We start from the raw sequence: 144,179 nt of genomic DNA on the forward strand, positions 1-144,179 counted from the left end.
GGATGTCTGGGGATCCCAGGATGGAATGAAGACTGACAAATGACCTACCAACTATAAATAACCTTAAAAAAAAAAAGATGTAACATCACTGAATGGGTAGAGGAAAAAGATGCTGACCCTTATAAGTAACTTTGGACAGTGAGCTTTTGACTGGAAACTGAAAAACTAAAGACAGAAGGAATTGTACATAAACACTGTACTCTAGTTGGTAAATTTGTTTCTCAAAGGGATATGCACTAACAATTCAGAAATGGCTTTACTTGTTTATTGAGTTTGAGTGGATGGACAGTGGATGGTGAGAACGAGATTTCTCACTGATGGAGAGAGATGTCACAGATGAGCAAGGGAGAAGATTATTAGAATGAACACTGCGGTACTGGATTAGAGTCAAGATGTGTGTGTTTGTGTGGTGTATATCCTATCTCTCTCTTCCGAGAGGGCCTATAAGCAATCACACTGCAGCAGCAGTGAGCACACCCGGCTTCCAGATCTTGATTTCTCATACCATTCTCCAATAAAAGGGACCAGGGCTCCTTGGATACATGGGTGACTCTAGTGCTGGGGCAGGAAATATATAAGAGCCTGGAGCATCTTGTAGCACCAAGCAGTAAGGGAGTGCTACAAACCAAATGATGGGGATGTGTCAAAGGGGCCAGATGCCAACTGAAAGAGCTCCCAATAGCCAAGCTGGAACAGTCTGAGCTGGTGGGAGGCAGGGTCTGGATGGGAGGTGTAGTGGGAGCTGAGGGAATCATGTGATTGACCAGGGGAATCTGTAGAATGGGAGTGAGGGGGAAGAAACAAGAAATTGGTGAAATGTGTAGGAGATGCACACATTTACTCTTTGAGAGGAAAAATGAACGGGTAAGGTACTGGTCCATGGCAACAGAAGTGGTGAGCAGATGACGAGAGGCTTTCTGAAAGCTGGGGGTAGGGACAGGTGTTGGGGAGAGGCAGCCACCTCAAACTAGAGCCAGGTGAGAAGCCAGGAAGGAGAGTTTGCAAGCACGTGCGGTTTGTGAGGGATCAAGAAGGCAGATTGCAGGGCAAAGTGTGGGGGTTCTTTCTCATGGTCTCTGCAAGACAGAGAGGGGCCAAGGGATCTTGTAAAGGGAACTCTGATTAGTGAATGGATGTGGGCCCTTTGACGATAGGTGGGGGGCTGGCCAGGCTGCTGGGGAAGGTCTGTCTCTGGGGAGGAAAGGACTAATTAGAAACCAGGTAAGGGCTTTCCACAGGGTGTGAGAATCACCTGGGGGCTAATTTGAGGTGTCAGGTAAAGTGCTGTCCTTTGAGGAGGGATTGAGTCAGGAGAGACAGGTCGTGGGCCTCATCCAAAGGTTGTGTCAAGAAATGTGTGAACCAGGCCAGGCGTGGTGGCTCACATCTGTAATCCTAGCCCTTCAGAAGGCCAAGGCAGGCAGATCGTTTGAGCTCAGGAGTTTGAGACCAGCCTGAGCAAGAGCAAGACCCCATCTCTCCTAAAAATAGAAAGAAATTATATGGACAGCTAAAAATATATACAGAAAAATTAGCTGGGCATGGTGGTACATGCCTGTAGTCCCAGCTACTTGGAAGGCTGAGGCAGGAGGATTGCTTGAGCCCAGGAGTTTGAGGTTTCTGTGAGCTAGGCTGACGCCACAGCACTCTAGCCCAGGCAACAGAGTGAGACTCTGTCTAAAAAAAAAAAGAACCAAACTTCACTCACCTGTGTCCTACTCCATTTGGGCTGCTGTAGCAAAATGCCACAGACCAGGTGGCTTGTAAACAACAGAAATTTATTCTCACATATTTGGAGGCTGCGAAGTCCAAGATCAAGGCACTGGCAGATTCTATGTCTGCTCAGAGCCTGCTTTCTGGCAGGTGGCACCTTCTAGCTGTGTCCAAAAAAATGCACTTTTTTACCCTCACACATCGATCCATCACAGCCCAGGTTACAGACTCTTTCCGGATCCTGCTTCTGAAATCTTCAGGAGGCACCTGTTGACAGAGGCTCCAGTCCCGAGTCCCAGAGGGCCTGTGGGCAGGAAGGGCAGCTTCCTCTGGATTCTCTATTTTCAAGGCAGGGGCCAGATATTCTCAGCTCAGGGGGCAGCTGCTGTGGAATGGGCTGTCAGGCAAGGCTGTTGAACCAGCATCAGTGGGATGAGTGCTGGGTTTATCATGTCGGGGCTGGGCAGGGGCAGGGGCACCCAGCACAGAGTGCACCAGTCTGTGTGGCCAAGAGCTCAACCCTGCTCAATGACATATAGTGTTAGAGCCGGTTTCCCTCGGCCCTGGGAACAGAAAGACAGAGTCACTGAGGCTGCAAAGGCAAAGGAGTTTTATTTACTAGCTCGAGCTAGGGTCCAAGTCCCAGAGCACCAACGCAGTGGTCTCTGTCCGAACCAGGACCCCGCCCTGGGGTAAAAGCAAAGCTTTTATATATTTTTTTTTTGCTGGAGTCTGTTGCTAGTTATTTCTGATAAGAGATTCTTTCCCAAGAGATTCCTTCCCAGGAGCTTTCTTCCTCAAGGACATTCGCCCTGCACAGCTGGCCTCTTTATCGTAACCAAGCAATAAGCAAGCAAGCTTTGTGTACAGAAGCGGAATTTGGCTGTTAGCTAAGAGCAAAAACAAGTCACCATCAAACAAACTAAAATATTGTTTTAGTCCTACTCTACATTCCCCCCTTTTTCTTGTTTCTACGAGCATTCTTGCTCATGCATGGGGTCTCTTATTTTATGAGCCTTCTATGTCCCTCATTTCTAAGCCCTGGTACTGCTGTCGTAAGACCAGTAATTGCACGGTGCTGACTCGGTCTCTGACAAAGTTAACCAGCTTATTTAAAACACACGGTCCAAATGTGAGAATGAGTAAGAGCACAAGCAAAGGCCCTAAAAAGGTGGAGAGCAAAGTAGTCAGCCAAGGGGAGCTATTGAACCATGACTCAAACCAGCCTTTTCTTTGTTTATGCTCTCGTTTTTGTTTTGCCAGTCCTTCCTTGACTTTAGCCATAGATTCCCTAACCACCCCAGTATGGTCTGCGTGGAAGCAGCATTTTTTTTTTCCTCAGGGCTGCACATAGCCCCCGCTGTTGGAGGAATACTAGGTCTAGTCTTTTCCGGTTCTGCAGCACCACCTCAGACAGGGAGGTTAGTGATCTCCCACGTGAGGTTATAAGGCACATGGGGGTTAGAATTAGGATTAGTCACTGTTTTTTTTTTTTTTATAAGGGTTATGAGTACAACAGTCACCACAAGCAATTTTAGTCCGTGTGTCTTTTTCATTGGTCCTGCTGCTGTCCGGTTGTCACGCGAGACAGTCTGGCCCTCAGTGGGTTTTCTGGATCCGCCGAGGCTCTCCACTGAACTTGCTGCTGCTCCTGTTCCTCCTTGTCCGCAGGTCTCGCGTGGGAGTGGTGTATCCAGGCCGCCAGTCTGTCAACCTTTAGGGCAGTGGGGGTAACAAGGATAATCTGAAAAGGTCCCTTCCACCTGGGCTCCAGGGTTTTGCTATTATGTCTCTTTACCCATACCCAATCTCCCGGCTGGTAGGGATGTCCGTTAGCCTTCTCTCCCTCCTGTCGGGTGGCCTGATAAATGGCTCGGAGGGCAGGCCAGATCTGGCTCTGAACCGTTGTAGGGCCTGTACAGCCTGCAGCACTTCCTTAGGGTTTTCAGGCAAAGCCTCAGATCTCATCTTTGGTATTACAGGTGGAGGAGCACCATATATAATCTCAAAGCGGGTTAGGCCTAGATGATAGGGGGTGTTCCGTGCTCAGAACAGGGCCAAGGGAAGGAGGGTCACCCAGTCTCCGCCAGTCTCTAGGACCAATTTAGTCAAAGTCTCCTTTAGAGTTCTGTTCATTCTTTTTACCTGCCCCGAGCTCTGGGGATTATAGACACAATGTGATTTCCAATCTGTCCCCAGTGCCCGGGCTAGTCCCTGACTAACTTGACTTGTGAAGGCTGGTCCATTGTCAGACCCTATGCTCTCTGGCAGCCCATACCTGGGAACTATTTCCTCTAATATTTTCTTTGCCACTATTAAATCAGTTTCTCCTTTAGTAGGAAAGGCCTCTACCCACCCTGAGAAGGTATCTATCATGACCAGTAAGTATTTGTACCCATATTTCCCTGGTCTTACCTCTGTAAAATCTATTTTCCAAAACAACCCTGGTTGCCTCCCCCATTCCCTGGTACCTGTATGGGTCCCTCTGACCTTCCCCGGCTGCATAACCTGGCAGACACGGCAGTTTTTGACAATGTCCTCTGCCCTCTTCTCTTGTGATTTGAATCTGAGTCGTGCCGTGGCCAGCAGCTGTAACATCTTCTCCTTGCCAAGATGCGTTGTCTGGTGCAAGTGCCCTAGTAGGTGATTCCCTAAGGCCTCAGGGACTATCAGGCGATGTTCTCCATCTTGGAACCAGCCGTCCTTGTTCGGCGTCGCCTGCAGCTTCTCTGTGGCCCACCTTATGTCCGTGCTGGAATAGTCCGGTTGGGGGGGCATCTTTCCCATCCCAGGGGGCGGCAAGCTCAGATGCAAAACATCGGTTAGTACCGGCCCTTCCGCAGCCCTTTTTGCCTCAATGTCCATGGCCCGGTTGCCCCTGGCCTCAAGGGAGTCCCCCCTCTGGTGTCCCAGGGTACGGACTACAGCCACTGCCTTGGGTAACAGGATGGCTTCCAGTAATTGGAGTATCTCCGATTTGTGCTTAATCTCCTTGCCTTCAGCTGTAACGAAGCCCCTTTCTCTGTAGAGGGCTCCGTGTATATGCACTGTCCCGAAGGCACAGCGGCTGTCAGTGTACACCGTCAGCCTCTTCCCCTGGGCCCGGCGAAGGGCTTCTGTCAATGCGACCAGTTCAGCCTTCTGGGTCGAGGTCCCCTGTGGAAGGCGTGTGGCCCAGATAAGCCTGCCTTGCTCATCTACTATGGCCGCCCCTGTGTACCTGTGTCCGTCCCGGACGAAGCTGCTCCCATCCGTGAACCAGATCAGGTCGCTGTTAGCGAGGGGGCGGTCTTGCAGGTCACTCCTTTTATTTTATATCCTAAGTATGTGACTTCTTCCTTGCAAATCTGGGCCTTTTTAGCACTGGCCCGGTATCCCCGCTCGCCTAGCATCTGAAGCAGGTCCTTAGTGCCCTCCAAGCAGGTCTGTGGGGTTGGGGCAGCCAGTAGCAGATCATCTACATACTGTAGCAAAGTCACTTCTGGGTGGTTGACACGGTATTCCCCCAAGTCATCATGAAGGGCCTCGTTGAACAGGGTGGGTGAGTTTTTAAACCCTTGAGGCAGCCTTGTCCATGTCAGCTGCCCCTGAATTCCCCTTTCCTCATCTTGCCATTCAAAGGCAAATATTTCCTGGCTGCGCGGGGCTACTGCCAAACTGAAGAAAGCATCCTTTAAATCCAGGACAGTGTACCAGGTTTGTGTCAGGTGAAGGGAGCTTAGCAGGGTATAAGGGTTGGGAACCGTAGGGTGGATGTCTAGGACCCGCGCGTTGGCCTTCCTGAGGTCCTGCACAGGCCGATAATCTTTCCCACCCGGTTTCCTCACTGGCAACAACGGAGTGTTCCAAGCTGACTGGCACTTTCGGAGGATTCCAGCATCTAGAAGCCTTCGAATGTGGGGCGTTATGCCCGTCTTGGCCTCCTGGGGTATAGGATATTGCCTGACTCAGGCTGGTTCAGCCCCTGGTTTCAGCTCAATATAGAGAGGCGGCCGATGCTTTGCCCGTCCTGCTCCCCCTGTCTCAGCCCAGGCTTCAGGAAACTCGTGAAGCCAGTAGTTTTCCCCTTCCTGATTGATCTTCATGGGCTGATACAGTCTGTACTCGTCTGCCTGAGCCAAGGTCAGGACTTGAGTAACCCGGGGGCTACTGATAAGGTTGCCTTTATTATCAGTTATTATTATTCCTTCTTCTTCAAAGTAGATACGGGCCTTCAATTTTGTGAGTATGTCCCTTCCTAATAATGGGGTGGGGCATTCTGGAATGACCATAAAAGCATGACTCACTTGCCCCGAGCTCAAATCTAACTTTCGTTGAGTAGTCCATTGGTAGGGCTTAGTTCCAGTCGCCCCCTGTACCCAGCTAGTCTTATTAGATAATTTTCCAGTAGTTTTGGTAATCACTGAGTGTTCTGCCCCTGTGTCCACCAGGAAGCTAACTGGTTCCCCTCCACTTGCAAAGTTACCCTGGGCTCGGGGAGGGGCACCGAACCCCGTCTTCCCTATTCACTATCTTCTCCTTGCCCTGCTAGTAAGACTCTCTTAGGCGATGCTTTCCTCCCTGGGCCACCCTTTTTCTTAGCCCAATGTCCATGCTCCTTACAGTGGGCGCGCTGATCCTTGCCTAGTCTTTCCCTCTGGGGTCGTCTTTTGCCATCTGCCCGACTGTCCCTTTTCCATGGCTGCAAGTACGATCTTAGCCATCTCTTTATTTGCCTTATGTCCCTCACCCACCTGGAACTTTCTATCTTCCTGTCTCATTCTTTCTAACTTCTCTTCCGGCGACTCTCTATTGTTATAGACCTTTTCCGCCATTTCCAGCAGATCCCTCAAAGTTTTCTCTCCTAACCTCTCTATTTTCTGCACCTTACACCTAATGTCAGGGGCTGCCTGGTTAATGAAAGCCATCATTACTGCCGCCTTGCTCTCTTCTGCGGTGGGATCTATGGGAGTGTACGGTCTGAAAGCCTCCGTAATGCTCTCTAGATATGCTGCTGGACTCTCCTCAGGCCCCTGCTGAACATCCCCTACCTTAGCCAAATTGGTCGGCTTCTGTGCCACCGCCTGGAGACCGGCCATCAGAGTCTGGCGGTAGACCCGGAGACGCTCCCTACCTTCAGCCTCATTGTAATCCCATGGCGGCCATTCAAGGGGAAAGGTCTGGTCGATGGCCCGAGGGTTGATGGTAGGCCTGCCGTCTTCTCCAGGGACTAACTTTCGTGCCTCTCCTTGGATTCGCTCCCTCTCCTCCATGGTAAAAAGAACCTTAAGCAACTGTTGGCAGTCGTCCCATGTGGGCTGATGAGTGAAAAGGACAGAATCTAAAAGGTTAATCAAATCTCTAGGATTATCAGAGTAATTTGCATTTTGCAATTTCCAATTGTAACAATCGCTGGTGGAAAAGGGCCAGTACTGGTATGCTTGTTCCCCGTCCACTCCTGGGGGTCCCACAGCCCTTAAGGGAAGTGCCCTCACGGGCTCAAGATCCGGAGTTTGCCCAGTTCGTTGCCTAGTTCCAAACGCCGGCCCCCTTGTCGGAGGCCTCACATTCTCTTGAACCGCGGGAGCCGCAGGAGCCGCAGGAGCCCCTTTAGAATTGTAAGGTGGGGGTGTATGCCATTCTAAGTCTATTAGATCTGCATATGAATTGGAGCCAGGCAACACAGGCGGTCCCTTGGACTGAGACTCCAGTCTCCCACCTTTGTTGTTTACCTCTTTAGTGACTAAGGCTTGTGTTTTTTCCTTTGATGCTGGCAGGAGAGTCTTTAACCATGGTGGTGGATCTTGGACTAAGTCCTGCCAGACTACAATATAGGGGACTTGGTCCGGATGGCTGTGGGGGCCGAAGATTATCCCTTTAGTTTTTTCAATAAGCTCAGCATCAAACGTTCCTTCCCATGGCCATTTTGCCCCGAAATTCGGCCACTCTGCCTCACACAGGGTGATAAATTTCTTTTTCTTTACATCTAAGGAAAGGCGGTGTGCCCTTTCCCTAACACTTTTAAAATGATCTATGAGAATAGATAGAGGCACTGTCTCAGTCTGTCCCATGCTCACAAAGGAAACGGGGAAGGGGGTTTCTCTCAGGTGTCCGCCTGGCTGTGTCCCTCGCGGGAACTTAGGCGCATCTTGGCTAAGGTGTACCCGTATAAAGCCCAGGCCCGGTCACTCCTTTTTAGGGGAGTGAATCACCGTTATGCCGTACGACGTCTCCACAGAATCGCAGGTTAGGACCCACTCAGATTCCGTAGCCGCAGCCGTGGAACCTCATACAGTCACACTTCATTCACTCAGTCAGACAGACAGACTTTACCTCTTAGAAGGGAGGGTCGATCCGGAGCCACGCTAGGACTCCCACTATGACCCAGTAGAAGAATGTAAATGCACACTTCTGTGGGGGACCCCAAGACGGGGCAGTTACAGCGTATAGACCAACACCAAACACCAGGGCTAGTGAACAGAGGAGGAAGAGCTGCACCCAGAATACTGCACCTTCAGAGACCTGGGGCGTCATGGAAGCACAGACGAAGAACACAGATGAGGCGACAAAGTAACGACAACGGGGAACAAACAAAGAAATGACAGACACTGGCCCCGGACTTATCTCTGCTCGGGGAGCCTCCTGCTGGTGACAGACAAAAGACAAACAAGGAAACAACAGACACTGAGCCGGCTGCCATTTGGATTCCTTGTCAAACAGATCCACTTGGTTTCGCCTTTCCAAACAGAGTTTCCACGGAGTGGCCCCGGACTTATCTCCCCTCTAGGGAGTGCCTCCCACTGACTACCGAGTGGCCCCGGACTTATCTCCCTCTCGGGAGTGCCTCCCACTGACTGGAAACAAAAAGAAGCGGAACCAACCGAGGGGGCGACGGACGTCTCCTGTCACTCCCGACCAGCGACCCTCCAGCACGTCCGCCTAAGTCTTCTGCTGGTCACTTCCCAGGGCCCAGTTACCTACACCGTATGGATTTTCAGAGTTCCAACTCCTCCTCGGATCCGGATTCTGTTCCAGGGGGTTTTGGGATCCCGGAGGAGCCTCCAGAATGTTAGAGCCAGTTTCCCTCTGCCCCGGGAACAGAAAGACAGAGTCACTGAGGCTGCAAAAGGCAAAGGAGTTTTATTTACTAGCTCGAGCTAGGGTCCAAGTCCCAGAGCACCAACGCAGTGGTCTCTGTCCGAACCAGGACCCCGCCCTGGGGTAAAAGCAAAGCTTTTATACTTTTTTTTTTTTTTGCTGGAGTCTTTTGCTAGTTATTTCTGATAAGAGATTCTTTCCCAAGAGATTCCTTCCCAGGAGCTTTCTTCCTCAAGGACATTCTCCCTGCACAGCTGGCCTCTTTATTGTAACCAAGCAATAAGCAAGCAAGCTTTGTGTACAGAAGCGGAATTTGGCTGTTAGCTAAGAGCAAAAACAAGTCACCATCAAACAAACTAAAATACTGTTTTAGTCCTACTCTACATTAGATGCTCTGCATAAAGGATAGGAGCGTCTCCACATCTGGAGACTTCTGTTTGCAGGAAAAGGACTCGGGTCCCTGGTAAGAAGCAGCACCAGCAGTGATAGAAGACAGTGCAGGACAAGCCTCTTTGGAGCAGTTCCAGAAACAGGCTCGAGTTAGCAGATATGAGGAGGGGGGACTAGAGGGTCTGATGGTCCCAGTGAGTCAGAGGAAAGTACCCCCCAAGGCTCAGGAAAGCTTCCCATGGTGTCTGGGTACCCTTGAGGGCCTCAAACTCTAGTACATATCAAATCCTCTGGAGATCTCATTAAAATATAGGTTGCTGGCAGCACACAGGGTTCTGATTCAGTAATGCTTGGGTCAGTGCTGGGTATCTGCATTTCGACAAGTTTCCAGGGAAGGCCCACGCTGCTGTTCCTGGGACCCCACACTAAGAACCATGATGGGGTCTACAGGGTTTCAGATTTCCAGGGTCCCAGTCCCTTTCGACATGGTACCCATCTGGTTCATTTTGGAGATGTGGGTCTTGCCCATAACTGTGGCTAATCAAATCCTTCTGTATGGCACAAATCATGACCTGGAGCTAGTAAGAGCCACTCTGTAGATGTAGCAGAAAGTAGCCACATGTTGCTTGCAGGACGGTTCTCTGGGTGGCCTTGAACTGACCGAGTTCTCCTCACTTTTTCACTTGTAGTTCTCAAGCATAACTACAGAATATGCCGGGAATGCAACATCCTGAGACAAGGAGGAACTGGCAGAAACAGTCTGGGCTCTGTTCCTGTTCTCCCTAGAAACAGGATGTTCTTCAATCCTTTAGCCCAGTGAATCCCATGCCCCGGGGTATGAAACCCAGGGCCCACTGCTTCCCAGGGTCTCTTGGTTGTGGAACAAGTGTTCACACACAGTTGAGATTCTATCCACCCTGGGCAGCTTTCCTGAACCTTGGGGAAATGGCATGCCCGAATCTTAGGTTTCTACTGTCCCTTGCTGCCTATCTGTAAGTAATAAGTCCACTCTACATAACTTATATGCATATCACACCAGACTCAGGCAAGCAGTAAAAGTGTAGCCCGAGATGCGGTGGGCCGCAATGGGGACCAGTGCACAGTGAACACATCTCACACTACTATCTACACAGCTTATCTTTCGGTGGCCTTGGCCTCCTCTTCTCCCAATGGCACCACTGGTGGAAGGAGTATGGTCCTGGCCTCCAGAACCAGCCCGGCCATTCACCATGGGTGGCAGATCACTCAGCCTATCTGGCCTTGGGTCCCAACACATCAGGTGGGTGAGGGCACCTGCTGCCCTCCTCAGCACAGGATCCATGGCGGCTGGTGCAGGCAGGGTCAGACACGCACACACGAGCCATAACTCAGAGGTCACAGAGGCAGGACCAGCAGCTCTGGGGCCTGGATTCTCCTGACACTCTGAGGCAGCAGTGCCTCCATTCACAGAGAGGGGAGTGAGGCTGAGAGGGGCTGAACGCTGCTCGGACATCTTAGTACTCTGTGATTTTGCACTCTCTCACTCGACCCAAACACCTTGCTTCCCCCATCACTCTCTGCACACCAGGGCAGATTGCAAGGAGTGAGGAGACAGGAGGGCACAGGGCAGTCACCTGCTGAAGTGTGTGCCAGGGGGCGGGGCAGGCCACTGCCTGGAGTCTGGATAAATCTAAAGGGGAGTGCTCTGGCCACGCCTGCTTGACAGGCCCTTCATCTTCTTTCCCCACCTCCTACAAACATTTGTGGACACCCACAAGGTGCTGGGCCCTGGCGATCCATGCTCATTCTCATGGTGATGACCCTGCCTTGCAGAACCTCACAGGCTATTGAAAAAGACTTTATCAATTGATACTAGAAAATGAAGTAGAAACGAAGCAGTACAGAAAAGCGCCATTTATTTGGGGAGCATCCAGGGGTACCTTTCAGCCCCCGTCTTATGGCTGCTGAGGGTCACAGGGGGAAGGAGGTGATCCCAGATGGAAATGGGGAAACATTTCTAGGCCAATGGTTCTTCAAATAGATTCTGGGGTCAGAGCAAAAACACCATGAACTGATGCAATAATAATGATAATGATGATAAAAATAATAGCACTCATATGAGTTTGGGGGTTGTTTTTCTATTTCCGAAAAAGAGTGATCCTGGGATTTTGACAAGAACAGCATTGACTCTGAAGCACTATGGACATTTTTAACAATATTAAGCCTTCCAGTCCATGAACACAAATGTCTTTCCATTTATTTGTGTGTTTTTAAATTTCCTTCATCAATGTTTTGTAGTTTGCAGTGTATAAGTCTTTCACCTTGGTTGATTCCTAAGTATTTTATTCTTTTTAGTTATATTGTAAATGGGATTATTTTCTTAATCTCCATTTCAGATAGTTTGTTGTTAGTGTATAAACATGGAAATGATTTTTTATATTGATTTTGTACCCTGAAACTTTACTGAATTTGTTATTTCTAACAGTTTTTATGTGGAGTCTTTAGGTTTTTCTATATTTAACATCATGTCATCTGCAAACAGAAATAATTTTACTTCTTCCTTTCCAATCTGAATGCCTTTTATTTCTTTTTCTTGTCTACTTCCTCTGGCTTGGTCTTCCAATACTATGTTGAATAGAAGTGGTGAGAGTGGACATCCTTGCCTTTTTATTGATCTTAAAGGAAAAGCTTTCAATTTTTCACTATTAAATATGATGTTATCTGTCTAAGAAAAAAAAGTATGTTAGCTGTGGGCTTGCCATATATGGCCTTTATTATGTTGAGGTATACTCCTTTTATATCTAGGTTTTTTTAGTGTTTTTATTATGAAAGGGTGTTGAGTTTTGTCAAATGCTTTTTCTTCATCTATTGAAATGATTATGTGATTTTTAGCCTTCACACTAATAGTGTGGTAATGTGGTGTATCACATTTACTGATTTGCATATATTAAACCAACTTTGCATCCCAGGGATAAATGCCACTTAATCATGACCCAGAATATCCAAAGTGATCTTGAGAAAGAAAAGCAAAGTGGGAGGCATCACACTTCCTGATTTCAGTATTATATTACAAAGCTACAGTAGTTAAAACAGAATGGTACTGGCATAAAGACAGACATATAGACTGGTGGAACAGAATGTAGAGCCCATCAATAAATCCATGCATATACAGTTAACCAATTTTTGACAGGAGCACAAGAATGCTAATTGGGCAAAGGATAGTCTCTTGAAAAAATGGTGTTGTGAAAACTGGATATCCATAGGATATGCAAAAGAATAAAATGGGGCCTCATATTACACCATATACAAAAGTCAACTAAAAATGGAGTAAAGACTTAAATGTAAGACCTAAAGCTGCTAGAAGAAAACATAGGAGAAAGCTCCTTGATATTGGTCTTGGCAATGATTTTTTGATATGAAACCAAAAGCACATGCAACAAAAACAAAAATAGACAAGTAGGGCTATATCAAACTAAAAAGATTTTGCACAGCAAAGGAAATCATCAACAGAATGAAAAGACAACCTACAGAATGGGAGAAAATATTTGCAAACCATATATCAGGTAAGTGGCTAATATTCAAAATAAGTAAGAGATGCCTACAACCCAATAGCAAAAAAAAAAGAAAAAAAGAAAGAAAGAAAGAAAGAAAGAAAGAAAGAAAGAAAGAAAGAAAGAAAGAAAGAAAGAAAGAGTTTAAAAAAATGGGCAAAGGACTTGAACAGATATTTCTCCACAGAAAACATACAAATGGCCAACAGGTATATTAAAAAATGCTCTACATCACTAATCATTAGGAAAATGCAAATGAAAACCACAATGAGATAGCACCTCACACCTCTTAGGATAACTATTATTAAAAAAACAATAGCCAGTGTTGGTGAGGATGTGGAGGAATTGGAACCCCAACACGTTGCTGGTGGGAATGTGAACTGCTACAACCACTGTGGAAAACAGTATGGTGGTGTTAAGGGTTAGGGTTGAGACGTGAGAACCCCAGGAGTGGGACAGGACTTTGCGAAAGAGCAACCTGTGGACGTGTCAGTTCACTGAGCAAACGCCGCTTGACCTTGAGGGGGACATTCCACTGATCAGGGATGTCTGCAAACGGATCCCGCCTTGAAGCCTGAGGGCCACATCCTGGATGTCTGCAAATGGACCCGGGTTTGTAATCCGAAGGCAGAGAGAATGATCAAAGGACGTCAGCCCAGCAGATAAGAGCAGTTTGCTATTCTAAGCCTGAGGCGATGTTCCTATCTCTCTCCTGAGTTCATGTCTCAGTAAATGAGGAACTAGATAAAGCAGAAAGAAGTACGTGGTCTCTTTTGTTCCCACTTAAATTATATGCTTTACTGCTAATCCACAAGCTTTTCACGTGAAATCATTGTAATCTATCACATGAAAAAGAGAATAAAAGCAGGTGCTACACTTCAGTCAGTACCACCTGGCTCACAGGAATGCTGGTGGTACCCTGACTTCCCCACACCCTTTCACCTTACTTTTTGTGTCCGTATCTTTGTCTCTCCCATCTCTTGCAACGCACACTGCCCGGAGACCGGTTATATTGGGGGTGTCACAAACTCCTGATATGGTGGGTCCTCAAAAAATTAAAAATAGATCCAGCACAATCACTTCTGAGTAGATACACAGCGGAATTGAAATCAGGATCTCAAAGAGATGTCTGCATTCTTATGTTCATTGAAGCATTATTCACAATAGCCAAGAGATGTAAACTACAAAAGTATCAATTGACAGATGAGTGGATAAAGAAAATGTGGTATACTTATGCAATGGAATATCATTCAGCCTTAAAAGTAAAAAGAAGGAAATCCTGCCATTTGCAACATGAATGAACCTGGAGGACATTACGCCAAGTGAAATAAGCCAGTCACAGAAGAACAAACACTGCATGATTCCACTCACATGTGTAATCTAAAAGAGCAAAATTCATAAAAGCAGAGAGTAGAATGGTGCTTGGCAGGGACTGAGAGGAGAGACAAATGGGAGATGTTTGTCCAGGAATACAAAGATTCAGCTGGGCAGGATTGGCCAGGCGTGGTGGCTAACACCTGTAATCCCAGCACTGTGGAAGGCTGAAGTGGGAGGATTGCTTGAGGTTGAGGACCAAGCTGACCAACATGGAAAGAGCTTGTTTCTAGAAAAAATACAAAAATTAGCCAGGAGTGGTGTCGGGCACCTGTAGTCCCAGCTACTCCAGAGGTTTGAGCCTGGGAGTTTGAGGTTGTGGTGAGCTGTGATCATGCCACTGCCCTCATACCCAGGCAACAAATTGAGATCCTGTCTCCATAAAAAAACAAAACAAAACAAAAACTATTGGGTTTATTGCCTAATAATTGTCCCCTTCAGGGCAAAAAACTCTGGGAATCTCTTGTCTTACAGATACCCAAAATGTAAATCAAAATCAAATCACACATATTTCCAAACATACTAAGGCTACAGTACAAGGCCTTGCCTGGACACTCCTTATTCCCTTCAGAGTGAAAGATATTATGGTAGTAACCAACACACATATTTTCACTTTTCAAAATATACGATGCTGGCTCTTGGAAGAGGCATTTGATAGACCTTTCTGGACCCTGATTGGTCCCAGATAACTGGTTAAATTGAGGGACATAATGATGTCCTCAAACAACTCCTTTTCAAATTCTAGTCCAGCAAAGAAACTCCTAAATTTCTGTATCCTGCCCCAGGCCTTAACCTATTTTTTATCCATCTTCTATCTTACCCCCATCCCATAAACACTGGAGGCCATATTGGGGACGCACACCCTCCTGGGACCCATTAGCCATAGACTGTATCACAGGCCAGGCAGGTGCTCACCCACTGGAACCTAAATGCCCACCAAAGACAAAATGGAAATGCTTGCTAGGTGCAGCTGCACAGCATTCTAGTCACTGCTGCTCTTGTTCCTGCTGCCCTGGTGCTCTCTCTGTGTACAGTCTAGAGACCACGTCGACTGAGTGCATTTCAAGTTAATAAACATAGCCCAGTCCACATCCCGACAACACTGCCCTGGCCCAAGACCTCACATTGGAGATGACTTCCTCTCCTGTGCCAGAGATGACTCCAACCTGGACACTAAAACCTTTTCCCCATTGGCACTCATGGACTGCCTTTCCTAATACACAAATCAGACACAGCACCTTTTTTTGGTTTGTTACATGTTTTTTTTTTTTTTTGGTTTTGGTTGGGTTTTTGTTTATTTGTTTGTTTGCTTGTTTTTGCTGAGCTCACTGTCTGCTTTTCCCACAGTCCTGGTATACTCTTTGCTGTCTGCTAACATGTACACCCTGACTCTTCCATACCTAAAGGGAACTCTGGTAGAAATTGCTCAAATTAGCAGAGATTACCGCTTTCCACAGGGGGCATCTGTCTCACATCAGTCAACTCCTTGGCCCACCCCCTTGGAAGGGACCCATCACTCTCTGACACTTTGTCCTACCAACCCCTGAAACTCTTGGCCACAATCTCTTACCTCGTTTCACCAGCCATGACCATCACAACCACTATTTCTCCTTCGTTAAACATACCACATTCCCATGACTACAGTATGCCCTGAATAAAGGTGAGTTTGGTTTCTATCATGGCCTAGACTCACAGGCACAGCACCTTGTATATTTTCCCTTGCTGACTCTGCCACATGTTTTCCTTAATGAAACCATACAACAGTGTGCAGTGGTTTCAGTGGGGATTCGGATAGTTACTTATCCACTGGGTACCTCCCTGTTTTCATCAACCCAAGGACACTTGGCAAAATGCACAATAATTTATTCCTATCTTATTAGGACTTGGCATAGCCACAGGAGTAACCAGCATTGGCACCAATACAACAGCTTTTGTCAAACAAAATCAAGTCACATAACTGCCAACCAGCACCTTTTGGTGGCCCTTTCAAATCATACTCAAAGGCTTCACAAAATATTGTCCCCTATACAACAAGCCCACAAGTCTCTAGTCCAAATGGTAATGGATAACAGACTGGCTCTTGACTACTTGGTAGCCAGGAAGGAAGGGGTCTGTGGCACTCAGGGAACCTCCTGCTGTGTGTTTTGTATGAACTCTCAACAGGTGCAGGCCAAAATACAAGGAATAGATCAAACGGTAAAATCCTTCAAAATATACCCAGTATCTTCCAGCAGATTCCCTTAACTTGAGAGGCGCCTGACCTATTCTCTTGGTTCTCGCCCACCAATGGGCCTGGCTGTGGACTGGGTTCCAATCCAGATCATATGCCTAAGAGGATTCTTCCTGGCTGTCACAAACTTACCAGAGTTTGCCTTTGGTGGCTAAGTCTAGTGTCCCACTCCCTTTCAACATCTCTACAACCCAGATGACAAGTGTTATCCATTCCAGTTAGTATTGTTAACAACGTTGAGGCATCACAGGATTGATTGCATCATACATTTTTAAAACTTTGTATTTTCCTGATGCCTCAACATCCCCACAAACAGACAGAGCACCCACCCAGGCAACCAGATGCACCATATCCCTGTTGTTGCCATCCCCTGCCTAGGACCCAGTGACATTTAAATTCTCCAGTGCAATCCCTCACAGCTTTTGCTTTTGTACATCTCCCTGAGCCCAACAAAGGCATCTCCCTACAGGTCCTCACACTCTCTCAGCTCTTCACTTGTGTGGTGGAGCCACTCCCTAGGAGCTCCTCCCAGATGGCCCCCACACAGCCAGCCATGCCTACCACTCCAGGACCTGTGACTGTAATAAGTCTCTCCCACTTCATGTACCTCTCCAGGTGTTAGTCTGTGTCTGCATCAGACTGATCATCAAAAAACACCCATTTTTAAGTGTATAATTATTCCTACAACACAACACATAATGCCTCCGGTTAACAACGCTGTAATGTGCACTTAAAATTTTGTTAAGAGGATAGGTCTTGCCGGGAGTTAGCTATGCTCCCAGGAAAGTTTGGGTCCCTCAGACAGGGGTCATTGCAAAGGAGAGAAAGATAGTAGGAAACAGAAGGAAAAATAATACACAGAGGCAAAAATATAGTTTATAAAGAATAGATTTATGAAGATAGACATAGGAGGGTGCCCGGGAGATTACAACTCTTCCCGCTGAGATGCAACCAAGACTGAAGTATTACACAGATATTTATAGTGCAGGTACAGCTTTTCGGTTGCCAAGGATAACAGGATTTACATAATAATAGGTAGTTTGGTTTAGGGTCAAAGTCTTCCAAAAGGCTACTACAGATCCTTTAACTAACGCTATCTAGGTGAACAATGGGTTATAAAATCTTCTTAGGGAAAACTTCTAAGTTTTATGATAAGGCTATTACTTTAGCAAAAACAGAGACATCGTGGCATGTTAGAACGGAGATTTCAGAAGTCAAGCATGAGCTGTCCCTTATGCTATTTACTTTAATCGCATGGTTCCATCTGGGCCCGGCTCGGGCGGCATATCTTATGATCAGCTTTCATCTCTGATCAGCTCTCATCTCCAGGCGGCCTGTCTTTGTTGGTCAGCTCTGGCATCCCGTGGCTCTAGGCAAGACCTGCTTTGTCTTTCAAAGCAGGTGAGAGCCACAGGCTTAGACTGCAGGTCACCTTGGAATGCAGCTGCTACTGACCATTGAAATGCCCTCCTGAGGCGAGGCAGCTTTTGATATGCAAACTAACACGTTTACATTTTCCTTTAGGGCAAAGCCTTGCAAGACTCCTGAAATCATTTCTGTCTCTAAAAATATATGGGACCTTTCTATAAATCAATATTTCTTAGGCTCAACAAGGTCTCATATTAAGTGTTCTCACACACATTCAAACCCAAAGAGGCACAAGGAAACCACTTTTGGAGACGACTGCTATGTCTGCTGCCATGACTGTGGCAATGGTTCCACAGATGTACACCTCTGTACAAACTCATCAAATTGTATGCATTTATAATATCCTGGGGTTTTGCATACCAATTATACCTCAATAAAGCCATTAAAAATAAAAATAATAGCTGCCAATATCATACTTTCCATCTTCCAGGGAGTCTGCTAAGAACGTTATATTATCTCACGTAATTCTCACCAAAGCCCTATGAGTAAAGTGTTACCATTTATATTTTGCAGATAAGAAAATTAAAAATCAGAGGAACTTGTGCCAGTGACTCAGCATGTAACAGAGTCTGGGTGAGCCTGAAGCCAAGTGCTCTTCACTACCCTGCAGATGCAATTCTTTCCCATGGACTAGGAGAGGCTTTAGGAGCAAGTAACAATCTTAGGTTGCAGGTTGTGTGTAAAATCATTGGCATGTAGCACCGAAGTCCATCCAATCAGATATAATGGTTGCTTTCTAACTTCCCTTCTTACTGATGTCAGCTCATAACATTGGTTTTAAAATTGCACAGATGAAAAAATGAAAGAACACACTAGCCCTGTTGTTATTTTCTGTTATTTAGAAGAAGACCCAGCATTCTACGGGAGCAGAGGCTGAGTGCCACAGCCCTAGAGGTTGGTGCACAATGGTGGAAGAGGTTTCTTGTGAAGAACAGGAAGGGAATGGATGGAGGAAAGGCCTGACTAGAGACCCAGAGTAATACTGTCTGATGCAGGGAAGCCTTGGAGCATCTTATGCCTCAGACACTCGGTCATTGTACATAAAGCATTAGATATGCAATCATTATAACTCATTTTGGAAATCTAATTTCTTTTCCTTTCAAGATGTCTCCTGAAATCATCGAATGTGATATCAGAGAGGGAGAAGAGCCCAGAGTAACCCCTGACTTGTGTAAATGACACACTGGTGGTTGTTCCTGGAAAGTTCTAGAAGGATCAGCCCACATTCACTGGATTTCTCACCTCTGAGCCACTGGAGCTATTCTCTGCTCTTGTACCTCACAGCATCCTGGATGTCTCTCCTGAAGCCACCCACTTCATCACAGAGGAGGCCTCCTTCAGTCCCCAGCATGTGGGCAGCACACACCTCTGACCTGGCCTCCCCACCAGGGGCTGGGCAGTGCTCAAAGGCACGAAGTTGTGCACACAGATTGTAGCTCTGGTAGAGCTGCAGATCCACTGGATTCAGTCATGTCACTTTCCCCCTCAAGGCCACAGCTTCCTTCTGTAACACAAGAGGATGTCAGGGCTATGCAGCCACACACTTCTGAAGTCCATAGATTGTGGGGCCATTTCCCTCAGAGTCCTGGGCTCTCTCAGCCCTACTCTTTACTCCTAACATTTGCTGGGCAGGAGCCCCAGGCATGGGACAATGCTGTCACTCTCACGGGAGATGGAGGTCACCGAGCTGTAGAGATGTGTAGAGCTGTGATGATGACTGCCATCCCCATCCAGGGCACCCATCGCCTGCCCAGTCCCACGTTGGAGGCTCCAATCAGGGTCCCTGCTCTGACTTCCCGATGAAGAGACCACTAAGCCACAGCGGCTCCCAGGAACGGCCCACCAGGCACTGTGGCCCCCAAACATGCCTTAGCCTCACCCCACACTGCTTCTGCAGAGCCTGTGCTGCTTTCTCTCAGGCAGGCTGCATACACTTTCTGGTCTGGCCAGGACAGAGGACAGCAATCCGACCATCCCCACCAATGATGTCCAGCTGTGAATTGTACAGCTGAAACGGCTGTACAGTTTGTTGATATTCTTGATTTCACATTTAAATATTCCCTCAGCCAGCATTTATGTCAGCTGCTCCCAGCCATCTCTGACACAGGCAGGAAGCCTGAAGGACAGAGGATTTTAACATGGTCTGTAATGTCTGCCTTCTACTTGGGAATCTTTATCTTCAACTTTGGACTCAGAGCCTTAGAAATTAATGAAGGGTGTGGTTAAAAGCCAAGGCCTTCTCACTTTAGCCCTGGTGTGTTCTGGAGTGTGTCCCCCCAAAAGTCATATGTTGAAGTTCTAACCCCCAGTACCTCAGAATGAGACTGTATTTGGAGACAGGGTCTTTAAAGAGTTAATTAAGTTAAAATAAGGTCATTAAAGCAGGTCCTAATCCAATATGACTGGTGTTCCTATAAGAAGAAGAGGTTAGGACACAGACACACAGAGGGAAGACCACGTGAAGACACAGGGAGAAAGTGGCCACCTCTGAGCCCAGGAGAGAGACCTGGGAAGAAACTGACCCTGCAGACACCCTGATCTCAGATTCCCAGCCACCAGACTGTGAGGAAATAAATTTCTGTTGTTTATGCCAGCCAGTCTGTGGCATTTTCCATGGCAGCCCGAGCTAAGGAATACAAGCCCCATAGTATGGAGCAGCCAGGCCAGGCCTGCACTGAGCTACCCCTCTTAGCCCCATGCTGTGCTTGAGAAACTGAGGCCCTCGGGGCCAGGCTGCTGTAAACACCCAGGGCCTGGCCAGTCTCCAGCATTCCCTCTGGGTCAGCACACCCTGGCTGGTACTCAGGCCAGGCTCCACCAAGGGCGGGGATGGTGGGGTGCAGCGGAGGGCTAGAGACTCTTCATCTGGTAAGTGCCGGGAACTTGCCAAGCCAACATTTCACACAGAAGTGACCATGAGCACATTAGTTCCCTGGGAATTCACAGGGATCTTGGGGAGGGCCTTTCATTTCCACTGTCGATGGAACTTTGAACCAATCTTCTATCAATCTCTTTGGGCTGACAGGCTGTCACAAGGAATAAGGAAAACCCAGTTAAAAATTTATATTTTTCTGTGATAAAGAGGTCATAACAAAGGAAAACTCTTAATATGTCTTTTGCCTTGATTTAAGACTTTGCGTCTGTTTGCATCAGGAACAGCCAGTTTGGGAGATGCTGGGGACTTGGTGAGGAGCAGGAGGCGCCAGGGGGCTGCCTGGAAGTGGGGTGAGACTGTGTTAGGGAGGAAGGCCAGGAGAGGGGCCTAGTGTGGTAGAGGGCACTGTGCCCTGGGGAGTGGTCAGACCCCATGAGAGGTGAGGTTTGGGTCCTGAAATCAGCAGGGAAGGATGGGCAGGAGTTTCAGCCTAATGTCTCGTTGGCTGAAGAACTGTTTGGGTCAAATTTGCCTTCAAATCCCAGAACCTGGTGACCCGTTTTCTCTCAGCCTGTTTTCTGTGTTGCCCTGTTCTCCAGCCATGTGGGTGTGCCTATCCTGTGGGGAGGGACGTCATGGGACACTTCAGGAGGGGGGCTCTGTGCGGGACCCCACAGATCCACAGTTCAGAGCTGGTTCCTCAGGGTGTAACACCTAGAGGTGAGGAGGAAGCCAGTCCTCGGCCTGGGAATGAATACAGCAGAAAGTGATAGTCAAAAGTGCAAACACTAAAGAAAAAAATAAACCATTACTTGCAGCATTTGCAGTGAATAAGTCACACCACCTCCTCAGCAGCCCTTGGAGTAGGTGCTGACTTTCCAAGACCACTGAACTAGCAGCTGTAGAGCAAGATCCGCAGTTTCCTGAGTCCACGCCCCTATGGGGCGAGCTGTGCTGTCTGGCCACGCCCACGGCGCAGACCACGCCCCTGGCGGCCCGGCCACGCCCACTGCTGCGAGGCTGGACAGCAGGCAGGTGAGGGCCTCAGTGTCCAGCCTTGTCATTTGTCTCTTAAATATGACATGCGCCGACACACAGACATGGGGTCTGAAATTTGCTCCATGACCCTCACGTTCAGAAATCTCATGCAACTTTATGTTCAAAATCTAAGTCAAGCCCAGCCATGTTTTGGGGGGGCAGGTTTCCATGGGGTCCCAGAGGAGCAGGGGCTGGTTCCAGTCCATGGTGGGGACCCCATTGCTTAGCAGCTGCCCGTCGCCGGGCCGCGGGCCACAGGGCTGGCTGCTGGGCAGAAGAGAGGCCATGGCTACAGCAGCACCAAAACCACCAATGCTACTTGTTCTTGGCTCATTGTTATAAACGTGTAGGCCAAGGCTGCTTTTACTTATAGGCTGTCTTCCCAGCTTTGGAGGACGGAGGCCAAGCGCCGGTAGGCAGGGGACGAACACAACCCGAGCGCCCGCCGGAGGAGCTTTATTCTCTGGTCTGGGCCATTCTTAAGGGTAGATTTCTTAGCAACAAATTCTCTTAGTTTTCCTTCCTCTGACGATGTCTCTTTTGTCCTTCATTCTTGAAAGGTATTTTTTCTGGTTGATGGTTCTTTTCTCTCAGTAGTGGAAAAATGTGCTACTTCCTCTTGGCCATCATAGTTTCTTATGAGAAACCTATCCTCATTTGCAATGTTCCCCATAGGTGTCATTTCTGTCTTACAGCTTTCAGAAATTTGACTGTGATGTCTCTTGGACTGTCTTTGTGTTTATCTTGTTTGGTGTTTGCTAAGCTAAGCTTCTTAAATCCATAGGTTTAAGGTTTTGTCTTTTGCCAAATTTGGTAAGTTTTCCGTCATTACTTCTTCAAATACTTTTTTCAGAACCACCTACTCTCCTTTTGTGACTCCAATGGCAGGAATATTAGATACAGTCTCACCTGGCCCTGAAGCTCTGTTCATTTTTTTCACCCTATTTTCTTTCTGTTGTTCATATTGGTCTATCTTCAAGTTCACCAGTTCTTTTCTTGTCACCTCCATTCTATTGTTGAGCCTATCAGTTGAGTATTTTAAGTAAAACTCTTTATATTTTAGTACAGTTTTAGATTTACAGAATAACTGAGCACATAGCACATAGAGTTCCATAAACCCATGCCACTTCCCTGCCAGTTTCCCCTATAGTTAACTCTGGCATTGTGGTGGTACATTTGTTACAATTAATGAACTACTACTGACACATTAACTATAGTCCATAGTCTACATTAAGGTTCACTCTGTGTTGTACAATTCTCTGGATTTTGACAAATGAATAAATGTATCCACCTTTACAGTTAATTTTACCACCCTGAAAATCCCCTGTGATTCAATCATTTATAGCTTTCCTCTCCTCCTTCCCCCTCCGCCCCCCAATTTCTGGCAACCACTGATCTTTTTACCATCTGTATAGTTTTACCTTTTCCACTTTGTCATATGTTGGACCCATATAGTATGTAACCTTTTCAGATTGGCTTCTTTCACTTAGCAATATGCATTTGAGGCTCCTCTATGTCTTTTCATGGCTTGATAGCTTATTTCTTTTTATCCCTGAATAATATTCCATTGTATGGATGTAATAGCTTGTTTATCCAGCCAGCTATTGAAGTACATCTTGATTTCTTCTGGTTTGGGGCAATGATGATTAAAGCTGACATAAATATTCATGTCCAGTTTTTGTGTAGACACAAATTTCCAGCTCAGTTGAGTAAACAACTAGGAGTACAACTGCTGGTTTGTATGGATGGCAAGGATGTGTTTAGCTTTGTAACTGCTAAACTGTCTTTCAAAGTACAATTTTCCATTTCCACCAGCAATCAATGAGTGTTCCTGTTGCTCTGCATCTTGCCCAGAATTAGGCATTTCTGGTGTTTTGTTGTTGTTGTTGTAGTTGTTGTTTTTGGCCATTCTAATGGGTACATAGTGGCATCTCATTGTTGTTTTAATTTGCAGTTCCCTAATGACATATGATTTTGAGCATCTTTTCATCTGCTTAACTTACCATCTGTATATCTTCTTCAGTGAGGTGGCTGTTCAGATCTTTTGCCATTTTTTAATCATCTTGCTCATTTTCATTGTTGGGTTTTTAAGAGTCTTTTGTGTATTTTGAACATAGTCCTTTATTGAATATATATTTTGGAAATATTTTCCTTATCTGTGGCTTCGATCTTCATTCTCTTAACAGTTTCTTTAGCAGAAGTTTTTGATTTTAATAAAGTACAAACTACCAATTTTTTTCTTTCATGCATTGTATTTTTGGTGTTGTATCTAAAAACTCATCACCAAACTCAACATCACCTAGATGTTCTTCTATGTTATCTTCTAGAAGTTATATGCTACCACATTCTACATTTAGATCTTCGATCCATTTTAATTTTTTGTGAATAGAGTAAGGTCTAAACCTAGATTCTGTATTTGTGTGTGTGTGTGTGTGGGGGGGTGTCCAGTTGTTTAAGTACCACTTGTTGAAAAGACTATACTTCCTTCATTGAATGGCCTTCACTTCTTTGCCAAAGCTCAGCTGACTATATTTGCAAGGGTCTATTTCTGGGCTCTGTTTTCATTGATCAATTTATCTATTTTTTTTATTAATGTCATGTTGTCTTGTTTACTATAGCTGTATAGTAAGTCTTAAAGTTGGGTAACATCAGTCTTCTGAGTTGTCTTCCTTAACTACTGTGTTGACTATTCTGAGTCTTTTGCCTTTTGATATAAACTTTAGAATAAATGTGTTGATATCCACAAAATAACTTGCTAGGATTTTGATTGGAATTGAGTCGAATCTATAGGTCAAGATAGGGAGTGTTAACGTATTAACAATATTGAGTCTTGCTATCCTTGAACATGAAATATCTATCAATTTATTTAGATCTTCTTTGATTTCTTTCATCAAAGTTTTGAAGTTTTCCTCATATAGATCCTGTACATATTTTATTAACTTTATGCCTGAGTATTTCATTTTGGGGGTACTAATGTAAATAGTACTGCATTTTTAATTTCAAATTCAAATTTTTCATTGCTGATATATAAGAAAGCAATGAACTATATTAACTTTATAAGCTACAACCTTGCTATAATCACTTATTAGTTCCAGGAGGGTTTTTTTTTTTATTCTTTGGGATTTTCTGCATAGAGAATCATGTCATCTGTGAACAGAAACAGTTTTATTTGTTCCTTCCTAATTTATACATCTTTTATTTCCTTTTCATATCTTATCACATTTGCTAAGACTTCCAGTATGATAATGAATAGAAGGGGTGGGGGTGACATCCTTGCCTTGTTTTAAATCTTAGGGTAAAAGCATCTAGCTTCTCACCGTAAAGTATGATATTAGCTGCAGGGTTGTTTTAGTAGATGTTCTTTATCAACTTGAAGTCCCCTTCTGTTCCAAGTTTCCTAAGAGTTTTCATCGTGAATGGCTGTTGGATTTAATCATGTGCTTTTTCTGCATTTATTGATATGACCACATGATTTTTCTTTTTGATATGATGGATTACATTAATTGATTTTCAAATGTTGAAGTAGCCTTGCATGCCTGGACTAAATCTCACTTTCAGTGATGTATAATTCTTTTTATACAATGTCGCATTCAATTTGCTACTATTTTGTTAAGGATTTTGCTTCTCTGTTTATAAAAGTTATTAGTCTATAGGTTTCCTTTCAATCAGTTCTATAAGCAAAAAATGTTTTCTCATAATGTTTTTGGTTCCCTCATATTTCAAATAAGTTTTCAGTGTTCACATTACAGCTGGAGCTGGCAGCTCTAAATGACCTTGGCAAGATTTATCTCAACCTTGGTAACTTAGCAGCTGCAGTCTCAATTAGTCAGAAAATAGAGAACTCTTTAGCAAAATTTGCTGACCAGAACTTTGTAACTTTCTATTGTGCTGATGCATTCTTTTTTGAGTTTCTTTCTCAGGAACAGCGGACCCTCCTACAAAGCCTCACACCACCTGCTTGTCGGGAGAAGACAAGGTAAGCCATGCTCCACCACAGACTGTGCCGGAAGACTCACTGAGCCTGCACACAAGGGTGAACTAACAACCAATACTAACCCTGGCTCATTATAACACTAAAATCTCCGCCCTGGGAGGGACTTCCCCGCCACTTTTTGATCATGGGACGTATGTACTGGCGTGATATCTCACTGCTCTTGCGCCCTGCACTCCGCCTAAACACGCAAGGATGCTCTCACCCATCCTGCCTTATTCATTTGGGCTGCAGAACCACCCCGGCCTATCGGTGGGGAGGCGGATTCCAGGCGGTTGATGCTTCCCTTGACGGGTCCCCGGAAATAAATCCTTTCCTCCTGGCAATCGTCACTGTCCCAGTAATTGGCTTTCTGTGCCTGTGGCAACACTGAACCTTCTTGTGGGTTCGGTAACACTAAAGATCTCTGGTGGAAAAACAATCCAAGTATAAATATACTCCACATACTCCATTTGCAGCTCAGAATCCCAAGGGTCCGGGATCAACATTCTCGTTATCCCGTGAGCGCCGGGCCCCCGCGTCCCCACGCCCGCCGGGGCCCCCCACACCTCGCTCCACCCTCCGGGGCTCCCCGGCGCTCCCCGGTCTTGCCCAGACCCCAAGACCACCCCCACAGAAAGGCGTAGACGGGAAAAGTAACCTACCAAGAAGGGGCGGGAGCGCGCACGCGGGCTGGCTCCCCAGCAACGCCGCGTTTCGCCGGGGCCAGCGCGCGGCTCCCGGGCAACGCCCCGCCGTCTGGTTTGCTGCTCAGGTGCCCCTTACCGCCAGGCTTTGTAAACGCCGGACTCCACTGACAGAGCAACCAAACAGGGTGGGTGGGTTTTGATTGGATCTGTTTTAAACAAATCAGCTATGAAAAACATTTTGGGAACAAATAGGTCCTTTTTCTTTATTAGATTGAACCGTTTATTAGTGATATTAAAAAATCATTATGTTTGCTAACTGCGATAATGGTATGCATTGTGGTTCTGTAGAAAACGTACTAAATTATTAGCAACGCAATGCTGAAGTATTTAAAATGTTTTGTACAAAAAATAACAGCTAAATCTAGTGTTAAATCTAGGTAATGAATAAACATACTCATTTTACTATTATTTCTACTTTACCAACTTTTAAGATTTACGTAATATTTCTCCCCTTAAAAAAAAACCTGGTTTCTACCTACAACCAGTAATACGTTTTTAGACTAGTTTTCTCCATAAGAATAATTATACCTTAAAAAGGTATATGTTAGGCCAGGCTCGGTGGCTCACCCCTGTAATCCTAGCCCTCTGGGAGGCCGAGGCGGGTGGATCGCTGGAGGTCAGGAGTTCGAGACCAGCCTGAGTGAGACTCCATCCCTACTAAAAATAAAAATAAAAATTATCTGGACAACTAAAAATATATATAGAAAAAATGAGCCAAGCATGGTGGCACATGCCTGTAGTCCCAGCTACTCGGGAGGCTGAGGCAGTAGGATCGCTTGAGCCCAGGAGTCTGAGGTTGCTGTGAGCTAGGCTGACGCCACGGCACTCACTCTAGCCTGGGCAACAGAGTGAGACTCTGTCTCAAAAAAAAAAAAAAAAAAAAAAAAAAAAAGGTATACGTTAATACATCCTTAATATATATCTACAGCTGATATAGCATATTTATTCTTTAATGTGCTTTTTATTTTTGGCATTAATTTGGATATTTAACAGAGTGCAGTCTACTACATTAACTGTACATGATGGTGGTGGTTTGAATACGTTGTTATAACATCAAATTTCAGTTCCCAAGTTGAGGATTTTCAGGAATATTTTCCAGCCCTAAAACTAGCATTACTACAGAGAACACTGTTATGTTATAAAATTATTTTGAATTATAACAACAGTAAATCTTAATATAAAGCACAGGTCATCAAATCATTCACAGTTTCTAAGCCCATAAAATGGTTCATTCACAGGTACTAAAATAATGAAGTTAATTCTTTTTTAATAGGAGAAGAATTATTGAGTAATGATAATAAGCACTATAATTCATTTTGTGTATCAGCTTATATATTCTGATTTGTTGTAATTTCATTTTAATTTAGAATGAATCATATTGTTTCAAATTCTTTGTCTCACTCCCGAAAAGGATGTTGTGCATGACTTCACAGGATTTATGACAGAGCCGATCAAAGAAATCATGAAAGAGATTGTGGATGTGGCACAAAAAAAAAAAAAAAGGTGGGAAGTAGAGGGTTTCAAGATAGGATCCAGGACAAACTTGAGAACTAACAGACACCACACCAGAGGAATTAACAGAAGATGACTTGGTAGAGATGAGTGCTTCGGAACCAGTGCCAGACGGTGGGACAGAAGACATAGAAGCAGTGCCAGAAAAACCAACAGATGTTGGACAATCTGGCAGAAGGGTTCTGATCATTCAAGACTGCTCTGGCTTCCTTTACAACATGGACACTTCTATGCTAAGGGAACTGAAACTAAAGCAGATGGTGGTAGGATTGGTACCATATAGAAACATTTTTAGAGAAATGAAAAAGCAAAAAAGTCAGAAAGAAATTACAACATATTTCTATCAAGTTACACTGAGTCTTACTGTTTCTCCTGCCTCCCCTTCCACCTCTGCCACTCCTGCCACCCAAGACAGCAAGACCAACCCTTTCTCTTCCTCCTTTTCAGCCTACTCAATGGCAATGATGAGGAGGAAGACCTTTATGATGATCCATTTCTACTTAAAATATATTTTTCTCTTTATGATTTTCTTAATAACATTTTCTATTCTGTAGCTCACTTTATTTTAAGAATACTGTATATAATATGTATAACATACAAAATATGCGTTAATCAACTGTTTATGTTATGGGTAAGGCTCTGGTCAAGAGTAGGCTATTAGTAAAGTTTTGGAGGAGTCAAAAATTATATGCAGATTTTCAGCTACATGAGGGATTGGTCCCTAACATCTGTGTTGTTAAAGGGTCAACTGTATTTTAATCACCTCTGCTGTCTTGTAACAATTTGTATGAAATATCTTTATTCACCCTTTTATTTTTAGCATTTGGATCTAACCTGAGTCTCTTATAGACAGTATATAGTTGGTTCACATTTGTTTTTTAAATTCCATTTTGCCAATCTCTTTTGACTGAAGAGTTTCATCCATTTAAAGTAATTCCTGATGAGGGACTTATGTCTGTCATTGTGCTATTTGTGTGCTATATGCCTTAAAGCTTTCTTGTCCCTCATTTCCTGCATTACAGCTCTTCTGTTTTTAGTTGATTTTTGGGGTAGGAAAATGTAATTCTCTTATCATTTCTTTTTGTGTATTCTCTATAGCTATTTTTTGTTGTTACATTTAATATCCTAGTCATAACACTCTAAATTAAGTTTATGCTAGCTTTACTTCAATAACATACAAAAACTCTGCTCCTATACAGCTGTGTCCCCACCCTTTTAGTTATTGATGTCACAAAATTACTTCTTTATATGTTGTGCCCCAAAACATAGACTAATAATTGGGTTTTTATGCATTACTCTCTTAAACCACATAAGAAACAAAAAGTGGAATTCCAAATCAAAGTTAAACTACTGCTAGGTGTTTTTTTTTTTTATCATTGCCCATGTATTTACCCTTACCAGAAATCTTTCTTTTGCAGGATCAACTTTCAGTCTACCATCTTTTCATTCGAACTTGAAGGATTCTCTAGTACTTCTGGCAGGGCAGGTCTCGTAGTACAACAAATTGCCTCAGCTTTTGTTTATCCAGAAATGTTTTAATTTCTACCTCACTTTTTAAAGACAGTTTTGCCAGATATAGGATTGTTTGTTGACAGTTTTTAAAATCTGTATATATATTTTGAATATATTAACCCACTGCCTTCTGGTTTCCAAGGTCTCTAGTGAGAAATCTGCTGATAACATTATTGAGGATCCCTTGTATGTGGTGAGTTGCTTCTCTCTTGCTGCTTTTAAGATTCTCTTTGTCCTTTGACAATTTAATTATAATGTCTCAATGTGGATCTCTTTGATTTTATGCTACTTGTAGTTTATTGAGCTTCCTCCATGTTTACATTCATATATCTCATGAAACTTGGAAAGTTTTCAGCAATTATTTCTTTAAATAATCATTCTACCTTTTCTCTCTCTCTGGCAGTCTCAACAGCGCATGTTGGTCCACTTGATGGATCCCACAAGTCTCTTAGGCTTGGTTCACTTTTCTTCAGTCTTCTTCCCTTCTGTTCCTCATATTTGATTTCAATGATACTATCTTCAGACTCACTGATTCTTCTGCCTGCTCAAATATGCTTTTAAATCCCTCCAGCAAATTGACTTAAGTTATTGTACTCTCAGCTCAATAATTTATTGTTCTCTATACATTCGATATTTCCATTTTGTTCATAATTTTTTGACTTTGTTCGTATCATCTTTTAGCTCTTTGAGCATATGTAAGACAGTGTTTTAGTCTTTGTCTAGTAAGTTCACCAACTAGTCTTTCTCAGGGACAGTTTCTTTTTTCCTTTCAATGGGCCATAATTTCCTGTTTTTTCATATACCTTGTGATATTTTTTGTTGTTGAAAACTGGACATTTGAAATTTATAATGTGATACCCCTCGAGATCAGATTCTCCCCCTTCCCTATGGTTTGCTGAGTTTTTATTTGTTAAATTGTTATATGGTATCTCTGTGCCAGAGATTGGCCTGAGGAGTAAACTTAAGATCTTCTCAGGTCTTTTGAGCCTGGAACTTTCCCTGGGCATTCATGGTAATTTTATGAACTCCCCTGTATATATGGTTGCTTTTAAATGTCCTCGTCCTTAAATGTCTGGCTTTCAAAAAGGGAAAGAAAGAAAAATGAAGAAGGGAAAAAGCACCAGCCCTTTAGATTCCCAGGAATTCACTTCACCTGGAAGGGGAAGGGCTTGCAATAATGGCAGCAGGGGTTCCAACAATAACTCTCCATGTGTCTGTACCTCCGTGACTAGAAGGGTCAATCAGAGAACAATTTCCTGATATTTACAGGACAAAATCCTTATTGCTCATCCTAGCTTCTGCTCCAGAAACTTGTGCAGAGCTGCTTGTCATGGGCCTGGGGTGGGTGATGGGTAGCCACTACCACACTAAGAGTTGAAACTGACCAAAATTAATCACAATTACCACACAAGTCATCTACGGGGACAGCTTTTGAAGTATTTGAGGTGTGTTCTAATGAGGGGAGAAGGGGCTTTTACTGTCTCTTTCCTTGGTTCACCTCTGGAAAACCACCTGGCTTATGGTTTAGCCTGGATGTCTAATGAAGCTACCAGCCTCCTAATTGCTTTCCACCAAAATATTCATTGTTTTTGAGTGCCCTTAGACTTGAACTTTCCTGCACACTCTTTCAAATAAAGTCAGTTAATTGGAAGAACTTCTCACCCTTGGCAAAATCTCGAAGCCATGCCCCAGAGCCTGGGTTGGAGACAGTGGCATGCTTCTCTCTAACACCTATGTTTTAGGAGAAGAGTGCTGGGTAAGAGTGATAGCTGGATGCTAGTATTCTCAGCTTTCGTCTTCTGGCTTGGAATCTCCACCTTACCAAGAAAAAGTAAGGGTGATGGGGGCCCCAATATTCTCAAGACAGCATGTGTAAGACAGAGCCTCTGTCACGTGACTGGGGTCTTGGTGGAAGGAAGCCCTAGATTTCTCCTCAGCTGTACTGGCTGGCAATTCAGCCTCTAAAACTGTTTGGTAGAGGGGTATGAGAAATACTGGCAGCTTGTTCCTCCTACGTAGATGCCATAACCCTTGAATAGGAGCTGGGAGTCAAAGGAGGCAATGAATGGTCTTGAACCATAAGATGATATTCTAAGCAGTCATTAAAAATGATCAGGTTAAGGGCAGGAAAACTAACATGGAAGACGGTTAATCACATATTGTAAATGAAAACTGGAGTTTACAATATATATTATCCTACCATTGTGTAAGAGTGTGTGTGTATATCCTAAAAGAATACTGAAAGATAAGAAGCCAAATCAAACCAAAAACCCCAGACAAAACTACCACAACCCACGTACAGATAAGAGAGAGAGAATTTTTGGCTGTGTGTTACTGGAAGCAAGTTTAGGGGTAAGGCCCACTCTTGTAGATGGGATAACTACCCCCATTTTTTAGATGAGGAAACCAATCTCACAGAGAATTGACCCTCCCAAAGTATGGACTCGAGACATGAGAGAGCTTGATAGTAATCTCTTCTCACCTCCCGAAGAATCTGAGAAGATCTTGCTCTTAAGAAGTGGTATCTGAGAGAATTCGGTTCTTCATCTGAAAGAGAAGCCTGGGAATGCAAGATCTGAGAGGGGCAGGCTAGGAAAAGCGAGATAAAGTTCCTCAGATAAAAGAAGCTGAGATTCTGCAGTGTGCAGTCATTGAGTGGCAGATGAGGATTCAGTGGAAATGCAGGACTTGGAATAAGTAAGTCTTCCTCAGGCAGACAGAGATGCAGTGGAGAAGTCCAGGGCAGTTGCAGCTGCAGTGTCTGGTTGAGGGCATCAAGGATACCCAGGGGCTGAACCCTCTCGGAAGCAACAGCTCCACACTTCCCTGCCAACGACAAGCTGGGTATGAAGTGACAGGGCACACCAGACCAGGGGAGGATGAGCTGAAGGCAGAAAATAGGTCCAATTCCAGAAACAGGCTTGAGAGAGTTAATCAGAAAACAATTTGCAGGCACTAGAAGTGATTACTTAGTCATTTCACAGAGTACAAACCGATGACCCAGCAATTCCCATCCTGGTTTAAACACTAGTGCCCTGAGGGATATGTTTGATAGTGAAGTCAGTTTAGTATATGTGAAAAAGTATTTCTTTAAGTGGAATGTAGTATTATACAGAAGAAAATATCAAAGTATATTGCAGGCACTTACAGTAAGCGTTGTTTCACGCAACAGAATCTCACGTGAAGGTGTTGGTTACACATGCTGGATATACACGTGCAGGCACACTTCTCCAAACATTCACACAGCTCCTCCCTCAGTGTGGCTTCATTGAGCTCTTTTTGTATCCACCTGATATAGTTTGGATATTTGTCCCCTCCAAACCTCATTGTTGAAATTGGATCCCCAATGTTGGAGGTGGTGCCTGATTGGAGGTGTTTGGGTCACAGAGCCAGTTCCTTCATGAATGGCTTGGTGCCATTCTGTTGAAGGATCTGTCTATCTGTCTGTCTCTCTCCATGTGATGCTTGCTCCCCCTTTGCCTTCAATCACGAGTGGAAGTTCCCTGAAGCCCTCACCAGAAGCAGATGCTGGCGCTATGCTTCCTGTACAGCCTGTAGAGCCATGAGCCAAGTAAATCTCTTCTTTGTAAATTACCCAGTCTCGATGGGGGGTGGGGGGAGGGGATGGGTGTATGCCTACATGATGAGTGCGTTGCACACCCTGTGGGGAATGGTCATGCTTGAAAGTGCTGACTTGAGGAGGTGGGGGGGAGGGGATGGAGGTATGACTACATGGTGAGTGCCAGGCGCACTGTCTGGAGAATGGACACACTTGAGGCTCTGACTCAGGGGGATGGGAGGGACATGGACAATGTATATAACCTGAACTTATGTACCCCCATGATGAGCTGAAAAAAAAAATAAAAAAAAAATAAATTACCCAGTCTCAGGTACTTCTTTATAGCGATGCACACAGACTAGGACACCATCCCTCTGACAACTTTTCCTATGTTCATTTTTCTTTTTCTTTTTAAAATTAAAAAAAAAAAGCCTACAGCACCCGGTATTTCCAGGCAGTCTCCCATTCAAGTACTAACCAGGCCTGACCCTGCTTAGCTTCCGAGATCAGATGAGATTGGGCTCATTCAAGGTGGTATGGCTGTAGATTTTTCATTTTTCTTTATAGCACTTTTTACTATTATCTCCTTTGCAAAAACAATTTTTTTGTGCTGAGGACCGACTTTCAATAGATCACACTGCAAGTGTATTTTCTCAATATGACTGATGGCAGCAACAAAGCCACAAACTATCTGATCTATGACAACCTCCCAATGGCCTATTTGTAACAAATGATCATTCCTGGATCAATACAAAATGTGGGGACAGGGCTGGGGTAAATGCCAACCCTGTTACCCTAAGGACAGTTTCCATTAATAGAATAATGTAGAAAGTTGCACTGAGCAGACAAATAGTTCCAATGCATATTAAGTACATAATAAAAATGCCATATTAAATCAAGGAAAGGGCTGAATTATTCAAACAGTGCAGGGAAAACTGGCTACGTGGGAGAATAAAGCTGCTTATCTCTACCACATATGACGAGGAACACCAGAAAGAGATAAGAATAGTGCGATTTCAAATAATGTCTACTTTATCATGTCAAAGGAGACATACCTGCCACAATGCTTGGTTCCAAAGAGAATTTTCTTAGGCTAATACTAAAGCACAATGAAGGAGAAACACTTAATTTTCAGCTAGCAGAATAACTTTATTTCTAATTCTGAGCATTTGACATAGGAATTTACAGAAATGAAAAACACTGTGCTACTTATTCTCCATGTACTCTACCCAGATTCTCTCTACCTTTCTCTGAACCCACCTGGGCTCTCCTGCAGATGCATCCAGTTGGGTTCACAAAAAGGGAGGCATTGGCAATTTGGTGCCACAGTTCTGGTGGTGACAACGTCTCCGACACAGTGGCCTCTCCTGCATGACAGCAGCTCTTGCTGGGCTCTGGTAACACTGCTTCCATCCTTGCCCCTTGAGGCCTCAGAATGGTGATGGCTTCCTGTTGACGTTAGTCTCTAGGTGTTTCAATATCCCTTGTTTCCGGCAGACACCACTGTGGTAAGTCTGCCATCAAAATGTTTAGTTGGAGAAGTCTGTTGTCCACCAGAAAGATCCATGGCTGATACAAACAGCAATCCCCATATCAACTTGTCAAAAGAAACAATTCTTCCCCCAAAATCAATGTATAGAACATTAACACTTAGAAAAATTTTCCTCTGGGTCAGCTGGAATGCCTTCAGCTCTAAGTATCAGACAACCCTAAGAATAAATAAGAGACAGTTATTATCACAGGTAATACAAAGTCCCAGTAGAGAGCAAGTGTGGAGATCTGAGAAGCTCAGCAACATCACCTCTGAGCTGGCTTTTCCACCTCGTGCACTGTCGCCTTCAGGCTACTGCCCACCTTCACAGCTACAAACTATAAGCTAGTATCACACACAGACATGAAAAAGTCCAGCAGAAGATAGACAATCTATTCTCATGTCTCTCATATCTTCTCATTTCCTAACAATGTATTATCAGGAGATCTTTCCCAGAAGTATTGTAGAGCATTTCCCAACACCTCATCGCTCACATGTTCACCCCAACAAAAAAGCATTAGAATGGAATTTCCATGATTAGCTGTGACTAATCTGGACTTACCCCTAAATCATCTGGGAGAAGGATGGACAAAGATATAAAACTTAGCTCAGCAAGGAAGATGTAGTGAATGGCCATTGGGTGGGCAGTGTCTCTCAGAACTGCTGACCAACGTGTTCTAAGGAAGTGTAGGAAACAAGAGGACAAAGGAGATAGAGACACTATATGACATTCTACAATACTAAATACAAATACATAGTTTCTGGGTTACATAGACCTAGAGTTACATATATCTTGCCTAAAGAGATGCACATTGAAGTATCAAGTATGAAAAGAACATTTCATTACATACCATCACTTTTTATATGCAGAGTGCAAACTATTACTGTTTATAACTGACGTTAACCTTTGCATAATTTATGTAAATATCATTCTTATTAACAGCATTTACATTATCGATTGACCCAGAGGTAGCTCAAAAACCTCAGAAAAAATACTGTTTGACTTGTTTATTGAAGTGGTAGTTCAGTAACTAGCCATACGCATTCATATATGCCAGGAAACAGAGGAAAGGTTATGTGATACAGTTCTTTGTGAAATAATATTTCACTTAAGACATATACTGGCCAAGCTAAAAAAGACTCTGGTAGCATTTAGAATAGGACTGATTCAGAGGTAGTTAAAAACCTCACAAAAACATTTTTTGGCTTCTTTCCTGAAGAGGCAACTCAGCAATAATGGCTGTAGCCATTTATTTATGTCAGGAAATAGAAAAACGGGTATGTGATTTATACTTTAAATCTGCTATATATTTCTTTATATATACACAGTGGTATGCTGGCAAATATTTCACAATGGGTTCTCTGAGAAAACAAAGACCTTGATTTATAGACTTCGCCAATTTCCATAGTGTAAATACTCCCATTAAACTACCAACACGGTAGCACTGAATGTGGAGTCAGGAAGAGATGTGCAGTGGCACTCCAGGATATAGTATTTTCACCATACAAATGCAATAATATGAGTAACCTAACGCACAAAAAGTGAAATGTAGCAAAATAATTTGGAAGTGATGAGTGTTGAATATTTAATAACTTTGTTTTTAATATAAATAAATTATAAGTTTATATAATTTTAAATGACTGTTCAATAACTGGCTCACAAAACTCCTGAAAATTTAACAATCAGCAGCATTTTTAAGTCAGTATGAGGTGAAGCTAGCATATCACTATAGTAAGTGTGTACAAATATATTTACATATACATATATATACATACGTACACATACAATTATATCAACTTATATAGACACCAATGGCATTTAGTGTGGAAAATATTAATATATACCATAATAATTACTAAACTAAGTGTAAGTATTTTCTCCTCACAACCATGTTGGGCCACAATATACAAATCAAGCACACTCCAAATTTCTGTTACATAAGCACACTCACATATGGTCTACAAACAAGAGTGATTCTTCACACATGTGCTTAATGGTGCTGTCATTCACTTTAATCTTTAGATTCCACTGTAAATATGGGTATAAATGAAAACTGCCCATTATATTTACAATAAAATTTTGGTATCACATCTGGAATGACACTAAACAACATAAATTCTAGATAAAGATTTTACCATATTATTTAAATGAATACATTTCCCCTCAATACAAATTTTCTAATGAAAGGTTTTAATTTTTCTTAAAAGCTTTCACTATTCGAATGAGATAGCATTTTCTTGTAATTTGTGGTATTCTTTGGCTTTCTCTCATTTCATTTTTTAAAATTGTACAGCAAATTTGACAGGTGTGTGAAGGCCTCTGAACATTCAGGATGTGGAAAGAGCTTTTGCCCTTGTATGAATTCTCTGATGTTTGGTGAGTACTGACCTCTGACTAAAGGTCTTCCCACATGCATCACACTCATAGGGCTTCTCCCCTGTGTGAGTTCTCTGATGTTTAGTGAGAGCTGATTTTTCACAGAAGGTTTTCCCACATTCATTACATTTATAGGGTTTCTCTCCTGTGTGAGTTCTTTGATGTACAATGAGGTTTGACTTCACACAGAAGGATTTTCCACATTCATTACATATAAAGGGTTTCTCCCCTGTGTGCGTTCTTTGATGGACAGTTAGGGCTGACCTGTGGCAGAAGGATTTTCCACATGCATTACATTCGTAGGGTTTCTCCCCTGTGTGTGTTCTCTGGTGTTCAGTGAGGTTTGATTTCACACAGAACGTTTTTCCACACTGCTTACATTCATAGGGTTTTTCTCCTGTATGTGTTCGCTGATGGTTGGTAAGGTGTGGTTTCTGGCAAAAGGCTTTCCCACATTCAGTACATTCATAGGGCTTCTCTCCTGTGTGTGTTCTCTGATGTTGAGTGAGGTTTGACTTCTCCCAGAAGGTTTTCCCACATTCACCACATTCAAATGTTTTTTCTCCTGAGTGAGCTCTCCGAAGTTGGGTAAGATGTGATTTCTTACTAAAATTAGTCCCATTTTCACTGTAATCATAGGTTTTTTTTCCCATATGTACTATCTGATGTTTAAAGAGAGCTGACTTTTCCCAAGTTTTGTCACTCACTTTATATTCACGGGGAATCTTTTTTGTGTAAGCTCCCTGATGGAAAATGAAAGTTGAATTGTCACAGAAGATTTCCCCATATTCATTATATTCATAAGGATTGCCCTCTGTAAGAGCTCTCTGATGTCCAAATCTTAAATCCATACAGAAGGACTTCCCACAAATACCACATTCATAAGGTTCCATTTCCAAATGAGCTTTCTGAGATAGGCTGAACTTTAAACTTTCAACAAAGGTTCTTCCACATTCATTATATTTACAGAATGTCTCTCCTAGCTGAGATCTCTTATTTGTAAATAAGTCTGCCTGCTCATGGAGGCTTTGCCCATTTTCATTATACTGAAAAGATTGGTCAAAAAGTGGCTGACTGAGAGCCTGGCAATGATTAAGGACATTCCTTTTTTGATCATATTTATAAGATTTCTCACCAACAGGAATTTTCTCATGCCTAATATCAAGGAGCAATTTTTCATATACATTACATCTATCAGGCTTCTTTCTGGAACAGTTCTTTTTACTAATAATTAAGCTTGAAATATTTTTCAAACTCATTTCACATGAGTCACATATTTTATAGGGGAAATTTCTTGAAGAAATAGGGTCCGTGCTGAGATCGAAAGTTTTCCTTCCTCTATCACCACTTTGTACACTTACTATCTTGTTGTTGGTGAATATAAGCTCCCAAAAACGTTCACCTTGATTTTCCTGGTTGCTCTCTAGCAGGTCATCAACTTTCCATTTCCTTTCTAGAAATGAGAAAAATAACCACATCTTATGAATCTTAATACATTTCTGATGGAATTGGACTTTTACACAGATGCCCCAGTACACAGTCAGTTCTTTTATTTTACGCTCAGTTTCCTGGTATGAACTGAATTCAAGTATACATTTCCTTTATCCTCCTGGTTTAAGTGGAAAATACAAACATGCTGCAATACAAACAGGAGGGGAAATTGGCAATGATATTTAACACTTTATAATAACCTTCAAAACTGGACAGAAACAGGTGAAATAAAATTCATAACACAGCGAACCAGAGTGGCTGATTCAGAAATAGGAAAACTCAGAGAGAATGGGGTGAGCCCAACAGAGACAATAAACAACGAATAAAGTGATAGTGAAGATTACTAGACAAAGAGTTTCAGAAGCTGAATTATGTTTGGTAGAGACAAAATAGATGTTAGTCCTAATCCTCTCACACAATTACTGGGGTAGGATTCCCACCAGAGTACAAGCTTTTTTTTTATTCTACGCATCAACATCAAATTAACATCCTGAAAACAGCAACCTCTTAGGTTCAAAAGAAATGTCCTATATCCAGGATCTAGCATTTTCTTTAATTTTGTTGACAAGGACTATTTTTTTTAATGCTGTAGGAAATAAACTCAAGAAATGATGAACAGGGGATGGAGATTTTCTGAGTTGTTCATTCAAAGAACAGGAAATTCACAGAGAATGAGTTCAACAAGGGAGTTGTTTTTTAAATGAAAATAGAAAAAAAGGCCGGGCGCGGTGGCTCACGCTTGTAATCCTAGCACTCTGGAAGGCCGAAGTGGGGGGATTGCTCGAGGTTAGGAGTTCGAGACCACCCTGAGCAAGAGCGAGACACCGTCTCTACTAAAAATAGAAAGAAATTACCTGGCAAACTAACATATATATATATATATATGTATATATATATATATATATATATATATATATATATATATATATATATATATATATATAGAAAAAATTAGCCAGGCATGGTGGCGCATGCCTGTAGTCCCAGGTACTGGGGAGGCTGAGGCAGTAGGATTGCTTAAGCCCAGGAGTTTGAGGTTGCTGTGAGCTAGGCTGACGCCACGGCACTCACTCTAGCCGGGCAACAAAGTGACACTCTGTCTCAAAAAAAAAAAAAAAAAAAGAAAGAAAAGAAAATAGAAAAAAATGTTTGACAAATATGAGGTTTGGCAGAGGCAAAGCATGGTTTACATCTTCATCCTCTCAGAGACTGATTACTGTAGTAGAAGCCTCACTGCTATCTATGTCTGCTTCTACATTTGGGTTTTAAATCTGCTTTTATATCTAGGTTTTTCTCTCATATTTAGGTTTTTCTGCATTAACATTTAGTCTCATCTGGGGCTTTACGGACCTGTGAGGCCCATGAGGATCATATTTCTCTATATGGTACTAAGATGTTCAGTAAACTTTATCATAAAATTTCTTGGGTATACTTCATTGTAGCTACCCCAAGGGATGTTAATCATGTTAAAAAAAATCTATGATAGCCCTGAGCCCACTGCCCCAAAGACCAACCGATTAAAGTTATTATCCTGGCAAAAACACATCAAAACAAGATAAACAAAACTTTATACCAACTGATTCTCATTAAGTGCTCAAGCCAATATTCCGCAAGTCCATTATAAAAGCATGTGCAACTCTGGCCAGGTATGAGACTCTCTGCTGTAAATTGCTCATTCCCAACAAAACACCTTTCAATGAACTAGAAGGATTCCACCCTTGGCTCTCCTTAAAACCCGGACATTCTTCAGTGAACTGCTACTTCCTTTAATGAAAAAAAAAATCTGTTCCAGTAGTGTTATGGGAGAATCTTTGGAGTTTTCTCAATATAAGATCATATCATCAGCTAAGAGACACAGTTTGACCTCTTGTGCCCCCATTTGGATGCCCTTGATTTCTTTCTCTTATCTGATTGCTCTGGCTAGGACTTCCAGCAATATGTTGAATAGAAGCAGTGATAAGGGGCAACCTTGTCTGTTCCAGTTCTAAGTGGGAATGCGTTCAGTTTTTCCCCATTCAGCATGATGTTGGCTGTGGGTTTGTCATATATGGCTTGTATCATTTTTTGGTAAGTCCCATCTATGCCTATTTTGTTAATAAGCATTCTTATCATAAAAGGGTGTTAAATTTTGTCGAATGCTTTTTCTGTGTCTATTGAGAAGATCCTATGGTCTTTGTTTTTGCTTCTATTTATGTGGTAAATTACATTTATAGATTTGTGTATGTTGCACCATCCCTGCATCTCTGAGATGAAGCCCACTTGGTCAGGATGAATTATTTTTTTGATAAGCACCTGAATTCGCTTTGTTAGGATTTTGTTGAGAATTTTTGCATCTATATTCACTAGTAGTTTTCTTTTGGTCTGTAGTTTTCTTTTTTTGTTGCGTCCTTTCATCATTTTGGTGTCAGGGTGATGTTGGCTTCATAAAATGTGTTGGGGAGGATTCCTTCCTTCTCGATGTTATGGAATAATTTCTGCAGGATAGGCACCAGTTCTTCTTTGTACATCTGATAAAATTCGAGCATGAAACTGCCTGATCCAGGACTTTTCTTTTTAGGAAGGGTTTATATTGCTGTTTCGATTTCGGTACTTGATATTGGTCTGTTCAGGAATTCTATTTCTTCCTGATTGAGCCTAGAGAGGTTGTGTGTTTCTAAGAATTTGTCCATTTCTTCCACATTTTCCAGTTTATGTGCATATAGGTCTTTATAGTATTCATAGATATTTTGTATTTCTGTGGCATCAGTTGTAATTTCTCCTTTTTCATTCCTGATGGAGCTTATTAGAGTTCTTTCTTTTCTGCTTCCTATTAGTCTAGCCAGAGGTGTGTCAATTTTATTTTTTCAAAGAACCAATTTTTTGTTTTATTAATTTTCCATATAGTTTTTTTGTTATCAATTTCATTTAGTTCTGCTAGAATATTTTTTATTTCTTTTCTTCTGCTGGGTTTGCTGTCAGTTTGCTCTTCCTTTTCCAGTCCTTTAAGATGATTAATTAGATTATTTGTGTGTGATCTTGCTGTCTTATGGATATAAATTTTCCTCTCAGGACTGCTTTAGCTGTGTCCCACAGATTTTGATAACTTGTGTCTCCTTTGTCATTTAGTTCAAAGAATCTTTTGATTTCCATCTTGATTTCCTCCTTAATGCAATAATTGTTCAGCAGACAGTTGTTTAGTTTCCATGACTTTGTGTAGAGAAGAGAGTTTCTGTTGGAGTTGATTTCTAATTTTATTCCTCTGTGATCTGAGAGGATGCATGGTATAATTTCTATTTTTTAAAATTTTTTGAGACATGCTTTGTCGCCTAGGATATGGTCAATCTTAGAGAATGTCCCATGAGCTGATAAGAAAAGCGTACATTCAGTGGTTTTGGGGTAGAATGTTCTGTAAATGTCAGTCAGGCCCATTTGTTCTAGAGTTCTGTTTAAGTCCATTGTTTCTTTGTTTGTTTTCTGTTTGGAGGATCTGTCCTGTTCTGTCAGAGGACTGTTGAAGTCTGTGGCTATTACGGTGTTCCTGTTTATCATTTTGTTTAGATCAAGTGAGATTTGCTTTATGAATCTGGATGCACCTGAGTTACGTGCATAAATATTTAGAATTGATAGATCTTCTTGTTGCATTGTACCCTTCACCATTATATAGTGACCCTCTTTGTCTTTCATCACTTTGGTTGATTTGAATATTAAGTGATCTGAAATCAGAACTGCCACACCAACTTTCTTTTGGCTTCTGTTTCCTTGAAATACTGTTTGCCATCCCTTCACCTTGAGTCTGAATGCATCCTTGTGGTTTAGATGTGTTTCCTGAAGACAGCAAATATTTGGCTTGTGTGTATTTATCCATTCGTCCAGCCTATGTCTCTTTAGTGGGCAGTTCAAGCCATTGACATTTACTGAGAGAACTGATAAGTGGGGTAGATTTCTGTTCATCCTATTGAGTTGAAATTTGTTGCTCTGCACTCTTGAGCCATTGTGGTATCTGGTCTTTGATGTTTAGCTTTGGATGATTTTACACTGATGAATGTTTATTGTGCTCATCCATGTATAACACTGTTTTGAATGCTTCCTGGAGGGCAGGTCTTGTCTTGATGAATTCCCTCAGTCTTTGCTTGTCTGAGAATGTCTTAATTTCTCCTTCGTATACAATACTTAGCTTAGCTGGGTACAAGATTGTAGGCTGGGCATTATTCTGTTTGAGAAACATGAGAATGGGACTCCAGTCTCTTCTTGCTTGTAAGGTTTCAGTTGAGAGGACTGACGTTACTCTGACGGGTTTTCCTTTGTAGGTTACCTGCTTCTTTTGCCTTACAGCTTGTAGGAGGGCCTATTTGATGGTTATTTTGGTCAGTTTGATGACTGTGTGTCATGATGTCTTCCTCTTTGTGATGAATCTCCCGGGAGTCCTTTGAGCTTCTTGTACCTGGATGGCTAGATTTTAGCAAGGCCTGGGAAATTTTCCTCTGTTATATCCTCAAATAGCTTACCTAACCCTTGTGTATTTTCTTCTTCACCCCCAGCGATGCCTATGATTCTCACATTAGCCTCTTCATATAATCTCACATTTCTTTACTCTTTTCTCTTATTTCTCTGCTCTATCTCTATGACTGACTTATTTAATTTAAAGGTGTTATCTTCAACCCCTGAGATTCTTTCTTTTGTTTGACCTACCCTGTTCTTGAGGCTTTCCACTGTGTTTTGTAATTCCTTGAATAAATTCTTCATTTCCAGGAGTTCAGTTTGATTTTTCTTTAATATTTCAATTTCTTTAGTGAGTTTTTCTTCCAGGTCCTGGATTCTCTCTTTTTTTTTTTTTTTTTGTGGTTTGTGTTGGTTATCCACTTTTTTTGCGTATCATTCAGTTTTCTTACAATCCATGTTCGAAATTCTTCTGACAGTTTAGTTTTCTGAATTTGGTTAATGTCCACTGCTAGAGAGATGGTGTTCCCCTTTGGGAGTGTGCTTTGTATTTGATTCTTCACAATTCCAGAGTTCTTTCACTGATTCCTTCCCATTTGGATCAGCTGTTGCTTCTTACCGTTAGATTTTCGTTGGACTAATGATACACCCTGTTTAGTCTCTGAGCCAGTAGGTGGTGTTTGTGGGTGAGATTCAACCACACCCTGTATGATGAGTCAGTACATGCACTTAAAGGGTGTGCAGAATGACCTCCCTGTCAGTAGGTGGCGATTGCTGGGAGGAGCAGGCTGGAACAAAGTCTCAGGTTACAAAATCAATGTACAGAAATCAGTAGCATTCCTATAGGCCAAAAACAGTCAAACTGAGAACCAAATCAAAGACTCAGTACCTTTCACAATAGCAACAAAGAAAGTAAAATATCTAGGAAAATATTCAACTAAGGAGATAAAAGATCTCTACAAGGAGAACTATGAGACAGTAAGGAAGGAAACAGCAGAGGACTTAAACAGGCGGAAAACCATACAATGCTCATGTGTCAGCAATATCAACATTGTGAAAATGTCTATACTACCCAAAGTCATCTACAGATTCAATGCAATCCCTATTAAAATACCAACATCATTTTTCAGAGATACAGAAAAAAGAATTCTACACTTTGTATGGAACCAGAGAAGACTCCATATAGCAAAAACAATTTTAAACAAAAAGAACAAATTGGGAGGCATCAATTTACCAGACTTCAAGATATCCTACAGGCTATAGTAACTAAAACAGCATGGTACTGGCATAAAAACAGAGACATAGACCAATGGAATATAACTGAGAACCCAGATATAAAACCATCCTCATATAGCCACCTAACCTTTGACAAAGCAGACAAAAGCATACACTGGGGAAAAGAATCCTTATTCAATGAATGGTGCTGAGAAAACTGGATAGCCACATGTAGAAGACTGAAACAGGATCTGCACTTTTCACCTCTTACCAAAATCAACTCATGGTGGACAACAGACATAAACCTAAGGTGTGCAACTATAAGAATTCTAGAAGAAAATGTTGGAAAAACTCCTATAGACATTGGCCTAGGTAAAGAATTCATGAAGAAGACCCTAAAGGCAATCACACCAACAATACAAATAAATAAATGGGACCTGATCAAATTAAGAAGCTTCTGCACAGCCAAGGAAACTATCCAGAGACCAAACAGACAACTTACATAATGGAAGAAAAAATTCACATGTTACACATCCGATAAAGGGGTGATAACTAGAATCTATACAGAACTCAGGAAAATCAGCAAGAAAAAAATCAAACAACACTATCAAAAAGTGGGCAAACGACATGAACAGAAACTTTTCAAAGGAAGATAGACTTATGGCTAACAAACATACGAAAAAATGCTCAATATCTCTAATCACTTCTTTCCCTATTTGGACTCCCTTGATTCGGCTCTCTTGCCTGATAGCTCTCGCAAGGATTTCCAATACTATGTTGAAAAGTAATGGGGACAGTGGGCAGCCTTGTCTGGTTCCGGTTCTGAGAGATAATGCTTTCAGGTTTCCCCCATTTAGTATGATGTTGGCTGTGGGTTTGTCATATATGGCTTGTATCATTTTTAGATAGGCCCCGTCTATGCCTATTTTTTAAGCATTCTTATCATAAAAGGGTGTTGAATTTTGTCAAATGCTTTTTCTGCATCTATTCAGAGGGTCATATGGTCTTTATCTTTGCTTCTATTTATGTGGTGAATTGCATTTATAGATTTACGTATGTTGAACCACCCCTGCATCTCTGGGATGAAGCCCACTTGGTCATGATGAATTATTTTGTTGATAAGCACTTGGATACGATTTGCTAGGATTTTATTGAGAATTTTTGCATCTATGTTCATGGGAGAAATTGGTCTGTAGTTTTCTTTCTTTGTTGCATCCTTTCCTGGGTTTGGTATCAATGTTATATTGGCTTGGTAAAATGTGTTGGGGAGAATTCCATCCTTCTCGATATTGGAGAATAGTTTATGTAGGATGGGCACCAGTTCTTCTTTGTATATGTGGTAAAATCCGGGTGTGAACCCATCTGGACCAGGGCTTTTCTTTTTGGGAAGGTGTTTTTTATTGCTGTTTTGATTTCAGTTCTTCATATTGGTCTATTCAGTAATTCTATTTCTTCCTGATTGAGCTTGGGAAGGCTATGTGTTCCTAAAAAATTGTCCATTTACTCCACATTTTCGAGTTTATGTGCATAAAGATTTTTGTAGCATTGATAGATGATATCGTGTATCTCTGTGGCATCGGTCGTGATTTCTCCTGTCATGTTCCTGATGGAGGTTATTAGAGATTTTTCTTTCCTGCTCTTGGTTAGCCTAGCCAGTGGTGTGTCTATTTTGTTTATCTTTTCAAAGAACCAACTTTTTGTTTTATTAATGTCCCTTATGGTATTTTTGTTGTCCTTTTCATTTAATTCTGATTTGATCTTAATAATTTCTCGCCTTCTGCTGGGTTTGGGGTTGGTCTGTTCTTCATTCTCCAGCTCTTTGAGTCTATTCATTAGGTTGTCTATTTGTAAGTTTTCTGTCTTTTTGATATAGGCATTTATGGAAATGAATTTTCCTCTCAGGACAGCTTTAGCTGTGTCCCATAGATTTTGATAAGTTGTGTCTCCTTTGTCATTTAATTCAAAGAATATTTTGATTTCCAACTTAATTTCTTCCTTTATGAAATAATTATTCAGGAGGTTGTTTAGCTTCCATGACTTTGAGTAGGAATGAGAGTTTCTGTTAGGGTTCATTATTACTTTTATTCCACTGTGATCTGAGAAGATGCATGGTATAATTTCTATTTTTTTAAATTTTTTAAGACACGCTTTATGTCCTAGGATATGGTCAATCTTAGAGAATGTCCCGTGAGCTGATGAGAAGAATGTATATTCAGCAGATTTCGGGTACAATGTCCTGTAGATGTCAGTCAGGCCCATTTGTTCTAGCATTCTGTTTAAGTCCATTAATTCTTGCTTATCTTCTGTTTGGAGGATCTGTCCTGTATTGTCAGTGGCGTGTTAAAGTCTCCAGCTATTACATTATTGTTGTCTATCATTTGGTTCAGATCAAGTAGGGTTTGCTTTATGAATGTGGGTGCGCCTAAGTTCGGTGCATATATATTAAGTATGGTTGTGTCTTCTTGTTGAATTGTGCCTTTCACCAGTATGTAGTAACTCTCTTTGTCTTTTATTACTTTTGTTGGTTTAAAAACTAAGTTATTGGAAATTAAAACTGCCACACCAGCTTTCTTTTGGCTACCGTTTGCTTGAAATATCGATTTACATCCTTTTATTTTGAGTCTAAATGCATCTTTGCAGGTTAGGTGAGTTTCCTGAAGACAGCAGATACTTCGTTTGTGTTTTTTTATCCATTGGCCCAGTCTATGTCTCTTGAGTGGGGAATTTAGGCCATTGACATTTAGTGAGAGAACTGATAAGTGGGATAGATTTCTGTTCATCTTGTTGGGTAGAACTTCATTGCTATGTTTTCTCTCTTGAGCCATTGTGGTGGCTGGAATGTGATCTTTAGCTCTTGAGTGGTTTTACATTCGTGGGTCTTTCTTGTGCTGATCCATGTGTAACTCTCTTTTGAGTACTTCTTGGAGGGGTGGTCTTGTCTTGGTGAATTCCCTCAGTCCTTGTTTATCTCAGAGCAGAATCAAGGGAGTCCAAATAGACAGAAGAGACCAAACTCTCACTCTTTGCTGATGATATGATGTTATATCTAGAAAACCCCAAGGATTCAACCAAGAGATTCCTGGAATTAATTAATGAATTCAGTAAAGTCTCAGGTTACAAAATCAATACTCACAAATCAGAGACATTCATATATGCCAATAACATTCAATTGGAGAACCAAATTAAAGACTCAATACCCTTCAAAATAGCAACAAAGAAAATAAAATATCTAGAAATATATTTAACTGAAGAGGTACAGGACCTCTATAGGGAGAACTATGAAACACTAAGCAAGGAAATTGCAGAACATGTAAATAGGTGGAAAACCATACCATGCTCATGGATCGGAAGAATCAACATTGTTAAAATGTCTATACTACCCAAAATAATCTACAGATTCAATGCAATCCCTATTAAATTACCAACATTATTTTTCACAGATTTAGAAAAAATAATTATACACTTTGTATGGAATCAGAAGAAGACCCCGTATAGCAAAAGTAATTTTAAGCAATAAAAACAAAATGGGATGTATTAATTTGCCAGACTTCAAACTATACTACAATGGTTCTTAAAACTGCCTGGTATTGGCACAAGTGCAGGGACACAGTCCAGTGGAACAGAACAGAAAATTCAAATATAAAACCATCCTCATATAGCCATCGCATCTTTGACAAAATAGACAAAAACATACTCTGGGGAAAAGAATCCCTATTCAACAAATGATGCTGGGAAAACTGGATAGCCACATGTAGAAGACTGAAACAGGATCCACAGATTTCACCTCTCACAAAAATCAAATCACGGTGGATAACAGATTTAAACCTTAAATGAGAAACGATTAGAATCCTAGAAGAAAATGTAGGAAAGACTCTTATAGACATTGGTCTAGACAAAGAATTTATGAAGAAGACCCCTAAGGCAATCACAACAACAACAAAAATAAAATAATGGGACCTGATTAAATTAAAAAGCTTCTGCACAGCCAAACAAACAGTCACGAAAATAAACTACACATCAGATAAAGGACCAATAACAGGAATCTATTTAGAACTCAGGAAAATCAGCAAGAAAAAATCAAACAACCCTATCAAAAAGTGGGCAAACGACATGAATAGAAATTTTTCAAAAGAAGATATAAAAATGGCTAACAAACATATGAAAAAATGCTCAACATTCCTAATCATCATGGAAATGCAAATCAAAACCACAATGAGATATCACGTAACTCCGGTGAGAATGGCCTTTATCAAAAAGTCCCAAAACAACACATGTTGGCGTGGATGCAGAGAGACAGGAACACTCATACACTGCTGGTGGGACTGCAAACTCGTGCAACCCCTGTGGAAAGCATTATGGAGATACCTTAAACAGATTCAAGTAGACCTACCATTCGATCCAGCAATCCCATTATTGGGCATGTACCCAAAGGAACAAAAGTCATTCTATAACAAAGACACCTGTACCTGAATGTTTATAGCAGCACAATTCACAATTGCAAAGATGTGGAAACAACCGAAATGCCCATCAATCCACGAATGGATTAGTAAATTGTGGTATATGTATACCATGGAGTATTACTCAGCTATAAGAAATAATGGTGATATGACATCTCTTTGGTTCTCCTGGAGAGAGTTGGAACCCATTATATTAAGTGAAGTATCCAAAGAATGGAAAAATAAGCATCACATGTACTCACCAGAAAATTGGTTTCCCTGATCATCACCTAAATGCACATCGGGGAAGGATACCAATTGAATATCAGACTGAGACGGGGGGGGGGGGGGTGGGGGGAGGGGATGGAGGTATGACTACATGGTGAGTGCCAGGCGTACTGTCTGGAGAATGGACACCCTTCAGGCTCTGACTCAGGGGGATGGGCGGGACATGGACAATGTATATATCCTGAGCTTTTATACCCCCATGAGCTGAAATAAAAAAAAATATATATTTTCCCTAGAAAGATTTGCAATTACATTGTTAAATTGGGGAAAAAGACTTTAATTATGATGTACTTGAGAATTCTACAATGTAAACAGATGCCTTTAGGAATATACATATTTAGATAATTATAATTTGTAAATATTGTGCATTCAAAGTGGCTTGAAATACATATTTGGAATGCATATAATTCTTTACTCCTCAGATACTAATTTCTCCTCTTACCAGGTAATAGAGTTTACTATTTACATATTATGACTAGGTCTTAATTCAAATGATAGAATAATTTTCTCTTGATTCGTACTTTGATAAGGGATGACTTGACTCAAGTTCTTCTATGTCAGAACTATGTTTTAATTAATATATTTTTTTAAAATATATATTGGATTTAAGCTACTTTTTTTCACTTTTAAAGTAGGGAAATCTCCCAATGATTCAAGCAAAAGACTAGGACTCTTCTAGGCTTAAGGGAAGGTAAAGTTTTCTGGATTCTATACCTAAATTGACATATCTTGGAGGAAAGAATGAATTGCATAAAAATTATAGTTAAGAATATATTAGGTGAAAAGTACTGACTTGAAAATATTTGTTTGCTATTGTTGATTGCCTGTTAGTTTAGTTCTGGAAATGTATCTGGCTCATGGTAACTGTGAATAAAATAAAGTTTCTGTCTTCATGGTTTTAAAAAACAAACAAACAAAAACAAAAAACAAAACATCTCTAATCATCAGGGAAATGCAAATCAAAACCACAGTGAGATATCACTTATCCCCAGTGACAATGGCCTTTATCAAAAAGTCCCGAAACAACAAATGTTGGTGTGGATGCGGAGAGATGGGAACACTCACACACTGCTGGTGGGACTGCAAACTAGTACAACGTCTGTGGAAAGCAATATGGAGATATCTTAAAGAGATACAAGTAGAACTCCCAATTGATCCAGCAATCCCATTACTGGGCATCTACCCAAAAGAACAAAAGACATTCTATAAAAAAGACATCTGCACTCAAATGCTTAAAGCAGCACAATTCATAATTGCAAAGATGTGGAAACAACCCAAGTGCCCATCAATACATGAGTGGATTAATAAAATGTGGTATATGTATACCATGAAGTTTTACTCAGCCATAAAAAACAATGGTGATATAGCACCCCTTGTATTATCCTGGACAGAGCTAGAACCCATTCTACTAAGTGAAGTATCCCAAGAATGGAAAAACAAGCACCACATGTACTCACCATCAAACTGGTATTAACTGATCAACACTTAAGTCCACATATACTAACAATATCCATCGGGTGTCAGGCAGATGAGTTGGGGAGGAGGGTATGGGTATATAGACACGTAATGGGTGCGGTGAGCACCATCTGGGGGATGGACATGCTTGAAGCTCTGACTCAGGTGGAGCAAGGGCAATATACATAACCTAAACATTTGTATGCCTGTAATATGCTGAAATAAAAAAAACCAATAATAGTAATAAAATATAAAATATCTACAGCATCCCTACCACTTCATGGCTCTACTTGCTCTGTCCTTTAGAAGAAGTTACTGTCCATATCATTCATTGTAACATAAAATAAATCCCTTGCTCAATGCTACAGCCTCTGTTGTGACCAGAGCCTGGTTCTTAGCAGATGTTACTACAGTCTTGTCTCCTCTGATCCCACCGAGGAGGCAGCACATTAATGGTTTTTCATAGTAATGTGCATGCAAATCATTTCCAACCTGCACCTGATGAACATGAGGACAAAAATAGGAATGTGCACTTAAAAAGAGTACCACAGAATGTTTTCTGAATGAATGCAAAAGAATGGCCTCTCCTAAACCTGGCTCCACAGGTAATCAACAAAGTAATTATCAAAATATCAGATTTAGGCAAAGTAAGAAAGGACCTTTTCTTGGAGAGACAAAATTTCAATAGACAACCCCTGATCAGCAGCCATATGATCAGGCCTGAGTTCTTGGCATACAGCCACCAGTAATTCAGTCATACAACGTGAAGTATTTAACTTACAGTAAAACATTGAGTTCTAATTTAAAACAAGTGAAATACCACCAATAAGACATTACCATGCATCATGCAATGTATAAACACTTTATATGCAATATTAATTATGTGAAAAACGGCAAAGAAAATAAGAATGAAAGTTTTAGGTAAATGGGAAAACATAAACAAAATTTAATATATAGGATAGGGTTTCATATAAATTCTGGAGAGCAAAAAGAAAGAAATTTTAAGAGAGGCAGAATAGGACCACAACGTAATAGTCAATGAAAGGGGACTTTCATTCATTAAGTAGCAACTATAGGTTATTCTGTCAGGCTAGTGAAGATAAATTGAATGCTTTAGTTAAAAAGAAAAACAACCAATGAAGAAGTAGTTCAAGTCAGGAATGAGAAAACACGTAATTCTGCTTTTGAGTGATATCAGTGAAGAGTGAGAATATAAAGGGATGGAGAAGATGGTTTTGAATGGAAAATAACAATGAGAGCATGAAGAGACCAGTAAGAGATTTCGTACAGTGACCCCACTGCTGCCATTTAAGGTAGCAGTAGGACAGCAGGATGCACCTTATTTGACTCCTGGGAATCAGACTCTCTGGTTTTTGTGTAGCGCAGATTGTTCCTCCTCAATCTCCTCTAATGGATGAATTTAATGCCTTCTAAAGGTGGTACTGTCCCAGGACTACTCTCACCTATATACAACCACTCTAGAAAAGGGATTGGCGAACTATGACCGCAAGGCAATGGCCCTTGAGCTAAGAACATTTTTTACGTTTTTAAAGGGAAAAAGATGGAAGTAGCAGTAGGGAAGAGGAAGGAAAGAGAGAGGAAGGAGGAAGAGGAATAAATAGGAAGAAAAATGAACAGCAGCAACAGCAACCAAGACCATATGTGGTCCACTAAGCCTAAGAGGTTAAGAGGTAAATCACCCTGAAAATGTTGGAGAAAAAGGAAAAGGATTATAGTGAGAGTAACGTATGGAGAAATGACAAGGTAACAGGGATGTGGGCCAAATATCCCTCGTTATTTCCAAAGGTCTGAGGCTAAAAGTAGAAATTTCTTAAAAATATTGCAAAGATGACAAACCCTAAACCAATGATCTAAGTTCTAATTTCCTCTGGCTTTCATCTGCCTTGAACTCACTGACTCACCTGGGTAGCACTGCCTTGGGAATCCTTTCTCTAAGATCCAGGGCTCTTCACCTTGCTCTATCTTGAAGATCACTTCTGGCTTAGTAACACAATGCCCTGTTAAGAGAAAATAACACAGGACTGGGGCTAAAGAGCTTGGCTTCAGGCACACTGAAAAAATGATAGGGAAGAAAGGTACAGCTCCAGGAGCTCAAGGAAGGTACCCAAGTGAACCACTCCCTCAGGAGGGAAGAGGACATTCTTTATGGTGGCCAAAAGGTATTAGTCATCTCAGAGCCTTGAATCTCAAGCTTCAAACCAGAAAACTACAGGGCATTCTTATGTTTGAGCAACTAAGAAATGCATGCTATTGGCAGCCATGTGGAAAAAAAAAATCCTTACCTACTGAGACAAGGTTGCTGTAATTTTCCAGGATGACATCTCTGTATAGTATCTTCTGAGCAGGGTCCAGAAGAGACCACTCTTCCTGGGTGAAGTCCACACATACATCCGTGAATGACACTTGTTCCTGTAACAGTATATTCCTTTTCTATATGAAGTAGTCAGAACTAAATAATGTAGAAAAGATTTAAGAGAACTAATCTCTTTACAGTTTACTGAAAAATGACATATAGGATACCTCCCTTTGTGCTATACTATATAGAATAATACAAAATATCTTGTACAAATTGAGTTTCCACTAAGGGCTTAGAATTGTCCTCTCTGCTGTGAATGCTACTGATGAAAACAAAATGGTTCCTGTTTTCAAAGTGCTTATGACCTGATTAAGAAGAAATACATATTCACAGTTATTAAATTCAACATTGTAGGAGCTAGCAGAGGAAAAGTCAGTTCTTTCACATTATCTTTTACATTATCAAGTTTCATCAAGGAAGTTAATACTATCAGTTGTTAAAATAAATAATGGGATTGAAATGAATATGGCACAGGCTCAGACCACACTCAACACCTGACTGATTAAAGTGACTGCCCTGCAGTCTACCTGCCCATCAGAGAAAAGAATGAATCTTCTCTGCTTGAAGAGATCATCTTCTGGAGCCTGTAACAATTTTTTGTTTGTTTGTTTTTAAACACAATATTTGGCATCCAGTAAAAAATTTCACGGTATGTAAAGAGACAGGGACCAGGTAAAAAAATAGATTATAAAAGCAGACACATAGGTGAACCAGACACTGTAATTAACAAACAAGAACTTCAAAATGAATTATGATTAATATGTTCCATAAAACAAAGGAAAATATGAAAATAAACAAGAAGATGGGAGAAATTCAACAGTGTATGGTATGTGTGTTGTACAGAAAAAGGGTTAATAGAGGAGGCCTGAAACTGCTATCCTTTGAAAGGTCTTTTGCAAGGGATCATGCTTGACTGGCATCTGGAAACAGATTTCAGAGGGGTTCTTATAATTTTCTGATACAAATGGCTCACTGAGCCTGAACTGTTTGTGTAAACAATATGATTTATGCAAAATATGTGCACTCCTTCTGGGAGTCTAGAATTTTGGTATGTGCCAGGCCAAGAGTACCTATGTGTCCAGCCCCTGATCAAAATTCTGGGCACCAAGTGTCTACTGAGCTTCCCTGGTATACATTTCACATGTGTTGTCATATGTCATAGTTAGAGGACTTAAGTGTGCTCTGTGAGACTCCACTGGGAGAAGACTCTTAGAATCTTGCTGATTTTGCTTTGTCTCCTTTCACTATATGCTGAGTCATCCTAGGGAATCATTAAACCTGGGTATGGTCTTGAGGACCTATTATACACGTATACATAGACACACACCCTAAACAATAAAGTACACATTCTATCATTTTATTGGTACTCACATGGAACATTCACCAACATAGACCATACATATACACATACAGGCATAAAATGGGCATTCTAGAGCTGAAAAATAAAATATCTGAAATTAAGAGCTAATTAGATGGGTTCAAAATCATATTAGAAAAAGAAAACAAAATCTGAACATGTATGCATCTAACAAAAGACTGTCAAAATACATAAGGTAAAAACCGATAGAAGTGAAAGGAAAGCTTAAAAATCTACATCACAGTTGGAGACTTCAACTCCCCTCTGTCAGTACTAATAGATCAGCAAGCTGAAAATCAGTAAGTATATAGGTAACCCCGACAGCACTATCAATCAACTTGATCTAACTGACATTTATAAAATACTCCCCACCCTAAACAATAAAATACACAGCCTATCATTTTATTTATACTCACATGGAACATTCACCAACGTAGACCATATTTGGGCTTATAAAACACACCTTAACGAACTTGAAGCAATAGCTGTCATACAAAGTATGTTTTCAGATCACAATGGAATTGAACAGAAACCAATAAAGCAAGAGATAGCTAGAAAACCCCTCTAAAACTTGAAAGCTAAACAATATACTTATAAATAACCTATAGGCCAAAGAAGAAGTCTCAAATTTTTAAATATTTTAAATGAAATAAATATGAAAATACCAAAATTTGTGGGATGCTGAGAAAGCACGTATAGGGAAATGTATAGCATCAAATGCATATTTTGTTCTCAAAGACCCTTCTACAAAAATGAAAAGACGAGCCATAGACTGGAAGAAAATATTTGCAAAACACATGTCTAATAAAGGAGTTATATTCAAAATATATGAAAGAACTCTCAAAACTCAATAATAAAAATACAAGCAACCCCCTTGAAAAATGGGCAAAAGATCTGAACACACATCACCAAAGACATAAAAATAGCAAATAAACAATGAATAAACCATTCAACATCATTTGTCATTATGGATACCAAAATGAGATACAATGACATTTATTAGAAAGGTTAAATCTAAACTACCCATGAGTTCATACTAATATAAATAAATGATTAAATAAATGGGAGAGAACAGACAAATCTCCTGTGCAGAATCACTAACAATTTATGTGGATACTTTGCCATAAAGGAAGTATAACTCTCCACTTCCTTCCAAAGAGTATAGTATGAAAACAGAGGAAGAAAGGGTAACTTTCCAGGGAAGAAATGTGACCACACTACCTCAACCAGGTAACTAACAGTAATACATCAACAGTGACAAGTCATGTTGATAGCATTTTCCTTTGATATGACACTTTACCTCTGTGGTTTTCCTCTAAGAAACTCTAACCCCAGTCTAATCCTGAGAAAAACAGCAGACAAATATCAACTGAGGGACATTCTACAAAACACTGGATTTGTACTTCTCAAAACTGTCAAGGTCATCAAAATAAGGAAAGTCTGAGAACCTGTTCCAGTCAAGGAGTCTAAGGAGACAAGATAACTAAGTAGAATATGGATATCCTGAGAAAGAAAAATTGTAGTAGGGAAAAATTAAGAAAATCTCAATAAAGTAGTCATTACTGAAAAATAAATCAATATTGTCACATTAGTTGTGACAAATATACTATATTAAGATGTTAATAACAGAAGAAACTATGTCTGTGGGGATGTGGATGGGAACTCTCTGTACTATTTTCACAACTTTTCCATAAATCTAAAACTCTTCTAAAGCAAAAAAGTTTATTGGTAAAAAATACTGAACAAATAAGAGGACAAGATTAATGAAGTGCAGTGATGCCAGCAAAATGGAGAAGTGGGCAACATGAAGCTCAGGGCCTTCACAGAGACATCAAACAACAAGCAGGAACTGTCAGAATAAACTTTGTCACAACTCCAAGAAGGTCAAAGGCTCACTGCAATCAAGTGAATGCTGAATCAAGAAAAAGACAGCTTCAAAATGGTAGGAAAGCTTTGTGGCATTTCCACTTGCTACAACCCTCCTTGGTTGGTGGCAGGCTTGAGATGGAAGCCCATGCTCCAAGCGTGGGACCCTGGTGCTTGATTCTGGAGGGATCACAGCAGACCTTATTCACAAAGAATTGTTTGTCAATTCTAACCTGTGTGGGAACTACCTGAAGGACTGATGTAAGATGCTCGACTCTGTTTCACCTAACTCAGAACTCACTTAGGGCAGAAAAGAAACAGGCATTGCTTGAAAACACTGTAAGGGGAACAAAATACCTGCAGCCACCAGGGGCAAAAGATTATGGTTGAGATATACAATATGTTACCTAAAGCCTGGGAAGAAAACCCGGGGAAGAAAAGCTTCTTTGGGAAATCAGAGCTTTCAAAAAACCCCACAGATACTGGGGAATGTGGAAAGCAATGACATACCCAGGGCAGGATGCAAACCCACAAACCTTAATAAGACCCTTAGCTCTCACCTCTGGCTGACCTCTATGTTCAGCATGATCAGGATGTGAAGGCTAAAGTGGGCTGTAAACAGCCTGGCTAAGCACTGAAGAACAACTCAGCTTAGAGCCAAGCTGCCAACATGGGGAGAAGTGGGTTTTTTTGTTTGGTTGTTGTTGTTTTTAGCAACTGGTATTCAATGAAATCTCTGTAAAAACATTAGCTCAATACAAGCCCAGGAACAGAGACTTCAGACCACACACAACAAGGAAACCAGTCTTTACGAAAATAATATGGAAAGGTGATTAAACAGATAGACACTGCAGCCTTCAAAATTGAAAAACAGCAAACCTCGGGGAAGGGTAAGAATCTGATTTCCAGTTACTACATTAAATTATTCAAATGTCCAGTTTTCAACAAAAAAATAAAAGATATACAAAGACACAAGAACATATAGCCCACTCAAAGGAAAAATAAAGACCCTTCCTTGAGGAAGCCCAGACATTGGATTAGACAAAGCCCTTAAATAAACTGTCTTAAATATGCTCAAAAAGGTGAAGAAAATCATGGACAAAAAACTAAAGGAAATGAGAAAAACAATGTATAAACTAACTTAGAAGTTACATATTAAGAAAATAGAAATTCTAAGGCTGAAAAGTAAAATGAGTGAAGTAAAAAATTCACTAGAGGATTCAACAGCCGATTTGAGCAGGCAGCAGAAAGAATCATGAACTGGATGACAGAATAATTGAAACAATCCAGTATGAAGAGCAGAACAGAAAAAAACAGAAGAAAGATGAATAGACCCTAATGGATCTTTGAGTGGGCTATAACATACATTACAGGAGTCCGAGAAGAAGACAGAAAGAGGCAGAAAGATATTTAAAGAAATAATGGCTAAAAACTATCCAAACTTTATTAAAGACACAAATTTTATCTCCAGAAAGCTCAACAAACTCCAAGGAAGAAAACTCAAAGAGATTTCACTAAGGCACACTGTAGTCAAACTGTCAAAAGCCAAATAAAATCAATGAATGTCAAACATACCATGGAGGCCAGAAAGCAGTGGGATGACATCTTTAAATTATTATAAGAGGCAAAAACAAAACCAAAAAAACTACCAACTGAGAATTGTAAAATTGGCAAATCAATCCTTCAAAAATGAAGGAGAAATTAAGACATCATTCCAGATAAACAAAAGTTGAGAGAGTTCATTATTACAAGTCCTGCCCTACAGGAAATAAATATTATACTAAATAGAATCCTTCAGGTTGAAATGAAAAGATCTTAGTACCTCAAAGATGTACGAAGAAATACAGATCTCTGGTAAATGTTAACTATATAAGCACAAAAGCCAGCATTTTGTATTTGGGTTTGTAACTCCAGTTTTTTCTCCTGAAAGGAATTTAAGACAAATGCATAAATGGTAATTATAAATGTATGTTATTGGGCATACAATGTACAAAGATGTAACTTATGACAAAAACAACATAAGGGGATGAATGCAGCTGTATAGCAGCATTTTTGTATGAGAAAGCCAGCTAATAAATGTAGAAGGAATGAGAAAATGTGAAAATCATCATTTTGCAACCACCAGCATAAGAGCTAATTGAGACAAGTATCATCAATAGATGTTAAAAACACTGGGTGAGTGAAGTTGTTGGGAAGAATACCTTGAAATGAAAACACAATATCATCATCTTTGTAGTATTCTAGCCAATAATGTTTAACATGAAACAACCATGATGATGTAATCAGACAATTTCAGATTCTCAAGACTAAAAATGCCAATTTCAGGAAAGACAAAAAAAGCAGGAATCTGCTCTAGATTAGAAAAAAGTAAAAGGGCATGAGAACTGAACATAATGTGACATCATTCACTGGATACTGACTTGGAAAAAAATACATAAAATACATTTTTTTAACATCTGGAGAAATTTCAATTTGGAGTGTACACTAAATAATGTCATCTCAATATAAGGAAAACCTTGCTCTTAGGAAAAACATGCCGAAGTGTCATGATGCTTACACAACTTATTTTCAAAAGGTTCAGCAAAAGAGTATAGAATAGATAGCTCAGTAGAGAAAGCGAATGTGGTAATTAGTTAATAAGAGGTTAATCTAGGTGAAGTATATAGAGAAGTTTTCACTATATTATACTTTCAACTTTTCTGCAGGTTTGAGACTGTTTTAAATAAAAAATTAGGGGGAGATATTTTTAAACAATTACTATTTACATGTACATACTGTGGGGATATGGTTCCTTACCACAACCTCCTCCAATAATAACTTAGTTCTTTCTTTCTTTCTTTTTTTTTTTTTTTAAGAGATAGGGTCTTGCTCTGTTGCCCGGGCTGGAGTGCAGTGGCACCATCAATAGGCAGCCTCAAATTCCTGGGCTCAAGTGATTCTTTAACCTCAGCCTCCTGAGTAGCAGAGAATACAGGATTACCCCACCATGCCTGGCTAATTTTTTTTCATTTTTTTTTTTTTTAAGAGACAGGGTTTCACTATATTGCTTACTCCTGGGCTCAAGTGATCCTCTTGCCTGAGCCTCCTCAATCACTGAGATTACCAGTGAGCCACAGCACCTGGCTAGCTATTTCTTATTTAAAAATATTGTCTCATTTTGAGAAAGTTTAAAGTACAGTGGATTTATATATATGGATAACTATAAATTTTGTTAGCATGATAATGGTATTGTGGTTAGATGAGTAAATGTCCTTATTCAGCAGAAATATAATTAGGGGAAAGTGTTATAATGTATATAACTTATTTTCAAATACATTTCACAATAAAATGTATATACAGAAGGAAGATAAAACAAGGCAAAAATGTTAACTGATAAATCTAGGTAAAAATTATATTGGTGTTTATTTTGTTTGAAAATTTTCATACTAAAGGTTAAGAAAAAGAGGCCATATCTTTTAGAGATCCATACCAATATATTTACAAAGAAAATAATTTATCTTGAATTTGCTTCAAAATAACGTCAGCAGGAATGGGTAAAAGTAAAAAGGAAGCAGTACTGGCTCTAAGTTGATAACTAGTGAAGCTGAGAATGGGTATATGGGGGTTAATATACTATTTTCTTACTTTTGTGTGAGTCTGCAATTTTCCAAAATAAAAAGCTAAAAGAATTGACATTTCTAGTCTGAGGTAAATATGTATCTCCCGTAACTCCAAAAACTCAGTGAAGACACGTAAAGGTATAAATATATAATGACAGCAGAATACTCCTGGAAAGAGGCCCCTCAGCAGAAGAAAAATTTTGAGCAATTTCTGAAAGATACAGAATCAGCAAGAACAAACAGAAGTCAGAGGCATGATGACCATTTCAAGCACAGCAGTGAGCAGGGAAATCTTCCTGGGTTCCGGTGGGAAGCTGATGACATTTCTCATCTATGTTTCCTTACCAATTCACCTACTGTCCTTGAATGAGCCTTTCCATTGTGGGAGAGAATAATAGGTGACAGGTTTCCCATCAGCTGAGTAAATTCACATTAGCTACCTGTGCTGATCAAACTATTTCTTCACTTTTATATATGAACAGAAAACAAACACCAGATATTTGAGGAAAATCAACAGCATAAAGCATAAGTACCAAGATAACTAGAAATAAATGCTAAGAAACCAAAATCAATATAAGGAAAAGAAAAGAAAAATTAATTCTAACATCCTCAAACATATTTTTAAGACTATTACATCTAAACTGAGAACAGCCTACAATGATAAGAAGCCATCAGAGAGAAACAAAGAGTACTAAGAAATTAAAAACATGGTTCCCAAATTGTGAAAATGTAAAAAAAATAAAAACAAACAAACAAAAAAAAAAAACAAAGGGAAGAAAATTCTAAAGGACCTTAAAAGAAGGCTTGGAAATAGAATGAACATGGAAGACAGTACAAAAAGAGAAATGGAAATGAATATAATCAAAAACACAGATGATGGTTTCTGGAGATGTAATATTATACCAGAAGAAATTCCAGGGGAAAACACAGAGGCTGAAGAAAAAGAAACAGGAAAAAAATGATAATAACTGTATATATTTACTAAAATGTCTCTCAGCAGAAGAAATTTCTAAACTCCAAAAATAAAAATATATCCTTCAAAATACCAATACAAACAAAATAAAAAAAATGGCCCTAAAGGAATGCAAGTCGATGCAAATGTCAGAACCTGACTTTGAATCTGCAGCTCCAAGAGAAACAACAACAGAGAAAATCTGGGCAAGGATCTGGACAGAGCCTTCTAGAGGCAAAGTGTCATTTGCGAGAAGCCCAAAGACATTCAGGCAGGCCAAGCCCTAGAGAGGGTATCACCCTTATACTCTCCCAAAATAACAAAAAAATAACATCTACGTTTTTTAAAAAAAGGAATTCAAAAGTGGACAACACCACACAAATAACAGTGGTGAACAAATGTAAGAGACCAGCATAAAATAGCTTTTGGAGAAGCCACAGCAGATGATTCTGGGAGTTTCTTTTAAAAACTGGGAAAGGAAAGTGCTTATGTAACTCAGAACACAAGTTAGAAGGCCTTATTTTAGTTTTAAGGGATAGGTAAACCAAATTTTTAACGTCCAATTATAGCTAACACTAAAATACCACATGGCACTACTACTCCAACTGAGAAGTTATGGCAGGACATTGTAGTTTACCAACAATCAAGCTGAAATGAGGTAATACAACAAGCAATAGGTAATAAAGCACTTCAGGGTCGTTTTCTTCTGTCCCAAATGCTCACCAAGGGGAACCTTAAATTTCTTATGTACCAAATAGCTCTCTTATTCCAAGTGGACAATTTAAAATATAGCAACTGTCTTAGAACAGAGTTTGTAATTCAACAACACGTATTAAGACATAGAACAATCATAAATAGTTGCTAAATGAATGAATGAATGACTGGATTAAGTAAGATTACAAGGAACACTAAATTCAGGGAAAGGAAGATATTTATTAGCTGACAAAGACAACTAATTGAGTCAGTCAATAAATATCTTACCCTTAACATCAGTATCTTGAAGAAATTTCCATCAATATCCCAACAAACACTTTTATAAACAAAGGCTGACTTATCCTGAAACTTACAATGGAAGTCACAGGCCACAAGAACACCTAAAGCAATTTTCAAAAAGAAGAATAGAGTGAAAGGAATCTCTCTACACAATATTAAGGCTCACTATACAGTTACAGCAATCAAGATGCATGGTATCAGCAGAGGGATAGACACACACACCAGTGGAACACAAAAGAGAACCAGAAATAGACCCATATACCTAAATGATTTCTGACAAAGGTGCAAAAGTAGCTCAATGGCATTTTCACAAATTTCAAAGGAAAATTCAATGGAATTTTCACAAACTTGTGAAAAAAATTTTCAGCAAATGGTGGAGTAATTGTACATCCATAGGCAAAAACTGAACCTCAACCTAAACCACATACCTGACACAAAAATTAATCTAAATGGCCAGGCGAGGTAGCTCACGCCTATAATCCTAGCACTCTGGGAGGCCGAGGCGGGAGGATCGCTTGAAGTCAGGAATTCGAGATCAGCCTGAGCAAGAGTGACACCCCATCTCTACTAAAATAGAAAAATTAGCCAGGCATTGTGGTATGTACCTGCAGTCCCAGTTACTCAGGAGGCTGAGGCAGGAGGATCACTTGAGCCCAGGAGTTTGAGGCTGCAGTGAGCTATGATGACATCACTGCACTCTAGCCTGGGTGACAGAGTAAGACTCTGTTTCCAAAAAAAAAAAAAAAAAAAAGGATGAAGTACTTAAACATAAACCTATAAAAATTTGGGGGGGGAAGGGAGAAAATCTTTGGACATAGGGTTAGGCATGATCCATAACAGGAAATATTGATAAACTGGATCTCATCAAAATGAAAAACTTTTGCTCTGGTAAAATGCCCAAAAAGATAAAAAGACAAGCTACAGACCAGGAGAAAATATTTTCAAATCACATATCTGACAAAGGATTACTATCTAAATATACAAAGAACTCTTAAAACTCAACAAGTGAAAAAAACAATCCAATTAGAAAATGGTGTAGGAGATCAGAAAGAAATACGCCACCCCAAAATATGAAGGATTGTTGAGCTGAAGGCAATTAAGAAGCAGGTACAAGAAAGCTCTCTGCCCTCCATTTGCCTAAAAGGAGGACATAGATTTATAAAGACAAAAGGTATCCTGCCTCCCTGTCTACCAGGAAGAACAGAGGTTAACCACTTAAGACAACGTGAGACCCTATCACCCTAGATATGGCACCAGAGGAAACTACATTAATGAGCTTTACTAATGAGCCTTTATCTGTCATTTATTTGCCTTTCCACAAGTTGCCATCCCTAGATACTCAAAGTTCTTTTCCTTTGTCTTAGCATTTCTCCGAAAATTGACTCTTCTTTGTTGAAGATGCTGTATAAGTGGAATTCAAAGCTACCACTTTAAGAACTACTTATTTTCTGGGGTCTCTCATGTAATTATGAAAATACACATTAATAAGCTTGTTTGTTTTCCTCTTGTTAATCTATCTCTTGTTATAAGAGACCATTCCAACTAAAAGCCTATCGGGGAGTTCAATAAAAAATTAATATTCTTCCCTACAGTTCAAAGACACGAAGAACTATTTCAGGGAAGAAAATATACACACGGCAAATATACACTAAACGATTCTGATGCAAATTAATACCACAATGAGATACCACTACATATCCATCAGAATGGCTAAAACAAAAAAACAGTGATAACACCAAATGATGGCAAAAATGGAGAGAAACTGGATCATGCACACATTGGCTGGTGGAAATGTAAGATGGTATGTTCACAGCAGCTTTATTTTTAATAGTCAACAACTGGAAATAACCTGGATGCTCTTGAACAGGTGAATGGTTAAACTATGGTACATTCACACCATGGAATACTAGTAAGTAACAAAAAGGAATGAACTATTGATACACATACAACCTGGATGAATCACTGGAGAAGTGATAAAAGCTAATCCCAAAACATTACATACTGCATGATTCCTCTTCTATAATATTTTTGAAAGAACAGAAACAGATTAGTAGTTGCTAGGGTTTAGGGATGAGTTTGTAGGGGTGGGGGTGGGGGAATGACAAGGCCAGGATGGACGTGGGTGTTGCTATAAAAGGGCAACAGCAGGGATCTTCGTGGTGAGGGACTGTTCTGTATCTTGACTGTGGTGGTGGATACATGAAACTACACACATGGTAAAAACCACATATAACCAACAATATACACCTGCGTATATACACAAATGAATAAAACTGGGGAAATATGAGTAAGATTGGTGGCAGTACCACAGTTTTGCATGTTATCACTGGGAAAAACTGTGTAACGGGTACATAGGATATTCCTATACTATTTCTTACACACGAATGTGGATCTACAGTTATCTCACAATAAAAAGTTTAGTTAAAAAAAAACCCTCAGTTAAGGATTATTAAGATAGCCATTTTCATTTTTTCTTCAGTCAGTTGCCTGTTCATATTCTTTGCCTACTATTTGACTTTCTTCTTTTTAATGTATTTCAATTTACCCTTTTTATTTGTATGACATTTAATATGGATTGAAATTTTTTTTTATTTCAGCTTATTATGGGGGTACAAAAGTTTAGGTTATGTATATTGCCCATGCCCCCCCTCCCCCCCAAATCAGAGCTTCAAGCATGTCCATTCCCCAGACAGTGAGCATCACACTCACTATGTAGGTATATACCCATTCCCTCCCCCATCCCCCAATGGACTGAAATTTTTAAAAATTGTTACATAATTCTCTCAATTTTTCATTTGCATCTTACACTTGTATCATGGACTTTTTGCATTTACATATATATACAAATATATGTATATAATTTTTTTTTTTTTTTTTTTTAGAGACAAGGCCTGCTTTGCCACCTACACTGGAGTGCAGTGTCACTATCACAGTTCACTGCAGCCTCCTAAGTAGCTAGGACTGCAGGTGTGTGCCACTACACCTGGCTAATTTTTATTTTTTTGTACAGCCGGAGTCTCACTATGCTGCCCAGGGCTGGTCTCCAACTTCTGGCCTCAAGTGAACCTCCTACCTCAGCCTCCCAAAGTGCTGGGATTAACAGGCATGAGCTACCACATCTGGTAACATGTATGTAATTTTTATGAAGTAAAAATATTTTATTATTAAAAAAAATCAGTACTCAACATATTTAAGAAACTGAGACATGAAGCATGAAGAATTTTAATTTCCCTGTGTCAGAAACAGGTATTTTATTCTGACTTCCTGATTGTATTCTAATGATTTTGTTCTAATTTCTCCGATTTGAAGATGCAGTTTTAGTTTCTTGTTGAGGTCACTGCTTTCTTTGTGGCTCTACTTTGAGAAAAAATAATTCATTCCAAGTAGAAAATTATAATATTTAAAATAAAAGAACACAAATTTGTATATTGTTTGTACTTGGAATTTACATTTTTGGATGTTTCCAAATGATTTTATAGTTTCGTGAAGTACTATTAGAGTACCCTGTCTACACTGCAGGTTAGAAATGAAGCATGAAACTGCAAGAAGGAATGAGAGCACAGGAAAAGGCAAATATTTCAATAAATATAAAAGCCTACCAACTGTCTAAAGCCACAATACTAAAGATGTTTTGTGGGGTTTAGAACACAGGGAGGAGAAAAAAATATATCAACACACAGGGTAGGAGGTGGTAAATAGAATGATATTGTGATAATTTAATTGTTAGGTTCTTGCATACCAAGGTAAACTCCAAATGGATTAAAAATTAAAATGTATAAAAGTACTAGAATACATGGGCAGATTCCTTATAATCATGAAGTGGGAAGGACTTTCATACTATGCCTCCAAATGCTATTATAAAATAACTCCAAATCCATAAAGAAAATATTGATAAACTAGACAATAAAAACAATCAAATATTTGGGCAGGGGGAAAAAAGCACCATGCGCAATTATCAAAAGACAAACAATATATCAGAAAGTAATGGTTTGTAGCTCACATGATAAACAAGCAGTGTTATTGCTAATATACACACAGGTAACCAGACACTGGGGGGAAAAGACCAGAAACCTAAGAGAAAAATGGCCAAAGGTTTTAACAGTTCAAAGAAAAATAAATATAAGACACCCTTAGACACATGAAAAGATATCCAACCTCACTCATAGTGAGGAAAACTGTAGATGCAAATTTTATGAAATACCACTTTTTACCTATCAGTTGCTCAAAATCCAAAAGTAGAACCACATATTTTATAGGAGAAGCTGTAGGGAAACAAGCACTCTCACACATTGCCAAAGGGAAAACAAAATGACACTAGGACAGGCAGTACCACTATGCTGATGAAGTTCTGGGAATTCAAAAATATAAACATGTACATACAAAATTATAAATTTACAAGCTTATTCATTACAACATGCTTTGTAAAACCAAAAGGTTAGAAGTAGTTTAATAAACTATGGACATCCACGCTTAAATTACCATGCAGTTGTGACCAAAGAGAGAAGAGGTAATCCATGTTTTGCCACAGAAATCTCTGGAACATGCTGCTTAAATGAAAAACGAAGAATGGAAAATAGTGTGTAAGCTTGCTACTCCAAGGATGGTCCCCTGAGCTGCAGAATAGGCCTCAGGGGGACTTTTATCAGACATTCAGAACTGAGGGCCCTATTCATACTTACTAAATCAGAATCTGCATGTTAACAAGATGCCAAGGTGCATCTAAGTTGAGAAGCCCTAAGGATACTGTTCACATTTAAGTAAAGGGCAGAGGCCAGGAAGAATAAACATACATATTTTCTTTTACCTGGATAAAGAAACACCAGGAAGATCAATAAGAAACTAGAAAAAAAATAGATGTCTGTAGTAAGTAGGGTGACCATTCCAGTTTGCTTGGAACTGTCCCAATATATGCCACTTATCCCAGCACAATTATTTATGGAACCTCTTTCACTTAGTGAAAATGTCTCAGTTTGGATCATAAATAAATGTCACCCTATCTAGAGGAGCAACAAGAACAGAAGACAGGAGTGCAAATTTTTACTTAGATCTTTTGTACCACTTCTTAAACATGTTAACGTATTACCAATTCAAAAGCATTTCATTAAGAAAAAACACATGAAACCAGTCAGGAAAACTGGACTGAGAAGAGCAGCAGGCTAAGGATGGAAACCCAGGGATAAGCAGTGGCTGGGGGCAAAAGGAAAAGATGCCTCCTTGAGAACTATAGAGGAAATCAAAGTTAGGAAAGGATCGCTCTGCGGGCTGGTATCTCGGACACCAATAGAGGAGACTTTCAAAACAGAGACCGTGGTTAATAATATCAAAAGCTGGAAAAAAGGCTTTGAGGAAGAGAGAAAGATGGCGGAGTGGAGGTGACCTCCTGGATTCCTGCTCCCAGAGAGGAAGGCGTGGATCTCAGTCTCCCACAGCGCTAGAGGATCGCTCCCCACCAGAACAGCGGTGTGAACCCACGGAGAATCAGCGTGGGACACAGAGAGCAGAAAAGACTGAGGTGATCGGGAAATCAGATCGTGACAATCTGGAGAGTGCGGGAGGGACAGTAGAGAGGGGAGTGTGGGTCGGCTGTACCCACGTCACCAGTGAGTCAGGGGAGTTCAGCCCCACAGGAAAGCGGCCTGTGTCCCCACTGACCCCCACTCCCACTCGGTCAGGGATCTGTCTGAAGCCGGTGCGGAGTCACCGCGGGAGACGTGGGGCTCTGTGGAGAGGAGACAATAGCAGGGGCATTTCGGACCCCGGAGCCCTGTGGGCGGACTGCGACCCGCGGGAGAGGGGTCGTGCTGGGCGGCAGCGACAGACGCCGAACTGTCTCCTTTACGCGGGCGGCTGGGCTCCCGCAATCCCGGCTCCCCCGGTCCCTGCCGGACCCTGAACATTCGCCCCCAGCGCCAGCGACCGGCGCGCGGGCAGCCGCCATTGTCGGGGTCCCCAGCCCAGCCGCTGGGGAGTGACTGGGAACCGGCAGGCTCCATCCCCTAGTCCGTGGACCCCCACCAGGAGCCCCGCCTTTGCGTGAACACTGAGCGCTTCCCGCCGCGAAGGGGCGGAGCGGGGACCTTGCGGACACTGGGGCGGGGGGGACTGTCGCCCCCGGAGCCGCAGCAGCCTGGGCGCGGGGCAGACGTGGACACCCCTCCCCCCCAGCTGCTGTCCTTCACGCAGAGAGAGGCAGAAACCACCTCGGGAGAGGAAGAGGCAAGGAAACAGTCGCTTTCCATCTGTAATTAGAAGAGCCCAGGGACGCGACTCTCAAACCGGTTTCGGGTCAAATTAATTCTCTGGGGTTGGACCCAACAGCAGCAGCCCCCCAGCTGAGGCAGGAAAATCCTGAAAAACACGCAAAGGGCTCCCCCTAGCGACAGAGGACGCAGCTCACCTGGGCTGCTGCACAGCCTGAGATCCGCGCGCAAGGAGAGCCTCTGTCCAGCCTAAAGCTGAAAGAAGGGACCTAACGATTGATCCAGATGGGAAGGGCTCAGCGAAAGAACTCTGGGAGTATAAAGAATCAAGCTGAAACCTTGCCCTCAAAGAGGATTACTAGTTCTCTACCAATTGACACAAACCAGATTCAAAATAGCAACATGTCACAGGAAGAATTTCAAACATGGATCATAAATAAGCTGAATATTATGCAAGAAAAAATGGATAACCAACACAAAGAAACCACAAAAGAAATCCAGGACTTGGAAGAAAAATTCACTAAAGAAATCAAAATATTGAAGAAAAATCAAACTGAACTCCTGGAAATGAAGAATTTATTCAGGGAGCTACAAAACACAGTGAAAACTCTCAAGAGCAGGGTAGATCAAACAGAAGAAAGAATCTCAGAGATCGAAGATAACACTTTCCAATTAAATAAGTCAGTCACAGAGATAGAGCAAAGAAATAAGAGAAAAGACCAGAGTCTACAAGAAACGTGGGATTATGTGAAGAAGCCTAACGTGAGAGTTATCGGCATTCCTGAGGGTGAAGAAGACAATAAGCAAGGATTGGATAAGCTATTTGAAGATATAATTGAAGAAAATTTCCCAGGCCTTGCCAAAACTCTAGATATACAGGTTCAAGAAGCTCAAAGGACCCCTGGGAGATTCATACCAAATAGGAAGACACCACATCATGCAGTTATCAGAATGACCAAACTATCCACTAAAGAGGCCCTTCTTCAAGCTGTAAGGAGAAAGAAACAAGTAACATACAAAGGAAAGTCCATTCGAATCACACCAGATTTCTCAACTGAAACCTTACAAGCAAGAAGAGATTAGGGCCCCATTCTCACTCTTCTGAAACAGAATAAAGCCCAGCCTAGAATCTTATACCCAGCTAAGCTCAGTTTTATATAGGAAGGTGAAATTAAGACATTCTCAGATAAACAAAAACTCAGAGAATTCACCAAGACAAGACCAGCTCTCCAAGAAGTACTCAAAACAGAGTTACACACAGACCAGCACAAGAAAGACCCACGAAAGTAAAACTACTCAAGAGATAAAGATAAAAACCCAGTTATCACAATGGCTCAAGAGAGAAAACAGAACAATGAAATTCAACCCAACATGAGGAACAGAAATCTGTCTCACTTATCAGTTCTCTCCTTAAATGTGACTAGATTGAATTCCTCACTCAAGAGACATAGACTGGCCCAATGGTTAAAAAAATACAAGCCAAGTATCTGCTGTCATCAGGAAACTCATCTAACCTGCAAGGATGCATTTAGACTGAAAATAAAAGGGTGGAAATCGATATTTCAAGCAAATGGAAGGCAAAGAAAGCTGGCGTGGCGGTTTTAATCTCTGATAACTTAGTTTTTAAATCAACAAAAGTAATGAAAGACAAAGATGGTTACTATATACTGGTGAAGGGTACAATTCAACAAGAAGACATAACTATACTTAATATATGTGCACCCAACTTAGGCGCACCTAGATTCATAAAGCAAACCCTACTTGATCTGAACCAAACGATAGATAACAACACTTTAATAGTTGGAGACCCTAACACGCCGCTGACAGTACAGGACAGATCCTCTAAACAAAAAATAAACAAAGAAATAATGGACTTAAATAGAATGCTAGAACAAATGGGCCTGACTGACATCTACAGGACATTCTACCCAAAATCCACTGAATATACTTTCTTCTCATCAGCTCATGGGACATTCTCCAAGATTGACCATATCCTAGGACATAAAGCATGTCTTAAAAAATTTAAAAAAATAGAAATTATACCATGCATCTTCTTAGATCACAGCGGAATAAAAGTAATAATGAACCCTAACACAAATTCTCATTCCTACTCAAAGTCATGGAAGCTAAACAACCTTCTCCTGAATGATTATTTTATAAAGGAAGAAATCAAGATGGAAATCAAAAGATTCTTTGAATTAAACGACAAAGGAGACACAACTTATGAAAATCTGGGGGACACAGCTAAAGCAGCCCTGAGCGGAAAATTTATTTCCATAAATGCCTATATCAAAACGACAGAAAACTTACAAATAGACAATCTAATGAATAGACTCAAAAAGCTGGAGAAGGAAGAACAGACCAACCCCAAACCCAGCAGGAGAGAAATTATTAAGATCAAATCAGAACTAAATGAAAAATACAACAAACAAACCATAAGGGAGTTTAATAAAACAAAAAGTTGGTTCTTTGAAAAAATAAACAAAATAGACACACCTCTGGCTAGACTAACCAATAGCAGAAAAGAAAAAACTCTAATAACCTCCATCAGGAACATGACAGGAGAAATCACAACTGATGCCATAGAGATACATGATATCATCTATGAATTCTACAAAAATCTTTATGCACACAAATTGGAAAATGTGGAGGAAATGGACAAATTTTTAGAAACACACAGCCTTCCCAGGCTCAACCAGGAAGAAATCGATTTCCTGAATAGACCAATATCTAGATCTGAAATCGAAACAGCAATAAAAAAACCTTCCCAAAAAGAAAAGCCTTCGACCAGATGGGTTCACACCTGAATTTTACCATACCTACAAAGAAGAACTGGTGCCCATCCTACATAAACTATTCTCCAATATCGAGAAGGATGGAATTCTCCCCAACACAGTTTACCAAGCCAACATAATTTTGATACCAAAACCAGGAAAGGATGCAACAAAAAAAGAAAACTACAGACCAATATCCCTTATGAATATAGATGCAAAAATTCTCAATAAAATCCTAGCAAATCGAATCCAACTGCTTATCAAAAAAATAATCCATCATGACCAAGTGGGCTTCATCCCAGAGATACAGGGATGGTTTAACATACACAAATCTATAAATGTAATTCACCACACAAATAGAAGCAAAAATAAAGATCATATGATCCTCTCAATAGATGCAGGAAGAGCACTTGACAAAATTAAACACCCTTTTGTGATAAGAACACTTAACAAAATAGGCATAAACGGGACCTACCTAAAAATGATACAAGCCATATGTGACAAACCCACAGCCAACATCATACTGAATGGGGAAAAATTGAAAGCATTCCCACTCAGAACTGGAACCAGACAAGGCTGCCCACTGTCCCCATTACTTTTCAACATAGTATTGGAAGTCCTTGCGAGAGCTATCAGGCAAGAGAGCAGAATCAAGGGAATCCAAATAGGGAAAGAAGAGATCAAACTCTCACTCTTTGCTGATGATATGATGTTATATCTAGAAAACCCCAAGGATTCAACCAAGAGATTCCTGGAATTGACCAATGAATTCAGTAAAGTCTCAGGATACAAAATCAATACACACAAATCAGAGGAATTCATATATGACAATAACAGTCAAACAGAGAACCAAATTAAGGACTCAATACCCTTCAAAATAGCAACAAAGAAAATAAAATACCTAGGAATATATTTAAATAAGGAGGTAAAGGACCTCTATAGGGAGAACTACAAAACACTGAGGAAGGAAATCGCAGAGCATGTAAATAGGTGGAAAACCATACCATGCTCATGGATTGGAAGAATTAATATTGTTAAAATGTCTATACTGCCCAAAGTTATGTACAGATTCAATGCAATTCCTATTAAATTACCAACATCATTTTTCACAGATATAGAAAAAATAATTTTACACTTTGTACGGAACCAGAGAAGACCCCGTTTAGCAAAAGCAATTTTAAGCAACAAAAACAAAATGGGAGGTATTAATTTGCCAGACTTCAAACTATACTACAAGGCTGTGATTATTAAAACTGCTTGGCATTGGCACTAGTGCAGGGACACAGACCAGTGGAACAGAACAGAAAATCCAAATATAAAACCATCCTCATATAGCCATCAAATCTTTGACAAAGCAGACAAAACATACTCTGGGGAAAAGATTCCTTATTTAGTAAATGGTGCTGGGAAAACTGCATAGCCACATGTAGAAGACTAAAACAGAACCCACAGCTTTCACCTCTTACAAAAATCAAATCACGATGGATAACAGACTTAAACCTTAGGTGGGAAACTATTAGAATTCTAGAAGAAAATGTAGGAAAGACTCTTACAGACATTGGCCTAGGCAAAGAATTTATGAAGAAGATCCCTAAGGCAATCACAGCAACAACAAAAATAAATAAATGGGACCTGATCAAATTAAAAAGCTTCTGCACAGCCAAAGAAACAGTCATGAGAGTAAACAGACAACCTACAGAATGAGAAAAAATTTTTCGCATACTACACATCAGATAAAAGACTGATAACAAGAATCTATTTAGACCTCAGGAAATTTAGTAAGAAAAAATCGAACAACCCTATCAAAAAGTGGGCAAAGGACATGAATAGAAATTTTTCAAAAGAAGATATAAAAATGGCTAACAAACATATGAAAAAACGTTCAACATCTCTAATCATCAGGGAAATGCAAATCAAAACCACAATGTGATATCACTTAACTCCAATGAGAATGGCCTTTATCAAAAAGTCCCAAAACAATACATGTTGGTGTGGATGTGGACAGACAGGAACACTCATACACTGCCGGTGGTATTGTAAACTAGTGCAACCCCTATGGAAAACAATATGGAGATACCTTAAACAGATTCAAGGAGACCTACCATTTGATCCAGCAATCCCATTATTGGGCATCTACCCAGAAGAACAAAAGTCATTCTATAAAAAAGACACCTGCACCCGAATGTTTATAGCAGCACAATTCACAATTGCAAAGATGTGGAAACAACCCAAATGCCCATCAATGCATGAATGGATTAGCAAAATGTGGTATATGTATAGCATGGAACATTACTCAGCTATAAGAAATAATGGTGATATGGCATCTCTTTGGTTCTCCTGGAGAGAGTTGGAACCCATTCTATTAAGTGAAGTATCCCAAAAATGGAAAAATAAGCACCACATGTACTCACCAGCAAACTGGTTTCCCTGATCATCACCTAAGTGCACATTTGGGAATAACACCAATTGGGTATCGGACAGAGGTGGGGGCTGGGGCGAAGGGATCGGTGTATACCTACTTGATGAGTGAGATGTGCACTGTCTAGGGAATAGACACGCTTGAAGTTCTGACTGGGGGGATAGGGGGAGGGAATTGGTGCATACCTACGTGATGAGTGCGATGAGCACTGTCTAGGGAATGGACACGCTTGAATCTCAGACTCGGGGGGATAGGGGGGCATGGGCACTATATATAACCTGAACTTTTGTACCCCCATAATGAGCTGAAATAAAAAAGAAAAAAAAAGAAAAAACTGCCAAACAGTTGAGTAACAGAAAGACAAAACATCCACTGGCCTTGACTACAGTTTAGTGGCCTTTTCCAGAACTGATTCACGTGAGTGGTGGTGAGGGACCAAGGCTGCATTCATCAGGTTGAAATGTAAATGAGAAATGCAGAAACAAGCCAGAACTGTCTGTGACTCAACCTAGAAATACAAACGAGGTGACACAAACACTTAGGGAGAGTTGCTCTGAGGACATGCAGTTCCTCCATTTCTCCACATCTTCAAGGTTTTATTTCCAGATCAAGCAGGGCCAGAGAACTTGCCTCTCCAACTTCAGTGTTTGGTCCCCTGAAAAGTATACACACCGAGTTCTCGGGCACTGTGCTTTTTGTTTCTACCAAGAAATGATTATAGACAACTTACTGCATTTATTTCGGGGGTGTTATTAGAAAAATCAGAGAAAACTTTAAATGACTTGGATAATTCTGTAAAATTAAAAATCCTGCATCTAATTTGCCAAATGCCCCACTTTGGATCTGCTACTCTAGCTTTATTTCCCTTAATGTAAATTTTTGCCTGCCTCTATTTTTCCATTTTAAACAATATAAATCCTGTAAAGTTCAGAAAATCCATTTAAAACAAAGTGGGAATAAATAAACAAAAAAACTCACCTGGGATTTGTTCATTTTCTGCTCTTAGTGGAGGAGGGAGAGCTGAGGGAGAAGGAAGGAAGAATGTCAGGAGAGACTTGGCCTGCCTTGCAGTTTCTGGATTCACCTGCCTATACAGGTCCACACACAAGATACTTATGTGTCCATGTGTGGCTCCAATATGTGTTGAGCTTAGACATGATACTTTTCACTGAGTGAATGCAAACATTTGTTTCTTACTGATTTATTACCAATTTAGGTTCTGTGACACAGAAAAATTAAAAAAATGAAAAGATGAGTTTAATAAATGATAATAATCTAAAAGAGGAAACACTATGGACTTGTCAAAATTTACTGTAGGAAAAACCCTCAGGCCATATTGTTTACCTATTTGCCAGCTAACACCCTTCATCCCTTGAGGTTTGATAACCCAAGAAATCTCTGGAAAAAGGGATGGGGGTGTTTAAAGCAAGATAAAATGTTTAAAAAGTTTGTTCTAACTTGCTTACAATTTCTCAAAAAAAGATCTTTTAATGAGAAAATAACTTTGATCAAAGAGTAACAAAATAGACAGCAGTGTGGCCCAGGAATGTGCACACCTGACCTCTAATCTTGGTTCTGCCACTAACAAATTAGGTGATCTGAACCAGTCACATTCTCAGACTTTTTTTCCCCCATATTTCAAACAATGTCAAAACAGATAATCCGAAGAAGACCCGCCTGCATTACCATCCTGTGCGGGCCAGGAGAGCAGGAACCTCAGCATTTTCTATTATGAGCCACTGACAGCAGCTCGCCTCGCTGAAAAGTGAACGGGATAGGAACGGTGTGGGGCATTTGAGGGAGGACTGATGACAGCATTTCCTTAGCCGTCGCCGGTGAGCCCTTCACCCCCACCACGCCCTCAGAAACCCTCCAAACAGGTGACGTTTCCTGTGCAGCCTGCGCGCCCACCCCTCTCAGCTCCCGCTCACCTCTCTCCTCTTAAACTTGTCCGAGACCGTCCACCGGCACACAGACTTCGATGGCTTCAGGATATTGTGTCATGATTACAAATACTAACTCTGGAGCCAGGAAAGGAGCTAGGTGGCCAGGCAGGCCAGCCCCTTCCCTCTCCCGCCGCACGAACACTGAGGCCCCAGGGACCGGCCTAAGAGCCGGCAGCCAGGGCGGTCTTCCGGGGCCCTCCCAGGGCTCCGTGCACTGTACACACCAAATAAACACCGGAGTAGCTAAAAACACGAAAGTGCTCAAAGCAGCCCCAGGCGGCAAGTATTCCCGATGTCCATATTTCATACAAGAGGAAGGCGCATCTCCCGGCGGCTGTTTTGTCTCATTAATTCATTCACAGCGGACCTGGCGCAGACACTCTCACGGGAGCCCCGCCCCCTCTCCCTCCCCGCCCCCCGGCCTAGCGCACAAAAAGCGCACACACCACAACGCCCTGCGCACGCGCACGTCGCACACACGTCACACACGCTATGCACGCGCGCGGCCCTACCGCCTCCGGGCCCAGCGCACGCGCACTTCCTACTCGCGCCCACGCCTCGGCACCGCCTGCCAGGCTTAGGGGCTGGACGCGTGCGGCCCGGCAAGCATGTCGTTCGTGTTCCCACGCTGGACTCGCGTCCTTTCTCACTGAGACGCCCCCGGCCCGCCGCTCCTTCAACTCCGCGGACGTCAGGGTCCCGCCCCACGGGGTGCCTTGGCCGCCCACGCCCCGGGCCGCGCTAGACCGCGTCGGCCTCGTCCCGCGCTGCGGCGCTACCCGACCCCCGTCGCCTCGCGGACCCGGAGGCCGGGGATTCTTCCCCCCGGGGACGGAAGGCCGCGCCCGGAGGGCAGGCGGGTGCGCATGCGCCGCGGGAGGGGGCGGGCCTGCTGGCCTCGGCCTGGGGCGGGTGCGGCCGGCTGTAGCCGCGCGCCTCGGTGGGGCCCCGGGGCCAGTGGTAGTGCCCAAGTGGCAAGGTTTCCATGGATATTAAAGGCGTTCACGTCGTAAACTCCAAACGGTATCTGGCACATAAATTGTTCGGTGTGTTTCTGGAGAGTCCACACACACACACACACACCCCAAGTCTCATGCGTAGTGAAATGCTGTTTATTTTGGGCATCTGGGTGTAGATGGGTGGAGGCCAAAGACTATACACGAGAGAAAAGGGAGCGCCTTGGGTTTTATAGAGGGTTTTCCAGCGGGGAGTGAGTACCTGGGCCAGAATAATCGCTGTAATAAAAAAAATTTTTGATAACCAATTTCTGGGTCCTCTGGGTCAGTCTCATCCTGTAGAGATAAGGGAGGAGGGTAGTTCCGTCCTTATCGGGAGGGGATAGGAGTGTTGGCTGTAGCTGTTTGTTAGGTTTATAAGCTCCAGGGACTCTCCAGACTGCTGCAGCTATTGTTTCACAAACCGCGGGTTTCCATTACCGGCATTTTGTCCCATACATTTCGAGTTGCCACCTGGAAAAAACCTAACATACACCATGCTCAATCTTCTAAAATCAGCCTTGTGCAGTGGGCTGGGAGGTTACTGTTAGGTTTGCTTTGGGTGGGAACCCGGAAGGAATGTATAGGACGGAATGCGGTTAATGGAAAACTTGAGAGAGTGATCATAAAGCCTGTGAAACAATAGCCACAGGGGTCTGGGGAGTCCAGAGGTTGTAAATCTAACTCTGACCTCAGGCGGCTGCGAACCGCTCAATGTTCAGAACAAAAAAATTCACCCTCCCCAAACTTCCATCCAAACCCATAAAACCCGCCAGCTCTCCCCTTTTCTCTAGCGGGCGTTCTTTTTGGCCTCCACTCATCTGCACCCAGATGCTCAAATCAATAGCATTTTGCTGCACATGAGGCTTCCTGTGTCTCCCTCTCTGCTCTGGACCTAACAGTTATCATCTCAGTTACTCCTGCCTGGAACCAGCATTCTGGCGGTGACCCAAAGGTTGTGATCAAACCACTGTGACTTTTAGATGCAAACTATTATTATCTGAAATACAAAAAATAAAGTAATCTAAACTAACCCTCTATGACCAGCATGGAGTAAGGAAAAAGATAAGCCAGCAATTCAGTGCTAAATGATAATAAAAGAGAATTGTTTATATGTTAAAAAGCTGTTTATATACCAAATTTAAAGCACACTCTCATCTCCTGGAACCAACCATACTTTACCCAAAAGCAAACATAAATTCTTCTGTGTATGTCTTCCTGACATTGTTAGCACACTATGATCATATGGGCATATTATTTTATAATGTCCAAAAGATTACCAGGGTGGCTAAATAGTAGAAAGGAGAGCTTTATTGGCAATATCAATTTGTAAACCAGTAAGGGACAATCCTGTTTTTATTTTTCAACTAATTTTAGCCTTTTTTGGTAGATCTTACCTACAACAATTATTACTGTGGTGCTCTAAACAGTGATTTCCTTTTTTACTTGTTTCTTCTATATTTATTAAGTTCCTTCTGTAAGGAACAAATTTTATTTTCCACATGTATTTATTCAATCATTTATTTATATCAGTATGGACATGTGGGCATTTATTTTGTTGTTAACCATTTTTAGACAACCCCTCTTTTCTCCTCCAGCCCCTGGCACCCACTGATTTATTATGTCTTATACATTTAACTTTCTGAGAGTGTCAAATAAATGGAATTATATAATGTGTAGCTTCTGGGCTTGTCTTCTTTCACTTACCAGAATTCATTTAAGATTCATCCATGTTATTGGTCCTTTCCCCCTACCCTTTTCATTTCATCCAGGGCAATTCTGTTACTATTTTGCTCGAATTGTTTCAGTTTGGAGCATGGAGAGCTATCATAGGTTAGTTTGTGGATCCTTTTAATAATATACAGTTATCACTGTATTACAGCACTCCTTACTTTCTGACACCACAAGGTACTCCAGACTCACTTTATGTTTCACTGTGCTAGCCTGAGATTTAGCCATTTTTCCAAGGAACACTGGCACCTTTCACAGAGAATTCAAGATCTGAGCTCCAGGTGTGATCACTGCTGTTGGTGGCATACCTGTTTCTAGACTAAGCAGACAGAGCTAAAAGATAAATATATGTTTACTAGCCCATGCTAGTAATTTGTATTACTATGTCTATGTTTTTGTATCTATCTATATATATTAAAGTTAATATGAATTTACCCTGATATCTTTTACTCTAACCCAGGCTTCATTCTAGCCTTCTCCCCAACTCCTTGCTTATTTTTAACTTCTTACTTAGACACTGAGTAGTACACGTGTAGAGTAGGTTAAAATTGCTAACCCCTGTGAGAATTTACCAACTAGGCTATAGTGTCTATGTACAGTTCTTTTTATTGTCAATCAAAGTATCCACTGAAAACATCCTTTCCTCCACTCTTTTCATTCAGATTGTGTGATACATTTATCTGTAATACAGTCATTTGTCACAGTAGCATACCACCCACACCTTGTTTGACCTTTCATTTTAATAGAGTTAAGTTCATTCTTGGTGGTGTGCAGTTTGTGTGTGTGTATGTGTGTGTGTGTGTGTGTGTGTGTGTGTGTGTTTGGTTGGATTTTTTTGGGTTTGGTTTTGTTGTTTTTGGGTTTTTTTATGTGTGTTTTGTTTTATTTTGTTTTTGAGACAGTGATCTCCCTCTGTTGCACAGGCTGGAGCACAGTGGCGTGATCATAGCTCACTGTAACCTTGAACGCCTGGGCTCAAGCAACCCTCCCACCTCAGCCTCCTGAGTAGCTGGGACTACAGGCATGTGCCACCAGGTCCGGCTAATTTTTGTGTTTTTTTTTTTTTTTTTTTTTTTTTGCAGAGACCAGGTCTGGTTGTGTTGTCCAGGCTGGTCTCAAACTCCTGGTCTTATACAGTCCTCCCACCTCAGCCTCCCAGAGTGCTGGGATCACAGTCGTAAGCCACCACACCAAGCCAAGGTCTCTGGCTTTTGATGAATTCGCAGGCAAGTGTCCATCACGGCAGTACCACCCGCAACAGGTATACTACCATAGAAATTCCCTTGGCGACTCATGGTTACTCAACTCCTCCTTTCTCCCCCAGCCCTTGGCATCCACTAATCTGTTCGCTGTCCCATAATTTTACATTTATCAGACTCTCAAATAACTGTAGTGATATGCAGGTTTGGGGTTTAGCTTCTTTGACTCAGCAAAAGTCACTTAAAATTCATATTGTGGTGTGAGGCATTAGTTTATTCATTTTTATTGCTGAGTTGTATTCCATTTATAGATGTTCCATAGCTGTCCATTTATCTGTTGAAGGACATTTGAATTGTTACCTGTTTTGGTGATTATGAATAAAGATACTATAAACATTTGTGTGGAAGTTTTTGTGTTGACATAGTTTTCAATTCATGTGGGTAAATACGTAGGAATGGGATTGAGTGGGATTTCTTGGTTGTATGGTAAGTATATGTTTCAATTTATAAGAAATTATAAAACTGTTTTCCAAGTACCTGTATTTATTTTGCATTCTAGCAATGAATGAGTATTCCCATTGGCCAACATCCACAGCCCCATTTCATGTTTTCAGTTGTTTCTCTTTGTTTTTTTTTCCCCCATTCTAATAGGGGTATGAAGGTCTTGTGGTGGTTTAAATGTGTACTTCCCTAATAACTAATATTATTGTGTATCTTTTCACATGCTTATATGCCAACCATATATCTTCTTATTTCTTCTTTCTTCTTCTTTCTGAAGACAGTGTCTTGCTCTGTTGCCTGGGCTGGAGTGCTGTGGTGTCAGCCTAGGAACCTCAAACTCCTGGGCTCAAGTGATCCTCCTGCCTCAGCCTCCCGAGTAGCTGTGACTATAGGTGTGCACCATCATGTCCAGCTAATTTTTCTATTTTTAGTAGAGACGGGGTCTCATTGTTGCTCAGGCTGGTCTTGAAACCCTGACCTCAAGTGATTATCCCACCTCTGCTTCCCAGAGTGCTAGGATTACGGGTATGAGCCACTGCTCCTAGCCCTACACAACTTTTTTATTGTGGAAAGAACATTTAACATGAGCTTTACCATTGTAACAAAGATTACAATATAGTATTGTTAACTATAGGCACGATGTTGCACAGGAGATCTCTAGGACTTAGCCATCTTGCATAACTGGAACCTGTTGCATAGCAACTCCTCATTTCTCCCTGCCCTCAACCCCTGGCACCTACCATGCTACTCTGATTCTATGAATCTGACAATTTTAGATATCTCATATAAGCAGGACCATGCAGTATTTGTCTTTCTGTGACTAGCATATTTCAATTAGCATAATGTCCTTACAATTCATCCATGTTGTCACATATTGCAGAATTTCCTTCTTTTCTTTAAGGTTGAATAGTATTCCATGGTATTTGCATGCCACATTTTCTTTATACACTCATCTATTGATGAATATTTAGGTTCTTCACACATCTTGGGTATTGTAGATAATGCTTCAATGAGCATAGGAGTGCTAACATTTCTTCAAGATCCTGATTTCAGTACATTTGGATAAATATCCAGAAGCGGGATTGTGGATCACATGGTAATTCTAATTTTAATTTTTAAAGAAATTTCTGTACTCTTTTGTATAATGAATGTACCATTTTGCAGTTCCACCAACAATGTACAGGAGTTTCAATTTCTCCACATCCTCACCAACACTTGTTGTCTCTGTTGTTGTTGTTGTTTTAGTAATAACCATCCTGACAGGTGTGAGACATCTACTTATTGTTTTGATTTACATTTCTCTGATTAGTGACATTGACCATTTTTTAATATACCTGTTGGCCATTGTATGTCTTCTTTGGAGACATGTCTATTCAAAGCTTTAGCCCATTTTTAATTGGGTCATTAGTTTTTTGTTGGTTTCTTTTCTTTTCTTTTCTTTTTTACTATTGAGTAGGAAGAGTTCTTTATACATTTTGGAGATTAACCCCTTATCAGATACATGGTTTAGAAAACTTTTCCCCCATTCTATAGACTGCCTTTGCACTCAGTTCATTGTTCCCTCTGCTGGGCAGAAGTTTTTACTTTGGTGTAGTCCCCCTTGTTTACTATGTCTGTTGTTGTCTATGCTTTTGGTGTCATATCCATGAAATCATGCCAAGACTGATGTCATGAAGCTTTTCAACTGTTTTCTTCTGGTATTACAGTTTCAGATTAACGTTATTAACCTATTTTGAATTGTGTATGGTGTAAGATAAAGGTTCAATTTCATTGTTTTGCACATGCATATCCAGTTTTCCCAGTACCACTTGTTGAAGAGACTATTATTTCCTCATTGTGTATTCTTAGCACCCTTGGTGAAAGTCAGTTGACCATATATGCATGGATTTATTTCTAGGATCTCTATTCCATTCCACTGGTCTTTATGTCTGTCTTTCTGCCAGTACCATACTGTTTTGATTACTATAGCTTTGTAATATATTTTGAAATCAGGAAATGTAATGCCTTCAGCTTTGTTCTTCTTTCTCAAGATTGCTTTGGCTATTGAGTGTCTTTTGTTGGTCCGTATGAATTTAGAATTGTTTTTTCTATGTCTGTAAAAACTGCCATTTGGATTTTCATAGGAATTGCATTGAATCTTCAGATGACTTTGGGAATTATGGGCATTTTAACAATATTTTCTTCTAATCCATGAACATGGGATGTTTTCCATTTGTTTGTTGTGTCTTCCTCAATTTATTTCATCCATGTTTTGTATTTTTCAGTATACAAGTCTTTTACTTCCTCAGTTAAGCTTATTCCTAGGCATTTTATTCTTCTTGGTCCTATTATAAATAAGATTTAAAAAAATTTCCTTTTCAGTTAGTTCCTTGTTAGTGCATAGGAATACAACCAACTTTTGTATGTTGATTTTATATGCTGGAATTTTACTGAATTCATATATTAGCTCTGAAAGCTTATTTTAATGGAGTCTTTAGGGTTTTCTACATATAAGATCATGCCATCTGCAAACAGGGACAATTTTACTTCTTCATGTTTAGTTTGGATTCTTTTCATTTCTTTTTTCTTGACTAATTTCTCTGGCCAGGACTTACAGTAATATGTAGAATAGAAGTGTTAAGAGTGGTCATTCTTTCAATTTTTCACTGTTAGGTATAATACGCTATCTCCGTGTTCACTGATCCCTTTTTCTCCCTGCTTAAATCTTCCGTTGAACCCCTCTGATGAATTTTTAATTTCAGCTGTTATACTTTACACCTTCAGAATTTGTTTGGTTCCTCTTTATTATTTCTCTTTATTGATACTGTCTATGTGTTCATACGTGATTCCCCTGGTTCTTTCATTCTTTATCTATGGTTGTCTTGAGCTCTTGGAGCTTATTTAAGTTAGGTAATTTGAAGTCTTTGTCTAGTAAGTCCAATATGGTCTTTCTCAGGGATGGTTTCTGTTAATTTCTTTCTTTTTGTTCTTTGAATGGGCCACATGTTCCTGATTCTTTGTATGTCTTTTCATTTTTTTTGATACTAAGTATTTTAAATATTACAAGGTGATCACTTTGGAAATTAGATTCTCCCACATCCCTAGGGTTTGTTGTTCTTGCTTGTTGAGGTCTGCAGTCATGTGTTTGTTTATTTATTTTTCAAACAAGTTTGCAAAGACTGTATTCCTTGTTTGTGCGGTCTCTGAGGTTTTCTATTCCTTTTTTCTCAGTAGACATAAATTTTCTTAATTGTCTGAAGCCAGGAAAAAAATTCTTTAGGTCTCTGCATAATGCCTCTGCTATGGTTTGGCTATGGTTTATTTGTCCCCACCAAAACTCATGTTGAAATTTGGTCCAAAGTGTAGTAGTGTTGGGTAGTGGGGACTGGTAGGAGGTGTTTACGTCATGGGAGCAGAGTAGTCCTCACCAATGGTTTGGTGCTATTCTTGTTTTAGTGGGTTCTTCCTTTGGCTAGAATGGATTAGTTCTTGAGAGAATGAATTATTTCCTGGGAGAGGGAGTTGTTAAAAAGAATTTGGCTTTCTTTGTTTAGCTCTCTTGCCTCCTCTCTGACCATTTAATCTCTTTGCACATGCCTGGCCCCCATTTTCCTTCCCGCCACAAGTGGAAGCAGCCTGAGACCCTAACCACATGCAGCTGCCTAATCCTGGATTTTCCAGCCATCAGAATTGTGAGCCAAATAAACCTTTTCATTATGTATTACCTAGTGTCAGGTATTCTGTTATAACAAAAGATCATGAACTAAGACAGCCTCTGTAGTCCTTCAGTGCTTACCTAGGCCCCTATAATTCTACCTTCTCCTTCTCTTTTTGCTTGTGCAGAGTCCAAAATCAGCCAGAGAGGCAAGCCTCATGTCTTTCAGGTTCCGAGCATGGTCTTGCTGAGGGCATTCAGATCACACTGTAGATTCCCCAGTTTGTATAGTAGCACTTCAAACCTTTATTCCTCCAAGAATATTGCTCCTCAGCCTCCTCCTTTCCAGGCATTTGGCACTGCCTGCTACTTGTCCCACCTGCTGCTCCTTTCCCCAGGCAGCAACGAGTAGAAAAGGTTGAGTATTCCTTATCCAAAATGCTTGGGACCAGAACATAAGTGTTTCAGATTTTGGAATTTTTCAGATTTTGGAATATTTGCATATACGTAAGATAACTTGGGGATGAGACCTACGTCTAGACATGGAATTCATTTACGTTTCCTATATGCCTTCTACCCAGTCTCTGCTATTCTACGCATAGTGAATTTTATACAATATTTTAAAATAATTTTGTGCATGAAACAGAGTTTCTGTTAAGTATTTATGTGTGGAATTTTCCACTTGTGGTGTCATGTTGGTGCTCAAAAGTTTCAGATTTTGGAGCATTTCTAATTTTGAATTTTGGTTTTTTGGATTAGGGATGCTCAACCTGTATATGTCTTTAAATGCCTTTGACAGGCTCAACCTGGGAAATCACTGTAGCCAAGGGGGTCAAAACAAAATCAGGCCTCTGTGCTGGACCCTTGGGGAACTTTCAGACAGGTCAAAACACAGAACCACAATTTTTTAAGAGCAAAGTCTTCCACATCCCAGTACCAGCAAGCTGCACCAGGAGTGCAGGCTACTGTCCCCATAGTCACTAAAAAGGTGGGGAATGGGGCAATGGTAGGTGGGTAAAGAAAAATGCCACAATATGTACTAAAATTTAACTGCCTTTTTCTTCATTAAGCATGCCCTTGCTTGCTGTATTTTCTTACTTGATTCCAGAGTTCCAAAAAAGTTGATACTGTCAGTTTTTGCCATCTTAATGATTGGTTTAGTAGAGGGATGAATTTTTGAAGCTCGCTAGTCCACCATTTGTTTTTAATATCACTCCCCACCAATTTTGATGAACTGGTATTCAAGTCCTTTTAATGGTAAATATAAAGCAGTATAATTTTCTTCACACAGATTTTCCTAATTTCTTATGTAATCTGATATTAATATTTTACATGTTTTTGTTGCTGTTGTAAATGGGATTTTCTTTTCTATAGTAATATCATTGGCATGTGAGAAAGTTGATTTTGTAACATGATACTAAGAAAAATGTTCGGTATGCAGTTTGGTACAAGTCGTTATACATTATTATGATCCTATTTTTGGTTGTAATGATCCTATTTTTGTATTAATAAAAGTGTCAGAAGGACTGCAGCTAACATTTAATCTTGGTTGAACACAGGAGGTGAGAGTGTGTGAGATGTTTGTGCTCGTTTCATGTGTATTTCTGATTTATCTAAAATCTGCACATATTACTTTTGTGATTTTGGGCAAGTGTTCACAGCGCTCATTACTAAGCCACTGATGTAGCTTGACCAAACTTTAGTCAGGCTCCTGTCCTCCCCACAGGGCACTGAACTTTGGCAGTGAGCAAACACTCAAAGTGAGCAAACACTCAAATGCAGACCATGTCCCCTTAATAGCTCAGCCCAGGAATGGCTGTGCAGGGACAAACATTTCCTGTCAGACTGTTCTCATCATGCAGTTTCCTCCCTCCCCCCCTTGCTAACTCCTCCTTATAAAAGAACATCCCTTTTCTTTTTCTTTTTTTTTTTGAGACAGAGTCTCACTCTGTTGCCCGGGCTAGAGTGCCGTGGCATCAGCCTCGCTCACAGCAACCTCAAACTCCTGGGCTCAAGCGATCCTCCTGCCTCAGCCTCCCGAGTAGCTGGGACTACAGGCACGTGCCACCATGCCCGCCTAATTTTTTCTATATATATTTTTAGTTGTCCATATAATTTTTATTTCTATTTTTAGTAGAGACGGGGTCCGCTCAGGCTGGTCTCGAACTCCTGACCTCCTGCGATCCTCCCGCCTCAGCCTCCCAGTGGGCTGGGATTACAGGCGTGAGCCACCGCGCCCGGCCAAGAACATCCCTTTTCTTCTGACTTTGAGATGCTTGCAGATCCTGAAGTTGGAACATATTTCCTATTGCAAGACTTTTTGAATAGTTTCTTCTGGATTTATTTTTATTTGAAATTTGAAGAGCCGTCTTGCCTACCTTTTTCACTGAGAGAAATGCTGTTATTTTTCTTTTACTCTTTACTTTTTAAACACTGTTATTTTTATTTTATTAGTAGTATTTTAATTAATTTAATTTCTTAGTATCTAAATTAACTTTCTCATTTTATTCATAATTCACATTGATTCACCTCTTTGGTTCCTTCGCTAGCTCGGTGTCCCAAAGGCGCACCGATTACAGGCGGGCACCGTCAACCCCGGGCGGCCTGTGGTAAAGCGCGGTCCCTGGGGCACAACCTCTAAGCCGCTAAAGCCGCAGGAACTTTCCGACGTTCCCTAAGGCCGCGCGCCTGCGGGCTTCTGGGAGGCGGAGTCCGGAGGCCCACGCGCTCGGGCCGCACGGTCTGGGGGCGGGGCAGCAGCGGCGCCTTCTGGGCATGCGCGGTTTCCCCGGGCAGCGGCCTGGGTTGGCGAGGGGGCCGGTCCCGGAAGTCCCCGGTCCACCCGCCGCCCGGTTCCCGTCCGGATTGGGAGCCGCGGGCGCGTCGGGAGGGCCGGGGCTGTGGCGCGGCTTGCGGCGGGGGTGCCTGGCGGGCCGGGGTCCGGCGCGGGGCGCGGGGTCCGCGCGGGGCGGGTCGAGGGGGCGCCTTGGTGCCGGGGAGCACGGGGTGCGGAGGGATTATTCCTTGAAAGATAACGTAGGGAGCCTGGGTTTCCTTACGCGTGTTAGTAACACCTGCCTCCGAGGTTGCAGTAGGGGCCGGTCACGTGGTCGCGCCGTGCCTGGTAGTGGACAGCGGCCGCCGCGGTTCCTGGAAGCGCGCCTGCGAAGTAGCTCGTGCGCGCCGCCTCGCCCTTGGGACGGCAGCTGGCCCCACACTGACAGATGGGGAAAGGGGACCGAGAGGAAAGTTATGTACAGCACTGACAGGTAAACACTCTAGAAGACAAACTCGGACGTTTCTCCAAATGTCATGGTCTTTCTAATTTACCATTCTGGTTGTAAAAGCCAGCACTGCATCCTTCGCAGCACTTAGCAGAAATAATTTTAAGTGAAAAAAATAACTCCAAGGGTTGAGTCTTACCATGTAGCAGTTCTGTTTCTCAGATTTCTAGATGTGTCTTCGGAGCCTTTGGGTCAGACGGCATAATTGTTTCACAGTTAGGTTTGAATACTCCCAATTTATCTATGTTCTCAGCAGCCTTGATTTGAGTTGATTCCCTGACATTCTATGGAACAGGGAATATTCAGAATTAAGTCGTGGCCCTGGGTGAAGGTTCCGATTAAAATAAATTTGTCCCTTAGGTGCATTTCTCATCTTCCCTGGAGCAAAACACCTCTTGTGAGTTAAGAAGGAGACATCTCCAGGAACAGAATCCCACGGAAAAGAACCACTCCACATGTGAGTTTCTGAGCCGAGGCAAATTCCCAGAAAGGAGCAGATCCTAGGTTTGCACAGCCTGTTCAGAATGAGGAAGATTTGGATGATGTTGCCACATCCAGAAGCCATGCCAGGGAGGAAGGTCTGGACCAGACTTGAGGAGAGGGGAACTGGGCTGTGAGTAATGAAGGAATGTTAGGCCACGCTGGAAATATATTCACTGGAAGGATTTTGCTGTGGGGAACATGGTTTTACAGCTAAATCTGAATAAGTTCCGTCTCCACCAATCCCAATACAACCCCACACTATTTTTCACTCACTCTTCCCAGATTCTGACCTCTTCTCACCCCATGAATCTGGTATCTGGAAATATGCTGACGAATTGCTTTACTACGACATTATAGGACAGCAGTACAGGAAAGATTTTCTGTTTTTCTTGTTCAGTGTTGGGAAAAATTGGCCCCAAGAGTATGAATGTATTTCCCTGGCTTTGGGTTAGTGACAGAGCCAAGAAGTGACATTGAGTGTCCTGACACTCAGGCCAGTGCTGATCACATCATCACTGTTAAAACAGATTTCCTAAAAGGTAACGTTTTGAGAAACATACACCGTGGAAAAACAATTTAAAAGTGACCTTATCTTAAAGTGCCTCCATCCTTTTTTTCATAGCTTTGAGTGATTTCTCTAACTCAAGGAGTAAACAAGGAAAAACTCTTACACAACTTTTGATGAAGACTCAGTGTTTCTTCATTTAGTGTGTTGTGATTTGTTTAACTTTTTCTCATAATTTTTTTTATTTGAGAACACAAAGTGGTACCTACATTGTTCTAAAAAATTGATAGAAAACGGTTATATTCACTCGGTAAAGAATTGTACCTCCAAACTCTGTATGATCATATCACAGTCACAAATGGACATATAGGTGCTTCTTCGTGTGTCCTTTCCTGCCTCTTCTCCAGGGTGAAAAGGATGCTCTCCCACAGAGAGACATTTTACCCACATGACGTTTGCAGCTTTTTAAGTAGGCAAATCTAGGAAGGCATTTTGTATCTCTAGTGACCTCATTCCTTTTTTTCTATCCCAGCTATACCTTCAGAGATTTCTACATTTTTTCCAAGATCGGAAGAAAATGACAAAATCCTATGTGAGTTGTTTTTTTTTTTTTTTTGAGACAGAGTCTTGCTCTGTTGCCCGGGCTAGAGTGCCATGGTGCCAGCCTAGCTCACAGCAACCTCAAACTCCTGGGCTCAAGCAATCCTCTTGCCTCAGCCTCCCGAGTATCTGGGACTACAGGCATGTACCACCATGCCCAGCTAATTTTTTCTATATATTTTTAGTTGTCCAGCTAATTTCTTTCTATTTTTTTTAGTAGCGACGGGGTCTCGCTCTTGCTCAGGCTGGCCTCGAACTCCTGAGCTCGAACGATCCACCCGCCTCGGCCTCCCAGAGTGCTAGCATTACAGGCGTGAGCCACCGCGCCCAGCCCCTATGTGAGTTGTTGAAGTCATTTTATACTTTGTTTTATAATGAATTTTATGAGCTTAATGACTCTTATATTTAAAATGGAAAAGTAGAAATAGATATAGTGAACTTGAAACGCTGTAACACGGTGGTTCTCAAATTTTAGTGTACATAAAAATCATCTGGAAAGTTTGTTAAAACATAGAATAGGGCCTGAAAATTTACATTTTTAACAAGATTTCAGGTGATGCTGGTGTTGAGGTCTACAGGCCAGTAATGTTGGAATAGCAAATTAATAGGGCATAGTTGACCAGGAAATACACACACACACACACACACAGAGATCATATGAAGTTAGTATCAAACTTGAGTTACAAATATTTCTGACCTTTCTGGTAGCCATGGCAAAAAAAGATTATCTGTTACATGACTTTCATTGATAACAACTACCTGATTACTTTTGGTGCATTGAAGACCTGATCCTGAAAGCTGAAAAAAATCTTTTGTTGCTTTTTATATTAATGATGGACAGTCTTCCAGTGACAGCCATGAAATAACTGCCTGTAATTATTCTTCAGTGGAAGCAAAGGGTAAAGTACCTCACTCAGTTCATGAAGTTTTTCGGGGACCGTGTTACCAGAGCCCATGTTGGCGGCTTCCTGATGGTCTTGTTTTTTCTGGGTAAAACCTGGAACATACAGAGACTAAATTGACTGTGTATTGTTAAAATAGCTTACTAGAACTTTTAGTCTTGTTCAGTCTGCAGAATATTCAGTTAAAAGATTATTTTCTGGCACGTTTCAGCACTTAATCAGATTTCAACTGTGCGTCGTGCAGAATGGATTCTTCCCCACCATTTGCTGGAATTTGGTCTGTAGAAGTCACCAATAGTGTTTGTTTATTGTGGTAGAAAACACATAACATAAAGTTAAAAATTTAAACTGCACGATTCAGTGGCATTTAGTATATTCACAGTATTGTACAGTCATCATCACTGTCAAGTTCCAGGGCATTTTTAGCATCCCAGAAGGAAACCCATACCCTTTAAAGTCACTTTCATTCACCCCTGACCCTAGTCCCTGGCAGTCACAAATCTTCCTTCTGTCTCTATGGACTTACCTATTCTGGATGTTTAATGTAAATGCAATTATAATATACAATATGGGTTTTTTTGTATGTCTGCTTTCATTTAGTATAATGTTTTCAGAATTAATCTATGTTTTAGCATGTAATCAGACTTTATTCCCTTTTATGGCTGAATAATATTCCATTATATGGATGTACCTCATTTTGTTTATTCATTCATCAGTTGATGGATGTTTGGGTTGTTTACACCTTATGCCTATTGTGAATAGTGCTTCTATGAATATTTGTATGTAAGTTTTTGTTTGAACACCTGTTTTCAATTCTTCTGGGTATATACCTAAAAGTGGAATTGCCGGATCATATGTTAACTCTAACTTATTGAGAAACTGCCAAACCTTTTCACAGTGCTGCACAATTTTGCATTTCCACCAGCAATGTTTGAGGGTTCCAGTTTCTCTACGTCCTCAGTAGCACTTGTTATTGTTTATTTTTTAAATTATTGCCATTCTAGTGTATGTGAAATAGTGTCTCATTGTGGTTTTAATTTGCTTTTCCCAAATGATGTTGAGCACCTTTTCATTTGCTCCTTGGTCGTTTGTAGATCTCTTTTGTAGAAATGTTTATTCAATTCCTTTGTCCATTTTTTAATTGAGTTTATTAAAAGAGTACTTTGTGTGTACTAGACCCTTATCAGATATATAATTTTCAAATATTTCCTCCCAAATATCCTTTGATTCACAAAAGGCTTTTTAATTTTGATGAAGTCTAGTGTATCTGTATTTTCTTTTGTTACATGTGGTTTTGATGTCATATCTAAGAATCCATTGCCAAATATAAGGTTATGAAGGTTTACTTCTGTTTTTTCCTAAGAGTGTTATACTTTAGCTTTTGGTGTTTGATCTATTTTGAGTTAATTTTTGTATAGTATGAGGAAGCAAGCCAACTTCATTCATTTGCATGTAGAGATCCAGTTGTCCCAACACCAGTTTTGAAGAGACTATTCTTTATCCATTGAATAGTCTTGGCACCTTTGTTGAGAGTCACTTGACCATAGATCTGTGGGTTTTTTTCTGGGCTCTCAATTCTGTTCAGTTAATCTACATGTCTATCTTTATGTCAGTTCCATATAGTTTTTTTTTTTGTTTACTGTACCTTTGTAGCAAGTTTTGAAGCCAGGAAGTGTGAGTCCTCTCGTTTGTTCTTTTTTGTCAAGGTTGTTTTGGCTATTCAGGGTCCTCTGCAGTTCTATATGAATTGGAAGGTCATGTTGTCCATTTCTGCAAAAAAGGCTATTGTATTTTCATAAGGATTGTATTGGATCTGTAGAACACTTTGGGGAGTTTTACCTTCTTAACTATATTAAGTATTCAGGAACAAGAGATATCTATTTATTTAGGTTTTTAATATCTCTCAGAAAATTTTGTAGTTTTCAGTGTACAAGTCTTAGACTTCCTTGGTTAAATCAGTTCCTAAATATTCTTTTTGATGCTATTGTAGATAAAATTATTTTCTTAATTTACTTCTTGGATTGTTACTAGTTATCATATAGAAAGCTGATGTTGTGTGTTAATCTTGTATCTTGCAACTTTATTGAGTTTGTTTATTAGCTCTAATAGTTTTTTTGTGTTTTCTTTCTATTTTCTGTTTATATGATCATGTCATCTACAAATAGAGATAATTTTACCACTTGAGAGAGGTGAGAGATTGGGGCCTTCTTAGGTCTTTTCTGATCGTGGGCCTTGTCCTAGATGTATGTGGCATCATCTAGATTCCCAGAAATATATGGAAGCTTTTCCAAAACCACACAGCATCTCACTCCCCAGCTTTTCCTCCCAGGCTTATTTTTATGTATCTGTGGTTTTCCCCAACTGATATCCTTTACCCCTGGTGGCAGCAGCTGGTTTATTTGCCTTTAAATGTTTACAGTGGATGTCTCGACATCGTCATTTCTCTGTGTTAAGAGAGTTCTAAGCACTCTGAGTTAGTCTTTGGGCCACCACCAGACAGGTCAGAACAGATAGCCCCCATTGTTTGAGAACCAGCTCCATACTGCTTGCTCCAGCACCAGAAACCTGCGCCAGGAATGTGGGATTCCCTCTTCAAGACTCCACTGAGTCGGTGTCATGGGTTGAATCACTTGTTGCAGTCCTAACCCACAGTACCTCAGAATGGTCTTACATGGAGATAGGGTATTTACAGAGGAAATCAAGTTAAAGAGAGGTCATTAGGGAGGGACCTCATCTAGTAATGACTGGTGCCCTTTAAAAAGGGAAATTTGGACACAGAGATACATACAGAGGGAAGAAGATATGAAGACACGGGGGAAGGTGGCCATCTACAAGCCAAGAGAGAGGCCTAGAACAGACTCTTCCCTCACAGCCCTCAGAAGGGACCAGTCCTGCTGACAACCTGATTTTGGACTTCCAGCCTCCAGACTGTGCGAAAATACATTTCTGCAGTTTAAGCTGCCCAGTCTGTGGTACTTTATTATGATAGCCCCAGCAGACTTGTACAGCCTGCGGGGGGTTGGGGGGGTGAGGGGATCCTCTGCTGGTGTTTCCTGTGACAGCACACTCCCCTCTCCTTACCTGCTAATCACGTCTCACTCATGGAATCTTTTCAGTCTCTTGGCAAATAACATGGCCCCTGTGTATTAGTTTCCTATTACTGAATGTAACAGGTTATTACAAACATGGCCGTTTAAACCATCACAAATTTATCATCTTAGAGTTCTGGAAATCAGAAGTCTGAAATTAGTTATATGGGGCTAAAATCAAGGTGGTGGCCAGACTGGTACCTTCTGGAGGTTCTGCAGGGAGAATCTGTCTCTTTGCTGTCTTCGGCTTATTGTGGCTCCTTCCTCCATTTTCTGAATGTACAGCCTCAATCTCTGCCTCCGTCTTTGTGATATCTTCTTATCTGTAGTGAGCTATCCTTGTGCCTCCTCCTCCTAAGCACATGTGTGCCAGTGTTTAGGGCCCACCTGGATAATCTGGGATAATCTCCCCTTTTAAGATTCTTAATCATGTTTCCAAAGTCCTTCTTGCCATGTATGGTAATAGTCACAGGTTCCAGGGATTAGGGCATGGATATCTTTGGGGCCATCGTTCAGCCCATCACCCTGGGTTTTCATCGTTGACTCACTGTTCTATTTGTATGCATGCCTTGACTTCTTATTTTATTTGTATAAGTATATACGGAAATGTATGTATGTATCATGGAAGTGTATATATTTTTGTTAATGTGCTTTTTAGAATTGTGTAGGCTGTCTCATTTGGTATATATATATTGCAGCTTTTAAAAAATTTTAATATTGCACTGAAGATCTATCCCAGTTGCTTGATTTTTGGTTTATTTATTTATTTGTTTGTTTGTTTATTTATTTATTTATTTTGAGACAGAATCTCACTCTGTTGCCTGGGCTAGAGTGCCGTGGCATCAGCCTAGCTCACAGCAACCTCCAACTCCTGGGCTCAAGCAATCCTTCTGTCTCAGCCTCCCGAGTAGCTGGGACTATAGGCATGTGCCACCATGCCCGGCTAATTTTGTCTATATATATTTTAGCTGTCCATATAATTTCTTTCTATTTTTAGTAGAGACGGGGTCTCGCTCTTGCCCAGGCTGGTCTCGAACTCCTGAGCTCAAACAGTCTGCCCGCCTCGGCCTCCCAGAGTGCTAGGATTACAGGTGTGAGCCACCACGCCCAGCCGGTTTATTCTTTTTAATGCCATATAATATTCTAAGACCATTGCATATTTTAGTTATCCATTTCTGTGTTGAAAGGCCAATATGCTGAAGAAAGCAGGGAGATGGATTCTCCCTGCAGAGCCTCCAAAAGGTACTAGTCTTTAGGTCATTTCCATTTTTCATTATTATGTAGAATACTTGAGTAAACATCCTTTGCATTGTTGCTGCAAAAAGACCAAGCATTTCTTTAGCATGTATACATGATTAGTATTGCTGAATCATCTAGAGGAAGGATTTCTAGAGTTACTTGGTCCTGCCAAATTGTCTGCTAAGTGGCCACACCACTCTCAACACCTGTTACATGATAGTACAGCTTTCTTTACCTCCTTACTAGCAATTGATATTGGCATATTTTAAAATTATGGCCAATCTGATGGGTAAATAAAATCTCATTGTTTTGATTTCTCTGATTGTAAGGTTGGGCCTTTCAATTTTCATCTGTGAAATGTTTGTTTACATACTTCTGTTGATTTTGTTCTGTATTCCTTTCTAATTTATAAATATCCTTTATGAGTTTTGTATAGTAATTCTTTGAGTTATTTTTGTTGCAGATATCTTCTCCAGGTCTGTCTTATCTTTTAACTTTATGGTATCATTGGTCATAGCAAAGATTTACTTTTTTTTTTTTTTGAAACAGTGTCTCATGCTGTCACCTGGCTGGAGTACAGTGGTGTGATAATGGCTCACTACAGCCTCAAACTCCTGGGCTAAGTGATCCTCCTGCCTCAGCATCTTGAGTAGCTAGGACTAAAGGTGTGTGTGCCATGGCACCTGGATAATTTGTGAATTTTTTTTTTTTAGAGATAGGGTCTTGCTATGTTGCCCAGGCTGAAAATTTAACATTTTGATATGATCAGATTTGTGAATCATTTTTTCATGGTTGTTTACTTTTGTAAAAAAAAAAACAACTCACTATTTATTATGGAAAATTTCAATAAGTTAAATACTTGATTAGTTTTCAGAATCATGAATTAGTTTCCTGTCATTCTCCATAAGTGATCTTTATTTTGGGGGGAGGGAGATGATGATGATTTATTATGTGTTCCAATCCATTGCAGTTCTTATTTTACTCAAAGTATTTTGGCCGGTGGGAGTATTTCAGGTAGGTTTCTGAGTCCTTTTGACAGACTATAGTATATTTTAATAGCCTCTTTGTTTTCTGGTATGATACGATATTCCAGGGTCATTTTGTACATTTTTTGCTTCTAGACCTTGAATCAGCCATTTTCCCGGAAGCCCTGGTGTCTTTTAGTGGGAAATGAGACCACAGTCTGGGCTTAGTGCTTAGGGTTACTGACATTGTGATTGTTTTTGGAAATTAGAGTGCACAGAGCTAGGAAATAACATATTATTTGTTTTAATGGGGAAAATATATCATGAGTTCATACTAATATTTCTTTTTTTTAAATTTTTTTCCTACTAATATTTCTTTACTTTGAATTTTTATCTTTTTTCTTACTTTGAAAATCTATATTCCAGAGGGTATTAACATGGTTATTTGTTTTATCCTGTAAAACAATGTAGTTTCAGAATAACAATACTAATATTATTGTTAACAAAATATTTTTGAAACCAGTTTAAGATTTTTTTGCAGTTCTTTTGTCCTTAGGACATATCCCCATTGTGACATGCAGTCATATTCCTGTGTTTTAAATATAGCAGAAATTATTCATCTCTGAGTGGTATGGCATCAACTTGAGACAATTAGATTCATTTGTTTCATTTGCTATTTGGTTTGGGGGTTTTGTTTTCATTTTGATGCTTCTTTTTTATAATTATGAGAAATACTTAAATGTTTTCAAAGATGAATCTATAAAGCAAAGAATATTCAAAGATCAGTGTGTTTTCCCTCCCTTTCCCTCCAGCCTGTTCCTTGTCCTTCCCTTACCCGATAAGGAACCATACATTTGTTTTATGATTTATCTTTTTGTTATTTTTAATATAAGCAGGTCCATATGTATATATGTATATTTCTCTTTTATATGTAAAAGCTGCCATGTTATACTTGATTTTCTCAAACTTTCTTCACTTAGTGATGTAATCTGGAGTTCACTCTGTAGCAGCTTATGGAGATATCCCTCAGTTCTTTTTTTAGTTGCTTGGCACTCTGTTATGTAAGTGTACCACAATACATTCAACCAGTTGTTTATTAATCAGCATTTGGGCTGTTTCAGGTCTTCTGTAAATACAAATAGTGATGTAGCCTTTTCATTTTTGGCCAGTATGTCCTTGTGGTAGCTGCCTAGAAGTGGGATTTCTGGGTCAAGTGGCAAATTCATATGCTGTTTAACTAAATATTGCTGTATTTCACTTTAGATGGTTGATTATTTTGCATTTACACCAGCAGGATGTGAGTATGTTTTTATGCTTATAGAAAACCAAACTTAGTATATGTGTTGTTTTCTTTTGGATTTCTGCCAGTCTGATAGGAATGAAATGGTTCACTATAATTTTTATTTACATTTTTCTTTTTATTTTAAAGGATGATCTTGATTTTGTAAATGTTAGTGTCATTTACATTTCTTTTCCTGTGAATTTTCTGTTCCTAATTCTTGCCCATAGTTCTACAGGGTTGTTGAGTTTTTTTCTTCTATGTTTTTAGGAACTGTTTATATAGAGATATTAACCATTTGTTTGTCATGTAAGTTGTGGATGTTTATTCCCAGCTTGTCCTTTTCATTTTATTTTGGTTATAGGTTTTTAAATTTTTATTTAGCTAGACAGTTTAATGTCTGATTTTATGTAGTCAAATTTGTCAGCATTTTTTTTTATTGCATCTGGATTTTTAGTCATGGTTAGTAAAGTTTTATTTTTTCTTAAGTTGTAGGGGAATTCACCCCTATTTTCTTCTAGTACTTGTAGAATCTCTTTTTTTACATTTAACATAGATTGATTTGGTGTTTTCCTGATATATAAATGGGAATGGATCCTATTTCATTTTTTTCATCCATCCATTCAGTTATCCTACCATCTCTTAATGAAAAATTCCTTTTCCCTACTTTAGGATACTGACTTTATCATTTATTAAATTTCAACTGGGTTTGAGCCTATTTCTGGAATTTATGTTCATTTGTCTTTCTACTTATGTGCCTATATTATATTATTGTAGTGATGGTACTTTATACAATTTTTAGTATGTAGCAGGTTAGCTCACTTCATTGCTCTTGTTTCAAGTCTTAGATTTTTTGGCTTTTTCATTCTTCTATTTAAAATATATAATCAGTTTGTCTTCACACCCATTCACCTACATTTAGCAGTTATTATAGAAGCATTTTCCCATATACTCCCTATCTTTACCTGTATATAATACTTCCATTTCCCCCCAAAATGTCCTTTGTACCTTTGTTGGGTCTAAGATCCAATCAAAGATCATGTCTTTCTATTCTTTCATATTATGGACATTTTTAAAAGTACTGGTCAGGTGTCTTGTTCAACAGTTATTCTTGAATTTAACTGCACTTTAGAATCATCTGGAGCTCTTTAAACATTTCTGTCCCCAGGCAGTGTGCAGCCATGCTTAGAAGCACTGTTGTAGAATGCCTCCACATCTGAATTTGACTGACTTGTTTCTCTCACAGACTCAGATTATACATTTTTACTATGCCAGTTTATCGTGTATTTCTTATATGGCCTATTTGTATTATTATTGCTTATGGTATCAAACATCTCCATTTGAAAAGTAGGCTTTCTTTCCCCCTTTCATAAACTAATAATCTGTGGGATGAAACTTTGAGGTTGCGTGAACATCTTTGTTCCCAATAACCTGTCCCAGTGGTTGACTTTTTAGGTTGACACCTTTTTAACATGTTTATTGGCCATATTGATGATGTCTTCTGTGAAGTGATTGTTCAAATCCTTTTCCTATTTTTCTATTAGGTTGTCTTGCTTTTATTGATTTTAAAAGCATTTTGTATATTCTGGGTATAATCCCTTTAAAAGTTCAATGTGTTGGCAATATTTTCTTGTGTCTTTGCTTGTTTTTGTTAGTGGTATCTGTTGATTAATAGACGTTCTTAAATTTAATGTGGTCTAGTTTATTTCAGTCTTCTCCTTTATGGTTAGTGTTTTTGTGTTGTGCTTCAAAAACTTTCCTTGTAAAGATAGCTTCCTGTTGACAATCTAGAAGTTCTGTTGTTTTACTGATAACATTTTAACCTACAATCCACCTGGAACTGATTTTCATATATTGTGTGAGATTGAAGTCAAGTTTTTTCTGTATCGATAACTATTTAATTAGCAGAGTTTATTGAGAAGACTGTCCTTTTCTTTTTATAAATCAGGTATCCATGTTTGTGGATCTGTTTCTAGACTGATTTTTTTTCCAGTGTTCTTTCAGTTTATTCTTTCACCAATACCACAGTGGCTTAAATTACTGTATGATACCCACTGGTGTGTTAGTTTTCTGTTACGTCGTAGTAAGTTATCACAAATTTTGTAACTTCAAACAACGCAAATTCATTATCTCGCAGTTTCTATGGATCAGGAGTCTGGGAATGGGTTAGCTGGGTCCTCTGCTCAGACATAAGGCTGCAACCAAGGCATTGCTTAGGACATCTAGTCTTAATGGAGACTTAGAGTACACATGGGCAGAATTAATCTCCACGCAGCTGTCGAAGTCATGGTGGCTTGCTTCATCTTAGAGGCCAGTAAGAGATTTTCTCTGATATTTCACCTTCTTTTTAAGGACTCACCTGATTTGGTCAGGCCCACCCAAGGTAATTTTTCTTTTAACTCAAAATGAACTGATTAAGGGATCTTATTTAATAATTATAACTGCAGAATATAATGTAACATAATCCCTCGAGTTACAAGTCTCTCCCACACTCTAGGGAAGGAGGTTATAGAATAAGGATGTAGATCACTGAGGGGCATGATGGAATTCTGCCAGCCACAATCAGTGTGTGTTCACTCATTTTCTTGTTCTTCTCTAAGACTGCCTTGGCCACTCTTGATCCTTTGAATTTCTATGTATAAGCTTGAGAATCAACTTGTTGATTTCCACAAAAATACCTGCAAAGATTTTGATTGGGATTGTTTTGAATTTATAGGCCAGTTTGGGGAGAATTGAGATCTTTATAATATTGAGTTGTTCAATGCATGAATATAGTTTATCCCTTCTTTTTTTAAAGGTATTCTTTAGTTTTTCCCAAATAATGCTTTATAATTTTCTGTGTAATTGTCTTAGACGTATTTTGTTGATTTATTCTGAAGTATCTCATGCCTTTGATGGTACTGTAAGTGCTACTTTAGCACACTTAGTTGCTGGCATATAGAAATCCTCTTGGTTTTTATATGTTGACTTTGTATTCAAAAACTTGCTAAACTCACTTCTAATAATCTACAGATTCCTTTGCATTTACTTCATACAGAATTATGATATCTGCAGATACCAACAGCTTTTTTTTATTCTATTCTAGTTCTTTTAATTTCTGTATTATTTTCTTGCCTGATTGCAGCTCACTCTTATGCTCTGACTGACTTATTCTTTCCCCTGTTTTTCAGTTTTCAGCATATGCCTTGAGCATTTACTAGCCATTTGATTGACAACCTGGGAATGACGATACTTCGCTCTCTTTCTCCCTGCTAGCTTGTGCCTGCTTGTTGGATCCCCATTATCTGAAGGAGTCATCTCTGACCTGAATGCGATAGTCCATTGTATTATGGAGGGAAATATTTAGATGCCTACTTTACATTTATTTTAATCTAAAAACTTATACATAGATTGATAATGTAAGTTTACAGTTTAAAAATAAACAAAAAGGTTTCCCAGAATGGAATAGTGACCAATATTTTGGACATCCCTAATTCTGCAGGACTAAGTTCAAAATTGCTTAATGATTTCTTCCCTGAATACCTCTATAACTCTTTTTTTTTTTTTTTTTTTTTTTTTGAGGCAAGGTCTTGCTCTGTTGCCTGGGCTAGAGTACAAGAGTGTAATGGTGTCATCATTGTAACCTCAAACTCCTGGGCTCAAGTGATCCTCCTGCCTCAGCCTCCTGAGTAGTTGGACTACAGGCGCACGCCACCATTCCTGCTAATTTTTCTATTTTTTGTAGAGACAGGGTCTCGCTCTTGTTCAGGCTGGTCTCAAACTCCTGGCCTCAAGTGATCCTCCCCCTTTGGCCTTTCAAAGTGCTAGATTCTGTAACTCTTTATCTTATCAGAGCCCCAAATGATACTCTCCTGTGTGCCAATTATTAAACCTTTAACTACGTATGTCAGCTGTATCCATTCTTATGCTGTTGCTCAGGTTCATGAATGACACTCTAGTATTGTTTAAGAATTCAAATCTTTACCACCTCAGTGAAACCCACCCAAAGAGCAGGAATAAAACTTTTCTCTCCCTTTATAAGTTCAGTTAACTTTGCACATCTTTTCACTGTAGTACCTGTAACATCTTATTGTAGTTATGTGTTTATATGTTTGTACCTATTTATTAGATTATGTTTTCCTTGAGAGCAGTAACATTTCTTTATGTGTCTTCAAATTCCCCCCAAGTAAGAGAGTTCAGTGTGGCACACAGGCACGTAGTGGGACACCAATAACTTATCACGGTGTTGGGGAATATCTGTTATGATTTCTTCTACTCCAACCAAGTACAGTGAAAAAGTAGACATCCCATTAACTCTGAATAATGAACATTGTGATAATCCTCATACAGCTTTTCCATGTCTTCTGATTCTGATCGCTCAAATTTGAATACAAATGTGCTATTTCAGGGATCCTTGTCATTTGAGGATGTGACCGTGAGCTTCACCCAGGAGGAGTGGCAGCACCTGGACCCTGCTCAGAGAACCCTGTACAAGGATGTGATGCTGGAGAACTATGGCCACTTTGTCTCAGTGGGTAGGTAGGGACTTTCTTCCACGTGGACTCCCAGTATGCACGTCTTTTCTTGGTTGCTGAAACCCATGGAAGTTTTGTTGAGTTTAATGATAGTTAAGCTTGAGATTCAGAGTGTTAAGTAGAAGAACTGTTGGGGTACCATAAACAATGTTGTTTTCTGACTCATTCAATGAAAGGTTGAAATTAGCTCCTGAAGCTTCATTTTCTGCCTTCTTCAGAGGCCCTGAATTCCATTAGTGTCACCCAATTTCCATGTCATTTCCACAGGGTATTGTATACCTAAACCAGAAGTGATCTTCAAGTTGGAACCAGGAGAGCAGCCATGGATATTAGAGGAAGAGCCCACAGGCCAGAATTACCCAGGTGAGTTATCATGTATTGAAGATATGGACAACAGATGGCATATGAATTCTTTTTATTCTCAAGTTTTGTTCACGTGTTCATTTTTCCATTAAAAAAAATATCGAGTACCTGCTATGTGTCACTTAAGATTTAGGTGCTGGAAATAGAGTAGTGAACTAAATTTTGTCCCTGACCTCATGGAGCTTATGTTTGGGTGGGGATAGGTAGATAAGAAACAAAAAATGACAACACCACACACATATGCACATGTAATATACCAAGAGTATAAAATATTTAATAGCAAGGAAGTTAAAGGGTAAGAATGATGGGTTATTAGACTTTAGGAAGGAGGATCAGGAAGGCTTTTTGGATGATATGAACTTGAATGAAATGAGGATGGAAGTCATGGACAGTCTTGGTGGCAGAGGCCACATTCAAGTGCCAGCCCCCTAAGACAGGCATGTGCTTGGTGTTCTTGAGGACATGCAGACATCGGTGTGCGCATTGATGTTGGAGAGGTGGTAGGAGTCCAGATTATGTAGGGCCATGGGGGCCATAATGAAGACTATGGTTTTATTCTGAGTAAAATGAGAGGCCGTTGGCATGATTTGACTCAGTAAATAACATACGGTGATTTGTCTTTTAAAGTGATCTCACTGGCTGCTAGGCAAAGAAAATACTATTGGGGACAAAGGGGTGAAAGGAGGAACATCAGTCAGGAGAGTATTTGAAGCTAGGAAAAGGCAGTGGTAGCTCACACTTGGTTAGAAGTGGTGAAGACCATTGAGTGGTTGGTTTCTGGATATATTTTGAATGTGGGACCTGTAAGATTTCCTACTGAGTTGGATAAGGAATGTGAGAAAAAGGAACGTGTCAGGAGTGACTCCAAGGATTTCATCTATAGCAGTTGGGTAAGTGGGTACCAATTCCCAAGATGGGGAACATTGAGGAGAAACAGTTTTGGCGGGGTTGTTAGTAGTTTTGTTTGCATAAACCAGGTTTCAGGTGATTATAAAATATCCAAGTTTACATGTCAATAAACATTTGACTATATAAGCAGGTAGTTTGCAGGGAGTCCAGGTTAGAGATACTTATTTAGAAAGTATTAGCTTATGATAGTATTTACAGTCTTTGAATTTAGTATTTAAAGCTAAGGGGTTAGATAACCTCTCCTTAGGGCTAGGAATACACATATTTGAGCTGTCTGAAGGCTATCCCCTGGGACAGTACCGTTCAGAAGTCATGAAAATGATAAGACTCAGCAAAGGAAAGCAGTTTGGGAATAAGGGACACAGAGAATGTAGTATCTTGTAGCCAAGTAAAGAGAGTGTTTTAAGGAGAATGTGAACCTCTTTGAAGAAGGATATGTAGAGGAGGAATCTTCTCTGTCTCTGCCTACAAATCATGTGGAAGCAATAAGGAAAATGAGCAACACAAACTCCATCTTATGACACTAGAGGGTTTCTGAAATCCCAAATCAGTACAGTTGGTAAAGCTGTCAGAATCACTGAAAATTTAACAGCGGGTGTATGTGCCAGCAGATGAATAGAAAACAAAAGCATTTCTGATGCTCAGAGGAACTGGCAAAATACTTTGAGAGACAAAGTATTTACTGTGAGGTGTGAAGCCTAAATCTCTCTGTGGAATAATGTCACTGCATTACCCAGGACAGCTGGAGCTCCTTTGGATGCAGTTTGGTTCTGTGAAGCAGAGGTAATAGGTTAAGTGTGGAAACAGACACACAAGTCATATTTTTCTCTGACACTCTGTGACAGTGCAAGAAACAGGAGACTTTCTGTTTGAGGAAAAAAACTTCACAGACACCTATGTGTGGGGGAAACAAACTTACATGCTATCTTAGCTGATAATCCTACAACGCAGAATTTGAAGTAAAAACTTTCTCAATAACAAATGGTCAGGATATGCAGACCTGCTACGGAAGTAAGGAAATGGGGAGTGAGGCTGATTAGGAGGAAGGGAAAATACAAGGGGATGATGACCTTGTTAGCCATAGCTCTGTAACAAGCACATCTGATTGCTCAATCTAGCAAGATATTTTCAGAGAGGTTTTATGTAAACCACTGTGTCTCAGAATAGCCTTTCAGCAAGGTGAAGGGAATGGGATGTATCTGCTGCTTTCTCGTTTGTCTTTCTCATTAGACAAAGACTGTTCTGTAGAACTTTAGCTCCTTCACCATGCAACCTAGCATCAGCCAGCCTCTCTAGGCTGTGGGGCAAACCAGAGCCTCCGAGAGTCTAGTACAGCCACTTGGGCACCTCAGTCTTTCTATCACATTAACACACACTTGGTGTTCCTAAATCAGTAGCGGCAACAGTGCCAACCCCAGTGACCTGGCTTCAGAGCAAGCCATTGCTAAGGCTACCCCAGCCAGAAAGGAAGGCAGCACTGGGTTGGTGCATAAACTGAGTTTACTACATACGTAAAACACTTGTTCATAGGGAGCATTCCTGTTAGCCTAAGGCAGAGCTCTATCCATGTGAAACTCATGCAGTAAACTGTTCCTCATAAAGCTCATATCCTTTGAAACTGAGTAATCAAAAAGGAACCAGCACAAAATGCACATAAAGCTGTAACAAGAAAAAAGGGCTGAAAAAGATAAGGACAAAAATAGTAGGTGATGAAATGTCACCTGATCAAAGTAGTCATAAAGTAAAGAAACCAAATATTAGACCGTGAATTTCAAAAGGAGAGCTAATTTAATTTGTTGCTTGTGTGATTACCAGAGTTCCAGAAAGGTGTTAAAATAATAGTATGATGTTTTGATTCATTTAATAAAAAGAACTGTGGGGGGTCAAACTCAGAAAAGAATTGGAAGAGAAAATAAAAAGTATGATAAAGAAAGCAAATTGGAAGAATTTCAAAGAAGAATAGGCATTGCTGAAATTGCATCCAGAAAGAAAAGAGGAAAATGAGTAAGAAGAAACTGAAATAAATAAAACTAGAAAATTGTATAAAGAAGGTAGTATAAAAAATATTTCACATATATTCAATACATACAGTTCTTTTTCCAAAGTAGAAATTCAAAGAAATAGAACAAATATTTAAAATATTTCAAGAATACTTATTTAGGGGAAAAAATGGTACAGTTGAATCTACATAAAAAGGTAAACTATCTCTCAGGAAGAGGGACCCAAAATTATCATGATACATTCTAGTAAAGTTACCAGATTTCAAAAACAAAGAATTATTTTATAATAATATAAGAAACAAGTTGAGCAGATCTCAAGCTTTTCCATAACAAAATTTGCTGCTAAAGTCAGTAAAGGAATTCCTACAAAAGCTTTAAAGAATCAAATTAAGAATGTTATATTACCAAGCTAAAGGGTGATTCTTTAACACAAAAGGAGAAAACATATTTTGAATAGTCTAGAATATGGGCCCTTTGTCCCCCAGGAGCTTCCTGTTAGAGGATGCATATCAATTAACCAAGAAGTGACAAAACAGCATGGTAAAAAGATTGGTGGTGGGCTCTGAATTTAACCCAGGAATTAAGTCATTTGGTTAAGGGTAGGCTAAAGACAAGTGGGAAGGAATGGGAGTATACTTAGGCAGTGAACTCTGTTAAAATGCAATGTGTGTATTCTCAAGAATCACGATTCTGTACAAAATGGTGCATTAAAAATCACAGGGCTAATGGAAAATGAGGTCAGGGGTCTAACACTCAAAACTTTTGTCAGTGACAGTAAGAGGGCAGTGTTAAAGTCTTCAGTTGTAATTTTGGATTTATGTATTTCTCCTTTTAGTCTATTGGTTTTTGCTTTGTGAATTTTGAAGCATTATTAAGTCTATAGTTATGTTCGCTTGTTGAATTGACCCCTTTATGATTGTGTAATACCTCTCTTTATTCCTGGTAACTCTCTTTGTTTCTGAATTCTACTTTGATATTAATGTAGCTACTCTAGTCATCTTTTAATTTTACATATCTTTTCCCATCCCTTTAATTTAACCGGTTTATGTTTAAAATGGGTTTCTTTTAGATAGTGTATGGTTGGTTCAGTGTTGCTTTTTTACCTAATGTGAAAATTTCCACTTTTTAATTGGAATGTTTTGGTCACTTTCATTTAATATAATTTTTTAATGTTTGGATTCAAATTTATTATTTTCCCACTTGTTTGCTATTTGCTTATCTGTTCTTTTTCCTTTTTTTCATTCTTTTCTGCTCTTTTTAAAAATTACTATTAAAACTTTTTTTTTTTTTTTTTGAGACAGGGTCTTACTCTGTTGCCTGGGCTAGAGTGCAATGACATCATCATAGCTCACTGCAACCTCCAATTCCTGGGCTTAAGTGATCCTCCTGCCTCAGCCTCCCAAGTAGCCAGGACTACAGGCATGTGCCACCAACCCCAGCTAAGTTTTGTATTTTTAGTTGAGGTGGAGTCTCACTCTTGCTCAGGCTGGTCTTGAACTGACCTCAAGTGATCCTCCCACCTCAGCTTCCTAAAGTGCTGGGATAACAGCTGTGGGCTGGCCTCTTTTTCTCTCTTTTGGTTTGAGAATTTTTATTTTGTTTTATCTCTGCTAAATTCTTACTAGTAATAAAGTTTGAGCATCCCTAATTTGAAAATCGAATATTGGAAATACTCTAAAACTCAAAACTTTTTCAGTGCTTACGTGACACCACAAGTGGAAAATTCCACAGCTGACCTCATATGATAAGTCACAGTCAAAGTGCAGGCACATAGCACACAGTTTATTCAGTGTCCCCTATGAATGGGTAAGGAAGAAGGAATGTTTGAATCCCTGTACAGGTTATTGAATACCACAGTTAAATTTTTGGGACTAAAAATAAGTTGTTGAAATTCTGAAAAATGGATTAAATAGCAGTTTAGACACAGCTGAAGAGACATTACTTAGCTAGAAAATACTACTGAATAAATCACACAATTTAATACAAGGTGACAAGAGAAGGGCAATAGGACAATAAATTCAAAGATATGGGAAAGAGGAATGAGAAGATGTTAGGTGGGGTGCAGTGGCTCACATCTGTAACCCTAGCATTCTGGAAGGCCGAGGTGGGAGGATCACTTGAGCTCAGGAGTTCAAGACCAACCTGAGCAAGAATGAGACCCTGTCTATAGAAAAATTAGCTAGGTGTTGTGGCATGCACCTGTAGTCCCAGCTACTTGGGAGGCTGAGGCAGGAGGATCGCTTGAGCCCAGGAGTTTGAGGTTGCTGTGAGCTAGGCTGATGCCACAGCACTCTAGCCTGGGCAACAGAGTGAGACTCTGTCTCAAAAAAAAAAAAAAAAAAAAGATACAACATGAATTATTGGAATACCAGAAGAAGCAGCAGCAGCAATATTTGAAACATTAATAGCTTAGATTTTTCCAGAAATAATGCAATAAGACCACATATGTGGAACACAAAACACATAACAAGCAGGATAAATAAAAATAATTTACTTAAGCACATACTGGAGAATACTGGATTTTAACAGCAGCCAAAGAGAAAATCAGGTCACCTCTAAGGAATGAGAGATTGTCAGATACTTCTAAATTGAAGGAATAGTATTTGTCAATCTAGAATTATGAACCCAGCAAACTAATTTTTTAAGAATCAGAGTTGTCTAAGAGAAACCAAGCCAAGCACTAAAGTCCGTAAAGACAGATTTTATTCAATAGGGGAGAACTTTCAGTAAAACTGAGCTCAATTCCAAATACAGCAAAGACAGTTGGATATTTATAGCCAACAAGCAGAGTGAGGGGCTCAATGGATGTAAAACTACTCAGAGGATATCAGGGGTTGGGGGCATTCTTACTAAACTGGCCTAATGGGATTTTGACTAATGGCACATCGAGGGTAGAGTATGAGGAACTTGATCAGATATTAAGGATTATTACAGGGGCGGGAGGATTCTCACTAAACCGACTCATCAAGATCATTGCTAAAATTGGGCTCAGCTTTTACTGGACATGGAATGTCAAGGCCTAGATGAGATGAGGGCTCAAGGAGTCTAACTGAAATGTAGTCAAAGCGAGAGTCTTTAAATGTATCATTAAAATTGGATTGATCCTAAAATAAATTATAAAAACCATACCATTTGCATAATTTGATTAACAAAATTCCAATGGAGATACTACAAGCATAGAGGAAATGAATTCAGATGAGAATACTGGTAAGTAAGTGATAAGAAATTAGGAACCATATAGGTAAATCTAATGTTTCTATAAAATAATAATGATACTTAATTTGTAAGGCTAAAAAAGACACAATTATGTATTAATAATTGTATATAAATGAGGGAAGGGTGGTCAAATTGTGTTCCAAAGTCATTCTGTTATTCAGAAACAAGGTTTAAGATACTGACTAACTAGATTTTTAGTTAAATTTTAGTTTAGTTTAATTTTAGTTAAATTTAATGGGTAGCCACTCAAAGTCAAGAAACAAGAGTAGTATAACTTCTAAAGTTGTAAAGAAAAGAAAGTGGGAGATAACAAAAAACCAAGTCAGTTAAAAAAAAAAAGGAAGAGAGGAGCAATGAAAATATAGTAAAACTGTGTGACAAATGCAAACTATCAATTAATATGTTGGTGACAACTCGATATGTTTGCATAATCACCATAAATGTAAAAGGACTAAATTTACTTGTTGAAAGAGAAGTTATCTAATGGGATCTTAAAAAAATAAGATCTTTCTGTATCCTAAGATATTAAGTTTTGGCTGGTTCTGATGGCTTTCATATTTATATCTCCAGTGTGTTAGGCAGACTCACACTCAAAATCAGTGTTTTACCTGTCTTCAGGAGATCCAGGAGGATATTTTGATCCCTCCAAGTTCACAAGAACTAAAATTAAAATCATCATTGACAAATCATAAATTTCCTCTACTTATCTTTATTTATTAGGTTCTGTAAAACTCTATTCTTACAACTAACAATCATAATGTTATTTTATTTTTCTCTGTCATCGTTTCTTACTGATGTTAGGTAACTATTATTGTTTTACTTTTGTAAACTGTCTTCTCAATATTTTTGTATTTTCACTTTCCAATGATACCACCTAAAACACTAACCAAATTGTTTCATTCTTTGTTCTTATTCTTAAATAAAATTAGACTTTTCACCCCTTAGAGCTTCGAATTTATGATATTAGCCTAACTTACATTTTCTCCAATAGGTAACATGAAATTTGAATGTTTCTTATTTAGTAACCCTTAAATATGGGTACATCTGGTGTCTGTGGCACAAAACTGGTGCTAAACTCCATTTTCTCCTTCCTAAGTAGCACTCTTATATACACTTTTCTTCCCTGCTTTTAACTCCACCTTTGATTCCTACCTACTTGATAATTCTTGTGAATTAGTGAAAAGTACATAGAACAGTGCCTGGCTCATGGTAATGTTTTGTTATTTTTCCTGTTGTTATTTTCATTATTATTATGTTTAAGCACATTTTGAGTTTAAGCATCAAGTTTCACACCTATTATAAAATGTTCCTTGCCTGCTTTGATTTATATTATATATTAATACCACAGATTCTGATTCCTAATAGTGGATGGAGGTTAAATGAGGTGACTTTATCTGTATTATGCTTCCTCAAAAGAGTATATCTGACTTTGCTATGCAGCATATAATGGATATTTAAGTAATGGATCATTACTTAACTGTGAATCTTGATAAGTAAGAGAGCCTTTCTATTTATTCATTCAGAAAATGCTACCAAGAATTTACTTCTAAGTGCATGTGTTGGGTTACAAACCTCTAGGTTCTTTTTTTTTTTTTTGAGACAGAGTCTGGCTCTGTTGCCTGGGCTAGAGTGCCGTGGCGTCAGCCTAGCTCACAGCAACCTCAAACTCCTGGGCTTAAGTGATCCTCCTGCCTCAGCCTCCCGAGTAGCTGGGACTACTGGCATGTGCCACCATGCCCAGCTAATTTTTTCTATGTATATTTTTAGTTGTCCATATAATTTCTTTCTATTTTTAGTATAGACGAGGTCTTGCTCTTGCTCAGGCAGGTCTCGAACTCCTGACCTTGAGCGATCCTCCCACCTCGGCCTCCCAGAGTGCTAGGATTACAGGTGTGAGCCACTGCACCCGGCTACCTCTAGGTTCTTATTAAAAAATTATAGGTTGTTTGAAACCTGAGGATTTGTGTTTTGAAAAAGCATACCACTTGTTAAGAGCCATTAATTTTTTTACCCACTCAGAGGTGTTCAAAGAAAAACATCTGTAACATGATAGATTATAGTTAGAAAAGGAAATAAATAATGACTAAAGTATTTTAAATTTCAGCAGTTAACAGGCTATGTATATGTTATAAAAGAGTGTTGTTAGAAGTTGTGATCTAAAGCCCAAATAATGGGCTCTGGACAGGTTTCTGAGCAGGGTCATCATTGTTACATTGCATTTTAGAGCAGCAAGGTAACAACCTGAAGTATAGGTGTGAATTCTTAGGCTATATAAATATAAATGTCAATGAGTGTTCTAGGTCAGGGCACACAAGGTTTTCTCAATAAATAAAACTCAGATGTGTGGAAACCTGGACGTAAAAGCAAAATTATGTATTAATATTGTATCAGAACAAGTTTAAAGTAAGGAAAAGAGCTGGGTGCCATGGCTCATGCTTGTAATCCTAGCACTCTGGGAGGCTGAAGTGGGAGGATTGCTGGAGGTCAGGAGTTTGAGACCGGCTTGAGCAACAGGGAGACTTCACAGTCCCAGCTACTTGGGAGGCTGAGGCAGGAGGATCACTGGAGTCCAGAAGTTTGAGGTTGCAGTGAGCTATGATGATGCCATTGCATTCTAGCCTGGGTGTCTCCATAAAATACATAAATAAATAAAATAAAATAAAATAGGGAAAATTTAGAATCTGATGGCAGAATAGGTTCACTTTTGAACAAACTCTGAGACAATAAACTGTATGTATCAAAACTGGAGACAGCTAATGGATCTGGTCCTATTACAAGGATGGTTTGTTTCTTGTCTCCTTGATTTTTCATTTCCTCATGTACATTTGTATTTTTTATAAGCCACGGGTGTAAAGGGAAAATCAGAAATTAGGCTATAAGACTCTTTTTTGAAACATGAAGAAATAGGTGCTATCAGAAACTTAATTTTGTATTAACAATATAATAAAGTAATAATATACAATATAACACTATAATAAAAAACAGAATAAGAGAATAAAACAAGAAACAAACTCTAGTTAGCCTTAACTGCAGTAATGTAAGAGAAGGAAACTGTGTAAAATTTGATGTGTTTCATTCAAATAAAACCATTCCTCTGATATTTCTACAAATATTCCTTGCCCCTCTCATTCTCTGCATTTCCCATTTCTAGATCACCCATTTTCCCCCAAAATCTATTATTTTGTATTCACTGTGACTTATGGTTATTTCTAACCTCTATATTAAGTTTTGAAGTACATATTTGTAAATTGCCAGATATGTGCATTATAAGTTTCTAACCCCCTTTCCACTTTGTTGGATTGTGTGTGTGTGTGTAAGCCAAAAGGATGGGGGATAAGAACATTTTGGATTACCTTATTCCAGAAAATTAAGTCAACTATAGAAAAGAGCATTTGTCTGTAAGTGTAGTTTCATCATAAATATGAGTTTCGTAAGTTATGGCTATTTTTTCTCATTTGTAGGAGTCTGCAGAGTTGATGATCAACTGAAGCAGAATAAAGAAATTCAGGACAGACATTTCTGACAAGCTCCATTTATCAACAACAAAATACTGACTGTAGAGAGAGGTAACACATTAGGAAAAGTGTTCAAAATATACATAGACCCAGTTCATTCCATAAAAATACCTTGCACATGTGATCTATGTGGTGTAAGTTTGAAATACATTTCAGAATTAACTGTTAGTAAGCAAAACTATTTAAGGAAAAAGCCTGATGACCTTAATGCATATGAAAAATTGTTTCTCAATATTAACCATGAAAAAGCTTATGTGAGAGAGAAACCTTATGAATTCATTCGTAATGGAAAATACCTCAGTCATAATGAGGACTTCATTTCATATCTGAAAATTAAAAATTTAGAACAATCCTTTGAATATAAGAAATGTGAGAAAGATTTCCATGAGAAGGCAGTTTTTGTTACATATAAGCAAGCTTACACAGGAGAAAGTCCTTGTGAACATAATGAATGTAATAAACTATTCTGTAGTCATTCAACTCTCCTGGTCCATAAAATGGCACAAAAAAGGAGAACACATTTATGAATTTAATGAACGTGGGAAAATATTCGAAAAGTCAACTCTCCTGAAACATAGAGTTCATTTAGAGGTGAAACACTGTGAATGTATTGAAAGTGTAGATAATTTTAATAGATCAAAGTTTCCCAACACAGGAGAGAAAACATTTGAATGTAAGAAATCAGGGGAACTTTCATACAAGAAGTCAACACTTAATGTAACTCAGAGAATGCACAGAGGAGAGAATGTGTATGAATGCAATGAATGTGGAAAAACATTCTATGAAAAGTCAAAACTCACCAAACATCAAAGAATCCACATGGGAGAAACCCTTTGAATGTAATGAATGTGGGAATGCTTCTCTAGGAAATCTCTTCTTATTTTACATCAGAGAATCCACACAGGAGAGAAACCCTATAAATGTAATGAATGTGGGAAATGCTTTTCTAGGAATTCACACCTCATAATACATCAGAGAACTCACACAGGAGAGACACCCTATGAATGTAAGGAATGTGGAAAAAGCTTCTAGCATAAGTCATATCTCACAGTACATCAGAGAATTCACATGGGAGAGAAACCCTATGAATGTAATCAATGTGGAAAAACCTTCATAAGCAACTGTGTCTTCACAATACATCATAAAATACACACAGGTGAGAAGCCCTATGAATGTAACAAATGTGGAAAATCTTTCTCTAGGAATTCATATCTTACAATACATCAGAGAACTCACACAGGTGAGAAACCCTGTGAATGTAAGGTGTGTGGCAAAAGCTTTTGTCACAAGTCAGATGTCACTAAACATCAGAAGATTCATATAGGGGGAACATCCTATGAATGTATTCAGTGTGGGAAAACCTTTAGTCGCAACTCAGGTCTGAAAGTACATTTGAGAACACAAAGGAGAAACCCTATGAAAGTAGTGAGTGTGGGAAATCCTTTTCTGAAAAATCGGTGCTCACAGTACATCAGAGAATACACACAGGGGAAAAACTGTATAAATGTAATGAATGTGGGAAAACCTTCTACAATAAATCAGATCTCACCAAACACCAGAGAACACACACAGGTGAGAAATCCTATGAGTGTAAGGAATGTGGTAAATTTTTCTCTAGGAATTCATATGTTACAGTATACCAGAGAACTCACACAGGAGAGACACCTTATGTATGTAAAAAATGTGGGAAAACATTCTTCCATAAGTCAGATTGTACAGTACATAAGAGAACACACAGAGGGGAGAAACCTGATCATTGTAATGAATGTGGAAAAACTTTCACTTGGATCTCAGTCCTCAAATCTCATCAGAGAACGCACACAAGGGAGAAGCCCTATGAATGTACTGAGTGTGAGAAATCCTTTTCTGAGAAGTCAGTCCTTACTGTCCATCAGAGAATATACACAGGGGAAAAACCTTACAAATGTAATGAATGTGGGAAGTCCTTCTGTCATAAGTCAGATCTCACTAAACATCACAGAACACACACTAGGGAGAAACCATATGAATGTAATCGGTGTGGGAAAAGCTTCAGTTGCAACTCAAGCCTCAAAGTACATCAGAGAAGATGCACAAGGGAGAAACCCTATGAATGTAATGAACATAGGATAACCTGTGAGAAATCAGTTCTCACAGTATGTCTGAGGATACACACAGGGGGAGTGTAGCAATGAGAGAAATCTTTCTCTATGAATTCATACCTCAAGATGTGTACGAGAATTCACACATAAGTCACACATGACTTTTACCATAAGTCATGTTTCAAAGTAAATAAGAGAATACAAATAGGGGAAAATACTATTAATGTAATGAATATTTGAAAATCTTCTATAAACAAGACAACTAAAGATATATGTAGAAGAAGCTCTACTAATGCATTTATAAATTAGAACTTATTAAACAAAGAACTTACATAGGAGATAATTATGTGACTCAAATGGACATAGGAAATTGATCTTCCAGAAAATGACCATTAATAAAAATCAATGAAACCAAACCTAGGAAAAATTGTCAGCATCCTGGTATGTGTGTGTGTGTGTGTGTGTGTGTTTTCCTGAGACTTTTACTTATTTTACATTAGAGAAATAATGGGGATGATACTCAAAGAACACAGCAAATGTAGTCAAGAAATGTCATTCTACTAAGCAAGATAATTCACATTGAGATGAAGTCATAACATGTTTTGAATGTGAAGACATTAATAAAACTTTATTATATCAAGATTGTATTAAAGGAAATCTGTTAACTAATTGATAGAAATTTTTTTCTAGCTATAATGTTATAGTGAAAGTTATGTTTTGTTCTGATTCCAAATTTTTTATAGAAATATAGCTGAAGATAGACATTTATAAAAATATTAAGTGTAGCATGTGAAGACTTTCTAAAAGCACAAATAAATTGAATACTCTTTTGAGTCTCTGATTCCAATTTTGGGGGATGTGTGTCAGCCTGTGGCCCTTCCTATGATGAGCCATCATATCCTTTTTTTTTTTTTTTTTTTTTTGAGACAGTGTCTTCTCACTTTGTCACCCCAGCTATGGTGCAGTAGCTCACAGCAACCTTGGGCCCAAGCAATCCTCCTGTCTCAGCCTCTCAAGTAGCTGGGACTACCGGCATACACCACTGCACCTAGCTAATTTTTCTATATTTTAATAAAGACAGAGTCTCACTCTTGCTCAGGCTGGTCTCAAACTCCTGACCTCAAGTGATCCTCCTGCCTTTGCCTCCCAGAGTTCTAGGATTACAGGTGTGAGCTACTGAGCCCAGCCTATCACCTGTCTTTGATTAGTCTGTCCCTCAACTATACTATTGTCTCTGCATGTACTGCCTAATGGTCTATTTCATCCTGGGACTTACCGCTTGGGGAGGTCAGGATGGACAAGCATCTCACCAGAACATACTTTAGGACCAGCCAGAGGCAGTGGGATATACCGTGGCCTTGAGGCTGCCTCTGCTTCCTTTTCCTCAGTCCAGAAACTGGAAACAACATTAAGTGTGTATATGCAGCTGGGAGACTTCTTAGAATCCTCTAGTTCATCTGACCTTGGTGCTTGAATTCAGATTCACAGGAAGCTCAATATAGCTTACTTTCTTGCATCCAAGCCTATTGACTCAATTAGAGAAATATTTGATAACATAACCATCAATGTACCTATTGTAGCTTAGAAGTAAAGTATTACAAAAATAGTTGAAGCATCTGCATACCATTTCCAAACCCTCTTCACTTAACCCTTCAAGCCCTATTCTAAAAATTTTGTGTTTATTGATTGCTTGTATTATTACTTTTATTCTTTCTCTCCATATATGTACGTACATATATCATTATGTATGTATAACAACATATATTATTGTTTTGCAAGTACTTATATTGGGGGAACATGTATTCTTCAACTTTTGTCTTCAAATGCATGGTTTTGACCTTTTTACATGTTGATATGTTTAGCTTAGTTAATTTTAATGAAGCATAATATATGACTTTATATGTATTATAAGTATATTGTTCATTTTCCTGTTTATAAAAGTTCAAAATTTCCAGTTTCACTACTAAAACAATAATATATGAAAATTTTTACAAATCATCTCAGGTATCATTTAAACATGGTAAAATATAACCTGCCTAATGATCTATTTCATCCTGGGACTTACCACTGGGGGAGCTCAGGATGGACCAGCCTCTCACCAAAACATACATTAGGAATAGCCAGATGCAGTGGGATATACCTTTTAAAGGGGTATACTAAGTATACCCATTTAAATAGCCAATTTGAGGAGTTGTAACAACAGACACTCCCGACATGTAATCACTACCATGGTTAAGATATAGAACATACCCATTACCCAGAAAATTTCCCCATTCCTCTTCCCAGTCACTTCCCCCTCCTGTCTGGCCCCTGATAACCAATGATCTACTTCCTATCACTAGGTTAGATTTATCTTTTATAGCATTTCACACAAATGGGGTTAGCAGGATTTCCTCTTTTGCATCTTTCTTCATTTATTCAGCATGATTTTGATAGTTACCCATGTTTCAGCATGTATCAGTAACACCATTTTTATTGCTGACCAGTATTCTCATGTATGCATATATCACAGTTTATGTGTGCACCTATTGTTTCCAGTTTTTGACTGTTAAGAATATACTTGCTGCTATAGTTTGGATGTCCCTGCCAAACTTCATGTTGAAATTTGGTTCCTAGTGTTGGAAGGGAAGCCTAATGGGAAGTGTTTGGGTCATGGGGGCAGATCACTCATGAATAGATTAATACCCTCCCTGGGGGAGGGGGTGAGCGAATTCTCACTATATTAGTTCCTGTGCAACCTGGTTGTTAAAAAGAGGCTGACACCTTTCCCCCCAACCCCCCACTTCTTGTCTCACCATGTGATCTCTGCACGTGCCGGCCACTGGCTCTCCTTCCGCCATGAGTGGAAACAGCCTAAGGCCCTCACCACATGCCCAGTCTTGCCTTTCCTAGATATCCGAATCATGCCAAATAAACCTATTTTCTTTATAAGTTGCCCAGCCTGTTATTCTGTTATACCAACACAAAACGGAATAACAAACTTGCCATGAACATTCTTATGTATTTTTATGTAGACATGTTTTTATTTCTCTTGGGCAAATACTTGGGTATATAGCTGGGTGTGGTGGCACTGCCTGTAGTACCAGCTACTTTGGAGGCTGAGGCAGGAGGATTGCTTGATCCCAAGAGTTTGAGTCTGCTGAGCTGTGATCACATTACTGGACTCTGACAACAGAGCCAGACGCTGTCTCTGAAGAAAAAAAAATACCTGGGTATAAAATTTCTGGGTTTGTAGGGTATGTATATGTATAGACAAGCTTTTTTGAGGTGGTTGTTCCCCTTTACGTTTCTGTCAGTAATGCGTGAAAGTTGTAATTGTTCTACATTTTTGCAAATACTTGGTATTGTCACTGTTTTTACTTTGGTCCTTATCAGTGTATTGTGGTATTTCACCATGGTTTGCATTTGCAATTCCCTGATTAATAATGATGGTATGCATCTTTCACTTAGCCATCTCTTTATCTTATTTTGTGGGAAAATCATTTGCCCACATTTTAGTTGGGTTGTTTGTTTTCTTATTGAGTTTTAAGAATTCTTTACTTATTGTGAATATTATCCCACAATGTATAGATTTTGAAGAGAAGTTTTTCATTTTGATAAAGTCCAGCTTATCAGTTTTGTTGATAGTCTTATCTAAGAAATCTTTCAGATCCAATGGTTTCAAATACTTTTCCCCATGTTTTCTCAAAGGTTTAACTCTATCTTTAGATGTTTTGATTGAATGCACTCAAAATGTAGTATCAATTTTGAGTAAATATGATCTCTTTTGAGTAAATTTTTATGTATGGTATGAGTTAAAGGTTGAGATTTATTTTCTTGCACATGAATATTCAATTGTTTCAGCACCATTTGTTGAAATGTTTAACCTTTTTCCATTGAATTATATTATCTTGGCATCTTTTATTGAAATTCAATTGATTATTTGTGTTTGTGTGTTGGGGGGAGGTGGTATCAACCTGTGGACTCTTTATTCTCTTACACTGACCTGTGCCGGGAGTTAGCTACTCTCCCAGCAAAACAGGCCCCGAGGCAGGATCGTGGCAAGGGATTTGGAAATAATAGGAAATAAAGAAATAATATAGATGGAGAAAAAGTGCAGTTTAAATGATGGGGGAGTTAAGGGTTCTCCAGCATTCCCATGAGCTGTGAGACCACAAGTGAAGTCCTGCATCAGCATTTATTATTGCAGAAAATAGTTGTCTTTATTACAGAATTACGTGTACAGTTCATTTTTTGAGGTTTCCAGGGGAATCTTACCTAATTCTGTCTACAAGAATAGACAGTTACAAAATTTTTCTAAGATAAGCATGTTAAGCCCTGTGTTAGAAACAGAGCTAGCTGAGCATACAAATTAAAGATAAAATGTATGAAATGAGAACACTGAGTCTGTGTAGTGCTCTAATCTCTTTCTTCTAAACACAGAGACGTAGTCAGGAGTGAAGCAGGAATAGCCTTGAAGTCTAGGATAGTTCCAGCTGCACGTTATCTGCTGGGCAGGCATTTGAATCAGCTTCTCTGCCAAGGACCCAAACCAAGCTTCTGCCTTGCAAAAAAGCTCAAGGTGATGGCCAGCAGCAAAGAAGAAAGGTTGCTTTGCAAACGTCCTCTGACGATGCCCCCCTTGTTGGAAGCAGCTTCTATTCTGTGAACTAACATGTCCACAGATTCCTTCAAGGCAAAGCCCTGCAAACCCTCTGAATCTTTTCATGTCTTTTAGCCTATTTCTCAACAACCTGTATATCTTCCTTACACTGAATCACCTTAGCCTTAAAGTACATTTTTAAATTATAGTAGTGTAAGTTCTCCAAGTTTGTCCTGTTTCAAAATTGTTTTGACTTTTCTAAGTCCTTTGCATTTCCACATAAATGTTGGAATGAACTTGTCAAATTCTAAAAAAACAACCAAAAAAAAAAAAAAAAAAACAAAGCCTGCTTCAAGTAGAATTTCATTTACTCTCTAAGTCAGTTTTGGGAAAATTGGCATCTTAACATTGACACTTCTCATCCATGAATATGATATATCCATTTAATTGTGTCTTTAATTTTTTCTCAGCAGTATTTTGTAGTTGCCAGTATATAGATATTGCACATTTTGTTCAGTTTGTCCCTAAATATATCTCAGTTTTGGGTGCTTTTGTAAATAACATTGTTTACTTAATTTTAATTTCCAGTTGTTTCTTGTTATTATACAGAGATACAGTGGATCTTTGTATACTGACCTTATTTCCATTAACCTTGATAAACAAACTTAGTTTTGGTAGCTGTTTTAAATCCCTAAGATTTTTTATGTACATTCATGCATCACTTTACAATGGGGATATGTTCTGAGAAATCTGTTATTAGGCAATTTTTGTAGTGCAAACATCATACATTGTACTTACACACCTAGGCTATATGGTATATCCTATTGCTCCTTAGCTACAAACCTGAATGGCATGTTACTGTCCTGAATATTGAGGCCAATTGTAACACAATAGTAAGTATTTGGATATCTAAACAAGGTATGGGAAAAATATTGTATAAATGATAAAATGGTACACCTGTATAGGGCACTCACCAGGAATGGAGCTTGGAGATCCGGAAGTTGCTCTGGGTGGGTCAGTGAGTGAGTGGTGAATGAATATGATCACCTAAGACTTTACTGTACACTACTGTAGACTTTATAAATACTGTACAGTTAGGCTACACTAAATTTATAATGAATTTAATAACAAATGAACCTTACCTTACTGTAACTTTTTCATTTTATAAACTTTTTAATATTTTAAAACTTTTTGACTGTTATCATAACACTTAGCTTAAAAAACAGACACATTATACAGCTGTACAAAAATATTTTCATTCTTTACATCTTCAATAAGCTTTTTTCTATTACTTTTTAAAAAAATTTTTAAATTTTTTTGTTAAAAATGAAGACACACACACATTAGCCTAGGCCTACACAGGGTCAGGATCGTCAGTATCACTGCCATCCACCTCCACATCTTGTTCTATTGAGGTCTTTAGGAGTAGTAACAGTGTAGAACTGTCATCTATAACAAGGCCTTCTTCTGGAATACCTCCTGAAAGACCTGTCTGAGGCTGTTATAGAGTTAATTTTTTATTTTGTAAGTAGAGTTGACCCTTGAACAATGCAGGGGTTGGGGAACGGACCCCTATGTAGTTGAAAATACATGTATAACTTTTCACTCCCGCAAACATAACTACTGATAGCCTAATGTTGAACCAGAAGCCTTATTGATAATATAAACTGTCAATTAACACATTTTTTATGTTATATGTATGATATACTGTATTTTTACAATAAAATAAGCTAGAGAAAAAATGTTATTAAGAAAATCATAAGGGAAAATATATTTACTGTTCAGTAAGTGGAAGTGGATTGTCATAAAGGTCTTCATCCTTGTCATCTTAATGTTGAGTAGGCCGAGGAGGAAGAGGAGGGGTTGGCCTTGCTGTCTCAGGGGTGGCAGAGGTGGAAGAAAATCTACCTTTAAGTGGATCCAGGCAATTAAAACCCATGTTGGTTTAAGGGCAACTATATATTTAAGATATACAAAATGATGTTATGAGATACATGTAGATAATAAAATGGTTACAGTAATAAAGTAAATTAACATATCCATCATCTCACATACCCATTTTTTTGTGGCAAGAGCGGCTAAATTTCATTAAGCAAAATTGTCAAATACAATGTTATATTATTAAGAGTAGTTCTCATATTGTACATCAGACCTCTAGACTCGTTCATCCTACGTATCTGCTACTTTATATCCTTTGACCTACATCTCCCCATTTATTTCCCCCATCTCTGCCCCTGTTGTTCACTGTTTTATTGTCTATCTCTGCAGTCAACTTTCTTTTTATTCCACATATAAGTGAGATCATGCAATATTTTTATTTCTGTATGTGGCTTATTTCACTTAGCTTAATGTCCTCCAGTTTCCTTCATGTTGTGGCAAGTAGCAAGACCTTTCTTAAGGCTGAGTGATATTCCATTGTATAAATATACCACGATTTCTTTGTCTATTTGCTTGTCAATGTACACTTAGGTTGTTTTTATATCTTGGCTATAGTGAATAATGCTGCAATGAACAGGGACTGCAGATACCTCTATGAGGTCATGACTTCATCTCCTTTGAGTATATACCCCAAAGAAGGATTGCTGGGACATATTGTAGTTCTACTTTTAAGTGCCTTAGGAACCTGCATACAGCAATGTATGTTCCCACCAACAGGGAACAAGGGTTCCCTTTTATTCACACCTTTACCAACACTTGTTATCTCTTGTCTGTTTGATAATAGCCCTCCTAACTGGTGTGAGGTGCTATCTCCTAGTGGTTTTGATTTGTATTTTCCTGATGATTACTGATGTTGAACAATTTTTTTTTATTTCAGCTTATTAAGGGGGTACAAAAGCTCAGGTTATATATATTGCCCATGTCCTGCCCATGATGTTGAACAATTTTTAATGTACTTGTTGGGTATTTTTATGTCTGCTTTGGAGAAATGTCTTTTCAGGTCCTGTGTACATTTTTGACCAGGTTGACTTGTTTTCTGCCATTGAGTTATACGGATTCTTTACAAGTTTTTTTTTCTTAATTTTATTCTAATCTTGTTTGGTCTTTTTTAAATTTAATTTTTTTAATTTTTAAATTTCAGAATATTATGGGGGTACAGACATTTTGGTTATATATATTGTCTCTGTACCACCCAAGCCAGAGCTTCAAGCGTGCCCATCTCTCAGACAGTGTGCACTACCCTCATTAGTTGTGAATTTACTCATCCCCTCCACCCCCTCCCACCTGCCCAGCACCTGATGAATGTTGCTTCCATGCATGCATGGAAGTGTTGATCAATTAGTACCAATTTGATGGTGAGTGCATGTGGTGTTTGTTTTTCCATTTTTGTGATACTTAGTAAATGGCTTTAGCTCCATCCAGGATAATACAAGAGGTGCTAGTTCAACATTTTTTTATGGCTGAGTAGTACTCCATGGTATATATAGACCACATTTTATTAATACACTCATGTATCTTTACAAATTTTTGATAGTAACCTCTTATCAGATATATGTTTTTTTCCCTAATCCGTAGGTTGCGTTTTCATTTTGTTGATTGTTTTCTTTGCTGTACAGAAGCATTTTAGGTTGATGGAGTCCCAATTATTTATTTTTGCTTTTGTAGCCAGAGCTTGTGGTGTGATATCCAAGGGAACTTTTCTCCCTGTATTTTCTTTAAGGATTCTTATGGTTTCAGGTATTATGCTTAGTTCTTTTATCTGTTTTGAGTTGATTTTTGTGTATGATGTAAGAAAATAGTCCTGTTCCCTTGTTTTGCATGTGAAAATCCCAAAACCAGTTTTCTGAAAACCATTTATTGAAGAGATTATCTTTTCCCCATTGTGTCCTCTTAGTGCCCTTGCTGAAAATTAGTTGACTATAGTATGTTTGAGTTTATTACTGGGCTCTTTGTTGTGTCCCACTGGTCTAGCTGTGGAGCGTGCTGTGTGGACTCTGAGCAGCTCTCTCAGGTGGGCTTAGCACCTGTGAGTTTCTGCCTTTGTAGGAGTCTCCAGTGGCAAAGATTGCAGGTGTCTGTGTGGTGATGGGTTTTGGGGGATCCCCCTGCTTATCTTTTCCTTGCATAGAGAAGTTTGTCCTGTTCTCAAGTTGATCCCAGCTGAGCTGTGGGATGCAGAGGAGAGGTCTTTCCTTTTTCTTGTCTATGTGGCCATCCTGAATTTCTCAGGGTTTCTGTCTTTACAGGATTCTTTTCACTCCTTTGCTATATTCCAGTGTCTCCTTTCGTTATTTTCATTGAAAAATGGTTATTTTGGTTGTTTTTGTGGGGTTCACCAGCTTTAGGAACTTCTAGTCAGCCATCTTGCTGACATCACTCCTATATGATGAATTTTTGTTTGTCTCTTTATGTATGATTGATTTTTGAATCATCATTTTTCATGGCTGCTTTAAAACCTTTGTCAGGTGATTCCAGTATATGATTCATCTCAGTGTTGGTGTCATTTTTCTTTTAAGTTGTGTTGTTCTTGGTTCTTAGTATGATGGGTCATTTTTTAATGTATCCTGTACATTTTTTCTATTTATGTTTGGAGACTGTGAGTCCTATTTAAATCTTTTATTTTTGCAGGAAGACATCATCTTTGGGTTTAGCGTGCAGTTTCTGGCTTATTTTTGTGGTCTGTGGTTCTGATGAAAGTTCAGTTTTCAGAATCTTTCTGGTGTTATTTTGCTCTGTTTGTTTTGTCTAGTGCAGCTGGTTCTCCCACTGCGCTGGTGGTGCTGTCGTCTGAGAGAGTTTCTCCAGGGCAGGCCCTGAGAAGTCTCCTGATGGAGATGGGGGAGATTCTTAGGCCTCCTGAAGACTAAGAGGCTTCTTGGACGATACTTGTCTTGACTGGGTCTCACCTGCGTCAGTCTCCTGGGAAAGGGAAGCACTTCCCAGGCTGCTTATTGTTGGGGGGTTCTCCAGATCAGTGCCCTTGCCAGGGTTTCAGGCTGGCTTAAAGTTGTAAAAAGGGATCCCCTTTTACTTCAGGGAGAATGAGCTTACTAGGACTGCTTTCTGTTGTTAGATTGGGAGTTGGGAAATGCTGGGTCTCAGTCACCTTATTCTGTTGAGTGGAGAGAAATCAAGTGCTGTCTGTTGAGTCGTTCCTCCAGTTCTCGGGTCATAGACCAGTTTACCTTTGTACTTTGCAGAGTCTTCCTTTGCTTGTCCGTTGTTATTTCCAGAGGAAGTGTTTAGCAAGGAGGAGCAGGGAGAAGGAGGAATATGCCATTTTGTCCAGACCAGTAGTTTGCTTTTGTTATTTGTCTCATCTATTTTTCCCTCCTTATCTACCTTTTTAAATGTATTTTTTTCATATTCCATTTTGTTAGTAATATTGGCTTGACTTAAAAAAATCATCATGTAGGTCTTTCTTTGAAATTTACATTATGTTTGTAAAATTTATCAGTCTACCTTCAAATAAATAATTTTCCTTAAAGTACAAAAGAGTATACTCATGTATCCCCTCTCCTATTTTACACTATGGTGATGATTTCCATTTCTATATTTCTTATAAATCCAAAAATATACTTTTGTGCTTGCTTTAAACAGTTACCTTTTTAGCCAGACATGGTGGCACATGCATAAAATCCCAGCCACTCAGGAGGCTGAGGTAGAAGGGTCACTTGAGCCCAGGAGTTTGAGACCAGCCTGGGCAACATTGCAAGACCCTGTCTCAAACAAACAAACAAACAAACAAATCCACCAACAAATGACTTTCTTAAACAAATTTTAAAATGAGAAATATTTTGCATTTGTCTCCTTATTTAACATTTCTGGTGAATTCTTCATTCTTTTATGGATATTTAAATTTTCTTTTTTTTTTTTCTTTATTTTTAGTTTTTGCCTAAGAGAATTCCATTTAACATTTCTGGTAATGCAGTTTTCTTTTCTTTTTCAAAGCCAGTCAAATTAATGCACTTTTTCAGATGATGAATTTTCCCAGCATTTCGTTTTATAGGTGGTAAAAAGGTATTTTTTGCTTTTTGTGAAGGATATTTTAGCTGGATATAGAATTGTATGTTGGTATTTTTTTTTAATACTGTGAAGATATCATTCTATTGTCTTCTTTTTTGTTTTTGTTTTTGTTTTGAGACAGAGTCTCACTCTGTTGCCCTGGCTATATTGTTGTGGCATCAGCCTAGCTCACAGCAACCTCAAATTTCTCTGCTCAAGTGATCCTCCCGCCTCAGCCTCCCGAGTAGCTGGGACTACAGGTGTGCACCACCACACCTCGCTAATTTTTTCTATTTTTAGGAAAGACAGGGTCTTGCTCTTCCTCAGGTTGGTTTCAAACTCCTGACCTCAGGCGATCCTCCTGTCTTGGCTTCCCAGAGTGCTAGGATTACAGGTGTGAGCCACTTTGCCCAGCCTATTCCATTGTCTTTTGGCTTGGATAGTTTGTGATGAGAAGTCTGAGATAATTTTTAAATCTATTCCTTTGGACATGTGTGCTTTTTCCCTGGCTTCTTTAAATATTTTTTCCATAACTATTTAAGGAATTTGGTTATGATGTGCCTTTGTGTGTTTTCTCTTTGCATTTGTTGTGCTTAAGGTTCTTGGATCCTCTTCAGTCATAGTTTTCATCAATGTTGGAAATGATTTGCTATTATTTTAAAAATATTTTCCTCTTTCTCCTTTCTTTCTGGGACTTTACATATGTTTTTGATCACTAACCATTGTGTCATGGACACTGAAGCTTTGGTTTCTAATTTTATTTTTAAAAAGTTTTTCTATATTTTAAAATTTTGGACATCTACTCTGTCATCAAGCTCACAAGGCTTTTCTTTTACATTGATTATACTTAGTGATTTTATAAAAACCTCTGAAAGTTCCATCTGGTTCCTGTTTTGTACTTTTCTTTCCTGTCATCATTGTTTTCCTTTTAATCCTTGAACATATGTAGCATATTTATAATAGGTGATTTAAATTTTTTATAAAAAATTAATTCCATCGTTTTCCCCCATTTTTTGTTGTTCTTATTTGCTGCTTTTTGTACAGGGTATGGGTCACTTTTTATACTTCTTACCATCTTCTTAGTAGTTTTAAATTAAAAGTTTTTAAATAAGTTTTAATTTAGATTTACAAAAGTTGTGAAGATAGTACAGAGAGTTCCCATATAGTCCATGTCAGTTTCCCTAATATTGATGTCATACATTAAAATGTTACATTTCTTACAATTAGAGCATTGAAATTGACAAATTATTATTCATTGAAGTCCAATTTTATTTAGATTTTCTTAAAACTTAATGTCCTTTTTCTATTTCAGGACTATAGCTATTAGTAGTTAATTCCAATTATTCCTTCACTCTTATCCCTGACAACCCCTAGATCTACTTTCCGTCTCTATGGAGTTGCCTATAGTGGAAATTTTTTATAAATGGAATTGTATACTATGTGGCTATTTGTTTCTGGCTTCTTTCACTTAGCGTGATGTTTTTAAGGAACATCCTTTTAGCATGTGAGAGTAATTGATTCTTTTTTATGGCTGAATAATATTTCATTGTATGAATATGCCACATTCTGTTCATCCATTTTTCAGTTCGTGGACATTTGGGCTGTTTCTGTAATACATTTTGACCATTATGAATAATGTTGCTATGAACATTTATATTACCAGTTTTTTGTGTGAACATTTATTTTAACTAGGAATGGAACTGCTGGGTCATAAGGTAATTTTATGTTTAACTTTTAAGAAAATGCCAAACATTTTCACATCAGCTGCAGCATTTTTACATGTTTGCCAGCCATATATGAAGGTTGTAGTTTCTCCAAACCTTGGCAACACTTGTTATTATCAATATTTGTTTTTAGAATTTTAGCCATCCTAGGGCATATGCATATCTTTTTGTGGGTTTGATTTGTATTTCCCTAATAACTAATGATGTTAAGCATCTTTTCACGAGATGTTGGCAATTAGTTTATCTTCTTTGGAGAAATGTCTCTTCAGATTATTTGTCCATTTTTAATTGAGTTTTTATTTTTTTGTTGTTGAGTTGTAATAGTTCTTTATTTATTCTGGATTACATGCCTTTATTAGACATAGGATTTGCACATATTTTCTCTCATTCTGTAGGTTGTCTTTTCACTCTCTTAATATTGTTCTTTGACATGTTTTTAATTTTGATGAGATTCAGTTTATCTGTTTTCCTTTGATTCCCTGTGTTTGGTTTTATATGTAAGAAATTGTTGCCTAATCCAGTATCACAATGATTTTTACCTGTTTTCCATCTGAGGTTTAGATTATTAGATCTCACACTTAGATCTTTGATCTATTTTGGGTTTACTTTTGTATAGATTAATAATCTGAGGTAAATGTCCAACTTTAGTCACTTGCATGTGAATGTCCAGTTGTCCCAGTACCTTTTGCTGAAGAGAATATTCTCTGTTCTGTTCCATTAATCTTTGTGTCTGTTCTTTCACGAGTTCCATGCTGTCTTGATTACTGTAGCTTTGTAACAAGTCTCAAAGTTGGTTACTGTGAGTCCTCCAACTTTGTTTACCTTCAGTATTGTATTGGGTATTCTATGTTTTTTGCCTTTAGAATCAATTTGTTAATATATACAAAATAGCTTTCTGGTTTTAAATGATGATTGTATTGGCTCTACAGGTCAAATTAAGAAGAACTGGCGTTCTAACACTGCTGAGTCTTCCAATCCATGAACATGGAACAGCTTTCCATTTATTTAGATCCTCTTGATTTCTTTGATCTGAGTTTAGCAGTTTTCTACATATAGATCCTGTACATGTTTTTAGTAAGATTACCTAAGTATTTCCTTTTATTTTTGTGCTTTTATAAATTATGTTTTTATTTTACAATTCCAAATATTATTGGTATGTAGCAATGTAATTTGCTTTTATATATTAACCTTGTATCCTGTGACCTTGCCATACCTGCTTATTAATTTCAGGAGATTTTTGTTGCTTCTTTCAGCTTAGTCCTTTCATCTGCTGACAAAGATGGTTTTATTTCTTCTCAGTCTATGTACTTTTATCTCCTTTCTTTTTCTTACTCTACTTGCTAGGACTTCTAGTATGATGTTGAAAGAGTGGTGAAAGAATACATCCTTTCCTTGTTCCTAGTCTTAGGGGGAGACCCTCCAGTTTCTCACTATTAAGTAAGATGCTAGCTGAAAGGTATTTGTACACATTCTTTATCAAATTGGGAAAGTTCTCCTCCATTTGTTGAATAGTGAGAGTTGTTTTTTTTTTTAAATCATGAATAGATGTTGGATTTTGTCAAAGGCTTTTTCTGCATCAATTGATAAGAACATATAATATTTCTCTTTTAGTCTATTGATGTGGTGGCTTACCTTGATTGATATTCCTTGTATACCTGGAATAAATCCTACTTGGTCATGGGGTAATTATTTTTATACATTGTTGTTTTGCTAAGGGATTAGATGGATTTTTATATTTATATTAATGAGACATATTTGTGTGTAGTTTTGCTTTCCTATTTTATGTTTATCTGGTTTTGCATAAGGATAATGCTGGCCTTATAGAGTGTGCTAGGAAAGTTTCCTCTGATTCTATTTTCTGAAAGAGATTCTGTAGAAATGATGTCATTTCTTTCTTACATGTTTGGTAGAATCCATTAATGAAGCCATTTGTGCCTGATGTCTTTATTGGAAGGTTGTTAATTATTAATTTAATTTCCTTAATAGAGTTCATTCATATTATCTTGTTCTCAGAAGAGAAGGATAGCTTCGCCCTGCTACTAAGGTATCTTTTCTTGGGTTTCTGGTGAATGGCCTAGGTGCACCACAGGGCTTTTCACTGTGGGTAGAGCTTCAGTGTCCCTGCCCTGTGTGAGCACTGAGAATTGTTTTGCTTCAGCTCCCCTGTTCTCTGCCTGGTCTTGTGAAGTTACATTCTACTCATATGTGGTTTGGATGTCAGTGGAGACTCAAGGGAAACCATATGCACATTTCCGGAGCCTCTGTTCTCATTGTAGGAAATACTTTTTACTTCTTGGCAGTATAAATGCCCATGAACTTTTATTCATTCAGTACATTGAGTACTTACTTTCTGCCTGGCAATTTTCTAGGGTCAATGACATAGCTGTAAACAAAACAAAGAAAAATTTCTATCTTAATGGTGTTTTCATTCTTGTGGAGGCAACAGACAATAAGTAGATAACTATATGGTAGGTTAGATGGTGATAAGTGTTATCAAGAAGAGAAAACAAGCATAGAGGATTAGTTTTAAAAAGGGAGCTCAGGGAAGGCCTCACTGAGAAAATGACATTTTAGCAATGCCTTAAAGGAGAGAATAAACCATGTGGCAACTGTCACAGGAAATGCCTTCCAGACACAGTTTGTAAACTGTTATAAAATGTATTCATTATGCACTATAGTATTTTCTACTCCACACAATACTATTTTTTTCTATTTCATACTAATAAGAAAACTTATAGTAGCTTGGGAAGATTATAAGACTATCTCTAGAACACTATTAAGCCTTTTTAACCTCAGCCCAAGACCAAAATACATTTTACCTCAGACCCAGTATGAATATGCATATTCATGTTAAATATTTGGTATTGTTTTTTTTTAAATTTCTGTAGGCACTTGGTTTATATCAGTACACAAATTATACAATTCCTTGTTCTCCCAGTCTTTATTCCAGAGGAAGAAATTCAGTTTTATTCACATACCCCCTGCCCACACACACACTTAGTATATGAAAAGGTGACAAATGCTAGGGAAATAAAAAAGTAGCAAAACAGTATAGGAAGTTGCCAGAGGAGGGATACAAGTTTTGTCCTGGGTAGTGAAGGCCTCAATGAGATGATATTTATGGGAGATGAGAGAGTGAACTATGTTGATATCTGTGTTACAACATTACAGGCAGAAAAGAAAGTGAAAAAAAAATCCATATACTACAACTATAGCTAAATATATTTATATGTATGAGTTTTTTGTATTAAATATGTTCTAAATAAAAAAAATTATGAAACAGTACTCTACATGTGGTACACTCTGCTCTTTATTGTATTCTAGCCCAATTCCATAAACAAGGTGCTAGCCTGTGTTTAGGAGTTCTCCAGAGAAACAGAGCCAGTTGGCAAGTGTGTGTGTGTGCATGTGTGTGTGTGTGTCTGGAGAGAGAGAGAGAGAGTTGTTATAAAGAATTGACTCGTGATTATGTAGGCAGACAAGTTCCGAGATCTGCAGGGTGAGTTGGCAATATTGAGACCCAAGGCAGCCAGTATTTCAGGTCAAGTTCAAAGGCAGGAAAAAGTCAATGTCCCAGTTTGAAGGCTGTCAAGCAGGAGGAGGTTTACTCAAGTCAGCTTGTTTGTTCTATTTGGGCCTTCAACTGATTGGATTAGGTCCACACACATTAGGGAAGGCAATCTGCTTCATGCACTCTTCAAATCAGTTTTCTAGTTTGTAAATCTAGTAGTGGGATTGCAGCATCATAATGTTGCTGCATTTGAATATGAATTTGCAATTTATTCTCTCAGCCCATGGCAAGGATTAGTTTAACATAAGCTTCCAAACATCTCTCTTCCCTTGTTCCAGCAAGTACATTTTCTTTCCTAAACATAGTCTTCCCTTTCATAGTGTATCTGTCTCCCTTCATATACATCTTTTTTGTTTGTTTGTTTGTTTTTTTGAGACAGAGTCTCACTTTGTTGCCCGGGCTAGAGTGCCGTGGCGTCAGCCTTGCTCACAGCAACCTCAAACTCCTGGGATCAAGCAATTCTCCTGCCTCAGCCTCCCAAGTAGCTGGGACTACAGGCATGCGCCACCATGCCCGGCTCATTTTTTCTATACATATTTTTAGTTGTCCAGATAATTTATTTCTATTTTTAGTAGAGACGGGGTCTCGCTCTTGCTCAGGCTGATCTCAAACTCCTGAGCTTAAACAATCTGCCCGCCTCGGCCTCCCAGAGTGCTAGGATTACAGGCATGAGCCACCACGCCCGGCCCATATACATCTTGATTACTCCGTCCTGTTAGAGAAAGGACTTAAAATGCCTTATAACAACTCTCTCTCTGTCTCTATAACAACTCTCTGTCTCTACACACAACACACACACACACACACACACACTTGGCCGACTGGCTCTGTTTCTCTGGAGAAAGTTCTTGAAGTACCTTCTCTCTTGGTATCATAATGACCACTTCAACCTCCCTACTGAACGCCCTACTCCCTGCCCCACAGGGAGGCTACAGATGTGTCTGCAGGAGAATTAATGCTGAAAAATATTTTGCAAATAGCTTACTGCATGGTTTAATAGCATATTAGATATACCTGGAAATTGGACTAGAAGAAAGTATCTGAATATTAATGAGAGGCCAAAATAAAGTATACAGTATAGAGGTTTACTGTGTGCTTAACTGAAATTTTAGTTGAATAGGAGAGTGGAGATGGAGTTGAAAAAATATTCTGAGATGTAATAGCTTAGGAGTTCTCTGAACCCCAAACCAAAAAAAAAAAAAAAAAATTTAAAACCATATACATCATAGGAAAATTGCTGAAAAGTAAAATAAGTAAACAAATATGTAGGCTCAGTACAGTGGCTCATGCCTGTAATCCTAGCACTCTGGCAGGCTGAGGTGGGAGGATCACTTGAGCTCAGGAGTTTGAGACCAGCCTAGCAAGACAAGACCCTGTCTCTACTAAAAATAGAAAAATTAGCCAGGCATCATGGTGCACACCTGTAGTCCACCTACTCAGGAGGCTGAGGCAAGAGGATTGCTTGAGCCCAGAAGTTTGAGGTTGCGGTGAGCTATGATGATGCTACTGCACTATCGCTGGGGCAACAGAGTAAGACTCTGTCTTGAAAAAAAAAAGTATAATCTAAAAGGTGCAATAGGAAATAAGATACAATTTTCAAATTAGCAATGTTTGTGCTAACAATTTTGACTTCTCAACATACACAACAGGCCAGGAAATAATGGAAAGAAGTAGTAAATCTTATAAAAGGAAACTGCAGCCAAACTAGAATTCTACAACCAGTGAAAATATCTTCCTAAAATTATGAATAAATCTGTGTCAGACAGAAGTAATAAAACAGCAGACTCATACCAAAATAAAAATGTTCTTTGGCATAGAGAAAAATGAATCCACATAGAAACTCAGAGCTCCAAGAAGAAATTAAGAAGGAATAAATTTTTGGGTAAACACAAATAATTGTTGACTGGATAGTATAATAAATTGATATGGGATTTAAATATAAATACCTCAGTAAAAGCTGTAGTATGTGATTTTTAAAGGCATAAAAAACCAAAATATTTTAAAGGTTTTTTGTGTTATGTGGGTAGTACATAGATGTGCCTGTGGACATTAGACTTTTATCAGGAGTGCATGCTACATCGCTTGTAAATATATGTAACTTCTGAGATAAGACAATAAAATTGCAAAAATGATCAATTAAAAGTGCAAAAGAGATATTGAAAAACATGGCGGAGTAGAGGTGGCCTCCTGGATTCGTGCTCCCAGAGAGGAAGGCATGGATCTCAGCCTGCCACAACGCTAGAGGATCACTCCCCCACAAGAACAGTGGTGTGAACCCATGGAGAATCAATGTGGGACACAGAGAACAAGAAAAAACAGAGGTGAACGGGAAATAGGATCCAGAAAATCTGGAGAGTGCGGGATGGACAATAGACAGTGGAGTGCGGGACGGCTGTACCCGCCTCACCAACAAGTGAGGCGGGTTCAGTCCCACAGCAAAGCGGCTTGTTCTCCCCACTTACCTCCACACCCACTCAATCAGGGATCTGCCTGCAGTCGGTGTCACCGCGGAAGACATGGAGCTCCATGAACAGGTGACATCAATGGGAATCAGCTTAGACTCTAGGGGATCCCCACTGGGACACGGCGCTTAAAGGCAGAGGGCCGGAACTGCACTAAGGTGAAAAACCACGAAGGGTGGCCGAATTACAGATTTCTATTTCTTTTTCTTCTTCAGCGGCCCTCTAGCCGGGGAACTACTATGGGCTTCTGTGCTCACCAGGCCCCCAGCTCTGGTGCCTGCCAGACTCTGAACATTCTCCCCCAGCGCCGGTGATCTGCGGGTGCACGGGCGCCATCTTGGGGTCCAAGGCCTAGCTGCTGCGGAGCCATAGGGTGCTGGGTGGCTCCATGGGCGGCTCCCTCCCCTGGTCCGTGGTCCCTCTCTAGGACCCCCGCCCATGTGTGAACACTGAGTGCTTCCCCAGATGCGAGAGTGTGGAGCCTGGACCTTGGGGACATTGGGCCAAGGCAAATCTTTGCCCGTGGGAGCTGGAGCAGCTGGGGCACTGAGCGAGTGAGGGCACCACCTCCTCCCCCTGGCCAGTGTCTTTCTTGTGGAAAGGGGCAGAAACCACCCTTCTAGAGGAAGAGCCAAAGAAAAAGAAGAAAAAAAAAAGAGAGAGAGACTTTCTGCCTGAAACTAGTGTGAATCCTGCCGGCTAACTGAAAGTCCACAACAGTGACTTAACTTGCCAAACCAGGCTTAGGTCAAACCAATCCTCTGGGGCTGGACCCATCAGAAGCAGTCCCCCAACTGAGATAGACAAAACTCTAAAAAACACACAACAGTCTCCCTCTCTTGACAAAGGAAGTAACATACCTAGATTACTTCACAGCCTAAGAACAGAGTACAAGGTGTGCCACTAGCCAGACTAAACCTGTAAGGAAAGATCTAAGGATAGATCCAGATGGGAAGGGCTCAGCGGAAAAATATGGAGAGCACAAAGAATGAAACGGAAATCTTGCCCCCAAAGAGAAATACCAGCTCTCTACCAATTGACACAAACCAAATTCAAAATTCCAACATGTTACAGGAAGAATTTCAATTATGGACTATAAACAAGCTGAATAATATACAAGAAAAAATGGATAACGAACACAAAGAAACCACAAAAAAAATCGAGGATTTGGAAGAAAACTTCACTAAGGAAATTGAAATATTGAAGAAAAACCAAACCGAAGTCCTAGAAATGAAGAATTTATTCAGGGAGCTACAAAACACAGTGGAAAGTCTCAAGAGCAGGGTAGATCAAACAGAAGAAAGAATCTCAGAGATTGAAGATAACTCTTTCCAATTAAATAAGTCAGTCACAGAGATAGAGCAAAGAAATAAGAATAAAGATCAGAGTCTACAAGAAATGTGGGATTACGTAAAGGAGCCTAACGTGAGAGTTATTGGCATCCCTGAGGATGAAGAAGATAATAAGCAAGGGCTGGATAAACTATTTGAAGACATAATAGAGGAAAATTTTCCAGGCCTTGCTAAAACTCTAGATATTCAGGTTCAAGAAGCTCAAAGAACCCCTGGGAGATTCATAGCAAATAGGAAAACACCATGCCACGCAGTCATCAGACTGACCATAATATCCACTAAAGAGACCCTTCTTCGAGCTCTAAGGAGAAAGAAACAAGTAATATACAAAGGAAAGACCATCAGAGTTACACCAGATTTCTGAACTGAAACCTTACAAGCAAGAAGAGGTTAGAGCCCCATTCTCACTCTTCTGAAACAGAATAATGCCCAGCCTAGAATCTTGTACCCAGCCAAGCTAAGTTTTATATAGGAAGGTGAAATTCAGACATTCTCAGATAAACAAGGACTGAGGCAATTCACCAAGACAAGACCAATCCTCCAGGAAGTACTCAAGAGAGTTACATATGGATCAGCACAAGAAAGACCCACATTGTAAAACTACTCAAGAGCCAAAGATCAAATTCCAGCCACCACAATGGCTCAAGAGAGAAAACATAGCAATGAAGTTCTACCCAACAAGATGAACAGAAATCTATCCCACTTACCAGTTCTCTCAATAAATGTAAATGGCTTGAATTCCCCATTCAAGAGACATAGACTGGGCCAATGGATAAAAAAACACAACCCAAGTATCTGCTGTCTTCAGGAAACTCACCTAACCTGCAAAGATGCATTTAGACTGAAAATAAAAGGATGAAAATCAATATTTCAAGCAAACGGTAGCCAAAAGAAAGCTGATGTGGGAGTTTTAATCTCCAATAACTTAGTTTTTAAACCAACAAAAGTAATAAAAGACAAAGATGGTTACTATATACTGGTGAAAGGCACAATTCAACAAGAAGACATAACCACACTTAATATATATGCACCCAACTTAGGCGTACCCAGATTCATAAAGCAAACCCTACTTGATCTGAACCAAATGATAGATAACAATACTGTAATAGCTGAAGACTTTAACACCCCACTGACAGTACAGGACCGATCCTCCAAACAGAAAATAAACAAAGAAATTATGGACTTAAATAGAATACTAGAACAAATGGGCCTGACTGACATCTACAGGACATTCTACCCAAAGTCCACTGAATATACATTCTTCTCATCAGCTCATGGGACATTCTCCAAGATTGACCATATCCTAAGACATAAAACATGTCTTAAAAAATTTAAAAATATAGAAATTATACCATGCATCTTCTCAGATCACAGCAGAATAAAAGTAACAATGAACCATAACAGAAGCTCTCATTCCTACTCAAAGTCATGGAAGCTAAACAACCTTCTCCTGAACGATCATTCTATAAAGGAAGAAATCAAGTCAGAAATTAAAAGATGCTTTGAATTAAATGACAAAGGAGATACAACTTATCAAAATCTATGGGACACAGCTAAAGCAGTCCTGAGAGGAAAATTCATTTCCATAAATGCCTATATCAAAAAGACAGAAGACTTACAAATAGAAAACCTAATGAATAGACTCAAAGAGCTGGAGAAAGAAGAACAGAGCAACCCCAAACCGAGCAGAGGGCAAGAAATTATTAAGATCAAATCAGAATTAAATGAAAAGGACAACAAAAATACCATAAGGGAAATTAATAAAACAAAAAGTTGGTTCTTTGAAAAGATAAACAAAATAGACATACCTCTGGCTAGACTAACCAAGAGCAGGAAGGAAAAATCTCTAATAACCCCCATCGGAAACATGAGAGGAGAAATCACGACTGATGCCACAGAGATACACGATATTATCTATGAATTCTACAAAAATCTTTATGCACACAAACTGGAAAATGTGGAGGAAATGGACAATTTTTAAGAAACACATAGCCTTCCCAAGCTCAATCAGGAAGAAACAGAATCACTGAATAGACCAATATCAAGAACTGAAATTGAAACAGCAATAAAAAACCTGCCCAAAAAGAAAAGCCCTGGTCCGGATGGGTTCACACCCGAATTTTACCACACATACAAAGAAGAGCTGGTGCCCATCCTACATAAACTATTCTCCAATATCGAGAAGGATGGAATTCTCCCCAACATGTTTTACCAAGCCAATATAACATTGATACCAAAACCCAGAAAGGACGCAACAAAAAAAGAAAACTACAGACCAATTTCTCTTACGAATATAGATGCAAAAATTCTCAATAAAATCCTAGCAAATCGTATCCAAGTGCTTATCAAAAAAATAATCCATCACGACCAAGTGGGCTGCATCCCAGATATGTAGGGGTGGTTCAACATACATAAATCTATAAATGTAATTCACCACATAAATAGAAGCAAAAATAAAGACCATATGATCCTCTCAATAGATGCAGAAAGAGCATTTGACAAAATTCAACACCCTTTTATGATAAGAACGCTTAACAAAATAGGCATAGACGGGACCTACCTAAAAATGATACAAGGCATATATGACAAACCCACAGCCAACATGATAGTAAATTGGGAAAAATTGAAAGCATTCCCACTCAGAACCGGAACCAGACAAGGCTGCCCACTGTCCCCATTACTTTTCAACATTATATTGGAAGTCCTTGCAAGAGCTATCAGGCAAGAGAGCAGAATCAAGGATCTCCAAATAGGGAAAGAAGAGATCAAACTCTCACTCTTCGCTGATGATATAATGTTATATCTGGAAAACCCCAAGGATTCAACCAAGAGGCTCCTGGAATTGATTAATGAATTCAGTAAAGTCTCAGGTTACAAAATTAATACACACAAATCAGAGGCATTCATATATACCAGTAACAGTCAATCGCAGAACCATATTAAAAACTCAATTCCCTTCAAAATAGCAACAAGGAAAATAAAATATCTAGGAGTATATTTAACTGAAGAGGTAAAGGACCTCTGTAGGGAGAACTATGAAACACTGAGGAAGGAAATTGCAGAACACGTAAATAGGTGGAAAACCATACCATGTTCGTGGATCGGAAGAATCAACAATGTTAAAATGTCTAGACTACCCAAAGTGATCTACAGATTCAATGCAATCCCTATTACCAACATAATTTTTCACAGATTTAGAAAAAATAATTGTACACTTTGTATGGAATCAGAGAAGACCCTGTATAGCAAAAGAAATTTTAAGCAATAAAAACAAAATGGGAGGTATTAATTTGCCAGACTTCAAACTATACTACAAGGCTGTGGTTCTTAAAACTGCCTGGTATTGGCACAAGTGCAGGGACACAGACCAGTGGAACAGAACAGAAAATCCAGATATAAAACCATCCTCATATAGCCATCTAATCTTTGACAAAATAGATAAAAACATACTCTGGGGAAAAGAATCCCTATTCAATAAATGGTGCTGGGAAAAGTGGATAGCCACATGTAGAAGACTGAAACAGGATCCACACTTTTCACCTCTCACAAAAGTCAAATCACTGTGGATAACTAATTTAAACCTTAAATGGGAAACGATTAGAATTCTAGAAGAAAATGTAGGAAAGACTCCTACAGACATTGGTCTAGGCAAAGAATTTATGAAGAAAACCCCTAAGGTAATCACAGCAACAACAAAAATAAATTAATGGGACCTGATTAAATTAAAAAGCTTCTGCACAGCCAAAGAAACAGTCACAAAAATAAACAGACAGCCTACAGAATGGGAAAAAACTTTCGCATGCTACACATCAGATAAAAGACTGATAACAAGAATCTATTTAGAACTCAGGAAAATCAGCAAGAAAAAAATCAAACAACCCTATCAAAAAGTGGGCAAACGACATGAATAGAAATTTTTCAAAAGAAGATATAAGAATGGCTAACAAACATATGAAAAAATGCTCAACATCCCTAATCATCAGGGAAATGCAAATCAAAACCACAATGAGATATCACTTAACTCCAGTGAGAATGGCCTTTATCAAAAAGTCCCAAAACAACACATGTTGGCGTGGATGCAGAGAGACAGGAACACTCATACACTGCTGGTGGGACTGCAAACTAGTGCAACCCCTGTGGAAAGCATTATGGAGATACCTTAAACAGATTCAAGTAGACCTACCATTCGATCCAGCAATCCCATTATTGGGCATCTATCTAAAGTCACAAAAGTCATTCTATGACAAAGACACCTGTACCCGAATGTTTATAGCAGCACAATTCACAGTTGCAAAGATGTGGAAACGACCCAATTGCCCATCAATTCACGAATGGATTAGTAAACTGTGGTATATATATACCGTGGAGTATTACTCAGGTATAAAAAATAACGATGATATGACATCTCTTTGGTTCTCCTGGAGAGAGTTGGAACCCATTATATTAAGTGAAGTATCCCAAGAATGGAAAACCAAGCATCACATGTACTCACCAGAAAACTGGTTTCCCTGATCATCACCTAAATGCACATTGGAGAATGATACTAATTGGATATCAGACTGAGGCGGAGGGTTGGGGGAGGGGATGGGTGTATGCCTACAACATGAGTGTGTTACCCACTGTCTGGGGAACGGTCATGCTTGAAGGTGCTGACTTGGGGAGGTTGGGGGGGGGCGGGGATGGAGTTATAACTACATGGTGAGCGCCAGGCACACTGTCTGGAGAATGGACACGGTTGAAGTTCTGGCTCGGGGGAATGGGCGGGACATGGGCAATGTATATAACCTGAAATTTGTATCCCCATAATATGCTGAAATTAAAAAAAGTGCAAAAGAAAGGAACATGGAACGGTTAGAAGAGGTAAAATTAATAGACGGCATTGACATAGAGTATGCTAATCTTTAAATATTCAGTAAGTATGTTAAATGCAAATAATTATTAAAGTACAGTTTTACAGAACAGATTTCACAATAATATCTGTTTACAATAGACATAAAACAATGATATGGAATGAGTGAAAACAAACAAATAAAAAACATCCTACACATATACCCATAGAGAACAATATTAATATCAAAGTATACATTAAGACAATGTTAAGACAAAATGTATTAGAGAAAAAGCAGGTACCTAATAAGTGGTCTTATCAAAAATAATGTAAAAATTTAAATTTGTATTCACCTAAATATAGTTTAGTAGTATGCAAATGTTAAGGCTGAAATTAATGGGAAAATACAAAAATTTAGAAAATTAGTGAAACCAAAATCTGGTTCTTTAAAAAAAAATTTGACACACTTTTACTATATTGGCCAAGATTATAAAAAGGCAAAGTACTAGAATCAAAAATTAAGGACAGTACTACTGGCTTTGATGAATTTGTTGAAAAGTTATTAAAGGAAAACAATTTTTAAAAAGGAAAATGAACGATTGAGCACAAATTATATAAATTAGGTGAAATGGATAAATTTCTAGAAACACAGCAACTGCTGAAAGAGACTAAAGAAGATATAGACAATCTAAATAGAATTATAAATAGGGAAGAGATTGAATTAGTAGTTAAAAAAAACTACTCACAAAGCCCAGGACCAGGTACCTTCACCACTGAATTCTACCAAAAATTTAAAGAGGAATTCATGCCACTTTATCTCAAAGACTTCCAGAAAACAGAAGAGAGGGAATATTTCTCAACTCATTTTATGCAGCCAGTATTACCCTGATGCCAAAACCAAAGACATAATTAAGAAAACTACAGAACAGTATCTCTTATGAGTATGGATGCAAAAGTCCTTAAAAAAACCCCCCAAAACCCATGGAAATAAAATTCAGCCACATATAAAAAGAATTACATATGATAACTAAGTGGCATTTATCCCAGGAATGCAAAGCTATTTTAACACCTGAAAATTAATTAATGTAATGAATCATAAATAGAATAAAAAACAAAAATCATCTCTAAATGCAGAAAGAGCATTTGAGAAAATCCAGCACCTTTTCATGATGAAAACAGTCAACAAACTAGGAATAAAAGACATTCACCAACTCAATAAAGGGCATCTATGAAAAACCCACAGCTAGCATATTTAACGGCAAAAAAACTGAAGGTTTTCCTAAAATATCAAGAACAGGACAAGAATATGCAGTGTTTCCACTTGTATTCTGCATTATACTGGAGGTTCCAGCCAGAGCAAGTAGGCAGGAGAAAGAAAATTATCTTTATTCACTTGTGTATAGAAAATCCTCAGTAATCTAAAAAAAAAAAAAGATTAGAACTAATAGGTTCAGCAAGTTAGCAGGATACAATAGCAATATACAAAATTAATCGTGTTTTTATACATTTGCAATAAACAAAAGGTAAAATTTATAAAGCATCCCATTTTTAATAGCATCAAAAAGAACAAGATAATTATGAATAAACTTAGCTAAAGACTGCAAAATGCATATTTTGAAAACTACAAAACACTGTTGAACAAAATTCTAAAAGACTTAAGTACTTGGGAAAACTTCCTACATTTATAGATGAGAAGACTTAACATTTTAAGATGGCAGTAATCCTCAAAATGATCTATAGTTTCACTCCAATCCCTATCAGAATCCCAGTTGACTCTTTTCTGAAAATTGATAGCTGATTATAAAATTTATGTGGGTTTCTAAGGGACAAAAACAATTTTGAAAAAGAGGACCAAAATAGGAAGACATATTTCTGCACAGTTTCAAAATGTAGTACAAAATAACGGTAATCAACACATTATGGTACCAGAACAAAACAGACACAGAGACTGGTGGAGGAGAATTGAGAGTCCAGAATAAAGGCATATATCTTTAGCCAACTGATTTTTGACAAGAGTGCCAAGATGATCTAATGGGGAATGAATGGTCTTTTCAACAAGTGGTGCTGGGATAACTGGATAGCCACAAAAATAAATGAAGTCGGACCCTTACCTCACTATATAAAAACTAACAGTGTGAATCAAAGACACAAATGCAACACATAAAACTATAAAACTCTTAGAAGAAAACAAGGTTAAATCTTCTTGACCTTGGAGTTGGCAAAGAATTCTTATATATGATGCCAGAAGCAGAAGCAACAAAAGAAAAACATAGATGTTGGACTTCATCAAAATTTAAAACTTTTCTGGCTCAAAGTATACAATCAAGAAAGTTAAAGATAGCCCTTAGGGAGAAAATATTTGCAAATCATATATGTGATAAGTGATTTGTATTCATAGTATATAAGGAATGTTTGCAACCCAATAATTAAAAAACAATTCAATTAAAAACTGGTAAAGTGTTTAGATGTTAATTGTAATCCCCAAGGCAACCAGTAAGAAAATAATAACAACAAAATATATAGAAAAGGAAAGAAGAGAATCAAAATAGTACAAAGCAAAAAATTAACTAAATACCAAAAAAGGCAGTTATGGAGGAATTGAGGAATAAAAAACATATATAAGACAGAAAACAAATAGCTAAATGGGAGAAATATATTTTTAAATTAGTAATCACATTGGAATGTAAATGGATTAAACACTCCTGTTAAAAGACAAATTGCCATATCGGAGAAGTAAACAGAATATATCTATACACAGTCTACATGAATCTCAGTTTTGATATAAGGACAAAATGAGATTGAGAATAAAAGGATGGAAAAAAGATATTCTGTGTGAATAGTAACCAAAAGACAGTAAGAGTGGCTATATTATTGTTACACAAAGTACACTTTAAATTCAAAAAAAGCTTAAAGAGACAAAAAATGACATTGTATATTGTTAAAAGATTCAATACGACAAGAAGTTTGAATAATCATATGCACATAACAAAGGGGCTCCAAATATGTGAAGGCAAAATTGACAGAAAGGAAGGAAGAAATAGACACTTATACAGTAATCAAAACTTCAGTACCCCACTTTCACTAATGAGAAAAAGAACCAGACAGATGACCAGAAGAAATAGAGGACTTGAACAACTCTATAAACTTATTAGATCTAACACACATATATAGATCACTCCACCCAAGAGTGGCAGAATACACACTCTTTTCAAGTGCACATATTCTTGGATAGACTGTATGTTAAGTCACAAAACAAGTTTTATTGGTTTAAAAAATATTGAAATCATACATAGCATCTGTTCAGATTACAATATAATGAAACTTTCATATTAATAATAGAAAATTCACAGTATGTGGAAATGAAACAACACACTGTTAAACAACAGATGGGACAAAGAGGAAATCACAAGGAAAAGTAGAAAATATTTTGAGATTAATGAAAACAAAAACACAGCATACCAAAACTTACAGGATGCAGCAGTGATAAGAGGGGAATTTATAGGCATAAATGCATACATTATAAAAAAAGAAATATCTACGATTATTAACCAAATTGTACACCTTAAGGAACTAGGAAAAGAAGAGCAAACTAAATCCAAAGCTAGCAGAAGGAAGGAAACAATAAAGTTTAGAGCTGAGATAAATAAGATAGAAGGTAGAAGAATGGGGAAAATTAATGAAATCAAAAGTTGGTTCTTTCGAAAGACCAACAAAATTGACAGACCTTTAGCTAAATTGACTAGGGAATAAAAGAGTGAACTCAAATTACTAATATTAGAAATGAAAGTGGACATATTACTAACTTTATAGAAATAAAAAGGATTTTAACAATACCATGAGCCATTGTATGCCAACAAACTAGATAACTTAGATGAAATGGACAAATTGATAGACACACACAGTCTACCAAAACTGACTCACTAAGAAATAGAAAATCTGAATAGATCTATAAATAGTAAGGAGATTGAATCAGTAATCAAAAACCTCCCAAAAATGGAACCCCAAGATCAGATGGCTTTACTGGTGAATTATACCAAACATTTAAAGAAGAATTAATTCCAGATATTCTCAAACTATTATGAAAAATAGAAGAGGACAGAATATGTCCTGAGGCCAGCATTACTCTGATTCCAGAACCAGACACTGACACCACAAGAAAACCACAGAGCCATGTCCTTTATGAATATTGATAAAAACTTCATCAACAAAATAATAGCAAACCAAATTGGCCAGCATATTAAGAGGCTTATACACAATGAGAAAGTGGGATTTATTCCTAGAATGAAAAGATGTGAACATACAAAAATTAATTAGCACATTAATAGAATGGAGGAAATAAGCTACATGATCATCCCAACTGAGGCAGCAGAAACTTTTGACAAAATTCAGCACCCTTTTTTGATAAAAATCAATAAACTGGGAATAGAAGGAAACTTCCTCAACAGATAAAAGCCATATATGAAACATTCACAGCCAACATCATGGTCACTGGGGAAAGTCTGAAACCTTTCCCCCTAAGATCAGGAACAGAACAAAGATGCCCAATTTTGCCTCTTTCATTCATTGTAGCATTCATTGTAGTTCTTGCCAGAGCAGTTAGGCAAGAAAAGAAATAAAAGACATGCAAATTGGAAAGGAAGAAGTAAAATAATCTGTCTTCACAGATGATATGATTTTATATGTAGAAACCCTACATGAAGTGCCTGTGAGGGAAAAAGATTTCAGTTTTAACAGACAAAGACTTCAAAGTAGCCACTAAAAATATGTTCAAAGAATTAAAAGAAACCATGCTTAAAGAAATAAAAGAAGATATGATGACAATATGTCACCAAGTATAGAACATTAATAAAGAGAAATATAAAAATGAACCAAGTGGAAACCTTGGAGTTGAAAAGTACAGTAACCAAAATGAAAAATTCATTATAAGGCTCGGTAATAGATTTAAACTGGCAGAAGATAGACTTATGACTTGAAGATAGCTTGATAGAAATTGTGCAATCCATAGAACATAGAGAAAAAGGAAAGAAGAAAGATGAACAGGACTTCAAAGAAATGTGGGAGACCATTAAGTGCACAAATACATGTAGACCTACCATTCGATCCAGCAATCCCATTATTGGGTATATACCCAGAAGAACAAAAGTCATTCTGTAACAAAGACACCTGTACCCAAATGTTTATAGCAGCACAATTCACAATCGCAAAGATGTGGAAACAACCCAAGTGCCCATCAATCCACGAATGGATTAGTAAACTGTGGTATATGTATACCATGGAGTATTACTCAGCTATAAGAAATAACGGTGATACGACATCTCTTTGGTTCTCCTGGAGAGAGTTGGAACCCATTATATTAAGTGAAGTATCCAAAGAATGGAAAAACAAGCATCACATGTACTCACCAGAAAACTGGTTTCCCTGATCATCACCTAAATGCACATTGGGGAAGGATACCAATTGGATATCAGACTGAGACGGGGGCCGGGGGGAGGGGATGGATGTATGCCTACATGATGAGTGCATCGTGCACCGTCTGGGGAATGGTCATGCTTGAAGGTGCTGACTCAGGGAGGTGGGGGGAGAGGGGATGGAGGTATGACTACATGGTGAGTGCCAGGCGCACTGTCTGGAGAATGGACACGCCTGGGGCTCTGACTCGGGGGGATGGGCGGGGCACAGACAGTGTATATAGCCTGAACTTTTGTGCCCCCATGAAGAGCTGAAATAAAAAAAAAAAAACTGACAGAATCATTTATGAGATCAAATACAATGCTGACATTAGCTTAAAGAAAAATGACTTCTTTATACTCTTGCGTTTCTTTTTATCCAAGAATAATATGCAACTTTCCATTTGCTTAAGTCCTTGTTCATATATTTCAGGAATTCTTTATTTTTTTTTAGGTAATATAGGCACATTTTTTTCATTTTTTAAAATAGATTTTAGTTTCTGGAGTGGTTTTAGGTTCACAGCAAAATTGACCAGACAGTACAGAGATTTCCCATATACCAATGCCTCTGCACAGCAAGACGTTCTATTATCAACATCTCCCACCAGTTTGTTAAAACTGATGAACCTACATTGTTACATCATTATCACCCAGAGTTTAGGATTTACATGACAGTTTACTTTTGGTGTACATTTTATGACTTTGAATAAAATCCAACATTACAGAAGCACACAGAGAAGTTTCACTCTCCTAAAAATCCTCTCTGATTCACCTATTTATCCCTCACTATCCCAACCCCTCGCAACCACTGGTTTTTTGTTTGATTGTTTGTTTATCGTCTCCATAATTTTGCTTTGCTGATATATCACATAGTTGGAATCATATACTACTGGTGGGAACACAAAAGGGTACAGCCACTTGGGAAGACAGTTTGGCAGTTTCTCACAAAATTAAACATAGTCTTACAATACAATCCAGTAACTGTGCTCCTTATTATCCAAAGGAGTAAAAACCATGTCCACACAAAAACCCCCACACAGATGTCTACAGAGGCTTTATTCATAATTGCCAAAACTTGGCAACCAAGGTATCCTTCATTTAGGTGGGTGGATAAACTCTGGTCTATCTAGATAATGGAATATTATTCAGCACTGAGAAGAAATGATCTATCAAGCCACGAAAAGACATGGGTGAATTTTTTTTTGTTTCAGCTTATTATGGGGGTGCAGAAGTTCGGATTGTGTATATTGCCCGTGTCTCCCCCCATCCCCTCGAGTCTGAGCTTCAAGCGTGTGACATGGGTGAATCTTAAGTTCGTATTACTAAATTAAAGAAACCAATCTGAATACACTGTGCACATTTTTAATTAGATTTGTTTTTAGGAAATTTTGTTTTACTTTAAAAACATCATATTTTATTATACATTTTATTGTATTCTTTTCATGCTATATTCATGAATGATTGTCAATTATATTTAGAAAGCCTACTGTTTTTGCATCAATGTTATATTGTATTAGGTCTGCTGAACTATTTTTTGTATTAATTTTTTTCTACCAATTCCTTTGTGTTTCCAGATATATAATCATATCATGTGCATATTGAGTCTTACATATTTGTTTCTACTTCTTCTTCTGCCTTCAATTACCTTGGATAAAGCAAATTGCAAATTTAATGAATATAGGTAATGTTGTGCTTTTTAGTACTATTTCAGAAAATAGTAGTAATCTCCCTCATGTTTTCCATAAGAATGAAAAAGACTGTTGTCAATTTTGAAAAGGTCTATTAATTCCTCATTTTTATGGTTTTAAATAAACACTATTGTGTGTTAAAAAAATAAAAAAAAAAAGAAATTGTGCAATCCATAGAACACAGAGAAAAAGGAAAGAAGAAAGATGAACAGGACTTCAAAGAAATGTGGGAGACCATTAAGTGCACAAATACATGTAGACCTACCATTTGATCCAGCAATCCCATTATTGGGTATATACCCAGAAGAATAAAAGTCATTCTATAACAAAGACACCTGTACCCAAATGTTTATAGCAGCACAATTCACAATTGCAAAGATGTGGAAACAACCCAAGTGCCCATCAATTCACAAATGGATTAGTAAACTGTGGTATATGTATACCATGGAGTATTACTTAGCTGTAAGAAATAACGGTGATACGACATCTCTTTGGTTCTCCTGGAGAGAGTTGGAACCCATTATATTAAGTGAAGTATCCAAAGAATGGAAAAACAAGCATCACATGTACTCACCAGAAAACTGGTTTCCCTGATCATCACCTAAATGCACATCGGGGAAGGATACCAATTGGATATCAGACTGAGACGGGGGTCGGGGGAGGGGATGGGTGTATGCCTACATGATGAGTGCATCGCGCACCTTCTGGGGAATGGTCATGCTTGAAGGTGCTGACTCAGGGAGGTGGGGGGAGAGGGGATGGAGGTATGACTACATGGTGAGTGCCAGGTGCACTGTGTGGAGAATGGACACGCTTGAGGCTCTGACTCAGGGGGATGGGCGGGACACGGACAATGTATATAACCTGAGATTTTGTACCCCCATGAAGAGCTGAAATTAAAAAAAAATACTAGAAAAGAGCAGAGAAAAAATCATAGAAAAAATGTCTGAAAACATCCCAAATTTGGT

At 39.3% G+C, this 144,179-nt stretch overlaps 2 protein-coding genes and 1 pseudogene across 7 annotated transcripts; 1 reads left to right on the plus strand and 2 right to left on the minus strand.

Moving 5' to 3' along the window:
- Window positions 1-33,347: 33,347 nt before the first annotated feature.
- On the minus strand, window positions 33,348-33,466 carry LOC123650469 (annotated as a pseudogene).
- A 580-nt stretch (window positions 33,467-34,046) lies between these two features.
- On the minus strand, window positions 34,047-75,453 carry LOC123649895 (zinc finger protein 248). Of its 6 annotated transcripts, none has more exons than XM_045568200.1 (6): window positions 74,596-75,001; window positions 73,643-73,684; window positions 52,431-52,557; window positions 52,050-52,145; window positions 38,188-38,279; window positions 34,047-34,627 (listed from the first exon to the last, which is right to left on the minus strand). In XM_045568200.1, exons 2-6 carry the CDS (start codon window positions 73,655-73,657, stop codon window positions 34,562-34,564), a joined length of 396 nt encoding a protein of 131 aa, XP_045424156.1. In that variant the 5' UTR covers window positions 73,658-73,684; window positions 74,596-75,001; the 3' UTR covers window positions 34,047-34,561. The 6 variants fall into 6 exon arrangements, with proteins under 6 accessions (XP_045424156.1, XP_045424155.1, XP_045424152.1 ...); XM_045568199.1 differs by having other exon boundaries at window positions 34,047-35,126; XM_045568196.1 differs by lacking the exon at window positions 74,596-75,001 and adding an exon at window positions 75,123-75,453 and having other exon boundaries at window positions 34,047-38,279.
- Window positions 75,454-86,442: 10,989 nt separating this feature from the next.
- On the plus strand, window positions 86,443-112,504 carry LOC123649897 (zinc finger protein 37A-like). The gene is made up of 4 exons (XM_045568202.1): window positions 86,443-86,532; window positions 99,404-99,530; window positions 99,798-99,893; window positions 109,480-112,504. Exons 1-4 carry the CDS (start codon window positions 86,479-86,481, stop codon window positions 109,539-109,541), a joined length of 339 nt encoding a protein of 112 aa, XP_045424158.1. The 5' UTR covers window positions 86,443-86,478; the 3' UTR covers window positions 109,542-112,504.
- The last annotated feature ends 31,675 nt before the right edge of the window (window positions 112,505-144,179 follow it).

The sequence above is a fragment of the Lemur catta genome, chromosome 14 (assembly GCF_020740605.2).
Source record: "Lemur catta isolate mLemCat1 chromosome 14, mLemCat1.pri, whole genome shotgun sequence".
In the NCBI taxonomy this organism is placed as follows: Eukaryota; Metazoa; Chordata; class Mammalia; order Primates; family Lemuridae; genus Lemur; species Lemur catta.

Excerpts from the sequence above, each read along its gene's own strand:
- LOC123649895 (XM_045568196.1), bottom strand. Across the intron at positions 52,146-52,430 it reads CAGCAACCTTGTCTCAGTAG|GGCATTGTGTTACTAAGCCA; the intron begins GTAAGGATTTTT and ends TTCTCTTAACAG. Across the intron at positions 38,280-52,049 it reads CCCAAGGCAGTGCTACCCAG|AAAGGAAATGGAAAGTTGAT; the intron begins GTGAGTCAGTGA and ends TCTCATTTCTAG.
- LOC123649897 (XM_045568202.1), top strand. The coding sequence starts at position 86,479 with ATGAGGAAGATTTGGATGATGTTGCCACATCCAGAAGCCATGCCAGGG. Across the intron at positions 86,533-99,403 it reads AAGCCATGCCAGGGAGGAAG|GGATCCTTGTCATTTGAGGA; the intron begins GTCTGGACCAGA and ends GTGCTATTTCAG. Across the intron at positions 99,531-99,797 it reads TGGCCACTTTGTCTCAGTGG|GGTATTGTATACCTAAACCA; the intron begins GTAGGTAGGGAC and ends TCATTTCCACAG.